Raw genomic sequence first — 144,179 nt, 5'->3', positions numbered from 1 at the left:
CTAAAGCCATCACCAGTTGTCTTGACCCTATCTTACTATGCTGGATCATGATGACTTTGGAAGAGAGAGTGAGGCAGGTGATTTCATGCAGCTCTACTTCACTTAAATCAATTTACACATGCAACAAAAGGCATTACTCATAACCATCACTCCTGTGGCAACAGGCAAATGATGAAGCAGCAGGTGTGGATACACTAGGAGCTGTAATCACAACCCTGCACATAGGTAGCCCAGGGTCATAGGGTCATTTGTCCACTGAAAGCAGATCTGCAACCCCCTGGGTGACTGAGCAGCCCTTTGAAGGATTCTACTGCTTACCTCCTAATGCAAGGAAAGGGTTAGAAAAGGTACCCTAAAAATTGTCTGCTTACCCAATCCTGACCTGATTAAAGCAGCAGGCAGGGAATCCCACAGTGAGGTTGAGACACAAAAGAATCTACAAAAACTTCTTCAAAGAAGATTCCACTCACCATCCGTGCATGGAACATGTGCACACTCATAGACAACACAAGATCCAATAGGCTGGAAAGATGAATAGCTATTGTTTCGAGAGAATTCAGCAAGTATCATATCCACAAAGTGACCCTGAGTGAAACCAGGTTGGCAAATCAAGGCAAGCTTACTGAAGTCAGAGTTGGATATGTTTTTCTGGAGTAGTCACAGTAAAAAGGAATGATAAGAAGCTGGGGTAGTTTTTGCAATCAGAACTAATCTAGTCAACATTCTTGAGTTCCTACTAAAAGGAATGAATGACAGGCTCATGACAATGTGATTGCCACTTCCAAGAAAATGCCATGCCACCATAATCAGTGCCTATACTGCCACCATGATGGACACTGATGAAATTAAAGAAAAATTTATGAAGTCCTGGAGACCCTTGTTATCATTGTACCAAAAGAGGACAAGCTTATAATTCTGGGTGACTTTAATGTAGAGTAGGCTCAGATTACCAGACATGGCAGGGAGTCATTGAGAGGAACAGAGTTGGAAACAGCAACAGCAATGGTCACCTTCTACTGAAGACTTGTGCATAAAAATTACCTCATCACAAATACTATCTTCCACTTACCTAAACACAATGAAACTTCCTGGATGCACCCTTGCAGCAAACATTGAGACCTATTAGACTATGTGATGGTAAGGAGAAGAGACAGGATGTGAGACGAAGGCAATGTGTGGTACAGCGTGCTAGACTGATCACAAACCCATCCTCTCTAAGTTAAATATTCACATTCAATCAAAGCATCAACCCTAAGGCAAAATGAATACCAGAAGAATTAATGTCAAGAGATTTGAGTGTCTCTCTGAGCCTAAATAATTTGTTGCTAACTTGTAGGGGAAAACCAAGCCAACACACAGAGCAGAAAAGGAGTGGGCAACTTTCAGAGATTTGGTAGATAGCACTGCATTTGCTCATCTGGGCCAGAACACTCACAAACACCTAGACTGGTTTGGTGAAAATGATGGGGAAATATAGAAGCTGCCAAATGAAAAAACGAGAACTCCACTGAGTTTTACCAGCAGGAGAGTCATCCATTTCTAAGAAGGCAGCATTCAATTCCATTAAAAGTAAAGTCCAAGTGAAACAGAGAGATTCAGGACTCTTGGCTCAGTAAGAAGGCAGATGATATCTTAATTAACTGTTGAATTAAGAAGACCTCATTTTGTTTCAAAATTAAATATAAACTCTTAAGACTAGTCTGAGTCAGGTCTATTCTAGAATAAAATTTTTTGCTCTTTGGTATGGGAATAGATTGACATTCTTGAAAAAGCAGGTGATAGTACAGAGGAAGGGCGCTAAGATTTTCTTCTCGCTTCTTGTGATGAGGTATTCCCCACTCTAGCTATTAGAGAATAAACATCCTATAAGCAACTCAGCAAAAAAGTATTTTTATTTATATTCTCTATGTCCATGAGAATAATACCTTGAAGATAATTGCTGTAGGCCCACCAGCTATGTAGTTTCTGGGCTTTTCTGATTGAAAGTTTAAGACTTTTCCAAATTCTACTAGGTCATTTCATCAGAATTAAGTTTACTTCCAAGACAGCCAGGATAAATTAAACTTTGGGGAATTGAAGACAATTTTCCTCAAATTAAAAAGGACAAATTTGGAAGAATGAGCTGTACTCTTCCTTTCTAAGACTAGAAGTCTTTGTATTGGTAATGGTCTTCACCAACTAATTGCCTTGGGGAAAGCCTACTAAAAGAAGGCCCTTGATGCAGCATCCTTTGCCTGCCCTCAGCAAATAAAATGGGCTACAATTGGCATATTTGGCCATATCCTGAATTACAGAAATGTATTTAGGCTTTTGAGAATCATTAAGCATTGTCTTTTCTGTATCTGAAAAGTGGGCAATGTCATGGGGAGTAAAAAAGCAAGCCCACCCTAGCCCATTATTTACTGTAATATAGATCTGATTGACTCCTCTACATTGCTGCCAATTCAAGACTCAGTGACCATTGTACAACTCATCTTCAGAGAAACTGTCTCTAAACTCCAAGGGGTAGAGTATAGTGGGAGCAATATTCTAATTCTTTTCCCCATACAAAGTAGACTAGTTTTTCCTTAAAAGGTATTGAAACTGGGGAAGCTAGGTGGTACAGTAGATAGAGCACCAGACCTGTAGTCATTTAACTCCATTGCCTTGCAAAACCAAAAAAAAAAAAAACCAAAAAAAGGTATTGAAACTATTCTCAAGACTTGATTGACTCAAGAAACAAAAGTTTTAGATATTAGCATAACAAAACAATCACAAGTAGTTCTGGGTAGGCTCTGATGCTTGACTGTGAACTATAATGGGCATACAATGGGTACATTATCAATCATGGGTACATGATTCATATCTGGCCACTGGATCCAGATGTCTCTGGAAGAGATTGTGAGGCTGTTGATTTAGCCCAGCATCCCCTCACTCAAATCCAGTTCATGTGTTTGTCATGGCATCACTTCCCTGATATTTTGATCTTCTTCAAGAATGAAAGACAAACATTATTATTGGGCAACTCAACTAAGGATATTTTTGTTCAACTGAATTAACTCAGTGCATCCTCAGTGTATATTCTTGTTAAGTATCCCTTCTGCTTAGGCTAAATAAATCTCCTTTTGTTAATTGTTGAACAACCTACAGGTATCTCATTTTATCCCAGTATTGAACATAAATTACAAAAAGAAATCAGCCTCAATTCCAGTCTACATTACCCCCAGATCTCTTAAGACTAATTGCTGATGACTATTTTAAAGAATTTCCATCTTTTTTTATTGTTTTCTTTTTTTAAAACTAACAAAAGCACTTTATTGATTTACAGATTAAAGAAAACTATTAAAAACTATTGAACCAAGATTACTAATTACTTGGCTCTCCAATTCAACAGCTAGATAGCTGTGTAACCTGATGGGACTAGAGTAGCCATGCCAACTCTCACTGCTGCACATTATTTACACTGGTTTGACTTTGACCACAGGATTAGGAAATCAAACATTATTTTAGTTTAGCTTCAAAAGTGCACGCTGATGTCCGAATCCAGTTTCTTTTATATTCCATATTTTGTTTTCAGTTCTTCCACTTTTGCAACTTAAGCTTTCATGGCATCTTCTTTGGATTTCCCTTTCAAAGAGCTCCAGGCATCCCACTTAGCTTTGCCTTTGAAGTCCACCATACCCGGATGCTCTGTATTTATATCTCCAACTGTGGCTTGTTTGTAGTGACTATAGATGAACAACATCTCCTGGTCATCTGGTTTGGATTTCAGGTTTTTGACTGACTTCTTCGGCGGCTTGTTCAAATTCTGCCAGGGTGCAAAGGATCACAGCAGAGCTCTTATTGTTTTCTTATAAAGCTTACAAGTTCTCATAAATCTATAGTCACAGATTGCCATTGATGCAGAATTGGTCAGAACCAATCTTCAGCTTTGACATTGATGCTACTGCAAAGTTGGCCCAGAATACATCCTTTTCATTATATCTTTGGTATTCCTTCTTATTATAAATTTGCATTTATTTGATGATCATCAAATCCTAATTATCCAGACTTCTAGAAGCCACCTATCAAAGTTTATTTTTTTAAATCTCTCCTTTCTATTTTACAGTCTGATGTATTCATCAGCATATGTTTCTTTTTAAAGTTCTATTCATTTTTTTTTAGTTTTTTTGCAAGGCAATGGGGTTAAGGACTTGCCCAAGGCCACACAGCTAGGTAATTATTAAGTGTCTGAGGTCAGATTTGAACTCAGGTACTCCTGACTCCAGGGCCAGTGCTCTGTCTATTGTGCCACCTAGCCGCCCCAGTTCTGTTCTTTTTGATGCAGAAAATAGCAAAGTTAATGGAAAATGGAAAGGATTTAGACAAATTATGGTGGAAGAGCCAATATTTTTAAATTTAGTCCTTTGGGCATATGCTTCAGTTTTTCAATGGATCCATGGTCTCATTTGCTTGATATATCCCTGTACAACATAGCTCACAACCAACCTATAACCTCTTATTCTGTGCAACTCTTTGGATGATTTTTTTTATATAAAAAAGCATCTACCTAAAATATTAACAGTTTTGCAACTGCTGCAACAGCGACAACAACAATATTTCAAAGATGTTAGATTCAATAATAATAATTTTTGTCCTTCATTTCTGAAAAAGACCACAACAGCAGGAAGATGATGCCATGACAAGCATTTGAATTCTATTTGAGTGAGGGGGGTGCCATGCACCAACCTCACTCTCCTCAAGCATCATCTCCAGTGGCCAGAATCAGGCTTACTGGAGTTGACTCTGGAAGTGAGGCAATCAGGGTTAAGTGACTTGCCCAAGGTCACCCAAATAGTAAGAGTGTGAGACTGGATACAAACTCCTGTCCTCCTGACTACAAGGTCAGTGCTCTATCCACTGTGCCATCTAGCTGTCCCTATAGAACTGTAGAAACAACCCTACACATAGGCATCTCAGGCCATAGGGTCATCTCTTCATCTGGAATGGTAGAGGAATTTGGCAACCCCCTGGATGTCTGAGCAGCTTTTTTAATAATTGCATTGCTCACCTTTTGATGAGAGGAAGGGACTAAAAAAAGTGCCCTAAAAATTGTCTACTTACCTAACCCTGGCCTGATTACCGAAGTAGGTAGGGATCAAAACAAAAAATTGTAGACAAACTTCTTCAGAGATGATTCCCATCCACCATTGGTATATGGAATGTGTGTAGAAGACACAAGATCCAATAAACCTGAAAGACAAATAACTCTTGTAAGAAAACTCAGCAGAGATCATATCTAAATAGCTGCTCTGAGAGAAACAAGATTGATAAATAAAGTCCAGCTTACTGAAGTCAGAGGTGGATACGTGTTCTTTTGGAGTGACTGCAGTGAAGGAGAGCACTATGAAGCTAGGGTTTTGATTAGTTTTTGCAATCAAAATTAACCTTTTAAGAGGAGTGAATGGGGGTGGCTAGGTGGACCAGTGGATAAGAGCACTGGCCCTGGAGTCAGGAGTACCTGAGTTCAAATCCGGCCTCAGACACTTAATAATTACCTAACTGTGTGGCCTTGGGCAAGCCACTTAACCCCATTTGCCTTGCAAAAATCCTTAAAAAAAAAGAGAGGAATGAATGACAGACTATGTAATTGCCACTTATAAGAAAACACAAAGCCACATCATCAGTGCCTATGCTCCCACCATGACAAATCCTGATGAAATCAAAAGAAAAATTTTATGAAGGTCTGGAGACCCTTATCATCAAGCTTATAATTCTGGGTGACTTTAATACTAGAGTAGGCAGACTACCAGACATGGCAATGAATCCTTGGGACTCACGACTTTCTCATCATGAACACTCTCTTCCATTTACCTAAATGCAAAAATCTTCCTGGATGTACCCTTGCAGCAAATATTGACATGTAATAGACTCTGTGATTGTAAGAAGAGACAAACAGGATGTGAGAGTAACAAAGACAATGTGTGTGCAGAGTGCTGGACTGATCACAGACTCATCCACTCCAAGCTAAATATTCACATTCAACCAAAACGGTAACCCTAAGGCAAAATGACTACTAGAAGAATTAACATCAAGAGATTAGAGTGCTTCTTTAAGCAAGAACAGTTTGTTGCTAATTTGGAGGGAAAGTTGAACCAACCCATAGTTGGCAACAAAGGAGCAGAAAAGGAGTAGGAGCTTGCTTTCAGAGATCTGGTGTACAGAGATCTGGTGCATTTGCTCATCTGGATCAGAACACTCGAAAATATCAAGACTGGTTTGATGAAAATGATAAGGAAATATATAAACTACTAAAGGAAAAATGAGAACTTCACAGGGTTTTCCAGCAGGATAGTTCATCAATTTCTAAGAAGGTAGCATTTAATTGCATCAAAAGAAGAGTACAGGTGAAGTTTAGAAAGATGCAGAATTCTTGGCTCAGTAAGAAGACAGAAGAAATTCAATTTTATACAGTTACTAAAACCCAAAATGCCTTTATGATGCCCTAAAGGCTATTTATGGACTAAATACAAATCATACATCTCAACTACTCAGTGCTTATGGAGCCATATTGACTAGTTATAGGAATATGATCCTAGAGAGATGACCTGAACACTTTCATAGTGTTCTTAACAGCCAATCGATGCAGAAGTCAATGATGATTTACCTCAAGTTGAAGTTAATCTGTCCCTAGTGAAGTTCTAACTGAAAAAGAGTCTTTGAATGCCATTAGACTTCTTCCACGTGGCAAAGCACCTAGTGCTGATTCTATTCCAGCTGAGATTCGCAAGGTGGGGGGATCAATTGCCCATTCAAAAGCTGTTTGAAATTTCCTAAGTTATTTCACATGAAGAGGTTATCCCCCAGGAATTCAAAGAGTCTTGTCCAACTCTATGAAGGTAAAGATTATCCTGTGACAATCACAGGGGTGTTTCTCTCTTTGGCATTGTTAGCAAGTTAGAGCCTTCCTTAGTAGACATATCCTTTACCTGGGAGATAGTCACCTTCCTGATAGCCAGTGAGGCCTTGAGGAACAGTTAATATGGTATTTACTGCCCAGTCATTACAGGAAAAGTGCTAGGAGGAGAAAAGAGGTTTGTATTCATCATTTGTAGATCTGACCAAGACCTTTGATGCAATTAGTCATTAAGGGCTTACAGAAAATTATGTCAAAATTTGATTGCCTGGAGAAATTCATCAGTGAATTTTACTTCAATTTCATGACAACATGCTTACTCTGGTTCTGGATAATGGATGATGCTTTTGTGATTTCTCAGTCACCAAAGCTCACCTTGTTCCTATATTTTTTAAACATGATGTTTTCAGCCATATCAAATGCCTTCACTGAGGATGAACATGGCATCAAGGTCAGTTACTGCACTGATGTAAAATTCTTTAACTTGAAAAGGTTACAAGCAAAGACCAAAGTGTTGGGAATGTTGATGTATGATTTTCTGTTTGCAGATGATTGTGTTTTCAGTGCAGCCTCTGAAACTGAGATAAACAAAGTAGGGATCAAATCTCTCCTGCTTGTGCTAATTTTGTCCGAACAAACAGCATCAAGAAAACGCAGGTGTTCTGTCAGCCAACACCAAACTATGCATATGTAGAATCAATAATTTCAGCAAATGGAAAAGTTTTAAATGCTGTGGATAAGTTCACTTACCTTGGTAGTGTAATTTCCAGGAAGGTACACATTGGTAATGAGGTTGACACTCACATTGCCAGAGCTGACTCAGTATTTTGGAAGCTTTGAAAGAAAATGTGAGTTACAAGAGGTATTAGACTGACTACCAAACTGAAGGTGTACAGAGCTGTTGCACTGACCTCATCCCTATAATCCTGTGAAACCTGGACAGTCTTCCAGCTCCATGTCAGGAAACTGAATTGTTTCCATTTAAATTGTCTTAGGAAGATTCTGAAGATCACCTGGCAGGAGAAGATACCAGACACTGAGAACCTTTCTTGAGCTAAACTGTCAAACATTCCAATGTTACTTCAGAGAGTACAATTATGATGGGCTGGCCACTATGTTCAAATGACAACTTTACTCTTGCCTGAAAGACTTTTTAGAGAACTCATACAGGGCAAGCACTCACAGTAGGGTTAGAAGAAGTGATTCTCTTAAGAACTTTAGAATTGATTGTACAGCATGAGAGACACTGGCACAGGACCACCCAGCATAGTATGCCCTCATCAGAGGGGGTGCCGAGCTCTATAAGCAAGGCAGACTTGAAACAACTTAATGGAAGCATTAGATATGTAATTTTAGAGTGACCACCTTAAATGTTCATATGGACAATTTCTGCCTGACCTGTGGTAGAGAATTCTGAGCTCATATTGATCTGATCAGCCACAGCCAGACACACTGAAACTTATCTCTAACAAAGTGATATCATTTTGGTCTTCTTTGATAACAGACAAGAATCAACTAACCTCATTCTTACTATATAACCATCCCACCTCCTTTTCTGGCACTATTACCTAAACATGATAGCTTTTTCTTAAATTCTAAGCCTAGTTAATTTCCCATATTTTAAGACCTGCATGGTATATGTACTGCTGGACTAGTGTTGGGAACCGTTGTGTATGGGAGCATTGTGAATGATCATCACCTGGTATCTTTGAGCATCAGAACCTTGTATTACTAAGTGCAATAGGAGTGAGAGTGGATTAGGGTCTGGGAAGGATATTTAAGCACTTGTATTCTGGTGAATAAACAGAGCACTAGGACCTGGGCTGCACTGTGGTTGGCTTTCCTGCTCTCCCACCCAGCTGGACTCTACTTCCCCTTTTCCCATGCAGAGACAGACCTTCACTGCAGGTCCTCCATGATATCTACAGTTGAAAGCTTGTTTCAATCTTTTTTTTTTTGGTAGAATCTGTTTGTAGAGGCTTCATTTAATGTTGTGTAGGGAAAATCTCTGGGACCATATCAGTTTCCAGCTGTCATCTTGACTCTACCCTGGAACCAGAATCAGTAAGAAACATTTATTAATCACCTGATAGGTGTCAAGCATTGTGCTAAGGGTTGGGGGATAGAAGGAAAGGCATGAGATGATCCCTGCCCTCAGGGAGCTCACTGTCTAAAGGGGGAAAATACATAAAGAAAGTGAAAGGGGCAGGGGAGAGAACTTATTCAGTACAGGGTCTTGATAAAGTCTTGTATATAGGAGAGGAAGAGATCTGAAGAGGTTTGAATTCACAAACTGATTTCATCTTCCAGCATGGTAAGTTTCTGGAGATGATGATGTCTAAGAGTAGCCTGGTAAAAAGTAAGGACAATTCCCCAAATATCATTCTTGAATTGTCAAATCCTTACAGAGTCAGAATTTGAACCCAAGTTCACTCACCTCAAAGTCATTGCTTTTTCTACCATTTCAAACTTGAGAATGATAAAGTAACATGCTCTATTATTAATGCAGAGTACCATGTTACATACAATCTTAAAATGCTGATTGGATACAGAAGAAAAGGTGATCAAAGTTTCCTTCCAGTAAAGTTTGAGACTTAACACAGGTAATAGACATGGATTAGCAGACAAGGTTGGAAAGACATTCTGAATGCTGAAAGAAGTTGATAGAGGGTAGCCTTTAATTCTTGTTGATCCTTATTGTTTCTTTAACTCTAAGTAGACACCTGTCTTCTTCCAACTTTGAGGATGAATCCAACTTCACTCTTTTTCGTAGGGTTCTGTTTAGCCTATACTTCATTTTTCTAAATTATTTTCTTTAGTCCTGATATGAGCAGGATCTTGACAAATAATATGACTCTTTTCTTCTTTTCCTTACTTTCTTGGAAAGTTTCATGTTTCTGTATAATTTATAAGTCTTTCCCAAATTATAAGCATTCCAACAAATATTAATCTTTTATTATTTTAATATATTTTAGTATAACTATATTTGACAAATGTATGCTATTGAACATGCAGAGTTTACATACAATAATTTTCTTATGTAAATAATTTCATACTAGTGATTTATTCCAAATTCAAATTTTCATATCTTTAAACTATGTCTCCTAGGATCAGGTAAGCTCCATCAGTGGGAAAAGTATTGAGTTTGGAACCAGAGGACCAGGATTCAAATCTTGATTTTATCCTTAATTACTATTGTGACTTTGGGCAAGTCACTTAACCTTTATGGACCTCAGTTTTCTTATTTGTAAAATAAAGAAATTGGACTAGATGGCCTCTAAGGAAATTTCTAATTGTAGATTTATGATGTTATTATTCCCTTCTTATCTTCCAAACATTGCTTTACTAACTTGCAATTTTACAGTTGTTTTATATTACAGCAAAATATCTATTTTAATATTCTGTTTCTTTTATTCCATTGCCAGAATATATGAAATATATATAAAACATATATGTATATGTGTATGTGGAGCTTAGTTTCCTCATCTATAAAGTGGAGTATTGGACAAAATGATCTCTAATATTCCTTTCAGCTCTATAATTCTATGAAATCCACAATAAAAAATCAAGTCATCTTAGCAACTTTTCCCTTAGCTCAGAGAAGAAAACATCTTCAAGCCCTTACTTTCCATTACACTCCATTTTCCTTTCCTGAAATCCCACTGATTAAACTACTTGACTCTCTTCAACTTTTCCCCCCTCCCTGTTAACATTTTCCAGCTTTTCTCTCTGATCTCCTTAAATTATTACAGTCATTTTCACATTATGTAGTCATCCTTATAGAATGCATATTAGGTCAGGTTTTATTATTTTCATATACAAGTAAACTAAGGAAGAAACAGTTTAAAGTCAGGCTCACTTTACATATACTATTATGATATCATTGATTCTTTACTGCTTTTCTTTTTGTTCTTTTGGAAATACCTAAGTTAATATACATTTTGAAGATCCTTCAGAGTCTTTGGCTAATGCCAAATAAGACAGCTTATTTACCTACCAGAGTCAAAAGCCCAAACCAGTCAATGTATAATACCCATTTATTGAAAAGGTTATTCTAACTAGCATTCTGAATTTTATCAGCATTTTAGGAAATTGAATAGATAGCAGTCACCGCAATTATCCTGAATGTTCAGGTAGGATCTGGTCAATTTTGCCAGTACAATTTTTTTTAAAAAAAGTTTTTGGTTTTTGTAAGGAGGTTATGGGGTTAAGTGACTTTCCCAAGGTCACATGACTAGGTGATTATTAAGTATCTGAGGTAGGATTTGAACTCAGGTCCTCCTGACACCAGGGCTGGTGCTCCATTCACTGTGCAATCTCATTGCCTAGTAACAGTTTTTAAGAACAAGCTGTCAAGGTATTCAGCTGCTCTGGTACATTCCAGAAGTGACCCTAAGAACTTAGAATTACAGATCCTTTCTTTACACCCCTAACAACTGACATAAGGAAAATAAATTAGAAAATGAAAAAGAGATAAAATACTTCTTTTATTTATATGCCAAATTCTGGCCACCAAGATGTTATTTCTGTCCTGTCTTGAGATTATAGGTCAAATCCTGAAAGAATTTTGCACTCAGACAAAAAAATAGAAGATTTTAGTCTTGCCTCCAGTTTAGAGTCTTGTGAAGACAGCCCTCTTAGAGTAACATGAAGAAGTGCTTTTGCAGGTCATAGCACCATAATTTGGCAATGTAGATATGCCTGATTAGCCAAGGAAGAACAACATTTTATATGTACATAAGACCTGTACTGCAACTAAGCTGGTTCCCCTTTGCTTTAAGAAACAAACTAAAATGTTGTTGATAATAATCTTTAAACCTCTCGATAATATAGGACCTATTTTTGTGGACTAGACCCTGTTTTTACCTTTAAAATTCCATAGCATCTCTAAGAATTGAGTTAGTTCAGCTATTGTCTTCCAAGACTCAGCTTTACAGAAATGTAAAGTTTAAAAGTGATCTCCCCCTTAGAGCACTTATTCTGGATCTCTCTTTTGATCCTTCAAATTATGTATTATGTTATACTACCTTTTTCTCCATTCCTGCACTTAAGCACTCTACTCTGTCTTAGGAAGTTGCTCAACCAATTTATGTTATCTCTAATAGACCCTTGCTGTTTCAAAGAGTCTTTTTTAAAAAATTTTTCCTGATTGTCTCTTAATCACAATATCACAGAATCTGTTCCAAACCATATTTTCTCCTCAAGTCATCTCGCATTCTCACTTCCCTTTCTCTCAGCACATGACCTTGCTTCTGCTCTGATTATCTTCTTTTCTCCTGCTCTGTACATCAAAAACCTTCTACTTGGTTAATCACTTCCTCCTTAGGTTGCTCAATCATTTCAGTCATGTCCAGTTCTTTGTGATCCCATTAGAGTTTTCTTGGCAAAGGTATTGGAATGATTTGCTGTGTCTTTCTCCAGCTCATTTTATCCATGAGGAACTGAGGCAAACAGGGCTAAATGATTTGTCGATTACCCAGCTCATAAAAGGATGAGACTGGCTTTGAACTCAGGAAGGTGAGCCTTCCCAAATCCAGGCCCAGCATACTATCCACTGTGACACCTAGCTGCAATTTCATCTAGAGGACTTAAGTTCAAATCCTGCTTCTGTCATTTACTACCTGTATGACTGGGCAAGTCACCTAAATTCTCTGGGCTTCAGTTTCTAATGTCCTGTAAAATGAGAGGTAATATTAGGAAATTCTAAGATCCTTTTCACATCTAAAATCTATGATCTCTTAAGTCTACTCTGGGATTTAGACCTCCCCCCCCCCCCCAATTCCTTTCTTTGAAAGATTGTGTGGTATAGCAGGTAGAGTGCTGGGCTTGGTTTTGAATTCTGCCTCACATATGTCAAGGCTTCAGTTTTCTTATACATAAAATGTTAGAGTTGGACTCAGTGATAAGGTTTCTTCTAGATCCTATTATAGCCTCAAATTCCTGAGTCTCAGAAAATTTCAGGATAGCATTCCTGAAGACTTTAGAAGACCTCTCCAAGATAATAGAGATTTTGGAGGAGATAAGAAATTCTGGGTGTTGATCAGGCATTCAGAAGAATTTTGTTTTAGTATTTAGTCACCTTGAAAAAAATCTGAGGAATCAGAAAGGATAGGTAGTGAAACATAAGTGAAAAATGAGCATATAAAAAGAAAACCTGGAAAGTAAGAGAACAGAAGACAGGTGTGTGGTAGCAGTTGAGAAGAACTGAGATTGGGCTGAACTCAAATAGTTGGTGAGTTCGAAATTCAGCAACCAGGTCCTTCTACATCCTGATTTTTTCCCAGGAGAATAAGGGATTAGATAATTTTCACCCAGAGTTCAATCCTTGTCTTCAGCACCTACCCATCAGACTATCTGGGGTTAGGGTGGAAGAGAGAAATAGGTAAGCCTAATTACAGGCCCCATCCTGAGTTCTATACCTTGTAATGAATATTTATGTTACTTATTTAAATTTGTTACTTTATAAAGATAATAAATTGTATAGTCATAAAGTAATTTTGTCTAAGCTTGTGAGACTGAAAAAGAGAAATTAGCCTATGAAAATAGGCTCCTTAGAAAATCTCTCACCTTGGGTTCAGATCTGACCACAGACACTTAATAATTACCTAGCCATGTGGCCTTGGGCAAGCCACTTAACCCCATTGCCTTGAAAAATCTAAAAACAATCTCTCACCTTATGAATTTGGAGGTAAGCCACTTAGAGAGTTTATATAGTTTTTGTTAATTCACTGATATATTAAAGCATATCTACTGGACTGTCTTTGAACCTGGAATGAAACATAGAATTGCTAGAATGTTCAAGGAGCATAAAGTGATTTGTCCCAAAGTGCATCCAAAATATACAACTCATACCCTATATCAAACATGCATATCCCACATTTATGCATTATGATCTTATAGCATCTAATCTTCATTTCATTACTAGGTATTGACTCCTTTCTCAATATCTACAACTCAATCTTTAAAAAATTTTTCACTTGTCCTAGACATTCCTTCAAGCAACCATTCTATTTGTCTCCTCCCACAGCCATACCAATAAAAAAAAAATCTATACTCACTGCCTCTATTTCCTTACAACCCACTTCTCAGTTTTTGTTATTCAACTTCCTGCCTCACTACTCTACTCAAATAAGATAAAATAGGTAAAGAGCTATACAAATAAAAACTGGGCTAATAAAGGAAGTACTTGATCTATTTGAAAAATCCCCTCAGTCAACCTGATGAAATTATGGAACACAGGCCTTTGGTGATATAAAATAGTGCCTCCTCCTAGAGAGTGATTAAGTACATAATCAGTCAAAAGACATTAAGTCCCTATTACCTATTATGGGTCAGACACTTCATTTAGCACTGGGAATAGAAAGAAAGGCAAAAGGCAGTCCATGTTCTCAAAGAGGGGCAGCTGGGTGATACAGAGAATAGAGTGGCCCATAGTCACAAAGATTTATTAACTCTGGCCTCAGACAATTACTAACAGTGTGACAAATCACTTAACGTTATTTGTCTTAGTTTCCTCATCTATAAAAGGAGAAGGAAATGATTACTGAAAAAACAAACTCACAATCTAATGAAGGAAACAACAAGTAAACAACAATGTATAAACAAACTACATACAGGATAAATAGGAAATAATCAACGGAGAGAAGGCACTAGAACTGAGAAATAGAAGGCAGGATTTTAGGGAAGCTTAAATGGAAGCCAGAAGGCAGAAATGAGAGAGAACATTCCAGGCATGGGGACACTTAGTGAAATTGCCAAATGTAGAATATCTTGTCTTAGGAACAGAAAATCAGTGACTCTGGATCTAAGTTTGCACAAAGAGTGAAAATTTGAAGACTGTATCTTCTAGAAAGAGAAGGAAATTTTCTGATATAGCATTGCTCCTTGAAAAAAATAGAGGATTGTCTATATGGTTCCTAAGGAACATTTTATTTTGGGAAGTAAAGCTAGTAAGTTATTTGTACAATTCGGGTCTGTAGAGAAATGTTTTTTTTTTTATTCAGTAAACCACAAACTATCCAAGGGAAGTCTAAACCACAGGGTGGAACTATGAGTCTGGGAAACTGAGGACTTAACTCACCAAAAAGTCAAAGAATTACCCTATGTAGCCCAAAATTCATTTTTTGCGGTAATATATGATTTGATTGCTTTATGTGTTTCTGTATTTGTTTATGAGTTCTTAATGAGTTTATTGCACCTTCGGCATTTTTAATGGACTGAAATAAAAGCTATATTTATTTGCATGTGCCACTTTGCATACTTTTATAGGGACTGGAATTACCTTTTTTTTTTATCAAATTTGGAGAGAACCAGAAGACTTCTGGGGGGTGGATCCAAGATGGAGGTATGAAGCTAACATGCTCCAAGAGCTTTCCCCTACCAAAGGTAAATGAAGCCTCTACTCTGACATTCACACTACAGATCCTACCAAGAAAAAGAGAAGAATCATAGAAGTTTTCAACTGTAGACATAATGGAGGATCTTCAGTGAAGTTCTGTCTCTTTTGGGGGAAAGGGAGAAATAAAATCCAGGAGGTAGGAGTATGGGGTTCAGCAAGAGGTTTTTAGCCTCAGTGAAATTCAGGTCCTGTCAGCTTAACAACAGCAGAGGTCCCAGCAGATACATAGCAAGCCCCCAGGGAAGACCCCAACCCCAAACAAAGTCTGAACCCTGAAAACACCAGATTAAAAGACAGGACTGGGTTGGGAACAAACCACTATTAATCAGAACCTGGACATAAAGGAAGAAAAAAAAAGCACTGCAAAGGTAAGACCTTTGCATAGGTATCATCTTGGTCAATGACAAGCCAGAGATTAGATCCCAGCCCCAACCAATAAAAGCTTGAATCTATACTTGCTATACCCCAGGAGCAGAACTAAAACAACAAAGATGAGCAAAAAAGCTAAAAGAGTGCTCACTATAGAAAACTACTTTACAGACAAAGATTATAACAATGTCATATCTGAAGAAGAAAGCAGTGAAAAATCACAGGGAAGTATAGAAACAGTCTATAAGCTAGACTCAAATACAAAAGCTCATCAAAGAGGTTAAAAAGAATTTAAAAAACAAAGAAGAGAGGATGAAGAAAATAGAAAAAAGAAATGAAAGTCATGCAGGAATTTTATGAAAAATTGATCAAAGAAATCAACTCAGTTAAAAGTAAAAGAGACAACTGGAAAAGGAAACACAGAAGCTAATTGAAGGAAAAAAAGGCTGAAAATTAGAAATGAACAAATAGAAACCAATGAATCTACAAGACTACAAGATTCCATCAAACAAAGTAAAAAGGCTGAAAAAATTGAAGAAATGTAGAGTACCTTTTGGGAAAAATGAATGACCTGTAAAATCCAGTAGAGACAATCTATGAATCATCAGACTACCAGAAAGCCTGGACCAAAAAAGAATCTGGAAAACATCATGCAGGAAATTATAAGGTAAAACTGTCCAAATCCACTAGGACAAGATACCAATAAAAACATTGAAAGAATCCACAGAACCCTTCCAGAAAGAGACTCCAGGATAAAAACTGCAAGGACTGTAATAGCCAAATTCCAGAACCCTCAAATGAAGGAGAGAATATTGCAAGCAGCAAAAAGAAAACAATCCAATACAAATGAAACACAGACACACAGGACTTATCAGCCTCAATACTTAAGGGCTCTAAGAACTGGAATAGCATATTTGGGGGAGCAAAGGACATGGGATTACTACCTAGAATGTCCTACCTTGCAAAATTCAGCATATACATTGGGGGGAAAAGATGAATGCTAAACAAAATAAAGGGCTTCCAGAATTTCCTGGCATAGACCAGAAATGAACAGAAAATTCAATCATCAAATACAACAGCAACATGGGAGTGATGAGCAACCTTAATGAACTTGCCAATTCCAACAGGGCAACAATCAGGCACAATTTTGGGATATCTGTGATGGAGGATGCCATCTGTATCCTGGGAAAGAATTGTGGAGTTTGAACAAAGACCAAAGACTATTACCTTTAATTAAAAAAAAGTTATCTTATTATGTAATTCTGCTATCTCATACTATATGTTTCATCCTTAAGGATATGATTTCTCTCTCATTATATTCAGCTTAGATCAATGTATACTATGGGAATGATATAAAGACTAACAAACTGTCTTTTGTGGGGGGGAGGGAAGCAAGATTAGGGGAAAATTGTAAAACTCAAAATAAATAAAACCTTTCGAAATAAATAAATATTTTAAAAAAGAATTGCATTACAAAAGGTAAATAAAAAATAACAAAACAAAACTAATGTTGGTCAAGACAATCAAATTGTATACAACTCTAAAAGGGAAGATATAACACTTCTAATTCTTTAGAACTTTACTTCTTTTAGGATAACTAAAAGGTAGAATATAATTGAAGAGAATGAACCTAAAGGATATGGGTATAATTGGGTCTAATCTCTCCATTAAAGAGGTGCAAGATGACATCACTATGTTTGAGACAAAAAAGCCCTGAAGAAAAGCAGGGGTGTTAACTTTAAATACAAGTGTCTCATTATCCTTTGACTCACTTTAATCCTTCTGTGTTAACAAAGCTTGGCACCCTGTCTAAAGAGGGCATCATAAACTTTTAGGACCTGAGTCAGTGTCTCTGGGTGGGTGGGGGGAGTAGGAAGAGTGAGAGAAAATAGGCCTGGGGGGAGAGGCACAAATAGTTCAAGAAATGATATGGCTTTGGGTGATAGTTTGGGTCATGGGGAGGATTGTGTGTACTTGAAAGATACTTGAAAAGGGGGTAAGGTAAAAATGAATATAATTATAATTTGATACAATTTGAGTCAATGCTGCTTATCAAGCAATCAAGAAAACAATCTATGATGATACCTTGATAACAATATGAGCTTATCAAGCTCATGCGATTGATGATACCTGATTAATAGTATTAGAGCAATAAATAACACCAAGGGAAGGTACAAAGAGTTATAATTTTGGAGGGGAAAGAAAGGAGAATATGAATGCTGAGTTAATTCTATTCAATAGATTTAGCCCAGAGAGGGAATAAAATACATTCCCACTTGGGTTTAAAAATCTAATCCAATCTACAGCTGAGGGGGGGCCTCAGAAAGGGAAAGATAAGGGAAGAAGGGACTGATAAAAGGGAAGGCAAAGGTATAAGTGAAAATAAACTGAAAGTTAAATTTTTAAAAGAAAAGTCAAAAGGGGATGGTAGTGAAATTTTTGTTGAGGAATAAGAGAAAAGGAAAGAGGAAATAAATGGAGAAAAATAGTATGGAGGGAAATACATAATTAGTAATCTTAACTGTAAATGTGAATGGGATGAGCTGTCCCATAAAACTGAATCAGATAGCAGAATGGATTAAAAACCAGAATCCTACAAAATATTGTTTACAAGAAACACATTTGAAGCAGAGAGATAATCTGGGGTAATGATCCTAATCTCAGATAAAGTAAAAGTGAAAATCAATCTCATTAAAGAAAATAAGGAAGGAAACTACATCTTCTTAAAAGGCACCATTGGTAATGAAGCTATAGCATTACTAAACATGTATGCACCTAAGTGATGTAGCATCCAAATTCCTAGAGAAAAAGGTGAGTGAATTATGAGAAGACATAGACAGCAAAACTTTAATAATGGGACACTTCAATCTCCTATCTCAGAACTAGATAAATCTAACAACAAAATAAACAAGGAAGTTAAGAAGGTGAATGAAATCTTAGAAAATTTAGATATGATAGACCTCTGGAGAAAATTTATTGGGGATAGAAAAGAATATGACTTTTTCTCAGCAGTACATGCACCTGCACCAAAATTGACCATGTACTAGGGCACAGAAACTTTTTATTCAAATACAAAAAAGCATAAATAATAAAGACATACTTCTTAGACCATGGTACAATAAAAATTTCATGTAATGAAGAGTCATGGAAAGATAAACCAAGAACTAATTGGAAATTAAATAACTTTATCTTAAATAATAGGTGAATCAAACAGCAAATGATAGAAATAATAATTATATCTAAGAAAATGATAATAATGAAACTACATACCAAAATTTATGGGATGCAGCCTAGACAGTTTTGAGGGGAACCTTTTTTCTCTAAATACCTATATGAATAAAATACAGGAGATCAATGAATTGGGTATGCAACTAAAAAAGCTAGAAAAAAGAACAAATTGAACATTCCCAAATAATACCAAATTAGAAATTGTGAATATCAAGGGAGAGATTAATAAAATGAAAAACAAGAAAGCCATTGATCTCATAAATAAAACTAAGAATTTGGTTTTATGAAAAAAAACAATAAAATAGATAAACCTTTGGTTAATCTGATTTAAAAAAGAAGATAACCAAATTACCAGTATCAAAAGTGAAAATGGTGAACTAACCACCAATGAAGAGGAAATTAAAGAGATAATGGGGAACCACTTTGCTGAACTGTATACCAATAAATAGGATAACCTGAGTGAAATGGATACAAACTTCCCAGATTAACAGGTGTTACAAACTTCCCAGATTAACAGGTGTGTACTTGAAAGATACTTGAAGGTGGAAAGGAAATAAATTACTTAAATAATCCCATTTCAGAAAAAGAAATTGAAGAAGCCATCAATAAATTCCCTAAGAAAAAGTCTACAGGTCAAGATGGATTTACAAGTGAATTCTCCCAAACATTTAAGGAAAAATTAATTCCTATTCTACATAAACTATTTTTAAAAAATAAGAGAAGAAGGAGTTCTGCCAAACTCCTTTCATGAGACCAACATGTTACTGATTCCTAAACTAGGAAGAACCAAAACAGACAAAGAAAATTATAGACCAATCTCCCTAATGAATATTGATGCAAAAATCTTAAGTAAAATTTTAGCAATGAGACTACAGCAAGTAGGATAATACAACATGATCAGGTAGGATTTATACCAGGTAGGCAGGGATGGTTCAACTTTAGGAAAACGCTCAACATAATTAAACGTATCAGTAGCAAAACCATCAGAAATCATATGATTATCTCAATAGAAGCTGAAAAAGCCTTTGCTAAAATACAACATCCATTCCTACTAAAAACATTAGAAAGTTTAGGAATAAATGGAGTTTTCCTTAAAATAATAGTATCTATCTAAAACCATCAACAAATATATGTAATGGGAATAAACTGGGAGCATTTCCAATAAAATCAGGGGTGAAACAAGGATACCTATTATCACCATTACTATTCAATATAGTATTAGAAATGCTAGCAGTAGCAATAAGAGAAGAAAAAGAAATTGAAGGAATCAGAATTGGCAATGAAGAAGCAAAACTTTCACTCTTTGCAGATGATATGAGGGTATACCTAGAGAAATGGAGAAAATCATCTAAAAAAACTCCTTGAAACAACAAATTCAGCAAAGTAGCAGGATATAAAATAAACCCACATAAATCATCAGCATTTCCATATATAAGCAACAAAGTCCAAGAGCAAGCAATAGAAAGAGAAATTCCATTTAAAATAACTATAGACAATATTAAATACTTGGGGAATCTACTTCCCAAGCCAAACCCAGAAACTGTATGAACACAATTATAAAGCACTTCTCATCAAAATAAAAGTAAGATCTAAATAATTGGAAAAATGTCAAATGCACATGGTTAGGTCAAGCTAATAAAAATGACAATTCTACCCAAATTAAAATACTTATTCAGTGCCATACCAATAAAAATACCAAATAACTATTTTACCGAGCTAGAAAAAATAGTTAACAAAATTCATCTGGAGCAACAAAAGAGAAAGAATAGCAAGGGATCTGATGGAAAAAAAAATGTAAAGGAAGGTGGCCTATCTAAAATGATACCATAAAGCAGCAGTCATTAAAACTGCCTGGTACTGGTTAAGAAATAGAGTAATGGATCAGTGGAGTAGGATAGGTTCTAAAGAAACTGCAGTAAATGACTACAGCAATCTACTATTTGACAAACAAACCCAAAGACATCAGCTTCTGGGATAAGAATTTACTATTTGAAAAAAATTGTTGGGGAAACTGGAAAATGATATGGTAAAAACTAGGCATAGATCTACATCTCACTCCCTATGCCAAAATATGATCAAGATGGGTACAGGATTTAGACATAAAGAGCATTACTATGGATAAATTAATAGACCAAAAATACTCTATCAGATCTATGGAAAGGGGATAAATTTATGACCAAACAAGAATTTGAGCACATTATAAATTGCAAAATGCATGATTTTGACTATATTAAAAAAGTGTTTAGAGGGGGTGGAGCCAAGATGGCAGCATGCAGGCAGCATTTCCCAGAAACTCCTTTCCCCGCCCCCAAAAACCTCCAAAAGCCAACAAATTATGACTCTAGCCAAAATTTAGAGGGGCAGAACCAAGAGAAAGCCTGAGTGATACATTTTCCCAGTTCAAGTTAACTCAGAGAAGGTATGTTTTCACCAGGACCAGGGATTGGAAAAAAGCCTCAGCCACAGCACAGCCCAGCACAGCCCAGGGATCACTGGCAACAGCTTGAAGGTGCTGCTATACCTGCAGCGAGAATCCGGGGAAACCAGCCTTCACCTCCAGAGCACAGACCACAAATGTAAGGGGGTCAAGGGAGACCACAGAAATCTCTCTGCTCTCCCTGGGGCAGGACTCTGCTGTTTGCCCACCCTCAGATCCAGGTTGCAGTTTGGTTTTCCATACTAATATGACAGGAACCCTTCTCATAGCTCCAGGGCAAAGGGGAGTGCCTGTGGTCATCTACATATCAAAGCACAGGCAAGAGAACATAAGATCTTGGAGGAATAAAGGTTCCAGTGGGGTGTCCCCCCAAAACCCCCAAATCTGGTGTCCCAATAATACTCAAAAACTCAGGAAGCACCTCAAAACCAGGCACAGGCTGGAGAAATAAGTGAACAGAGAAAAAAAGAGGAACACCACTGAGACATTCTTTGTCTATGATTGCAAGAAGGATCAAAATACTCAATATGAAGATGAGGAAGTACAAACTCCTGCATCTAAAGACTCCATGAAAAATGGAAGTTGGGCTCAGGCTATAACAGAGTTCAAAAAAGATTTTGAAAATCAAGTAAGGGAGATAGAAGAAAAATTGGGAAAAGAAATGAGAGAGATGCAGGAAAAAGATGGGAAAAAGTCAGCAACTTAGTCAAGGAGATTCAAAAAAATGCTAAAGAAAATAACATGTCAAAAACTGGCATAGGTCAAATGGATAAAACAGTTCAAAAAGTCATTGAGGAGAAGTATGCTTTAAAAAGCAGAATTGGCCAGATGGAAAAGGAGATAAGAAAGCTTTCTGAGGAAAACACATCCTTCAGATGTAGAATGGAGCTAAAGCAAGCTGATGACTTTATGAGAAATCAAGACAGTACTTCAACACCAAAAGAATGAAAAATTAGAAGAAACATCTCCTTGAAAAAAACAACTGATCTGGAAAACAGATTCAGGAAAGATAATTTAAAAATTATTGGGATACCTTAAAGTCATGATCAGGAAAAGAGCCTTGACCTCGTTTTTAAAGAAACCTTACAAGAAAATTTCCCTGACATCCTAGAAGCAGAGGACAAAATAGAAATTGAGAGAATCCACCAAACTCCCCCAGAAAGGGATCCAAAAAAACAACCCTCAGGAATATTATAGCCAAGTTCCAGAACTTCCAAGCCAAAGAGAAAATATTACAAGCAGCCAGAAGGACACAATTCAAATATCATGGAGCTGCAGTCAAGATCACACAGGACTTAGCAGCAACTACATTAAGGGATCGTTGGGATTGGAATATAACATTCCAGAAGGCAAAAGAGCTTGTAATAGAACCAAGAATCAACTAGCCAGCAAAACTGAAGATGGGGCAGGACTCTATTGTTTGCCCACCCTCAGATCCAAGTTGCAGTTTAGCTTTTCATACTAAGATGACAGGAACCCTCCTCATAGCTCCAGGGTAGAGGGGAGTGCCCTTGAAGATGAACTTTTAATGAACCAGGGGAAATTCAAATGTTTCTGTTAAAATGACCAGAGCTGAACAGAAAGTTTGATCTTCAAATACAGGACTCAAGTGAAACATAGAGAGTAGAGAAGAAGGGCAAAATATGAGGGACTTAATGATTATGAACTGCATGTATTCCTGCATAGAAAAATGATACTGATAACTTCTTATTTAATAGAGCAGGTAGAAGTAGATTTTATGGATGAAGCCCAGGAGAAAGCTGAATATGAAGATATAATATATTGTAAAAATGGAGTTAATGGCTAAAAGGGAAATGTACTGGGAGTAAGAGAAAGGAGAGGTGGAATAGGCTAAGATATTTCGTATAAAAGTTTTTTTTTCTTCTTTTTACAATGAACTTTTGCAATAATATGGGAGGGGTGAAGGCAAGGGGGGGGATGAGGAAACCTTCACTCTTATCAGAAATGGCTCAGAGAGGAAACAGCATACACACTCAATAGGGTATAGACATCTAGAGTAAAAAGAGAAGGTGGAAAGGGGGAAGGGGGGATATGAGTGATAGAGGCGAGGGTAGATCATAGGAGAGAACAGTCAGATATAACACACATTTTCTTTTTTACTTCTTGCAAGGAGCTGGGATTGGGTGGCCTGTCTGGGACCATGGGGCCAGGTGGTTGCTGGGTCTCAGGAGTGGTATGTGGGCTTGGGGTCTCTTGGTCCTAGGGCCAGTGATCAGTCTGCTGTGCTACTCAACCACCCTACAGCACGTTTTAGAAGAGGGACAGAGTGAAAAGAGAGACAAAATATAGGGAAATGGAGAGGAACGGATAGAGGGATTTATAATCAGCAACAGCAACAGTGCAAAAGTATGGAAGTAACTTTTATGATGGACTTATAAAGAATATGATCCACCCGAGACAGAGCTGGTGGTATCAGAACACAGACTGAAACACAGTTTTTTTCCTCTTTCCTTTATTTCTCATGAGGGTCTATATTTTTTTGGGGGGGTATTATGTTTACCCTTAAACAAGAATATTTTAGCAATGTATAAAAAAGTCACTTGTACAAAAATATTCATAGCAGCTCTGTTTGTGTTGGCAAAGAATTGGAAATTAATGTAAATGTCCTTCAAGTGGGGAATGACTTAACAAAATGTGGTTATATGTATTCAATGAAACACCATTGTTCTATTAGAAGCCAGGAGGGATGGGAATTCAGGGAAGCCCAGAAAGATTTGCATGGACTGATGCTGAGCAAGATGAGCAGAACCAGAAGAACATTGTGCACCATAGCAACAACATGGGAGTGATGACCAAACCTGATGGACTTTCTCATTTCATTAGTGCAACAATCATGCACAATACTTTATTTTTCTTTTTCCTTAGGGATATGATTTCTCCCTCATCACACTCAACTTAGATCAGTGTATACCATGGAAACAATGTAAAGACTAACAGATTGCCTTCTGTGTGTGTGGGGGGGGGGAAGCAAGATTAAGGGGAAAATTGTAAAAAAATTCAAAATAAAAAAATGTTTTAAAAAGTGTTTGCACCAATAAAATCAATACTACCAAAATTAGAAGGAAAGCAGCAAGCTGGGAAACAAACTTTACAGCCAGGAGCTCTGATAAAGGTCTCATTTCTAAAATATATAAAGAATTGCATGAAATTTAAAAGGTTACAAATCATTTCCCAATTGATAAATAGTCAAATGATATGAATAGACAGTTTTTAAATGAAGAAATTAAAGGTATATATAATCTTATGAAAAAATGTTCCAAATCATTATTGATTAGAGAAATGCAAATTTAAACAACAATGAGGTATCACCTCTCAACTATCAGACTGGCTAAAATATAAAACGGGAAAATGATCAATGTTGGAGATATTGTGGGAGGATTGGGACATTGATGCATTGCTGGTGGAGTTCTGACTAGATCCAACCTTTCTGGAGAGCAATATGGAACTGTGCCCAAAGAGCAATAAAATTGTTCATACCCTTTGATCCAGCAATTCCAATTCTAGGACTATATCTAGAAGAAATCAGAAAAAAGGGAAAGTTTTATCTGTTCCAAAATATTCATAGGAGCTCTTTTTGTAATGGCAAAGAATTGGAAATTGAGGGGATGCCCATCAATTGGGGAATGGTTAACAAGTTAATGGTACATGAATACTATGGAATCCTATTGTTCTATAAGAAACCATAAATGGTTATACTCTAGACAGGCATGGAAAGAGTTACAGGATCTGATGCTGAGTGAAGGGAGTAGAACCAAGAGAGCAATGTACACATCAACAACAACATTGTGAGATGAACAACCTTGATGGAAGCAGCTCCTTTCAGCAGTCCAGAGAACCAGGTCAACTGCATTAGACTGGCTAAAGGCCTATATTATCACCATCCAGAGGAAGAAAAATAAAGCAAAACAAAACCACACACACACACACACACACACACACACACACACACACAAACAAACAAATCCAATGCTTAAGAATATGATGAATACTTTATAAAAATTATCTCTTATGTTTCTCTTTCCTTTAATCCTAATTCCTCATACTGAAAATTACTAATCTGTAAACATGTTTATCAAAATATGTATGTACAATACTAACCTGACTGTTCATTACTGAGTGGGGAGGGCTGGGAAGGGAGGGTGGAAGGAAATTTTGTAACTTAAAAATATTAACATGTGCATATCAATGAAAATAAATAAATTTTAAATTCAGAGAGAACCTAGAGCCAGCTGTATTCTAGCTTCATTTTGGAAATTACCTGGAATAACTTTAAATGGTGACAATAAGTCAGAGAAAATTATACTTCTTCCCTTTTTCCTTTTGGGGATAGGAATTGACTCTTTTCTCTTCTTCCCCCTTCCCTTCCCCAATTCCTATCATTGTTAGAGGTAAGGCAGAATCCTCTGTCCAACAATCCTTCTTGGACCTACTTCCTAGTGTGGTAGAATACCACTTAATAAAATCTTCCTTCCCTTTCTTATTTATGTTGATGAACTTACCTAGTTCTGAGAGTCAATTTTCAGTTCTACACAGATCATTTCTAACTCAGTATATCCAGTTGTAATCTTTCAATAAAATTTCAGTTTTGGAATTTGTTGGACATTTTCCCCTGTGTATCTAATAGGCAAAATGTCTAATATAGAGCTTATCTTCTTTCTCACCAACCCCCATGCCCTCACCCCCTTAACTCCTCCTTCTCCTTCTTCTTCTTCTTTCACTCTTTTTTCTTCTTTCATCTTCTTTCTTCTTCTTTTCTTTCTTTTTCCTCTTCCTCCTCCTCCTATCATGCTAACCTAAGAATCCTCCTTGACTCCATTCATTCCTCACATCCAGTTTCCTCACATCCAATCTTCATTGGGTCTTAAAGACTTTCTCTTTTTTATCCACTTATATGGTAACTACTATAATTCAGGCCCTCATCATCTCCAGCCTGGATTATTATAATAACTTATTAATGATTCACTTCTTCCAGTCTCTCTCCTCATTGCAATCCTCCATAAAATTGCTAAAATAATCTAAGATGCAGGTCTGACCAGGTTCTTCCCTTGCTCAAAAGCCTCCAATGATTCCTTAATTCTTGTAAGGAAAAATATAAGCTTCTGTCCTTAAGGCCCTTCACAATCTAACATGTCATCACTGAATCAGAGTACTTGGAGGGGAGAAGGTATAAGAAGAATGGAAAGATAGGAAAGAGTTCTGATGATGAAAATCTTTGAAAGACAAAAAAAGATTTTATATATGATCCTGTAGACAAAAGAAGTCATTGGAGTTGGTTGAAGTGGGGTGTGTGATTTGGTCAGACCTACATTTTAGAAAGATCAATATGACAGTCAAGTAGAGGATAGATTTATTCCATATTCCTGTCTTCTATGAATTCTGTGCCTCAGTCAAACAGATTTACTCATTTTTCTTTGAACCTAACTGGTCTGTATATTTGTTCAAACTGACTCTCTTGATTGGAATCTCTCTCCTCACCTCCATCTTTTAGACGCTTTGAATACTTAACTCAGGTGCCTTACTCCTCCATGAAGCCTTCTCTGATTCTTTTCCTTACCCAATTTGTTAGTACTTCCTGAATTGGGCCCAGTACATAGCAAACAATTAAGGTTGAGATATGTATATATATATATATATATATATACATATATATGTAATGTACATTAAGCATACATGCAATATCCCTCAGTAAAATGTAAGCTCCTTGACTGTAAGAACTATTTCATTTTTGTCTTTGTGGTCCTTAAATATTTAAACTCCTTTTAATTTGTATATATATGTTAAATTCTCTTGTTAGACTATAAACTTCTGTCATTTTTCATCTTTGTATTCCCAAGACCTTGTCTGGTACCTAGGACACAGTAGACACCTAATAGATGCCTGTTCAATTGAATATTCTAACAGATTGGTCAGCCTGAACCGAAGCTTGAGTGACTTTCAAGATAACATTTCCATTTAAGAATTTTATTGTTTTATGTTTTAGGAAGAGAAGACAAGGGAGAGTTTTGTTGTTTTTCTTCCTTGCTACTGTTACATGCTTGAGTTTGGCTTTTTGTTTGTTTATTTGTTAAACTATTTGGAAGTTAAAATTTGTTTTGGGAAAGGAATCCAGAAATTCTGTTTTGTGCTATGTCCACTGTTAATAGTTTTCCAATAGTTTGTTCTTAGCTTTTATAAATTAGTGGTTAAATGAAATAAAAATAAAATAATGAAGAAATGCTATTGAGAATGTAAGCTAGGGGCGGCTAGGTGGTGCAGTGGATGGAGCACAGGCCCTGGAGTCAGGAGTACCTGAGTTCAAATCCAGTCTCAGACACTTAATGATTACCTAGCTGTGTGGCCTTGGGCAAGCCACTTAACCCCATTGCCTTGAAAAAAAAAAAACTAAAGAGAATGTAAGCTTAATGGGAAGCTTATGTAAGCTTATGAGCACTGGTTCTGGTTTACTCTGAGATTGTAGACTAGTTGCTTAATCTCCTGGGTCTTTAGGTTCCTCTTCTATGAAACAGGAGTCAGATTAGATGTCCTCTAAGATCCCTTTAGGCTATAAAACTAAAATCCCTTGATCCTATAAATCAAGGGCCATGCAAAGTTATCAGTTTAAAAATTAGCATTCTATATTTGGTCAAACATTTAATTAGGTCATCCCCTAATGTGATAGCTGTAACTGCTTCTCTTTGGTGAAGTGTGTGATGTAAGCTGGGATTAATGATGCACTGAAACTACTTTTCCAGGTTTTCATAATCAGCCTGGAGCCCACACAATGCTTTGTGATGGTGAGTTTTGAAAAGAACTGCTTGCAATAGTAAATTGTTCCAAACCCAGATGCATATTTCAATCCATGTCTCCACAAAGTGGGAAATTCATCATTGCTTATGGTACATTTATGGAATTCAAGCTGTGAGAGGTTGTTGTACCTAGCTTTCAGCTCATCACTGTTTTACAGTTGAATGATTTTGTATTGTAGGTTATCAGGCTCATCCATTGGTTCCACATTGAATGTTATAGCAAAGATGTTCAATTCCATGTTTATTTTTCACATCCTTGAATCTTTATTCAATGCCTCAATTAGTTTCGCACATTCACCAGCATATTCAAGTGTTGTAGAAGGCATTTGTCTTTCCAGAGTAGGGAAATACTCCCTATTAGTCTTTGGAAGCTGCACTTTCCACCACCTTAATTCAGCTTCAAATGATTTCACGTTTGAAAGCAAGGAGCTGAGAAGCTGGTTGGGACCCTGCAGCTCAGCAATGTCCACCATGAACCCTGGATCACACAGATACTTGCTATCTTTGAGTTCCCTGACATGTTTTCCCTTAATCTCATGAACTTCTTGACTTCACTCTGCAGTTCATAAAACCTCGAGCTAGGTCCCAAGCCTAAGCCACCACACAGTGATACAGGAGATCACCATGCCCAGTCAAGTTCAGTCAATGACTCCTCAAACTGGCAGCTGTTAAACATCTACTTTTGACAAAATTGATGCACCACTTGACTGTTGACTTCACAATTTTAAAGGCAGCAACTGTACACAGAATTGGTGTATGAAGCGGTAGCATTTAATTAAATCACTTGGGTCAAGACACGGAGATACAGTGCTTTCTTGTCAAATGCAATTAACCCTTTCTGTGAATCAACTATGGCTGGAGCTCCATCAGTAGTAAAGTCATTTAACTGTTTATTAGCTCAAGTGTTGTTCACTGATAAAAACAAGTCTCTCAAATAAGTCTTCTCCTATAGCAGCAGGATTTCCTCTTCTTTGTCAAACTCTGCAGTCATCTCACGAATGAAAACTGCCAGCCAGGTCCTTTGTCTCTTCACAAGCCAGAGAGAAAAATTGGAAATCTCCTACAGAATCCTTCTCTCCTACAGAATCCTTCAGTGTTTTTTCAATATCTTGTGCTGTCAGTAATCCGATTTGAGACAGTTTTCTGAGAAAAACTAACACTCTGAAGTAATTTTCCTCTGCAGCAGCCACCATGCTGTTTTACAAACTCTCCCTTTACGTGAGGCCTCAGCTTCTTTACCAAAGAACTCATCTGAATAACCTTATCCCCTGTCATAACAAGTCCCAGTGAAAGCAGCTTTTGTAATTCCACACTAGCTGAAGATCTTTGATATTTTTTCCAGACCCATTTGGACTCCCAATTCTGAATTGAGCATGTTTTGAGGGGTAATGATGCTCCAGGTTGATTTTTTTCCATTATTTTTTTCAGTACTGGGCACAAAAGTTTGCTTTAAACTTAATCTAAAAAAATAATCATTTGCTGGTTTCTCTTGGAAAGATCAACATTCTGTATCAACATATCTTTTCTTTGTAGTTGCCACTTGTCACACCCCATAATTTTAATAACCATGCAGAGTATGTATGTCATCAGTGACATGAATTTTTTGCTTTGATCTCTGTTCTCATCCTGCATTTTGGATTTTGAACATATCCAATATTGGTGTCATGGACACTTGAGGTCTTTTTATGTACTGTAATTCCCTTAATCTTCATCAGACGGGGCAGCTAGGTGGTAGGGGGCAGCTAGGTAGTGCAGTGGATGGAGCACCGGCCCTGGAGTCAGGAGTACCTGAGTTCAAGTCCGGCCTCAGACAATAAAAAATCTTCATCGGAGATTCAGTTTTTGCTAGAATTGTTGATCATGGACATATGGATAAAGGTTAGCTAGGCGCTATTGTCTGTGTTGACAAAGAAGTTGAGAACATTGTCCTTGATTACCAGAGTCAAGGTCATCCACATAGCAAGCAATCATCTCATGGCACTTGTCTCACCATCACTGGATTGCCCTGGTTTGACCACAGTGTGTTAACACTATCACCAGGTGGGCACTCCCATCCTGCCTGGCACTGACTGTCCTCTGGGTGACTGCAATACAGACAGGCAGTGGTAGTCCATGAAAAGTGTAGTATCTGTCCTGTCATGTACTCATATGTGACTTGTCTATCTGACATTCCCTGATTGTCCCTCAAAATTGATGTTATCATTAGGATTCACTTAATATAAATTTATGTTGTTATGAAAAACACTCCTAGATTTATTGAATTTGGAGTCCTACATGTGGTTGCCTTGGCCAGGCCAGACCAAATGAATTATGAGTCATGTTTTCCATATCTCTGCTATAAAATGATGCAGAGTAAAGTAAACTGAGTGGAATTAAATGGAAAAACTTTTATTTAGCACTTGCTGTATGCCTTGGATGGAGTTAGAAATGGAAAATATTCTCAGGGATTTCACATAATTAAGGAAGAAAGCAATTTATACAATGGCAACTATATAAGTGGGTAGAACAGTAATGACAAGAAATTGAATGTGGTATAATTCTAATATCTATGTACACAAAATTCAGAATACCTTCACATTGAAAGGGTGGGAAACCATGGATGTGGATATTTGCATGTATTATCAGAATCAACGGATGTGTTGTTAGTTTTTCTTCTTTTTTCTTTTTGTTTATAAGAAATTGTTTATTGGGTAGGGGAGAGGAAAAATACACTTCAATATGATGGTTATATAAAAACAAAATATATTAATAATTTTTAATTTTTAAAGAATGAAGAAAATGTGTGCTTATTACTCTTGGAGGAAAGTCAGATGATTTCAAGTTTCAAAAATGTCTCATCAAAGAAAATATGTTCACTATCATGTGACTATATATTACTTTCCTTAGGGGATAATGCCACACATGAATTATCTTTGAGCAAGTAGGAATGTTTTCACTTCTTCTACCAACATGTTCCTTCATTCCAACTAACACTCCTCACTCCTATTTCAGGGATTATGCCTTATTTATTCTTTAGGACATCCAGGTACACAGCAAATTCTGTACAAGGAGATGGCTCTTTTGGTGGGTTAGTGAGACAGATGAGACTTCAAGATTATATTGCATTCTATGCTTTGAGGCTCAACTCTAGCTTTTTCATTAGTCTTCTCAGAATGTGGCTCCTACATCCCCTCAGGGCTGTAGGTTTATCCCCAAAGAATTAGGGTGTTTTTTCTAATGTTCCTGAACCCCCACTGATAGTCTTTCCCACCTTGATTACCAGTTGACATGAATTGTTGCTGTTCGTTCAGTCATGTTTGATTCCTTGTTTCTCCCTTTGTGATTTTCTTGTCAAAGCTACTAGAGTGGTTTGCTATTTCCTTCTTTAGTCATTTTACAGAGGAGGAAACTGAGGCAAACAAGGTTAAATGACTTCCCCAGAGTTACTAGGTTAGTAAATCTCTGAGTCCAGATCTGAATTCAGTAAGATGAGTCTTTCTGACTCCCAGGTCCAGTATGCTATTCACTGGACCATATCTGGTAGCTTCCCCACAGATATGAACTAGCCAACCCTAATTAGCTTTAGAGAGGGGTATTACTGAGCAGATAAATTAAGAATAGTAGATAAGAAACATCTTCCTCACCCTCCACCCCCAAACATATTCTTTTACAAGTATATGTAAAATCCAGAGGAAAATAGACTCAAGCTTAGAAAAAGTATTCAGTGGGGTGATCTATAGCATTTGGTTCCTAGAAATCCATTTCAAATTCCCTTTATATATGTTGTAACTTTTCTGGCAAGTTCCTTGTAGAACTATGAAGATGCTTTTCCTAAGTATAGTTCTCCTTACAGATATTGTGTCAATCTGTTGGGATTTGGACACTAATGAAAAAATTAGAGTTCTCTTGTCAGTCAACTAGCATTTATAAAGCATTTATGATGTACCATGGGGAGTTGGTTCAATGGGTAGTTTCAGACATGGAGACAGGAAGACATGAGTTCAAATCTAGCCTCATATATGAACTAGTTTTGTGACCCTGGGCAAGTCACTTAACCCTTTTTGTCTCAGCTTCATCTGTAAAATGAACTGGAGAAGGAAATAATGAGAAACTACTCCAGTATCTTTGCTCAGAAGACCCCAAATGGGGTTACAAAAACTCCAACACTACAGAACAACATGTACTAGGCACTCTCCTAAACACTAGAATTGCAAATAGAAGTACAAAGAAGCATAGTTCTGCCTCCTCAAGTAACTTACATTCTAATGGGGGAAGCTAAAAGCAGTTGGGTACACAAAGATAACTAGGGCTAGGGCATGATAGCAGAAGTATTGAATGAATACTGGCGAGCAATGAGACACTTAATCCTTCAAGGGAGAGCTATAGTACTGGAGAATCCTTTATGTGTAAAGCTTGAGAATGAAGAGCTGGAGTCTAGCTTTGATTATTTTATGGATATCAGTGCAATTTTATGTTGCTCATTTTTGCTAGGTGACTGACTCATTGCCAAAGTCAAGAGTAATTTGCAAGAAACAGATTATCTGAGTTCTTCATTTTGCTCACCGAGTTCCAGTTATAGTGAATAAACTTTCTATATGGAATGTAGTTAAAATTCTAAATTGTCCTAAGGATACTGTACTTCATATGGAGAAAGAAAACAACTTTTTTGTGCCCCATCTTCATCCCTTCCCAATGCTACTTGACTATTAGGACGGATGTCTTGCTTCTATTGTTAACTGTCATTGGAATATCAGTAGTATACATTTAGAGAACTAGAGAGCTAATGCTCCAGTGGTGAACACCATTGTCTTAATAATGTTTTTACAGTATAAATATATGTGATTCAGTTTATTTTCCAGTTACCTTTCTTGTATAGCATTCTTTTTTTATATATTTTTATTTTTTAATTTTTGAATCTTCTATTTTTCCTCCAAATTCACTTCCCTACCTTACCCCCACAGAAGGTAGTCTGATAATCTTTACATTGTTTTCATGCTATACATTGATCAAAATTGATTGTATTGTGAAAAAAAAATCATATCCTTAAGAAAAAAAACAAAATATAAGAGATAGCAAACTTACAAAATACATAAGATAATTTTTTTTTTTAAATTAAAGGTGATAGTCTTTGGTCTTTGTTTAAACTCCACAAATATTTTTTGGATTTAGATGGTATTCTTCATTGCAGATATCCTAAAATTGTCCCTGATTATTGCAGTGATGAAATGAGCAAGTCCATTAAGGTTGATCATCACCCCCATGTTGCTGTTAGGGTGTACAATGCTCTTTTGGTTCTGCTCATCTCAGCATCAGTTCATGCAGGTCTTTCCAGTCTTCTCTGTATTCCCATCCCTCCTGATTTCTAATAGAACAATAGTGTTCCATAATGTACATATACTGCAGTTTGTTCAGCCATTCCCCAGTTGATGGACATTCATACAATTTCCAAATCTTTGACATTCTTTTGATGAATATAGTTGAGTTATCACTTTAGCATTCTATTTTTTTTATTTCCTGAGGTAAAATTTTTTAAATATGGGTATCAATCAGTGAGCATTTTATGAAGTGCCTCCAGGCATAGGAAAAAACTGTCAGTCATTTGGCTGGGTTCTGGGTTTATAAAGACAAAATTAAAATAATACCTGCTCCAAATGTATACATATATAAATATATATGTATGTATTCATATCTCTCCTGAGAGACATGAAAACATATAAATGTATATGTGTGTTTTTAATGGTAGTTATGTTATATGTACATGTGGTATATGTATATAGGTTGTTTTGTGTGTGTGTGTGTATATATATATATATACACACACACAAATATCTGTCTGTCTGTCTGTCTCTCTCTCTCCCTCCTTCCCCCCCTTCCCCCGCTTCCCTTTCAGAATGGAAGACTTCATGTAAATCATGAGTTTTGAAGGAAACAAGTTCCTAAACGGTGAATTTAAGAAGAGAATGCATTTCAGATATGAAGTCAATGAGAACAAAGTCATGGAGATGGTGGATAGAAAGTTGTGTGTGAGGAACAAAAAAAGTGATTATTCTCACTAGACTGCAGAGTGCAGGAAGGAGACTATTGTGTAACAAGATAGGAAAGTTAAAGACAGAAAAAGACTTTACAAGTCAAATAATAGAGAGCCATCACAGTTCATTAAGTATGACAGTAAAATTGTCAGATCTGTGCTTTACAAAACGTTTTTAGCAGCTGCCTGGAGGATAGATTGGAGTGTTAAGACTTAGAATAGGAAAACTAATTAGGAGGCCATTGCAATAGTCCAGATGAAAGGTGATGAGAACCCAACTAAGATGGTAATTGTGCAGAGAAGGATTAAGATATGAGAAGATGTTGTGTAGAAGTGACATGATTTGGTAACTGATTACCTGAGGTGAGGGAGAGTAAGGAATGACCCTGAGTGTGAGAATCTAAATGATGACTGGAAAGATGGTATTACCCTCAACAGAAATTGGAAAATTTGAATGAGTAGTCAGTTTGGAGGGAAAAAAACAATCAATGAATTGCTGTTTTGGGTGTGATATATTTGAGATATTTATTGGACATCTAAATTGAAATATCCATTAAGAATTGGAAATGTATAGATAGTGTTCAGGAGAGGGACTAGGGCTGGATGTATAATTTAGGAGTCATCTGCTTAAATAATGAAGAGTTGATTAGAGGGGGAACCACAGAGGAAAAAATATCCCAGGAATGAGCCTTAGGGAATACCTTAGGCTGCATGAGGATGATTAACTGGCAAAAGAGACTCAGAAGGAGCAGTCATATAGATAAGAGAACCAAGAAAGAGCAGTATCATGAACACCCAGAGAGGAGAGAAGAGATAAGGAATGAGAGGTTGGTCTATAGCATCATGTGTTGAAGAGTAGTAAAGAAGGACTGAGGCAAGGCATCATATTAGAGGTGAATGACATCTTTGGAGAGGGAAATTTCAGTTATGTGATGATGTTGGAAGCTATATTACAGTTGTTTAGAAAAGAGAATAAGGGTACTGAAGGCAAACAATTTTTTCCCTAGGATTTTGACAGAAAAAGAGAAGGGAGGTTTCGAATTGTACCTAGTAAGGATGATTAGGATCTAGTGAAAGCTTTTGTTTTTCTTTTTAAATAATGTGGGAGACAGACATATTTGTAGGCAGCCTGGAAGGAACAAATTGTGGGGAACAATTTAAACATTAGAGAGAAAGAAGGGATAAATATGGAGACAATTTGCTGGAGAAGAGAAGATGGTTGATAAAGGACAGGTGTAGAGGAGTTAGTCTTGTCAAGAAGTGTTATTTCTTCACCAAAGACTGGAGTAAAGAGAGAGAGTATGAAGAATTATGGGAAAATACATTCCTAAAAATAACTTTAATACTAATAAGGTTATAATATTTAAAGGCTTATCCTTGGAACTGATTTGGTTGCTTTCTATACCTACTGCTTCTGTCTAGGGTTGCTCCCAGCTTCTGTTGTTTAGCTACCTTATCATGGCCCACCCAAATCCCTGGGTTCAAATTTTTACTTTGCACTTATTGTTTTGGACAGGATAATCTTAATCTCAGAGAAAATCTGTTTCTTCATCTGTATACCAAAGAGGAAGTTTGGACTAGATGACTTTTTTCCCAGTGGGGTTAAGTGACTTGCCCAGGGTCACACAGCTAAGTAATTATTAAATATCTGAGGCTGGATTTGAACCCAGGTACTCCTGAATCCAGGGCCAGGGCTCTATCCACTGTGCCACCTAACTGCTTCAACTAGATGACTTATAAGGTCTTTTTCAGCTTTAGATTGATGATCTTATGTTATTCAGTTTACTGAAAGATGGAAACCCAGATATGAAAAAAAACTAAAGGCATATACCCTAACCCAACTTTTTGGTCCAAAGGTCTAGGGAACACCTGAGCCACTACAAAATATCTAGGCATTCTTTAGGGAAGGTCTAAAAGAGTATGAGGTATCTCAGGCCGAACATCCATTCATTGCTTCTGAGAGTGGACTTTACCTCCATTTTTAAGGTCATGTAGCATGGTATAGTAGATAGAGTATATATATATATATATATATATATATATATTTAGATTTAGAGTCAGGAAGACAAGCTCAGATCTCACCTTTGATGTTTCATGACCAGGGACACATTACTTAAATTTCCTGGGGCCTCATTTTCCTCAAATGTGGATAACACTACCAGTACTACTTACCTCACAGGGTTATTCCAGAATAACATCAAAGGATCATAGAGCTAGAGCTCTAAAGTTTACTTAGTCCAATCCTCTCATTTTACAGATGAGGATTTATGACTTACTCAAAAACCCCTAAGAAATGAGCATCAGAAATGGTCATTCAATAAAGCACTTTGTAAAATGTGAAGCATTATATAAATGTCAGTTATAATGATGATCATCCAGAGAAAGAACTGACTTATTCATATATATTCATGTCTAAAGGTAGCCAACTTGGGAGGAGGCATAGGATGGAAAAGAAAAAATAAAGCTTGTTGTATATTTAAAAAGGAAAATCAAGTTGTATATAATAAATCTGCAGTTTTAGGTGACAAAAAAAATTATGATCATGATAATGATGGGATGATGACCCAGTTTCTTCAATGAGCAACCTTGATTTTTTTCATACAATGACCTAAATTTTATGTAATCAAAATTATCTTTTTTTAAACCACCTCTATCCCCTGATTGGTTATCATTTCTCCTGTAATCAATGTTGAACAAATCTTAGCTTTCCACTCTTTTTAATTTTTTATGGAGTGACTTTATATTTGGGTTGTATATTCATTTGTAGATTACTGTGATCTATGGTATAAGATATTATGACCAATCATCTCCACAGAGAGAGTTATAATTCCCTAGGGGAATGTGGTGTGACCCTGGGAACTCTGACCTGCCTCAGGGGGAGGGGTATGTGATAAACCAACTGGAGGGTAAGTAGATATTTCACATCTTACCCTCTGAGTCTATTTTAAGGGAGGCATATCGCCAATATAGCCATAATCACCCTTATCCCTCATATTTCTCTACTCTACCTCCTTTCTCCTGCTATTCAAGCATCCAGCCTCTTCCCTTCAGAGCCAGGCATGACAGATACTAGACACAACTGTATTTCTCCTGAAGCCTTAGGAAAATTCCTATCCTTCCCCTCTACCTCCACCAAGCATATTCTTTCCTGCCCTGTTATTACTTAACAACTGATACAGGAACTGCCCTCCATTCTTCAAGTCCCAGAATAAAATTTTTTATGGCACTACCTTTCCTATGGCACTACCTTTCCTTAATGTTTCTAGTCCCAGTGTTATCCTCAATTCTTCTTTCTTAATTACACCAGGTATACAGTTGCCAAATCTTGTGAATTCTACCTTCACAAAATCTTGCATCTATCCCTTTCTTTTCATTTACACAACTACTATCCCAGTTGGAACTTCATTATCTCTCACATAGATTAACTGGTCATCTAGATTCTAGCCTCTCCTCACAATCTGTCCTCTACACAACTGGCAAAGAGACTTTCCTAAAGTACATATCTGACTCTGTCACCCTGCCCCCCAACTCTTCAATAAGCCCCAAAGGCTCCCTTAGTATCAAATATTATTTCATCTTTTTAAAATTTGTATTTTTGTGTAAGCTTTTATATAATTGTGATCCCAATAGTACATGGTATATAATTTATAAATAAGTAAGTATACATATATTGGGAGTAGGTGATCAAAATGTCTTTATTGTTAGAGATGCATGATCAAAAAATGTTTGGAGGCTAGTGTTCTCAACTAGAGGGAATCTAGGACAAGAAGCATCTGGAAGGGTTCTACTACATGTTAATGGATCACATGTCATCATTCAGGTATGAAATAAACTGAGCAGAAGTTGGACAGATGCAGTCAGACAGAGTAAAGGGTGAACTCAATGTCTAGAGCACTTAGCACAATGCTTAGCACATAGTATTTAATAAATTTGTTTGATTGTAGGAAGGGAAAGGACAAAAAAAAAGTAACCCTTCAATCTCAAAGATTTCTTTTTTACTCCAGATTCATTAGCATGTTTGTCTTTTGCTTTGCATTTCCAGTGACATGAGTTTAGATGCTATACACCCATCTTTTTTTTTTTTAAAACAGCTTTGGAATCAGTTTTTGCTGTTTCTTATGCAATTAATTGTTTAGATGTTTATTAAAGCTACTTTCAATCATGAAAGGCTTGACAAAGGTTTGGATGGGCACAGATTAGTAAAAACCTTAGCTTTTCATAAATATCACAGATTGTCCTATTCTTTGTTCCTGAGGTCAAAATTTTGAGGCTTTATTTTTGACGTTATCTTTATTTATATGACAATACAAATAGGTCTGATAATATCAGAATCTTAACAGGCTATGCAATGATTATAAAAAGAAAAGCAACCAGGAATTGCTTTACCTTACACACAATAGGTTTGTATCAGTTGCCATGGAAGATGTGACGTCATTAGCAAAATGTATGCCAGAGAATTGTCTGGTGTCATGTCCTTACAAAGGAAAAATAAAAATGAAAGGCAATCTTTAACTTACCAGTGTGCCATTTGCCCTAGGTAAAGCAGCTATTGAATTTTAATTCTGAACTAATTTGATTTTTAAAAAATGTTTTCTAGTTGCCATTAAAACAGTTTATCTAATTTTTAAGTATTAAGAATACATAAAGGTATTTTTAAACAAACTAGATTTACAGTAATGAATTAAGATTTTGTATCTTAGCCATAATTGCACATTTTAATTATATTAGTGTTCAAATATAAGTAGAAAAATAAAATTATTCAGGAAAATGGGCTAGAGGATATTTTATTATTTTGGCAATTTTTCTTTAGGTCTTTGTGTTTACAAGCTGGATAGTTAAACTCTGCCCTCCTATTCTTCTGTTGTTTTTGTCTTTTAAAGTGGAAAAAAATTGTGGCATTTTGATATTTATTACATTAGCTTCTTTTCTTTTTCTTATGCCAACAGATTCCTCAATCATTTGGATTCTCCAGAAAACTCAAGAAATTTAGCTAGGATATCCCTCTGTTTTTGAGCATTATTTTCTGAATTACTGAGGTCTGTATTTCTAATTTGAATAGAATATGCAGGTGCCTATTTGTGGAGAGAAGAGAGGATAAGGATTGCTGGTAACAACCAATGATAAGATAATGGAAGATAAGTAAAGTCTAGAGGCACAATTGTCCTGGAAAGGAGGACTTCAAAGCCAAATTACCATGAAAAAAAGGAACATGGGGACAGAGAAAGCTTAGGAAAACCTCAGCTCCCCAAATAGAAAGGGGAATTCTGATGATCACTGAGAAAAAGTTATAATTAGCAGAATTTATGATATTGGCATAAAATATCTTATGCTATGGTATAGAGACAAAGAAAAGTAGATTGAAAAAATACATAGTGTCCAAAGAGATTTGCAGCTCTCTCTCACTCTCTGTCTCTCTGACTCTGTCTCTATCTCTCTCTAGTATGTATATATGTATATACACATACCCATAAAATATATGGATAGATATGTGTGTATGTGTGTATATGTAGATACATATATATGTGTGAATATATACATATGTACATATGGTATGGGGTATCTACAAAGTCTTACTGAACTTTAAGCTATATTTATATATATAGATAGATATCTAGATATATCTTGGACAAAAATTGGAGATGCGCAATGACCTTTCCCTGAAATGGAAAAGGTGGAGATTGTACTGGATCACACTTGGGAAATTAAACAGCACTTCTAGTGATCCCAAGCTTCTTGTTACTACAAATCTTATCTCTTATAGGACTTTATGGGTTTGTGGTATAGGTACAGCCGTTTATAGTGGGCTGCAAGAGATAATGCTCACTGACTCATCAACCGGTATAGCTCAGCTCTAGAGCCAGTTCTACATCTGTGTTGCCTAAGCCTCTCCAAGTGATGGTTTCTGGTGGTCTAAATCCAGTGGTCTAGAAGATGAAGCCTCAAGGCAAATGACAAGAAGATGACTGGAATAGATGGTTGGAAGCATGCTGTGATAGTTGGGGTTGGCTATATGAATTTACCAGTGATTCACCTTCCTGACCTCCAGATCTGCAAAGACCAGACTTGGGAGATTTAATTCATTTCAACTTTGAAACTCCCATCCTGAAGTGAGCTCATATTTGGGTAACCCAATTATAACTAACCAATCCCAGACCATTATGCATCTGGACATCCATTGAAACAATCAACAAGCATTTTTTAAAAATGCTTGCCACCTTAAAGACTTCAAAAAATTTTTCCCTTGGATGATATCAGAGCCTTTTTAAAGTTGAGCTGAAATATCTCCCTCCCACAAAAGGAGCTCATATAATGCTATTTTTTTTTTTTTGGTATATTCTAATGTGAATAACTTCTCCAATTCCTGTTCACTATTTGCTTGGTTAAATGAGTTTACTCTCTAGTCATTATTTCTGATAGCATTTTATGTACCTATCATTTGGTGTAATGGAGTCCAGTCAGTGGGAATAAACCTGAGTTGTCTTCCCCCCTTGGCAGTTTTGTTGCTTTTAATCTTAAAAAAAATGTATATTATGTCATTAGATCAATAATACAATTCTAATTTAGTACTCTTTCTGAAAGGAAGAATTGTCTAGTCTCCTGACCCTGTCTCCTCCTCCTTTCTAGGCAGGAATCAGTTTCCCTTGGAGAGGGGTGGGCAATATTCAAGAAATATCTATTCATATCTCCCTCTAAACTGCATTTAGAAATCCCATGTACATATACATTAGTGATTTGAAACATTTTTTTCAGGTAGTTATTGAAAGCTTGGAGTTTTTTCCTTGCAAACTGAGTATTCACATCCTTTAAATGTTTATCAACTAAGGATTGGATCTTGCTTGAATTTATATATATGTCTTGTTATTAGAAGTTGCTAGAGGGCACAGTTCACAGAGAGATGGACTCAGGAAGATCTAAGTTCAGATACTTACCAGCTATATTTGATGAAGTTTGGGTTGAGCAAAAATAAAGAATTCACCAGACAGTGGTTGGGGGGATGAATAAGAGATGCTTATTTCCTTTAAAGGAATGGGCTGAATTCCCTTTTTTGGAACTCTTTCCCTGGAAAGGAAGTGGGAAGTAACTTCTATAGGCAGGAGACTTCATAGAAGTAGCTCATTATGGGCCAAGTGCCTTAATTGGGAAATAGAGCACAAACAAAGATAATTATCTCATCAGTTCTTTGAACATTTTGCCTTCATCAGTATGACCCTGGGCAACTCATTTAACCTTTTTGCCCCAGTTTCTTCATCTGAAAAATGGATATAATAATAGCATATATACCTCCTAGAGTTGTTGTAAGGATCAAATGAGATAATAATTGTAAAGCTCTTAGCATAGTGCCTTGGGATAGAGTGCTATATAAATGTTAATTATTATTACTATTACTAGATCTTTATCAAAGAAATTTGCAACAAGAATTTTCCCAGTTAACTAATTCTCTTCTAGTTTATCCTTTACTGACTCTTTCTTGTGCAGAAACTTTTTAATTTTATATAATCAAAAATGCTCATTTTATCTTCTGTGATCTTGTTTGGTCAAAAATTCTTCCCTTATCCATGATTGCAAAAGGTCTCTTTTCCCCTGCTGTTTAAGCAAATTAATGCTTGTGGAATGACCCTTTATACCCAAATCATATCTTTTTGGAGTTTGTTAAACCTCCCTCCCTTATTCTTAGAATTGTAATGAAATCAATAATACCATTGATTCTGGAAAGGTCATGTAAAATTAGCTCTTCAATGGCTCCATTTGGAGTCTCTTGGATTTCCTAGCCTAAAACACCCTTTCATGGGAACCTCTCCCCTTTATATATAGTCATTCTCTATTCAAATCAAAACACCTTGAAAGCAAAGGTTGTCTCAGTGAATTTGTATTTTCCATGTTTAGCATACTTCTTGACAGAAAATAACTGTTCATTGCTTTTCATTCACTCAGTTGTCACCTGGAACATTTAGTGGTCTCCTGGTGATGTTTCATGATTGTGAATCATGAAACACTGATCTCAGAAAAGCCACAATGGTAAATTACTCTAGTGACAATGTATAACTTTCAGGACAGAAGAATATGGTCCATAGTAGACAATATATTTTGGACTAAATTGAACTGGAATATTTTAAAAAAGGTATGTATGACTATAAAAGAAGGAAGAATAAAGTACAACAGATGGACATTCTTCAAATTATAGTCTTCCTGGAATGCCTGAGTCAAGAAAGTACATGGTAAACCTAGCTCATGACCATGCCAATATATTAGTGCAGATGGGTAGTAAGAAATGTATATGGCTGCTGCAAAAATCTGCCAAACTTTTGGGAAATATATTACACCATACAAATAGTTATGTCTTTGACATTCCCTAGGTCTTGTCCTCTGATCTTCCCACACTGAATCTTTTCTTCTAAAATTGGTTTCCCATTTCCATGTCAACTCAGATTCTGGCACCAAGGGAAACCCTGGCTCTACCTGTTTCACTTAGAAGGAAAATTGACTCTTCTTTCTCCTATATTTATCTTAATCACATTTAACACCTGGCTGCACTCCTCTGGCTTTCACAATCATGCCCCAAGAACTGCCATCTAGTAAAGATCACTTCAGTCCTGATTAGTATTCTTTGCCCCTGGAGTCCCTCCCTCTAATTTGAAGAGATTGGAGATGGAGAACTCCTCCAGTTGGTGCCCAGATCAACCATTTATTTCTTTCCCAACTGAACTCCTTTGGACTTAACCTTCAAGCTTTTCTACTAGGCAGTTTCCTCCTTACCTTTCCAATTTCCTTCTCTATATTCTTCTCCCCCATTAGAGTGTAAAATTCAGGGCAATTAGATTGTTAGGTTGAGGCAGGAAATGCTTTTTTTTTCTTTTTCTTTTTTGTATTCCTAGAGTTTTAGCAAAATGACTATCAGATAGTAGGAGCTTAATAAATATTTTATTGACTGACTGAGTCATAGATACTCTGTATATTGGATATATATATCCTATATTTATGGAGAGATGTGGACAAGAATCACAAAGAGTAGCAAAGAATCACAGATTCATAGAATTTGAGATAGTGCATTCCCACTATCATATCTGTAACAAGTGGTCATCTGACTTCTCCTTAAATAGGGAACCCTTTTATTATATATATATATATATATATATATATATTTGTTATTATTATATAATAATTGACAGTAATTAGCAAAGGTTTAGAATATTTTTCTCATGGCCAAATTTAGAAGCTAAAGATAGACCATGATCACATCTGTCAGATAGATGTCTATATTCATGAAGAAAGTTGCTGTGGATTGGATGATTGCAAAAGCTTAAAGAGATAAAGATAACATGAACTTAGTACAGGAGCCATAACCCTCCTTGGGGAGAAAATAAGCAGCAGAAGATGGAAGATTGGCATACACATTACTGTTCCAGAGCTATCTGTGTATAAACTGTAAATCTACTCAGAAGAAGAAGCCATTCTGTCAGATCTCAGATTTAGACTACATTAACTTGATAGTTGCCCTTTGCCTTTTTCTGGTTCCCTAATTTTGTTAGCTTTCCTAGAATTTGATTTCTGCCTTTATTGTGACTTTTGCTTGTGGGTTGCATTTTGTTGTTGTTGTTGAGTAATTTCAGACATGTATAACTCTTTGCAATCTCATCTTGAAGTTTTCTTGGGAAATATTCTGAAGTGGTTTGCCATTTCCTTCTCCATCTCATTTTATAGATAAGGAATTGAAGCAAATAATAACTTGGCCAGGGTCACATAGTTAATAAGTGTCTGAGGTGGAATTTGAGTTTATAAAGATGAGTCTTCCCAATTCCAAGCCCAGACTCTATAGACTATACCACCTAGTTGGTTGGTTGTGGGTTATATAGAGTTGTAGACTCTGCTGGTTGGAGGAGCTGACAAAAGTTATTTAATCTAATTCACAGGTAACACAGAAATTCCCTGTAATATTGACTACCTGTGTGATCTTAGCCAAATCACTAAACCTCCTTGCCCTCCATTTCCTCATTTGTAAAATTAAGGGAGTTAGATTAAAAACCTTGTAATTTTCCTTTTAGGTCTATACTAGTAAACTTGGTCATCAATCAGTCAGGACCACCCTTTGCTTGAAGATCTCCAGGAAAGGGAAACCTGTTTTGTAGGTAACCCATCCCACTTTTGAATGTCTGTAATTTTAAGCAAAGCCTTTCCCTTCTCTGAATTTAAATCTGGTGCTCAGAAAATTCCTATCCATTGCTTAAGGGTCTACAAACAGAATAATTCATATTCTCTCTGAAGAGACAGCCCTTCAAATACTTGGAAGCAGCTTTTACATTCCCTATAATAGGCCTCTTTTTTCCTGGATAAACATCCCTAGTTCCTATATTCTCTTGGTATGCTATTTTCTCCAATACCTAGTTATAATCTGAGTTTCTTTGAAAAAGTGCCAACATCTAAATTGGAACATTAAGAAACAACATAATATTTCAGAATGATCTGACTGGGAGCAGATAGGAGACACTATTTTCCCCCTGATTCTGGACACATCTCTCTCCCAAATGCAGTCTGATTCCTTGTGTTGTTTCCATATGAACTGCTGTCTGGTAACATTTGACCCTTTCCTGTACTTGTGAGATTGATTTCTTTAACCAAAGAGGAGATAAGACAGTCATCCCTTTTGAATTCTATTTTATGAGATTCATCACAGTATTTTAGTCAGTCAGCATCACTATAATCAAGTTCCAAGCCCCACAACTTCATGTGATCTGCATCTTGATAAGAATTCCAACTTTTTCTTTCTTTCTTCCCTTTCTTTCCATTCTTTATTCCTTCCTTTCTTTCCCTCCCTCCCCCTCCCCTCCTCCTTCTTCCTTTCTCTCTCTCTCTCTCTCTCTCTCTCTCTCTCTCTCTCTTTCTTTCTCTTTCTTTGTTTCTTTTTTTGACACAGCAATTGGGTTTTTTTTTTTAGGTTTTTGTAAGGTAAATGGGGTTAAGTGGCTTGCCCAAGGCCACACAACTAGGTAATTATTAAGTGTCTGAGGCTGGATTTGAACCCACATACTCCTGACTCCAGGACCGATGCTTTATCCACTGCACCACCTAGCTGCCCTGGCAATTGGGTCTTAAATGACTCTCCCAGGGTCACAGCTAGTAAGTGCCAAGTGTTGGAGTCTGGATTTTGAGCATAGGTCTTTCTGACTCTGGACCTAGCCCTCTATTCACTGTACCACCTTACTGCAGGACCTTAAGTTACTTTTCTAAACTTTAGTTTTATGATCCCTAAAATGGGAATAATAATAATACTTGCATTGCCTGTGCTAAGAATCTGAAAATACTAGCACTGGGGACAACATCTTGGGAAATAGCAAAGCCCACAACTGACAGCCCCTAAGCTTATTTAGATTACATTGGGACAAATTTTCAACATCAGTGTTAGATTGGTGAAACTACTCCTGGGGTGTGTAAAGGTAGTTTTGAAAGGAACATATTGAATTTGTGAAAGGAAAATGTGAATATAACATGTCTGCCTAAAGGAGGAAGAGGAATGAATTAAAAGAAGCAGAGGTGTGAGGAAGAGTCTAGGAACCTGTAGCTCTGGCATATGTCAATGAAATTCGGTATGGGGACATATATGTATTTGTGATAGGGCATGGGAAAAAGTCTGGCTGTGTTCTGAGTCTTAGCATTGACCCCTCCCAACCATGCAGCAAATTGCAATATTAGGAAGCAATAAAGAGAGGCTATTAATAATATCTGGGTTTGGGGCAAACTAGGTGGTGCAGTGGATAGAACACCTGCCCTAGAGTCAGGAGGACCTGAGTTCAAATCTGAACTTGGATACTTAATAATCACCTAGCTTTGTGACAGCAGGCAAGTCACTTAACCTCATTGCCTTGCAAAAAAAATAAGATCTGGGTTTGTACTATTTGCCTTAATGAGCAAACAATGGTCTGAGTTTCTGTCATCTCCATAAGGAATGGGTGTTTGTACAGGGGCAAAAAGGAACCTGGAGTGAGAGTAATAAGATGATTTTGAAAGAGAAAGTCTGAACAGTCTGATTCACTGGATTATTTTAAGAAAATTATTTTGTACATGATCATTATGGAGATTAGTTTAACATAGTTATACATGTATAACCTACATTAGATTGCTCTCTGACAGAGGAAAAGGAAGTGAAGGAGAAAAATATGAAACTCATAACTTTACAAAAAATGATGATTGAAAACTATTTTTGCATGTACCTGGGGAAATTAGTTAATTAATAAAATAAAGAAAAGAAAATTGCCTTGTAAACCTTAATACCCTGTATAAATATTGGTTATATATTGAATTGCTTAATATATGTGATCTTTATTATTGTTGTTATTATTGTTTAAAATATATAGCACAAAGTCTTCCAGAGATCTTGGATGTCAAGTTATAACCCTCACATTCCATGGGAAGATAAAATGAAACAGAGACTCTCCCAAGGTTCTTTATCACTTCATTACTTGAATTAGTAACCAAATGTATAAATTTTTATTTTTAAACCAGGGCTCTATCCACTGGGATATACTTTTGTTCCAAAGTAGAAAGTGTACTAATTCTTCCACTCTTTACTTTTAATAAAGTGTTAAAAATGTCAGAAGCATGATCAAAATATATACAATTATATTGTATCAATATTGAAAAGCCAGTTTAATTTGTATTGTCTTTCTAAACCCTTTTGGTGGCAATTAAAGAGTTCTAGTGTTCTTTTTCCCTAGATCAGAGGTTAAAATTTTTGGATAAGCAAAGACACAGAATTGGCAATATATTTTTATTTCTGTAATTTACATTCATTGTTAAATCATTGAGATTAGGAAACCTGATTTTATCTACTCTTAATATATACACCCTAAGTCCCAAAGTCAAGTAAAGGGGTTTGTACTTTTCTGATTACTCAGTAAACTGCTGGATGACTGATCATTGCCTAACTGTTGCATTTGATGTGAAATGGTCTTTGAATGAAAGAAAATCTACCTGTACCTAACTTTTGATTTTGAAGTTCTGGAGGTAGAAGCCCAAGTATATATTTGTCATTAGTTTTCTATCCTTTGATATGTATCCAATGGATGATATAGAGAAATAGTGACTATAAACTAGACTGAGGCACAATAGGATTATGATGTAGCTATTTTCAAATCTTTTCCTTTTGTGTCCTTGCATTTGGGTTATTATATGTGGGTATTGCAAATTTCTTAATGTATTAACTTATGAAAGACAGATAATGTCTATTAATGCATTCAAGATGTGATGAAGAATCTTCCAGAACTTGTCAGACTTGATTATTATTATCCATTTGGTTGATTTATGAAGGCAGAAGGAATTTGGAAAGAATTTCTTTTAAAGAATTATGAGCTTAAAAGTCAGGCAATTAAAAATCTTAGACCAGAGGTAATATTATTGTTTTTCTTTCTTTCTTTCTTTCTTTTTTTTTTTAAGAATTGTGACCATTGAAGGCAAGAGATTCAGAAGAAAAAGGCAGATTTGGGAAGCACATTGATGAGTAGGAAGATAATATCTGAGGTAAGAATTTGGATTTTGGAATTATGACTTAGAATAAGTAATTCTGGATTCTTGATCTATCATTTCCTTTTTTTTTGGTTTGTTTTTGTAAGGCAATGGGGTTAAGGTCACATGTCTGGGTAATTAATAAGTATCTGAAGTCATCTTTGAACTCAGGTCCTCCTGACTCCAGGGCTGCTCCTCTATACCAGCCGTGCCATCTACCTCATGTCCTTTTATAGGCAAATGATGGCATAGTAGATAAAGGCCTAGACTTGGAGTTCAGAAGAGCTGAATTAAAATTTAGTCTCAGCTATGTGACCCTGACCAAATCATTAACTTTTCTCTACTTCAGTCTCCTCATCTCTTAAATGTAATAACAGCATCTATCTGATCAGGTGATTGTGAGGATAAAATGAGATAATTTCATTTTGCAAATTTTAATGTGTTATATTAATTTTAGTCATTATTTTAGAATTTATTATGGTACTTTTAACAGGATGGTAGCAAACTTAATCCATAAATGTTGTAATAGACATGAGAATTTAATAGAATTTTTAAAAAGCTATTGAATTCTGACCATGTCAAGAGTTAAAAGCAGAGTTCCTAATAACAGGAGGATAATTTGTTCACATCATGTTGAAGCAATATTTTTTAATAAAGCATTTTTCAAACAAGGAAATAAAGTTTAGTAAAGTTATACCTTTTGAGGAAAACAGACAAGTCATGGTTTGTTAAGAGATTAAAAACAAGAGTAAGCTGCATAGTTAAGCTCTGGAGTGTAGCACCTCAAATTTACAACAGCCCTACGCATTTGAGATTATGAAATCCTCTTGTTTTATTGCTCAAATCACAACTGATTTCTAATTCTTGACTAGCATTTCATTTCAAACAGAAGATACTTGTGCTAAAATAAATTAAGATTCTAAATGCTGCCATCAGTCCTCTGGCTACAATAGAAAGACAAATAAAAGAATCTTGTAAAATGAGAAAATGAAAGGGGATTGAACTCTACATTATGCAAGGTAGTCTCCATACCAATTAAAGTCACAAACCCAATAGGAAGAATCAAGGTATCCAAATATTTCAAGGATTGAGGATTTCATCAGTTTTATACCTCCACTGATGTAAACTGTAACTCCTGTAGATCCTATTGTTGAGTAACTGCAAATTAGGGTTCATTTCTGCAACCAATTGGAATGCAGGTTCCATGAGTTGGAGGATTTAAAAATGAGAAGACTTGCTCAGTTTCTGCAACCTATTTCAATACCTTTGTCAGCACATGTCTGTCCAGATGAGTAATTAGGTGGTAACTCAAACTTATGCACTAGGGAGGAGAAAAGGAAATATATGATTAAGACTTATGTGTCCAACAGAGATATATTAAAGTATATTCTAGGGCAGGTAGGTGGCACAGTGGATAGAGCACTGGCCCTGGAGTCAGGAGTACCTGAGTTCAAATCCGGCCTCAGACACTTAATAATAAACTAGCTGTGTGGCCTTGGGCAAGTCACTTAACCCCATTTGCCTTGCAGAAACCTAAAAAAAGTATATCCTACCCAGCAGGGAATGGAGCACTGAGGGCCTCCAAATCTTCATTCATATTGGGTTGATAGTATATATATATAATTATTCCATTTGTCTATTACTTTTATTTATCAGTTTTTTCCTCTCAATGAAGATAGGATCTTTCTTTTATGTCTTTCATAGTTAATTTGGTACTTATAAAAGTCAAATAGCTTATTTGCTCAAAGTCATTCTTAAATCAATATTGTTGTTATTATACAATGTTCTCTTAGTCCTGCTCATTTTGCTCTTTAATTATTCCATGCAAGTCTTTCCAAGTTTTTCTGAAATCATTTCTTATAGCACAGTAAAATTCCATCACAAAATTTCTCTTAATATAGCTAGGTATACCTGAACAGACTTTTATGAACTGATGCAAAATAAAATGAGAACTAAAATATTGCATATATAATAACAACAATATTATACAATGATCAACTATGAATGACTTCTTAACAGTTGCAAAGCTCCAAAACAATTCTGTAGGACTTATAATGAAAAATGTATTTTTCATGTTATCATGAAATGTTATCATCTCCAGATGAAGAATTGATCAAGTCTGAATGCAAATCAAAGTATAATATTTTTTAGTTTATCTTTTTGGGGGGGGGGTTAAGTGGTTGGTTTTTTTAATCTGTGTTTTCTTTTACCTCATGAATAATGAAAATATATTTTGCATGACTATACATTTATAACATATATCAAATTACTTGCCACCTTGAGGGGGGCAAGGCACAGTGAGGAAGGAGAGAATTTAGAATTCAAAAAAAAAAGTTAAAAATTGTTTTCACATGCTATTAAAAAAAGAAATAAAATAGAAAAAATAAAAATATATGTAGTTATAAACATGTATGCGCATGTTTGTATTCTTAGCAGGAAATATGTATTCATTTATATTCCTCACAATAAATAATAATGCTTGCGGTTATAAAATTCTAAGATGCAAGAACATATTTTTATGCATATAATCAAAAGAGGATAGAGATCTTCAGAAATGATAAGTCATTAATGAAAACACTGCAGAAATGAAAGTTTTGTTGGTATTGCCACATTCCTGGCTCTAAAATTCTGGTGGTTTCAGTGTCTGATGATCTGATCCAGCTGGTCCTCAAATCACCAGGACCATAGTCAAAGCCTCTCAAATTTTGGAAGACTCCAGATTTTGTGTTGAGTCAACACATCCTTTAAAACTCCAGGGTCAACTGCATGCCCTAATGAAGTATTGCAATAGGGCCCTGATAAGGGTACAGCAATATTAGGGCAGTGAAATATAGGATGATAGTCAGAGATATAAGAAAAATTAATGAGACAAAAGCTTCCTTCCTTCTTTCCTTCTCTTCCTTCTTTTCTTTCTTCCTTCCTTTCATCTTTTCTTCCTCCTTCCCTCCTTCCTTCCTTTCTCCCTTCTCTCTTCCCTCTCTCCCTCCCTCCCTCTCTCCCTTCCTTCCTTTCTTCCTTCCTTTTTCTTTCTTTCTTTCTTGGCTGCTGTCAAATGTCAAAAGTCACATGGGTTGAGACTCAAAATGTTTTAATTTTGAGACTAAATCTATCAGATAAGGGTGGGTGATTCAATGCTTCCAACATATCCCAGATGCCATATAGCTACATAGCTCCATTGTTTTAACTAGTAAAGTGAGGAAATTGGTTAAACCCACTATTCCGAGTTCAAAAAGCTTAACAGATTCAGTCACTGTTTAAAGCAAATTACTTTTTTTTTTAGAATTCTCTAATTTTAACCCAATAGATTTAGCTCCCTGTTGTGCTTTTTAAACTGATTATGATGCTGTCCTTGGCTTTTTTTTTTTTTTGCTTTAATCCTGTGGACCTTATTTGTAATTTGATCATTTTGTTTATTTTTCCCCTACTATGTTTAAGGCATTTAGGATGTTATTTACCTGACTAGTGTTGCTTCTTCTTGCTGTGGCAAAAACCTACAGTAAAGGGTAAGTGAGGTATAAAGCTCTGAGCATAATCTAGTTGCAAGGCTGGCAGTTACCAGTAACAGAGGTTAATGGCCCTTCAGTGACCACATTCACACCTTACAATCAGAATAGTTTTTTATACATTAGACAGTTACTTAACATTCAACAATGCAAACTAAGCAAAGGCTGTGATTGGTCTAGACCCTAGAAGAAAGGCAAAGGGTAGGCTATCCATCACACTGACTGACAAGAGGGGTCTCCGGAGTCCATAACAACAGGGTTGAGTAACACAGTTGAATAACACAGAGTAACACTCTGGAAAGCCCTTTGATAACACAGTACTAGAGAGACCCAATGCTGGGCAAAACATCTTACTGGATTGACTCATCCACCATTCATCTTTGTTATCTATCTCTAAAGATAGTACTAGCTTGTATCCCTTAAAATTTGGTTACCTGAGTCCTTACAAACTGTATAACTAAGGCCTACACTATTAAATTTGAATTTGATTCATAGATATTAGTTATAATGATTAATTAAAACTCTTAACCATTAATACATCAATCAATAATCTAAATTCCACAATTCCTCCTTGCCTTTTTTGAATCATAAATAAGATCAATGCATTGACAAAGTTTGGAGCAATCTCCATCATGATATATTTTACAAATATTAATGTATTGGCACACAAGAATAGGGAATGGGCACATCTTCTTTATTTCTTTTTTTTTTTTGGCAAGGCAGTGAGATTAAGTGACTTGCCCAAGGTCACACAACTAAGTAAGCATTAAGTGTCTGAGGCCAAATTTAAACTAGGTCCTCCTGACTCCTTTGCTGGTGCTCTATCCACTGCTGCTCCAGACATTTATCTTTTAAACATATATTGTTACATATTGATTAACTTATCTAAACTAGACTTATAACAGAAATATGGATATGGTAAATAAAAAATTAATTTATGGACCATTTATAAAAATCATCAGTCTTTTAATTGATCCGTGGTTTGCTTAAGTATGGAACTATAGTATTAATTTGGATTTGAAGGGAGTCAAGACACTCACAAAAGCTTTAGTCAGATTTTTTAGTCTGAAGGCAAAGATGATTGACAGTTTTGATTATGTCACTAGATCCAAACATTGACACACTAGCAGGAAGGCTTTATAGGGGAGTAGGTGAACTTCTAATGTTTCTGAATTTCTTATAGGTCATCATTGAGAAGTAGCATTTTTCATAACTGACAAACTGAATACCTCCTCCTAGTCTGGTGATCTAATATTCTGATATTTGCAAGTAGGAAGGTTCTCACTATCTGAAGTTCTTTTAAAAGAAGATTTTACAATTCCCACAGCAAGGACCTCAAAATCATAGATTGTAGTCACATCCTAGCAGTGTTAGATAACAACAGTCCTCTAATGGAAAAGTTGGTGCTGGAGCAGAGAAATCTGGCCATGAGAGCAACTGAGCTTCATTTAGGTCTAAGGCAGTCACTGAAGATAAGACCCTGCTGAATCATGCCATTGTCATCTTTCAAGGGGGTGCCTGTAGCAGGCAGAAGATTGTAGATAGCACTATCGATTTGCAAAGTATAAGATTCATGGCATTAAGGTGATTCAAAAGGAGGTCATTATTACAATAATCAGATTATAACATTCAAATAGAAAGGTTGACCATGAATCCAATCTACAATCTCGATCCCAAATTGGAACATAAGACAGTATGGCAGTTAATTTAAAAAGGGGGCATCAATCAGGAGAAGCAAAATTAGAAGTCCCTGTTTTACTAAAATGAAGAGAATGCCCCACATTGGAGCTAAGAACAAAATCTAGGAAAACTAGGAAGAGGAGGTCACTTGTGTATCTAACATAATCTTTCAGAGTTCATGATATATGTTAAGTATATCCCCTGATTTGTTAATATAGGTATAATAGGTTGGATAATAGAACAAGCCTTTACAACAGCTGCTGGGAGAACATCTAGTACTAGACAGTTTTGCAAGACTACTGCAACCCAAGAATTAACTACTATCTGTAAGGAAGAAATAGTACTAGAGGTCTGAGAAACAGCCTGAATTGTGTCTTGAACTAATTTCTCAATTTCTACAGAGAGATTTCTAATTACTTACATATTGAATACAACCCCAATAGATGGAATTGGAGACCCAAAAAATACTCTTTACATGGAAGAATCCTTTAAAGGATTTGAGGTCTATAGTCCTCTGATCTTTCGTAGTGAGAATGTCACTAGGCCCCCAAATTTCAAATGGACTTTTATATTATAAATCCAAGTAAATAATTAGAAACAGGAAGAACTAAATAGACAATATTACAGACTTTATACCATCAGAAGGAAGAATAGAATAAGCAGATAGATTATATATAAAAATGATCTAGTGAAACTAGACCCCAAGGATCTGGGAAGTTTTGAAGGACTGACACTTAGAAAAGAAAAATTGCTGCTTATATGATTTACCTCACAGTTCCACTATCCAATGGGTTTTCAGGGTTACAAATCCAATTTTGGAAATTTGGAAATTAACCATTCACCTAATTCCCTATTTATATCAATAATAGGTGCTGATTAAGATGAACAGAATATCAATTATCAATGGTAGTGTCAGAATCCAAAAGTGAAAATGGTACTCCTACAAATTTCCTAGAAATGATCAAAATAGTAATTAGTACTGTACAAATTATGCCTATTGAAATTACAGTAGTCACTTTTACCAAGAAGTATTGATTCATAGGATTTAACCCTAAAGAAGGAGAAGCAATACTAACAAATGCTATTGAAAAGGAAGATAAAGCATGGAAGGAGGGACAGATTTAGTGAAATAGTGACAAGGGCAAAAAGCTTAAGGAAAGACAGCTGAGGAAGTCTATATAAAGCACTTCCAACAAACTAGCAAAACTCAAATTGCTTGGGAAGACCCATTTCAAGTATCAAAATTAGGGAAAAGGACTCTTGGATTCATTTTTCATGTGTAAAACCTGTGCCATATTCTGATGCATGATGTACTTTTTATTGTTTAATTATTCTAATTACTTTGTCACCGCACAATACACTGCTATAGACAGTGAGAAACAGAGAGGGCAGGTGGATTGTAGTTTGCCTTCATCCTACTGCTCATAGCTGGTCTAGAAATTCTTAGATTCATGATTTTCAGTTCAGTTCCACAACCCATTCTATTTCCTGCTCCCTTCTTTGCTTCAGTACTGATTGGTTTACCTTTTATCTACTCTGACTCCTTTTTTTTTTAGTTGTCTACCAGGACCTGAGGGTTCTTTTTTATGTAATCCTAGTAATTTTGGATGTTATCTAAACATTGGTTCTGGTATAGCTTATTCTGCTGTCTTTTGGAGACCTGAGCATAACTCTTTATGTTTGTTGTCTTTCCTTAAGCCTTTTGTCCTTGTCACTAGATCCCTAAATCCCTGATACCTCTTTTCCCTTTTCTGTAGAACTTGTTAGTACTGTTTCTCCTTCTGCTTGGAATGGGGATACAAAAGAAGGTAAGCCTATCACTTCAAAACTGGTAACCTTGCAGGGAACAGAAAAAAATAATAATGACAGGGTTTAGCCATCCTTACCTCTACCCTAAGAAAAATTCTGAGTTCATTTATGATCTTTTTTATGCTATCTTTGATATCTTATGAGACCTAATTATATATTTATCTTCTATCTATCTATCTATCTATCTGTCTATCTATCTATCTATCTATCTATCTATCTATCTATCTATCTATCTATGCCATTGGTGGACCTCAACTGTCCACTCTCAGAACTCAAAAAATCCAATAAAAAACCAAGAAAGAAAAATTAGACATGACCAATCTTTGGAGAAAACTGAATGGGAATAGAAAGGAATATATACCCTTTTATTAGCAGCACATGACACCTACATAAAAATTGACCATGTAATAGGGCATAAAACCCTCAAAATTGAATATGAAAAGACATAAATATTAAATATTTTCTTTTCAGATCAAAATGCAATAAAATAATTACATTTAACAAAGGTCAATGGAAAGATAGATAAAAAATTAATCAGAAATCAAAGAATAAATGGTTCAAAGAACAAATCATAAAATAATTTTGTTAAAGTGAATGACAATAATAAGATAATATAACAAAATTTATGATATGTAGCCAAAGAAATACTCAGGGGAAAATGTATTTATCTAAATTCTTACATCAACAAAATGAAAAAAGAACAAGTCAATGAACTGAACATTCAGCTAAAAATCTTGAAAAAGAACAAATTAAAAATTCCCAATTGTGCACCAAATTGGACATCCTGAAAATCAAAGTTGAGATTAGTAATATTGAAGAAAAAACCACCCAACTTTGAGCACATGATTCAAACTATTACTTTTAATTATTTTTTTAGAGATATAGTCCTTTGTACCTCCTTCTAAAGTTTATCCCTCAGAAAATCTCTTCCAAGGGGTCACATGGTTCAGCTATATCCTTCGATCTTTGCTTTCTACTGTGACTCAGTTTACTTGACAATGTAGGTGTGGTATCTTGGAAGCATATAGTCATAGACCTGGTCCTTGACTCATGGATAAAGCCCAGGAAATCTCTCCTAGAACTTCAACTAGTAGCTCTTGCCTTTGAGATTGCTGTCATGGTACCAGGCTCAAAACAACCTTGGTACAATTGCTATTAATTTTCATATCAGAGAGGGTGTTTGGTTCATGACTTAAAGGGTTACCTGAGTACTGATTCTCAATTCTGAATGACTATTTGAATTACTTAAAAACATTTTTGTCTTACCAGTTAAATACTATATTGCTTTGGCAAACTACCACTTGGAAAAAAAAATGATTGTTAGTGTTACAAATGTTTCTCAAAAACCCCTGTGAAGTATTTACTTTCTCTTTTAAATTTTGAGCTAAAATTTTCATGTGTACAATTGATTTTAAGAGTCCTTTGTAATAATTTTGAAATTCTCCTTTTATAATAACTTAGTATCTTAAAGTTTTTCCTACTATGGGAAATGCTACTCTATCTGCAAAAGAAATCCCTTAGTTTATTGGGAAAATAAATCTATCTCCTCTTGCAACAAAGAAAGTGCTCTACCTATAATAACTTTTCCCCTTCTTTATCAGATTTATAAAGAGTATAAAAACTTCTGACAGTTTACAGTATGTCCAATTTAGGAGCTTACCTTATCTCAGAGAAAATTTGGTTAAGGCCAAGAAGAGAAATTCTATCCTAGAGGCAATCCTCTTTGGGGAAGTCCCATGATGAAAAACTACTATCTGAACACTCTGGGAATTCCTTAATGGAGTAATCCTAGAGGCTAATATATTCTTGTCTGGCTTGTCAATTGTTGTGTCAAAAACCTGCAGTAAAGAAAAACTGAGGAAGTAAGGTTTGAGCATAATCTGTTTATTAGCAAGGCTAGTAGTTGCCAATAATAGAGATCAAGGGCCCTTCAATGACCTTGGACACCTTTACAATCAGAGGAGTTTTTTTATACAGTTGATAGTTCTAAAAATCCATTGTTGTAAACTAAACTACCACTGTGATTGGAGTAGAAAAAGACAAAGGGTGGGTTATGCATCATGCTGAATGGCAAGAAGGGTCTCCATAGTCTATAGGAACAGGGGAAAACAAACAGTTGACTAATATACCCTGGAAAGCCCTGTGACAGCTAACACAACACCAGATAGATGCTGGGTAAAACATCTAACTAGCTTGACCCATCCCCTATTCATCTTTGTTTTCTCCCTCAAGAGATAGGACCAGCTTGTAGTTCTTAAATTTTGGGTACCTAAGTTTTTACAAACTTTATTACTAAGGCTTACACTATTAAATTCAAATCTGATCCATAGATATTACAAGTGTTAATCATTTTCACTTCATGGAGCACCCTGGAGGATAACCAACTTCCTTGAGTCTCAGAGGTCATGCTTCTGTTTTCTCCTCTGAGCAGGGAGTCCTAGTGGTCCAGGACACAGTCAAAAATTCTTCTTCCTTCAAATTTGTTACAAACTAACTTTTTTGGCTCCCCAATCCCAACTCCCTTCATCCCTATTACCAATTCTTTACTGTTAGGAGTGAGCACAAATCAGTAGTTGGATTGACTTAAGTGACCTGATGAAGATGCATAGTGGCTAGATTCATTCCCTAGAATTCTCTAATGGTAAAACATGGCATTTACTCCAGCTTACTAAGTCATAAACCTTCTTCAGTTCATGAACCTTGTGAAGCAGTTTGATCCACCACATCTATTTTGGATTTGAATCTCAAAGTATAGTTTTTTCCTCCTAGTAGTGTTCCAAAATCAGGTAATACTGATAATCTAAACCTTTTGTCCACATATTTCTGCAAACTGTTAGCAAGTATGTTAATTAGAGAAAACAATTCTATACAATTTTAGTCTTGGTAGTGTTTATTTATTTATTCATTTATTCATTTGTTTGTTTATCTATCTATCTATCTATTTGTTTGTTTATTTATTTATTAAGTTTTTGCAAGGCAAATGGGGTTAAGTGGCTTGCCCAAGGCCACACAGCTAGGTAATTATTAAGTGTCTAAGATGGGATTCAAACCCAGGTACTCCTGACTCCAGGGCCTGTGCTTTATCCACTGCGCTACCTAGCCACACCTTGGTAGTGTTTTAATGACAAAAAATATACCAGATTGACTCTTCCTTTTAAAAATGAATTTTTTTGGTGACTTTTGTTTTTATGGTATTTAAATTTCCCTTTGTATGGCAACCTTCCACCAATATAACAAATAATATTTTTAAAAGAAAAAGATAATGAAGAGAGAAAATTATCAGCAAACTGCTTAACACTTTGAAAAAATAAGAAAATATATACAGTTCCATTTCTTAGGACCGCCCACTTCTATGAAGGCAAACAGACTCTTCTGTAAAATGGTTAGGGAGGGGGCAGAGTTTGACAAGATACTCTCTAAGATCTCTTTAAGTTGTAAAATGGCAAATAGCACATATCTGAATGACAGATGAGTGATAGAGACAATAAGGATTGTGGACTAAAGGGATCTATAAAGGATTCATGATGGATAGACATAAACTGCACATTAAAGAATAATTGAGATATGAATAGTTAGAGAAGGTAGGAGAATTAAATTGGACAAATGAGATGAACAGTAGTGAAGAAGTGGAAAATTCCTACTTGATTGATGTTGAGTAAACTAGCTTGATTGGAGTGAGATAAGTATGTAGATAGGATTAAAGAGAGAGAGAATTTTAAATGTAAGATTGGGATTAAACCTTGAAAATTCTTGAAATGCCTAGCATTTGAACTGTATTCCATGGGGGCGGGGCACTGAAAACTTTTAAATTGAAGAATAACATGATTAGTGGGGTATGTTTTAATATTATTATTATTATTATGGTTTGAAAATTTGAATGGATTAGGGTAGGCAGAAACAAGAGGCATAGAATCTAGACTGTAAGAGATTGTTGAGAGTGAGTGGTGAAGGAATAGAGGCAATAGATGTAGGTCATTTTTTCTAAAAATCTGGCAGTACCATATGACACAGAAATAAATAGAATGGTGGTTAGAAAAAAGTGACTGGAATAAAAAGAAGATTTTTTTTTTCAAGATAAAGAAATGGACTTTTATAAAGTCATTTCAAAAGCTTTAGTTATTTGTTGTCTGAACATTAAAATTCTAGGTAATCAGGAGAAATTCAAAGTTTAGATGAGAAACAATTCTACCTTTAAAGAATTTACATCTTGTAGGAGAATAAGAGGAAAACATATTACCACAATAAATGATATTATATGATGATTGTAGGAAAGAGGTGAGATCCAAGGGGAGGGAAGTTATTGATAGGAGAGAGAGAAGGGAAACTTTCATGGAGAAAGTATCACTTAAATTTATATTTAAAAAATAAGTAACAATTCAAAAAGAAAGGTACTCCTGACTCCAGGGCCAGTGCTCTATCCACTGCACCACCTAGCCACCCCTAGGCAAAGAAATTAAAAAAAAATTTTTTAATTTTTTTTCTCCAACTACATACAAAGGTAGTTTACAAGATTCATTCATTTGAAAGCTTATGAGTTTAACATTTTTATACCATTCTCCCCTCCATTCTACCCACTGCTCACTTCACTTAGCATCAGTTCATGCAAATTTTGCCATGCTTTTCAAAAGTCTGGCCACTCATAATTTCTTACAGAACAATAGTGTTCCATAACATTCATATATTATAACTAGTTTAACTATTTCCCAATTGATGGGCTCAATTTCCAATTCTTTATCACTACAAAGAGCTGCTATAAATAGTTTTATACATGTGGGTCTTTCCCCCTTTTTTATGATCTCTTCGAGATATAGACCTAATAATAGTTTTGCTGAATCAAAGGGTAGGATCAGTTTTGTTGCTTTTTGGACAGAGTTCCAAACTGCTCTCCAGAATGGTTGGATTAGTTCACAACTTCCCACATCCTCTCCAACATTGATCCTTTTCCTTTTTTGTCATCTCAGTCAATCTGATAGATATGAGGCAGGGCCTTAGAGTTGTTTTAATTTTCTTTTTCTCTTATCAATAATGATTTGGAGCATTTTTTCATATGACTATAGATATCTTTAATTTCTTCATCTGAAAACTTCCAGTTCATTTCCTTTGACCATTTATCAATTGGAGAATCACTTGTAGTCTTATAAATTCAGTTCTCCATACATTTTAAAAATTAGTCCTTTATCAGAAACACTAGCTGTGAAATTTTTTACCAGCTTTCTGTATTCCTTCTAATCATGACTGCATTGGTTTTGTTTGTGCAAAAACATTTTAATTTAATGTAGTCAAAACAATCCAATTTGCAATTTATAATGTTCTTTGTCTCTTGTTTGGTCATAAACTTCTTCCCTGTCCATAGATCTTATAGACAGCCTATGTTTTGCTCTCTTAATTAACTTATGTTATCACTCTTTATGTCTAAATCCTGTACCCTCTTTGATCTTATTTTGAAATAGGGTGAGATGCCTTACTATTTTCAAATAGTGAATTCCTGTCCCAGAAATTACAGTCTTTGAGTTTATCAAACAGTAAAGTCATTTACTATGGCTTCTTTTGTACCTAATCCATTACACTGATTTATTTTTTTAACCAATATCAGACAGTTTTGATGACTACCACTTTATAAAATAGTTTTAAATCTGGTACTTCTTAGCTGTCTTCCTTTGAATCTTTTTCATTAATTCCTTTGATATTCTTGACTTTATGTTGTTCCTGATGAATTTTGTTACTATTTTTTCTAGCTCTGTAAAATGTTTTTTTTGGTTTGATTGCTATGGCACTGAATAAGCAATTTAATTTAGATAGAATTGTTATTTTTAAAATATTAGCTCAGCCTACACATGTGCAATTGACATTTTTTCAGTTGTTTAGCTCTAACTTTATTTGTGTGAAAAGTGTTTTGTAATTGTGTTTATATAGTTTCTGGGTTTGCCTTGGGAAGTAGTTTCCCAAGTATTTTATGTTGTCTACAATTACTTTATTTTATTTTTAAATTTTTAAATTTAAAAAATTTTATTTTTTACTACAATTAGTTTAAGTGGAATTTCTCTTTCTATCTCTTGCTGTTGGATTTTGTCATTCTTATTTAGAAATGCTGATGATTTGTGAGGATTTATTTTATATCCTGCTATTTTGCTAAAATTGTTTAAATTGTTTTAGTTGATTTTTCTAAGGTTCTTTAAGTATACCATCATATTCTCTGAAAACAGTGAAAGTTTTATTTTCTTATTACCTATTTTAATTCTATTTCTTTTCTTTTCTTGTTGTCAAGCTAACATTTCTAATATAAATTGAATAATAGTAGTAATAATGAACGTTCTTGTTTTACCCTGATCTCATTGGAAATGCTACTAGTTAATCTCCATTACATATAATGCTTGCTGATGGTTTTAGATAGCTACTGTTTATCATTTTAAGGGAAACTACAATCATTCATATGTTCTCTAGTGTTTTTAATAGGAATGAGTGCTGTACTTTGTCATAGTTTTTTCAGCATTGAAATAATCATATAATTTCTGTTAGTTTTGTTATTGATATGGTCAAGTATGCCGATTGTTTTACTAAATATTGAACCATCCTTCTACACCTGTACATCCTAGTTGATCATGGTGTATTATCCTAGTAATAACTTTCTGTAGTCTCTTTGACAAAACTTTATCTAATTTTTTTGCATCATTATTCATTAGGGATATTATTATATACTTTTCTTTACCTGTTTTGGGTATCAGCATCATGTTTGTGTCACAAAAGGAGTTTGGCAAAACTCCTTCACCTATTTTTTCAAAGAGTTTGTATAGAATTGGAATTAATTATTCTTTAAATATTTGGTAGAAATCACTTGTAAATCCATCTGGCCATGGAATTTTTTCTTGGGGAGTTTATTGATGACTTTTTAAATTTCTTTTTCTGAAATGGGGTTAAGTATTTTATTTCCTCTTTTATTAATCTGGGAAGTTTATATTTTTGTAAATATTCATCCATATCACTTATGTTGTCAGATTTGTGGGCAAACATTTGGGCAAAATAGCTCTGAATTATTACTTGAATTGCCCTTCATTTATAGTGAGTTTATGCTTTTCATTTTTGATACTGGTAATTTGGTTTTCTTTATTCTTTTTTAAATCATATTAGTTTTTTATTAGTTCAATGGTTATCTTATTTTCAATTTTATTAATCTTTGATTTTCAGAATTTCTAATTTAGTATTTAATTGAGGATTTTTAGTTTGATTTTTCTAGCTCTTTTAATAAAATGTCCAATTCATTGATCTCCTCTTTCTCTATTTATTCATATGAGTATTTAGAAAAATAAAATTTCCCCTTAGAAATGCTTTGGCTGAATCCCATAAGTTTTGGTCTTCATCTCATCATTGTCATTGTCTTGGATGAAATTAAAGAATATTTCTTTGATTTTTTGTTTAATCCACTAAGTCTATCAATTTAGATTATTTAGTTTCCAATTAATTTTCAGTTTATCTTTCTATGGCCCTTTATTACATGTAATTTTTATTGCATAATGATCAGAAAAGGATGCATTTAATATTTCTGCCTTTCTGCATTTGATTATGAGCTTTTTATGCACAAGTGCATGGTCAATTTTTGTGTAGATGCCATGTACCACAGAGAAGAAGATATATTACTTTCCATTCCCATTTAATTTTCTCCAGAGATCTATCATATCTAATTTTCTAAAATTCTATTCATGATCTTAACTTCATTCTTATTTATTTTGTGGTTAGATTTATTTAATTCTGAGACAGGGATGTTGAGGTCTCCCACTAGCATAATTATACTATTTATATCTCCCTGTAATTCATTTAACTTCTTTTCTAAGAATTTGGATGCTATACCACTTGGTGCATATATTTTTAATATTGATATTACTACATTGCCTATGATGTTTTTTAAGAAGATGTTGTTTCCTTACTTATCCTTGTTAATTCCACCTATCTTTGCTTCTACTTTGTCTGATATAGAGTAATACCCCTGATTTTTTACTTCTTCTGAATCAAAATTTATTCTCCTCCAGCCTTTTATCTTTATCCTGTAGGTATATTTCTCTGCTTCAAATGAATTTCTTGTAAACTGCATATTGTAGGATTCTGTTTTTTAAATCTACTCTGCTACCCCCTTCCTTTTTATGGAAGAGTTCATTCTATTCACATTTACAATTATGATTACTAACTTATGATCACTAACTTTTTCCTCCCTATTTGTACTTTTTTCTTTTCTTTCTCCTTATCCATCCTCACCAATGTTTTGTTTCTGGCTGCTGACTCTTGATCAGCCCTCGTATCAGCCCTCTTCCCTTTCCTTCTCCCTTTCCCCTTTAATAATTTTTTTTTTAGGTTTTTGCAAGGCAAATGGAGTTAAGTGGTTTGCCCAAGGCCACACAGCTAGGTAATTATTAAGTGTCTGAGACCAGATTTGAACCAAAGTACTCCTGACTCTAAGGCTGGTGCTTTATCCACTATGCCACCTAGCTTCCCCCCCCTTAATAATTTTTTAAAAAAACTTTTACTTTACTTTTATTTTCCCTGCACTTTTAAGACAATGAGGTTAAGTGACTTGTCCAAGGTCACACAGCTAGGGAATTGTTAAATGTCTGAGGTCGGTTTGAACTCAGGTCCTTCTGACTCCAGGGCCAGTGCTCTATCCACTGTAACCCCCAGGATAGAGCTCTGGCCTTGGAGTCAAGAGGATAGGAGTTTGAATCCAGTCAGACACTTGACTATTACTAGACTGCCTCACATTCAGGGCCATCTTCAATAGAGCTGATACATATCTGGCCACTGGATCTGGATGGCTCTAGAGTAGAAAGTGAGAAAGTGAGACAGCATAGCATCCCCCTCACTCAAAATCTAATTCATATGCTACGCTTGTCATGCCATCACCTCCCAGATGTCATGGTCTTTTTCAAAAATGAAGGACAAGGGGAGGGGGGGGGCAGAGAAAGGGAAGGGGAGTAGGGGGGGAAGGGGGGAATAAAAGAAAGGGAAGGGAAAAGGGAAAAAGGGAAAGGGGAAAGAAAGGGGAGGGTGTGATATAGGAGGGCAAACACACTGAAGGGGGTGGTATTCAGAAACAAAATACTCGGGAATATGGATAAGGGGGGAATGGGGGAAAATACAAACAAAGAGAAGATAGCATGGAGGGCAATAAAGAATTAGTAATCATAACTTTGAATGTGAATGGGATGAATTCTCCCTTAAAACGTAAGCAAATAGCAGAGCTAATTAAAAACCAGAATCCTACAATATGCTGCTTACAAGAAACTCATTTGAAGCAGAGAGATACATATAGAGTAAAGGTAAAAGGTTGGAGCAAAATATATTTTGCTTCAGCTGAAGTAAAAAAAGCAGGGGTAGCAATCCTCATCTCAGACAAAGCAGCAGCAAAATTAGATAGCATTAAAAGAGATAAGGAAGGAAACTTTATCCTCCTAAAAGGTATCATGGACAATAAAGTCATTTCAATACTGAATATATATGCACCCAGTGGGACAGCACCAAAATTCTTAGAGGAGAAGCTGAAAGAGCTACAGGAAGACATAGACAGCAAAACTCTACTACTGGGAGACCTCAACCTCCCACTCTCAGATCTAGATAGATCAAATCATAAAATAAACAAGAAAGAAGTTAAGGAGGTCAATAGATTGTTAGAAAAATTAGATATGGTGGACTTATGGAGGAAACTGAATGGGGATAGAAAGGAATATACCTTTTTCTCTGAGGTACATGGAACTTATACAAAAATTGACCATATACTAGAACATAAAAACCTAATGATCAACTCCAGAAAGGCAGAAATAGTGAATACATTTTTCTCAGATCACAATGCAATAGAAGTCATATGCAATATTGGGCCAAGGAGGTATAGACCCAGAACAAATTGGAAATTGAATAACCTCATTTTAAAAAATGAGTGGACCAAAAAACAAATCATAGAAAGAATTAACCATTTTATCCTAGATAATGATAATAATGAAACAAGATACCAAAACTTATGGGATTCATTCAAAGCGACTCTCAGGGGATATATTATAGCTCTAAATGCTTACGTGAATAAATTGGAGAAAGAGGAAATCAATGAACTAATTAGAGAAAGAACAAATCAAAAATCCCCAATTAAATACCAAATTAGAAATTCTAAAAATTAAAGGAGAAATCAATAAAATCAAGAGCAAGAAAACTATTGAATTAATAAATAAAACCAAAAGTTGGTATTATGAAAAAACCAATAAAATTGATAAACCATCTGTTCAATTTGATTTAAAAAAGAAAGAAGAAAACCAAATTGCTAGTATCATTAATGAAAAGGTTGAACGCACCACCAATGAGGAGGAAATTAAAGTAATAATTTGAAATTATTTTGCCCAACTCTATGCCAATAAATTTAATAATCTAAGTGAAATGGATGAATATTTACAAAAATATGTTTCCCAGGTTAAATGAAGAAGAGATTAAATACCTAAACAACCCTATCTCAGAAAAAGAAATTCAACAAGCAATCATTGAACTCCCTAAAAAAAAATCTCTAGGGCCTGATGGATTCACAAGTGAATTCTACCAAGCATTTAAGGAACAATTGGTTCCAATTCTATATAAACTCTTTGGAATAATAGGGAAAAATGGAACTCTGCCTAACTCTTTCTATGAAACCAATATGATGCTGTTACCTAAACCAAGAAGAGTTAAAACAGAGAAAGAAAATTATAGACCTATTTCCCTGATGAATATAGATGCAAAAATCTTAAATAAAAATCTTAGCAAAATGATTACAAGTTATCACTAGGATAATACATTATGATCAAGTAGGATTTGTCCCAGGAATGCAGGGTTGGTTCAATATTAGGAAAACTGTTATCATATCAACAACAAACCTATCAGAAATCATATGATCATATCAATAGATGCTGAAAAAGCTTTTGACAAAATACAACATCCATTCCTATTAAAAACAATAGAGAGTGTAGGAATAAATGGACTGTTCCTTAAAATAATTAGTAGAATCTATCTGAAGCCATCAACAAACATTATATTCAATGGGGAGAGGCTAGAGGCATTCCCAATAAGATCAGGGGTCAAACAAGGGTGCCCATTATCACCACTACTATTCAATATTTTATTAGAAATGTTAGCTTCAGCAATTAGGGAAGAAAAAGAAATTGAAGGAATTAGAATTGGGAAGGAAGAGACAAAACTCTCACTCTCTGCAGATGACATGGTGGTCTACCTAGAGAATCCCAAGAAATCATCTAAAAAAACTACTGGAATCAATTAGCAATTTCAGCAAAGTTGTAGGTTATAAAATAAACCCTCATAAATCCTCAACTTTTCTATATATGTCTAACAAGATACAGCAGGAAGAGCTAGAAAGAGAAATCCCATTCAAAGTAACCTCAGACAATATAAAATACTTGGGAGTCTATTTGCCAAGACAGACTCAGAATCTTTTTGAAAACAATTATAAAACACTTCTCACACAAATTAAATCAGATTTAAATAACTGGTCAAATATCAACTGCTCATGGATAGGTAGAGCTAATATAATAAAAAATGACAATTCTACCAAAACTAAACTATTTGTTTAATGCCCTACCAATCAAAATTCCCAAAAATTACTTCAATGAGTTAGAGAAAATTGCAAGTAAATTCATATGGAGAAATAAAAATTCAAGAATTGCCAGGAGCTTAATGAAAAAAAGTACAAAAGAAGGTGGCTTAGCCCTACCTGATCTAAAATTATATTATAAAGCATCAGTCATCAAAACTGTTTGGTATTGGCTAAGAAATAGAGTGGTGAGGGGCAGCTAGGTGGCACAGTAAATAAAGCACTGGCCCTGGAGTCAGGAGTTCCTGGGTTCAAATCTGGTCTCAGACACTTAATAATTACCTAGCTCTGTGGCCTTGGGCAAGCCACTTAACTCTGTTTGCCTTACAAAAAAAAAACCCTAAAAAAAAAAGAAATAGAGTGGTGGACCAGTGGAATAGACTAGGTGTAAAAACAGGAGATGATTATAGTAATCTGCTGTTTGATAAACCCCCAAGATCCAGCCATTGGGATAAAAACTCCCTCTTTGATAAAAACTGCTGGGATAATTGGAAGTTAGTATGGAAGAAATTTATATTAGACCAATACCTAACACCCTTTACCAAGATAAGATCCAAATGGTTACAGGACTTAGACATAAAAGACAATACTATATGCAAATTAGAAGATCAAGGACTAGTTTACCTGTCTGATCTATGGAAAAGGGAGCAGTTTATGACTAAGGAAGAGTTGGAGAACATCACCAAAAACCAATTAGATGATTTCAATTACATTAAATTAAAAAGCTTTTGCACAGATAAAACCAATATAACCAAGATCAAAAGAAATGTAGTAAATTGGGAAACAATCTTTACAACTAATGATTCTGACAAAGAACTCATTTCTAAAATATACAGAGAACTGAGTCACATTTTTAAAACAAAAAGCCGTTCCCCAATTGACAAATGGTCAAAGGATATGCAAAGGCAATTTACAGATGAGGAGATCAAAGCAATTCATAGCCATATGAAAAAATGCTCTGAATCATTAATTATTAGAATGCAAATTAAAGCTTCTCTGAGGCACCACCTCACACCTCTCAGATTGGCCAATATGACCAGAAAGGATAATGATCATTGTTGGAAGGGTTGTGGGAAATCTGGGACACTATTGCACTGTTGGTGGAGCTGTGAACTCATCCAAAGCTTCTGGAGAGCTATTTGGAACTACACCCAAAGGGCAACAAAAATGTGCATACCCTTTGACCCAGCAATACCACTACTGAGTCTATATCCTGAAGAGATGATGAAAATGGGTAAAAACATAACTTGTACAAAAATATTTATAGCAGCCCTGTTTGTGGTGGCAAAGAATTGGAAATCCAAATAAATGTCCTTCAGTTGGGGAATGGCTTAGCAAACTGTGGTATATGTATGTCATGGAACATTATTGTTTTATTAGAAACCAGGAGGGATGGGATTTCAGGGAAGCCTGGAGGGATTTGCATGAACTGATGGTGAGTGAGATGAGCAGAACCAAAAAAACCACTGTATACTCTAACAGCAACATGGGAATGATGTTCAACCTTGAAGGACTTGCTCATTCCATCAGTGCAACAATCAGTAGCAATTTTGAGCTGTCTGCAAAGGAGAGTGCCATCTGTATCCAGATAAAGAGCTGTGTAGTTTGAACAAAGTTCAAGAACTATCCCATGCAATTTAGAAAAACACAGATATCTTATTGTCTGATCTCTAAGGATATGATTTCTCTCTCATCACACCCAATTTGGATCAAGGTACAACATGGAAACAAAGTAAAGACTGACAGATTGCTTTCCATGGGGGAGTGGGGAGAGGAAAGTAAGATTGGAGGGGAAATTGTAAAACTCAATATCTTTAATAAAAATTAATTTTAAAAAAATGAAGGACAAAAAATCATATCCTCACTTTATTAGCCCTTTCTCCTTCTTCTTTCTCTTCCCTCCCTCCACTTCCCTGTAGAAAAGGACAAATTGTTTGTTATAGAATGTTTGTTATTTCCTCTTTGAACCAAGATTATTGAGAGTAAGATTTATTCAATACTCACACCCTCCTTCTTTCCCTACACTATAATAGGTCCTTTGTACCTTTTCATGTGATGTTATTTATCTTTCTCCCAGTATAACCCTTCTTTTCATGTCTTAATTGTTTTATACCTATCTTGTACCTACAACCTCTGTCAAGGTATACTCCTTTTATCTATCCTGATAGAAGTATAATTCTCAAGCACTGATTGAATAACTAATTGATTTATAAGCATCATTACCTCATAATCACTTCATACCCACAGCCTCTGTCCAAGTCCCCTCAACTGTCACATTAGAAATACAATTCTCAAGAGCCATAAGCATCATCAAATTATAATCAATACATACCCATACCCTCTTTCCAAGTACACTCCCTCCAACTATCCCTACAGAAATTCAACCTTCATGGCCTAACACATCATGTAAAGCAAAATCACTTCATGATCCCTTTATATTCATATCCTCTAAGTACATTCCCTCTGTTTTAATAGAAATATTACTATCATTAACTAAAATATCAGCTAAAGCATCATAATTTTCTTGATCAATTTATACCCACACTCTCTGTCTAAATATGCTTTTATTCACTAGCCTATGAGAAATACAGATCTCCAGAGTTATAAGTACTATCTTCCCATGTAGGGATGAACACAGTTTAATATTATTTATTAACATTTCCCCCCCTTTCCTTTTACCTTTTTTATGCATCTCTTTAGTCTTGCATTTGAAGATCAAATTTTCTGTTCAGTTCTAGTCTTTTAATCAGGTAAATTTGAAAGTCCTCTATTTCATTGAAAATCCATCTTTTCCCCCTGAAGGAATATGCTGAATTTTGCAGGGTGGTTTATTCTTGATTATAATCCAAGTTCCTTTGTCCTTTGAAATACTATATTCCAGACCCTTTGATTCTTTAATGTTGAAGTTGTTAAATTCTGCATAATCCTGACTGTGGCTCCCTGGTATTTAAATTGATTCTTTTTTGATAACTTGCAATATTTTCTCCTTTAGCTGAGAATTCTGAAATTTGGCTATAATATTCTTGGAGTATTTTATTCCGGGATCTCTTTCTGGAGGTGATTGATGGGTTCTTTCAAGGAATATTTTATAATCTTGTTCTAGGATATAAGGGCAATTTTCCATGATAATTTTCTGAAAGCTATTGTCTAGATTCTTTTCCTGATTATGTCTTTCGTGTTGATCAATAATTTGTAAATTATCTCTTCTGAACCTATTTTCCAGGTCAGTTGTTTTTCCTAAGAGGTACTTCACATTTTATTCTATTTTACAGTCTTGGTTTTCTTTGATACAATCGTTAGTTTCCATTTGTCCAATTCCAATTTTTAGAATTTTATTTTCTTCAATTATTTTTTGTGTTTCCTGTTACAGTTGGTCATTTTTACTTTTAAAGGAAAAGTTTTCCTTTTCCACTGGGTCAGTTTTAATTCTAAAGGAGTTGATTTCTGTTCCCATTTGGCCAATTTTATTTTTGAAAGTATTGTTTTTTCATATTCTCCAGCATAGCTTTTAAAATTTTTTCTCCATTTTTTTTCTCTCTTGTTTTTAAAATTCTTTTTGAATTCTTTCAAGGGATTTTGAGACCAATTCATAAGTCCCTTTGAGGCTTCAAATGTAGGCATTTTGTCACGGCTTTCCTCTTTTGAGATGGCTTTTTTATTATCTCTATCAGAAAAGTAACTATATGTTTAGGACTCACTTTGGTGTTTGGTTCATTTTGATATTTGAGCTCTGTTCCTGGGACAAAGGACAGTCCCAAGCTTTTTATGCTGGGGTCAGAAGACTGGTTCCTGGCTTATTGCTTGCCTAAGGTGTTGATTATGGTGTTTCAGGTACAAGTAGTTTGTTCCCATCATAAGGTTGTCTGACCCTGTTCCACCTGTTTCATTAGAGTTCCTGGGCTTTAACTTTGCCTTCTGACCTGTAGTTGGGACCCTTACTTCTGGCCTGCTACACCCCTGACTTCCTAAATCAGGACCTGAGCTATACTGTGACTAAGAGACTCCTACTGGCTTCCCAGCTTTCCCCACCTATACTGGACTATACTTCCCCTTTTACCCATTTGAGACTGACCTTTTCTGAACTTCCTCCATGATATCTTTTTTGCCTTGAACTAGCAATTACCATTCTAATCTAAGTTGCATTGATTTCGATTTTGGAAAAGTTTTAAAATTTCATTTCATCAAAATTATTTTATCTTTTGTTTTCATTTTGCTGCTCCTTGGGAAATTAATAACATCTCACCATCAAAATGAAATTTCTAGGAATCTGGGATTTCATCATATACCTGCCATTTCTTCAGTTCCTTCAACTCTTTCTAAGATTGAATTAAATAAATTAAAGGGTACCATAAGTTTGAGCCTTTTCATGAACTTTTCCATTTTCTTGAACTGCAGAGAGCAGCATTTTGAAGCTTTAAAATAGGTTTCCCTCATTAACCTGTTTCTAACCCTCCTGATTAAAAGGAATTCTTTGAAAATCTCCTCCTCAGCAACAAAAGGACAGAGGAATTTTTGTAGGCTCTTATGGCATTTAGGGATTTACAAACCAACTTTTAAAATCCCTCAATTCTAATCTCAGCCACAAACCAGTCCTTTATTTGTGTAGGGATTGCCTTTTCACAAAAGCATCTTTTCTGAAAGTGACTACTACAAATCCTCCCTTTACTCTCAAGCAAGAGGGAACTGCCAGATTTTGTGTCAGGATCAGGGCTAGTTGCCAGGTGCTATGATTACTCCTCTAGTCCTTGGAAAGTCAGGTAGAATTTTACTTTTTTTTTTTTTGACAATTCATACACTTTCTGCTCCTTTGGGGGACAGGAGTACCAGGTTCTATGATTTTGTAGGAAAATGTATCTTCCAGTGTGAAAACTCCTACCAGTTCAAATCAGCATCTGCTCTGCAATTTATAACCTTGGGAAGTTACTTAGTGTTCTGAGAGGATTAAAGATTTACATAAGTCATATAGCCAGTATGTGTCAGAGATTGGGCTTGGATTTAGGTCTCACCATATTTTGCTCTAATCCTCCTTTAATTTTTCTCAATATTCTTAAGTAAATCATTCACAAATATATATTCAACCTCATTCCCACTTATGGGACTATCTTTCCTGATTTGAGATAGGGGAATGTGTTTAGACCAGAAAAGTCCTAGGTCTTGTCTTCATCTCCTAGGAAACACAAAGATAATAATAAATCCTCTCATTTTTTTGATAGTTTCTATGCCATTTGAATAGCAGGGACAAACAGATTAATTCCATTATTAAAGCTAGCTAGAGAAGCTAAACTAATTATCCAAAGGCATAAAATAGAAAGGCAGACTCTTTTTCCTTCTTAAATGTAGGAGAGAAAGGAAGTCAGACAAGTTATAACACTTCTAGAAATGTAAGATCTTTGAGTTTACACATGACTTCAGAATTTCATAACAAAATATGGCTTAATTAAAAACTATAAAATAAGCATTGTGTAGCTGCAAACTGCTTTGCAATCTACACAAAAACCAGGTCGGGCAATCAGTAGTTCTCATTTGAAATTTCTCATTCCTTCCCATTCTTCCTTCTCCCCAACTCACTAATACTGCAACAAGTCAATAATGAAATTGAGGTTCAGATTTCTGATAGCTAATGATGTGACTACTCTTTTCTCTAAAGTTATTTTGAAATTTGGAGAATTAAAATAGCTTTTTCTTTTCCCTCATCATATTGTAAACATTCAAACCCTTGTCCTAAAGTCAAACTTCTGGCCAGATATTTATTCCCTTCCATATGTACTTTCAAACTCTCAGTCATTAAAGGAATTATAGTAAAAAGATTATATGTATGATCCAGAGGAATTTTTTTAAAAGAAAGTGTAAGTTCTCCATTGATTCAAATCATTTAAATTGTCCTACTTAAATTTTTAAGAACCTCATAAGGTCTTCATAATGTGTTATAGAAGAATACTTGGTAGTCAATTCAACCACTGGTAGATTGTGTAATGCAATGTTTTTTGCTATAATCACAGTTAAGCTAAACTGTGTAACCATGGGCAATTGGTTTAATCTCCATGAGCCCCAGCTTTTTATCAGTGGGGATGATAAGCCTCACAGAGTTGTTATGAGAATATAATGATATGGGTAAAGTATTTTTCAAACCTTAAGGTGCTATGTGAATCTCATTTAATATTATTATTATTCTAATGTTTAATATTGTAACTTGCCAGTCAGACTAGAATGAGTTCTCTAATGCAGTCACTAATGCTTTACACCACTGATGAAAGGATTCTGCCCACTTAATGGGAGGGGGGGAGATCTAGGGAGTGTGCATATATTAATGATACTATATGCCCATATCATTTTTGTGATTGTAATTATCATATTGTATAGCCATCCTCAGGAGGAACAGCCAAAGTAGGGTCACTTGCTGATGATGCTGAGATGGGAAAGTGATTAGACTGGAAGTCCAGTTGAGTTCAAGAGAAAAGTGTTCAGTTTCTATGTTTCATCCCTTAAGTCTAACCAGGAGTTTAGTTTTGTGAGGAGTGGTGAGATAGGTTTGATATGAGAGAACAAAAGAATGTGGGGGTAAGCAACCATGAAATAAGAAAACCCAGACTTAGATAAGTTAGAATGAGCATGTACCATAAATACTAACTGTACTAATGTTTCTTTAAATCCCCACCATCCTTGACAACATCACAGCTGACAGCAACTTCTAGTGCTTTGGGGAGGAGGTATCATATAGTTCTGCCCAATACAGTAATGTTTCCCTGACTTAAGGGATAACTTTTTATCCTGAATAGTACAGGAACCTCCTAGATTCATGGTCTCCAATGAATCATGCAGACTGGCCCAAAAAAGTAGCTTTCTACTTAGAATGGAATCAGATCTTCTTTAATCATATATAACCCTTTTGTTGACAGGATCAGAGATATTTGTCTTGCCTTTGTGGGGAGGGGAGAATAGCTTTAGATATAACAGGAAGTAGGTGACCTAGCTTGACTGATGGGACTCAAGTCCAACTCTTTTCTCCCTCCTTTCTCCCTGATGCTTTGAAAGCACCAACCTCTTGACACTGCTCTAATCTTTCATCTCTCCTGCTTAGCCATGAGTTAGCAAGTCAGCATCAATTTGAACAGGCTCTCTTTTCTTGGTTTCTCCTTAATCTAAAGTATAGAGTAATAGGAGAGATGAGGAGACCTCTGGGTGGTGGTGGAGGGGCAACTTCCCTATGGACTAAATGAACTTCTTTCTACTTCTCTCTCTGTCTCTGTCTCTGTTTCTCCCCCCACCCTTTTATCCCAGAAATTAAAAAGTCCATATGGCCTCTTGTCTAATCAAGCTCCATTGGATTAAGAACAAGGTTTTTTTTGTTTTTGTTTGTTTTTAGATTTTTTGCAAGGCAATGGGGTTAAGTGGCTTTTGGAAGGCCACAGCTAAGTGATTATTAAGTGTCTGAAGTCAGATTTGAACTCAGATACTCCTGACTCCAGGGCCGGTGCTCTATCCATTGTGCCACCTAGCTGTCCCAAGAACAATTTTTAATCCATTAAATAATTCTGTATCTTCTATGCTGTGTTATTCTTAAAGACTATCTTCATCATATACAAGTGATTTTCTTGTGCATATTAATGGTTCTCATAATAGTTAATATGGTTGGAAAATAAAATTTTATTGGATTTTCTTATTTCTCTATAGTCTAGGAATTCATAGTTCCCATTAAATCTCACTTTCACAAGCAAAATTATGTATTTGTTTTTGAAATTCTATTTCTAGTCACTTAATCCTTGGATTGTCTGTCCATCTCACAGATCCCACAGGTCTTTGTGTCCTGGAGTGATCTAAGCTATTAAATATACTTTAAGGTGGTAAACCAATGATAAACCAAGCTGCTAGGTTTTATCTGTGACCCTTTTTGGAGGGAAAAGCTTTCTTGTCTTGGTGGGTGACTCTGTGGGGCACAAACTTTTACCTGTTGGTAGTTTGTGTTCTAGTGGGGAAATGGTTGACTAGAAATGGGATCTTAGATAGGGATTGTCCTCAAGGACCTCACCTAAGTCCAACAGTCTTTGGCCTTACTCCTTTGTAATCATCTGCCACTTGGGTGTAAATAAATGTAATAAATGTGTTTGTGTTACACAGTACACTGGGACAATTTCCTTTCTTTGTCAAGGAGACTTTAGAACCCTTGGGGGAAATGACCCAAACTAAAGATTCAAGGTGTCATGATCCCTCAATATTCTAGGAGCAGAATAGATTCAGTAATGGCTGGTGGAATTTGGAGTTTCCTCTCTTCCAACAGGCTTATTAATATCATTCATCAAAGGCTGATAGTCAAAACTTCTGGCTTATTTGGCTTTAGTATATTAAGAGAATATTATAGTATTTGGCCTTAGTATATTAAGGTATATTAAGACAAAGTAAATAAATAAAGTAATTAATTAATTATATTGCCCAGATTATAATATGAGGCTGTAAAGGAAGATGAGTAACTTAGTATATTAATAAATCTGTTTCCTACAACCACTGCAGATTGATAATAACTAACTCTAAGCTGAACCAGAAGAATAGATATGTTAATACTTTAGGGAAAACTGTATGGTGATTTCAATGATCATATATTATATATATTTGTAAAATGTCAACAATTTAACAACAATAGTGTGCCAGTGATTTAAAAAAAGCATTATTAAGAAAATAGATATAAAATTGAAAGGAACCCAGAAGTCATCTGATACAGCCCATTCATTTTACAGATGAGGAACTTAAGGCTCATGCAAACCTAGATCTTCTGACTGCAAATTCATGTGCTTCCAAAGAGTCTAGAGCATGCAGTCTTCTAGGAAGAGATCCATTAGGCTAAATCCCAGAAAATGGAAACTTTGGGGCCCTGATAGGGAAGAATTTTTTGTCACTTAGTAATGAAGAAGCAGGATGAGTTTTCCCAAATGTTTGTGATTGGGTTGAAGCCAAAGTACACCAGAATAACCAAACTGAAGGGGAAACCTCTGCACAGACCTCAATTCCCATTTGTCATATTGAAATCATTCCAGAATTCTACAAAAGGCAATTCAGGCTGTCACAAGACTGGAACTCAGTTAATGCAATGATCCAGACTGAAAAGAAGAACTAAGAAGATGGACACTTTTGTAAAATGTGAGCAATTAATATTTTCATGCTGTTACTTGAGCTATAAACTTATCTTTACATTGTTTATATAGGACTTCAGAATAAATCCTCTTTAAATTCCTAAACCAATGTCAAGCTGTTATTAAGAAGTAGGAGCAGTGGTGGAGTTGGATAAAACCCAAGCTCTTCTCTTCTTGTAGATGACTTACAGTGTTAAAGTAAGCTAGGAGTCCTAGAGTTTAGAAGGCAAAATGAATCAGTTAACCAAGAGCTTCTCATCTTTCTACCATTTTGATTGGGCTATGGCTTTGAAACTAACTATTATGACACAAACCCAAAGTAAGAATGCTCTATCTTTGAACCCAATTTTAGTTAATAATGAAACCAAATTCTTGCTTCTGGGACAAGTAGGAATAAGAACCAAGAACCAAATTTGTCACTATTTCACTACAGCCGAAGTAATTTTATTTAAGCACAAATGACCACGTGACATGCCTACTTAACCAAGACTAGTGGTTTCCTATTTCTTCTAAGATAAATTAGAAACTCTTCTGTTTAGCTTTGACATTCCTACACAACCTATGCCAAACCTATTTTTCCAGGTGCACTGAACATTACTTACACTCTGTGAGCCAGCCAAACTGGTCTTCTCTGCTTCTAAGAGAGCTCCCCCTTCTCCAGTCTCCCTGCTTTTGCCCTAGCTAGAATGCACTCTTTCCTTCTTGTTGTGTAGGGTCCATTTCTTTAAGATGCAGTTCAAGTACCATCTTCTTCAAGAAGTGTTCTCTGTTTCTCCCAACTGCTAGTGTCCTTCCTTTCCAATGACATTTAGATTTACCTGCTTTGTATATATCAGCATATATCTAATATATACATTTATGCTGTAAAAATTATAGACCTCTCTCCCTAATGAATATACTTTATTGTTTTTTAGGTTTTTTGCAAGGCAAATGGGGTTAAGTGGCTTGCCCAAGGCCACACAGCTAGGTAATTATTAAGTGTCTGAGACTGGATTTGAACCCAGGTACTCCTGACTCCAGGGCTGGTGCTTTATCCACTGCACCACCTAGCAGCCCCTCCCTGATGAATATAGATGCAAAAAATCTTATATAAAATCTTAGCACAACGAGTACAACAAGTTATCAGTAGGATAATACATTATAAACAAGTAGGATTAATCCCAGGAATGCAGGGTTGGTTCAATATTAGGAAAACTGTCAATATAATTAATTATATCAATAACAAACCTATCAGAAATCATATGATTATATCAATAGATGCTTAAAAACCTTTTAAAATACAGCACCCATTCCTACTAAAAACACTAGAGAGTGTAGGAATAAATGGACTGTTCCTTAGAATAATTAGCAGTATCTACCTGAAACCATCAATAAGCATTATATGCAATAGGGATAGATAGGCTTAAGGCATTGCCAGTAAGATCAGGGGTGAGATAAGGATGCCCATTATCACCACCATTATTCAATATTGTATTAGAAATGTTAGCTTCAGCAATAAGAGAAGAAAAAGAAATTGAAGGAATTAGAATTGGGAAGGAAGAGACAAAACTCTCACTCTTTGCAGACAACATGATGGTATACCTACAGAATCCCAAAAAATCATCTAAAAAACACTAGAAATAATTTGCAACTTTATCAGAGTTTCAGGTTATAAAATAAACTCTCATAAATTCTCAATATTTCTATATATGACTAGAAAGATGCAGTAGAAAGAGCTAGAAAGAGAAATCCCATTCAAAGTAACCTCAGATGATATAAAATACCTGGGAGTCTACCTGTCAAGGCAGACTCAAACTTTTTGAAAACAATTACAAAACACTTCTCACACAAATAAAAGCAGACTTAAATAACTTGGCAAATACCAACTGCTCATGGATAAGCTGAACAAATGTAATAAAAATGACAATTCTACCAAAATTAAGCTACTTGTTTAGTGCCCTACCAATCAAAATTCCAAAAAATTACTTCAATGAGTTAGAAAAAATTGTAAGTAAATTCATATGGAGAAATAAAAAGTCAAGAATCTCCAGGGATTCAATGAAAAAAAGTGTAAAAGAAGGTGTAACTTAGCCCTACCAGATCTAAAAATTATAAAGCATCAGTCATTAAAACTGTCTGGTATTGGCTAAGAAATAGAGTGGTGGATCAATGAAATAGACTAGGTGCAATAGCAGGGAATGATTATAGTAATCTGCTGTTTGATAAACACAAAGAGTACAGCTATTGGGATAAAAACTCTCCAATAAAAACTGTTGGGAAAATTGGAAGTTATTATGGAAGAAACTTGGATTAGACCAACACCTCATACTCTATACCAAGATAAGATCAAAATGGATACAGGATCTAGACATAAAAAACAATATTATAAGCAAACTAGAAGATCAAGGAGTAGTTTGCCTGTCAGATCTATGGAAAAGGAAGCAGTTTATGATCAGAGATGGAGAACATCATTAAAAACAAACTAGATAATTTTGATTACGTTAAATTAAAAAGGTTTTGCACAGACAAAACCACTGTAACCAGGATCAAAAGAAATGTAGTAATTTGGGAAACAATTTTTACAGCTAGTGTTTTTGACAACATCTCTAAAATATACAGAGAACCAAGTCAAATTTTTTTTAAAAAAGACAAGCCATTCCCCAATAGACAAATGATCAAAGGATATGCAAAGGCAATTTACAGATGAGGAAATCAAAGCAATCTATAATCATATGAAAAATTGCTCTAAATCACTAATTATTAGAGAAATGCAAATTAAAGCATCTCTGAGGTACCACCTCACACCTCTCAGATTGGCCAATGTGACTAGAAAGGACAATGATCAATGTTGGAAAGGATATGGGAAATCTGGGACACTAATACATTGTTGGTGGAGCTGTGAACTCATCCAACCTTTCTAGAGGGCAGTTGGGAATTATGTCCAAAGGGCAACAACAATGTGCATACCCTTTGATCCAGAAATATCACTACTGCGTCTATACCCTGAAAAGATTATGAAAAAGGGTAAAAACATCACCTGTACAAAAATGTTCACAGCAGCTCTGTTTGTGGTGACAAAGAAATGGCAACTGAGGGAGAGTCCATCAATTGGGGAATGGCTTAACAAATTGTGGTATATGTATGTGATGGAACACTATTGTTCTATTAGAACCAAGAGGGATAGGAATTCAGGGAAGCCTGGAGGGATTTGCATGAACTGATGCTGAGCAAGATGAGCAGAACCAGAAGAACATTATATGCCCTAACAGCAACATGGGAGTGATGATCAACCTTAATGGACTTGCTCATGCCAACAGGGCAGCAAGCAGGCACAATTTTGGGGTGTCTGTGATGGAGAATGCCATCTGTATCCTGAGAAAGAATTGTAGTTTGAACAAAGACCAAGGACTATTACCTTTAATTTAAAAAAAAAATGTTGTCTTATTATGTAATTCTGCTATGTCTTATAGTATATGTTTCTTCCTTAAGGATATGATTTCTCATCATTCAACTTAGATCAATTCATACTATGGGAATGATGATGTAAAGACTAGCAAACTGCCTTCTGTGGGGGTGGGGAAGGGAAGTGAGATTGGGAGGGAAAATTGTAAAACTCAAAATAAATAAAACCTTTCTAAAATTTAAAAAAAATTTAAAAAGTACATATACTTGCTCTTTGTAAGTTCACTAGGTTTATTTCATTCTTTGTTCAGTTCTCAGCACAGTTCCTGGTAGGTAGAAAGCACTTAATAAACATTTATGGATTGATTGATTAAGGAAAAGAGAGTACTTATGGAAGCATATATTCTTTTGTCAGGAATAGCAGAGTTCTTAGGATGTCAACCAATCAAGTGAAAGTAGAAGCCACATCATACCTAGAGATCTGCCATAAGGCGAAACAGGGGTGGGGGGAGGTAGTGCTGAATCATAAGAGATTAGGAAAGAGAATGAAATGGGAGGCAAGAATCCACACTTTAAGGAGTTAATTACTATAGAAATCTGGACTTGAACAAGGTTACTATAAGTGTTTCTGTGGATTCTAGGCAGTTGTGTTTAAATACTGCCTCTGATGGCCAGAATTTTCACTCTCTACAGGATTAGTCCTAGTGGAAGGGCCTAGACACTTAGATGTGGGTAAATGTGACATGACCCAGGACCTGGGTTAATTTTAAAAAGGACATTCTGTTCTCCATTACCTGCCAACTTCCTCCTGTACCCCCAAAAGGGAACTGTTTGTTTTCAGTAAAATATCTGAGTATCACTGGAGAGGCTGACTCCTAACTTCTTTGCCTAACCTTTCCCCCCTTGGGAAATTAGAATAGATTCCAAGAGATTTCCACCCAAACTAGGAGAATGGGCGATTTTAATGGTTCCATCTGTTCCAAGGGGGGAAAAAAAAACCTTTGTCTCTGAAGAGGAATTTGTCAGAAAATGCAAATCCTGTAACTCAATGTGTTTCTCTTTTTGCCTAAACTGACAGGAAATTTAGAGTCAAATTCTGTTTCGTTGTAGTAATCCACTTATCTATAATGACTGGCAATATTTATTTCCTTTATCTAGTCTCTGGGGTTTTCTTCCCCATTCTTAATTGTCTTGTTTTAGATTAAGATTAATCTACATAACCTGCCTCCCAACCTTTTGGAGTACAAACATTAAGTAAATAAACAATTCAAATAAATAAAAGAAAAAGGAAAAAGAAGAAAGGAAAGGAAGAGAGAAAGCTGAATGGAGAAAAAGAAAATGGAGTGAAAAAAGGAAGGAAGAAAGAAAAGAGAAAATGAGAGAGAGAGAGAGAGAAAGGAGAAAAAAAAGAAAGAGGAAGGACAATGAGCAAGGAAAAGAAAAAAAGGAAGAAAGAGAATGAAAGGTTAACAGAGTGAAAACAATGTTATTGATTTATCTGAGTCTCTTATGAATAAACAGATATTTTACCAAGAATGACCAAATTTATGGTTTAACATCCAATGCATAAAGACTAGAACATTTGATACAGAATTAGCAAGATTTAGAAGAGATTTAAATTCTTCAGATACTGTCTCACTTCTCCCAATACAGTTTTCACAATCTCAGTTGCCTAATTTGTAAAATGGGAATAATAGTACCATTTACATCACAGGATCTTTATGAGAATCAAGTAAAGCAATGTTAGCAATGTTAAAGAGATTTGCAAACCTTAAATTTACACATGACTCCTTTTTATTCATAACATTAGAAGCATTTTAGACAGTTTGTATAGGAGAGAGACTTAAAGGCAAGAATATCAGAGTTCAAACCCTACCCTCTGCCTTACTTTTTCCATCTGTAAAATGAGGATAACAACAGCACTACCTCCCAGAGTTAAATGAGATAGTCTTTACAGAACCCATTGCAAATGTAAAAGCATCATGTAAATACTGACTTAGACATGTGTCGACCATAGAGCAAGGAGTTCATGAAATTTCCTCTGAATGGTGGTTAACTCTTCCAGAAGAAGAACCTGTTCCAGGGTTCATGTGTGTAATGTCCAGTGTTTTGAATAATAATTCCCCAATGATAGTACTGGGATAGTCTGAATTTAAAACAATACAAGTTTTGAAAATTGACTTGAGATGTTAAATCTTTTAGACCAAGTAAATCTGACAAACATAATTATGTGAATTACTGTTACTGATGTTTCAGCATAACTGTTTTCCTAATGAAAGTGGAAGGTGTTTCCTAATTAAAGCCTTTTTTATTTATGCTGATATTTGTACAGCTGAAATGCTATAATTATGTTTAAATAAAATTGTGGTGCTGAGGGCAACATATGGTTTGCCTGAAAAGATAGTAACATTGCTAAGATTGTTTTTTAGCATTTCTTTCATGATGTAATGGTTTATGCAATGTTAGTGTGCAGATGCAGAGGGTTGTTAATGATATGATTGTTGAAAATAGTAAGCCAAGTTCTGGCAAAAATCCTCCATCTGCTACTAGATAATTTATGCCTTATTGCATATACTAATGCAATATTTTTTCAGGTACAAGATGATAAATAGTGAATAATAATAATAATAATAATAATAATAATAATAATAAATGGCTTTCAGTAAATGGATAACCATCTAAACAAAAGTATTCTGAAGAAAATTTTCTAGTAAGTTTCACTGACTACTTGGAATCTGTCTACTTGGAATCCTATACATAGACAATCACATATTTCTGGTATTTGGGTAAATGGAGTAACAGGAAAAGGGAATATGGATGAACAAAAGATTAAGATATTTCATCTCCCAGTGACCATGGTCTTTTTTCTCCTTAAACTGGCTGAAAGCCTTGATGTATCAAGTCAACCCACAAAAAAATTTTTTTTTTAAAAAAGACCTGATGCAATTACTAAACAAGCTAGTTTTGCTTGAATAACCAAGGTATAAGTCACTTGGAACTGGTAATTTACTTTTTCAAAAAATAAGAGGGTAAAGAGGTCACAATTTAGTTATGTTAGGGCATGTCTGCCTGGGAATGTACTGGGTTTTTTCACATAACATATTTCTTGTGCATTAAGGAGAGATTGGTTCACTGAGTGTTTTCTGAAAAGTTTGTTAATGAGGCTTCATCACAAGCAGCATCTTGAGAGTGATAACCATATTCTATTTGGTGCTGACATCTTCCAGTTGAAAAACTGACTATGAAATTGATCTTAAAAAAGTAAAGATTTAATAAAAGATAGACTAATAGACTAACTAGAATAAAGTAACTGGAAAGGTGCTCAATCCAAAAGAATATCTTCCTTTCTTGATGCAATGAGCAACTTTATGGAGTCCAGCTTGGACCCAAAGAGTAAGTAGAATACCCTGAGCTGGAGCAAGCTTGCCCTTGATATCAAGCCTCCCCATTGATATCAAACAAAGGCAAAGAGCCATTAACTTAGTTTTAGGATGCAAAGGTTATTGGGCACCATGTTGAATTCATATGACTCTTTGCACATAATTCTCACAAACTATTCTGGCAAACCTTCCAGAGAAAGCTCTCCTTTTCTTGTGGATAATCAGATTTTTCCACATTTCTGTCAAACTTGTTGTTATTCTTTGGACTCTTATTCAGTAATTTTACCAGGTTCCAGGTAGTCATAAAGGTTTTAGAATATTTACAAACTTTCAATTAATGTTGGTTCTCCTAATATGACTCTTTGTCTCATAATCACAAGTTATTTGACAGGAGATCCTGAACTCTATCTGTGTTGATTTCTTTTTCTTTAAACAATTTATGCTTCAAGCATTTTGTCTTGGGGCTGCATATGCACAAGTAGATTCTGGATTGCTGGAGGGAATGCTATATATATATATATATATGTATATATATATATATATATATATATATATTCATATATATATATATTCATAAGAAATGGATTTGGGGACACAACTTCTTAGAAAAAAGGACAAATATGCTCTCAGAATTTGGGGTGATGGAGACACGGGTGGTCTCTTTGAAAAGCAACTAAGAAGGGGCAGCTAGGTGGTGCAGTGGATAGAGCACCGGCCCTGGAGTCAGGAGTACCTGAGTTCAAATCTAGCCTCAGATACTTAATAATTACCTAGCTGTGTGACCTTGGGTAAGCCACTCAACCCCATTGCCTTGCAATAAAAAAGAAATAAAATCAACTAAGAAATCAGAAATGTGTTGAAGAATTATCTTCTCTACATGTTTTCAACATTCAAAGGCCTCCCCCTCTTATTTAGACATTCTGGTATTATTTGTTCTTTTCTCCCAAAAGCCTCTTTACTTACATATATGTCTCTCTCAAGAAGATCTGATCCCAAATTAATGTCTTAGACAGGTCTGCAGAATCATCTCTGCATTCCCTCCACCAGTGTGGAGTTATATTTCCTTGTAAATATAGACAAAAAGTCTCAAACTCTGTTGGAAGCCTGATGGAACTAAAAGATATAAAGAAGTTATAGCTACTTGTAATTATGGTTCTATAGACATCCAGAGAAAGAACTGAGAAATAGAAATATGTATAGAATAATTTTGCAAACATATGTGTGTATATACATATATATGTATACACCTAGTTGTAAGCTGTCTTATTGTACTATGTTACATAAATGCTCATTTTATTCCATAAAGTCATGAGATACCTTGTCTTGAAAACTTTCAATTCTGAAAAAGAGTATTAAAAAAAGATCTTCTATAAATATTGTGCCAGTTTATATGTCAAAAATAAGTTGCAGGAGCAGTTAGGTAGTGCAGTGGATAGAGCACCAGTCCTGGAGTCAGGAGGACCTGAGTTCAAATGTGACCTCAGACACTTGACCTTGGACAAATCTCTTGTCCCCATTGTCTTGCAAAAAACAAAAAAAAAAATAAAAAAAAAATCTTCTATGAAGAACCTAACAAAATTCTTTAAACTAAGCCAATGTTCATCTTGATAATTGGTCATTTCAATGAAGAGGATAGAATAATAGTAAAAAGACTGAAAAATACAATTCAGAGCTAAGGAATAAAAATGCTAACAAGCCTTGTAGATTACTAATAAATGTAAGGGGGTGAAGATGGGGTGTGGGGGTGTGAAGAACTGTTAAGTTCCTCCACAATGAATGGTCTTAATTCTAAGGAACTGGCAAATTTGAGACAGAGGTTCAGACATAGAAACTAGGGTGTTCAAAAGGTAAATGGAAGGTCAAAGATTTACACTCAAAGGACAAAAGACCAAGAAGATAATATGATTAGATGAAGAGGGGCAATGCCATATAATAGGCAGGATGAGATGGGCACAATGCATTACTATTTAGATGTTTAAAGGGGTGTTTGTGATAAAAAAGTTCAGAGTCAGTTATATAGAAACATTAAGTGATCTTAGATAGTTGTAAAATGACACAGATTTTTAGATCTGACCAATTTGGGAATTTATTTTGCCCAACAACCCATATTAATTACATGCCTTCTTTTCTTTTTTTTCCCTAATGGGATGAAAGTAAGGAGGAGAAAGAGCCTAGTCAACTCAAATCAAATTGATAAGCATTTATTAAGAATTTACTATAAACCATTCTGTGCTGTCTATATAAAGATATAAGTATAAGCAGAAAGAAAGATAGTCCCTGCCCTCAGAAGTTTACATTCTAGTGTGGTAAGATAGAAATTAAAGGGAAACTGAAAAGTGAAGGGGGCAGCTTGGGTTGGAGACTAAAGAGTCAGTAGTGTAGCCTGGAAAGGAATAAAAATGTTGCATCTGCCCTTATTGAGGTTCTGGGAGGAATCAGTCAATCAGAGAGAAAGGCTGCAGGGATGAAAGGTACTTCCAATGTAAGAAGCAGAAAGTGTGGAATGAGCTTCCAGGTTGAAGAGGTATCTATGGGATGGTAGAAAAAGTCCAGAGAAACAGGAGTACAGCCAAAAGAAGAATGAAGACCTAAGAATAAAGTTCCTGTGCTGCTCCCCTCTCCCCAAAGAGACAAGTACAGAAATAAGAACAGGAGGAGGTGGAGCATGTATATTCTGCAGGACTTTGTGTCAAGTGGTAGCAAGAGTGAGGAAAAGGGTCCCCTAAAATGTACCAGGGTGATCAGAAAGTCAGAAAGTGGTCAGAAAGTGGGGATTCTGGAAATCTTAGGAAATGGCAATAAATAGTGACACCGTATCAAGTGTCAGACCTTGGCAGCACTCTGAGGTCTTTTCTATTTTGTCCTTATATTCCAGAGAAAGACCTGAAGTTATGGCACATAGTAACCCAAAGAATCCTAACTCTAGGGGGTGGAGATCAGCACAGGAATGAAGGTGACCTAAGAAGGGTTCCACCTAAAAGTATAGCAGGATGAAGAGCCTGGTCCTGGCATAAAGCCTCAATTTAAGAATTAAAATGGAGCAGATGAGTAAATTTAAAAACAAAACCAAAAAATAAACTCTGACCAATATAAATTTTTTTTTTAGAAAAATCTCATGATCCCTCAAAAGAAACAAATAGTGTGATAATAATTGCAAGCAGAGACTCAAAGGAAAAGAAAATCCCACAAGGACTGCATGATTATCTAAGGGAAAGAAATCAAGGGATAGAAAATAAAAGTTCTGGAGGAAAGAATTAGAAAGAGAATAAGGAGCTTAGAAATGAAATTAATAAACCTTACCCAAGAAATCAATCCCATGAAATTTAGAATAGAGCAAACAGAAGTCAATGATGTATTAAGATAGCAAGAAATATTAGAACAAAATCAAAAGATGGATAAATAAGATGAAAATGTAAGATGGAGAAAATATAAGTATAAAAAATACCTGACTAGGCAAATAGGTTAAGAAAAGTCATTTAAAAATCACTGGACTTCCCGCAGAGCATTGTGGAAATCATATTTCAAGAAATTTTAGATGTAAACTGTCTAAGTCTATTAGAACCAGAGGGTAATGATAGAATCTACTATTCACCTCCTGAAAGGACCGTCAAAAAAAAAGTCTCAAGAAATACCTTAGTCAGAATTCAGGTCTCTCACATCCAAGAAAAAATATTACAAGCATCCAGAAAGAAATAATTCAAGTACCAAGGAGCTACACTAGGGATTATTGGATGCTTTTACTAAAAACCAGAGATGATCTTGGAGCACAATATTCTAAAAGACAGAAAACATGGACTTACAAACAGGAATAATTTACCCTGGAGATAATGATAAGATTTCAGAGTGTCAAGAATCAGAATGATGATCCTGCTTGCCAAAACTCCTCTAAACAGATTTAGAAAATATACCAGATTGAACTCAGATGAGGAAATCCATAAAAAAGAATTGAGTCATTCTACCCCAGGATGACATAGGGAGACAGAGAGATCTGTGAATGGTTACTGTTCTGGAGTGATTTTGTAGAGCACTACAATGCCTGGAGCACCCAGAACCCAAGAAAAGGCTGTGAACAAGGGCAAGAAGAGGTTTCAGGACTATAGTGAAGCACAATAAGTGGAACAGGTGCCATCTGGCATCTTGACAACCCAGTATCAACTCTGAGTCACAGGTCCATGGTGAACCTCCACCAGGGATAGCATTCCAAGGTAAGGAGTGACCTAGTTCTGGGTGACATAAGGAGAAAGAAGTAAGTTAGATCCCAAGAGCCAAGCAGGATTTCAGCTCTAGCTTTTAGTCAAGTCAAAAGCCTCCAGAGGAATAACCAAGTGTCTGAGACCAGATTTGAACCCAGGTACTCCTGACTCCAAGGCTGGTGCTTTATCCACTATGCCACCTAGCCACCCCATAGACTTTCAAATATTTCTAATGAAAAGATCAGAACTTCATGGAAACTTTGAAATTCAAAAACAAGAGTTAAGAGAAATAAAAAGATAAACATAACCATAAAAACTAAACAAGGACAAACTGCTTCCATTCTAATATGGGGAGATGAAACACAGGCCCCCCCTGAGTCCTAGAAATCAGGATTCATGGAGACAGTTTAGACATTGCCTAGGAGTGGCTCTGTTATAGCTGAATCATCTCAAAGAGAAGAATGGAGAGGGCAAGAGGAATATATTGGGCAGAAGGAAAGGAAGTTTGGGGAAGATTATCCCACATAATCAGATTGAAAAGTAAACTTCTTTACAGACTGGAAGAAAGTGGTTTGGAGCAGGAAAGAGGAAGGAGATGGAACTTGTTATTTCTTACAATGAGGGTGTATGAAAAGAATATATAAGTATGGAGAAAATGGTAGGGAGGGGGAGTAGACATCAGATGAATCTCATTCTTATCTATAGTGGACAAAGAAAGATGGGACATATACATGCACAACATACACAAACCATTTGCTGGAAAAGTGCTTCAAAAAGGAAACAAATGAGGAGGGGGGGACAGAGGATTAAGAGGGAAAATAATATTGGGGAAATAGTCACAGATCTTTTTATTTTTGAAGACTGAAGAAAAGCAAAGAACTAGAATCTAAGCAAGTGTCATAAATTAATTCAGACAATTGGAGCATGACTGAACAAATTGTGGTACATGAAATGTAATGGAATATAATTTCATTGTAAGAAATAATGAAAGTGGGGGCAGTTAGGTGGTGCAGTGAATAGAACACCTCCCCTGGAGGCAGGAGGATCTGAGTTCAAATCCAACCCCAGATGATAATTGCCTAGCTATGTGATCTTGGGCAAGTCACTTTACCCCATTACCTTAAACAAATTAAAGAAAAAAGAAATAATGAAAGAAAAATTTCGGAGAATCCTGGATACTATGAGTTGATACCAAGTGAAGTGGGGGGGGGGGGGGGGCAGTGAGATGGTGCAGTGGAGAGAGCACTGGGCCTGGAGTCAGGAGGACCTAAGTTCAAATCCTTCCTCAGACACTTAATAATCACCTAACTGTGTCACCTTGGGCAAGTCACTTAACCCTACTGCCTTACCAAAAAAAAAATTAAAAAAACCAGACCAAAGTGAAAGAAATCAAGGAAAAAGTATACTTGAGGATATTTGAGGATTGCAAAGAAAAGATTTAAAAAAAAAAAACTTAGGAATTCTGGTCAATAAATGATCAAGTATTGTCTCCAGGATGATGAAACAGTATCTGCCTCCTGGCAGAGAAATGATAGATGCAAAGTGCAGCCACATGAATTTCTGGACATGGTTACTGTGTAGATAATTTTGTTTGACTGTGCTTCTTTTTTTACAAAGGTTTTGTTCTCATTCTTTTTAGTTTAAGTAAGGTGGAAGAGTTTGATGGATTGATTCAAGTGATCCCTCCTCTAACCTAATATACAAAGAAAACCAAGCTCTATGTAATAGAAATTTTCAGTTTCATGTAAAATCCTTTCCAATTATTCTTCATTGTACATGGAAATTCTCATTTTATTTGATATTTAAATTAAGAATAAAAGTGACGGGGAAGCTGGGTGGCGCAGTGCATAAAGCACCGGCCTTGTAGTCAGGAGTATCTGGGTTCAAATCTGGTCTCAGACACTTAATGATTACCTAGCTGTGTGGCCTTGGGCAAGCCACTTAACCCCATTTGCCTTGCAAAAAAAAACTAAAAAAAAGAATAAAAGTGAAATAAATGAAAATTTAAACAAAGAAAATTACTGCAATAAGATTTAGGCTTGGATCATGTTTAGGTATCTTCCAAAGGGAATAGAAAAGGAGTCAATATACAAGGTTGATGGGGGATATGACAGCTCTTATTTTTCCTACCCCAAAAGAAATACTCAAAACATAGAAGATTCAAAAAGTACATATTGATAATTAAGCCATGATACAATTAAGTCTAAATTCTGTTATACCCTCCCAGGAAATTGATACTTAAAACATTAAAGTATGTAATATTTGTTCAAATTGATGGTTAAGTATTTCAAGTTCTTTCCACTATTCATTACCTGAACAGTTCTCTCAAGGTCCTTGTCTTCTAGGAAGTTACACCATTTTTTCCTGGGATCATCTTTATGCCAGCAGTCACCTACAAGAAACATTACACTATTTGCACTATACTTATCCTCACTGAGGAACCTAGAAATCAACAAACTCCAGAGGTAGCCATTCTGGAAAAGTCTACCTCTCATACTTGCTGTTTAATCATTTATATTCAGAGGAGAAAGCAAGATAAGAAAAAATAGTCAAAGTTCTAAGGTCCATATAGATTCATATAGATCATAAAAGCTCTAATTGTCATATGTGAACAGTGAGCATGCTGGGGGAAGAGGTAACTTTATTCCCATGAGAAGAGAGAGAGAGAGAGAGAGAAAGAGAGAGAGAGAGAGAGAGAGACTTAACCTAGACTATGACCAGTGGGAGGGGGCACTCCCTCTATACATTTTTGAGGGTAGAATAACAAAAATGACTTGTTCAGAAACATGCTATCTACCTCCAGAGAAAGAACTGATGAACTCTAAGTGAAAATTGAAGCATACTTTTTTAGTTTTATTTTTGTCTTTTTTTGCAACATGGCTATTATAAAAATATGTTTTGATTTCACATTTATAATTAATATCATTTTGCTTGCCTTCTCAATGGATAAAGGAGGGGACAGAGGGAAGGAAAGAATTTTGAACTCAAATTTTAAAATAAGAATTATTTTTTTCAAAATTGTTGGGTTTGGAATCTGAGGACCTAGGTTCGAGATTGGTCTTTGCTCTTTAATAGTCTTGTCACCTTGAGGTGGTCATTTTATCTACCAGAGCCTCAGTTTATAAAATGGGAATAATGATAAGCTATAAAATTTTAAAAGCCCTATGCCAATTGTTACCATTTTCATAATTCTTCCATGCCTTTACTCACTGTTCCAAGATTGGGTCTTGCAAAAGTGAAGAAAAAAATCATCCCAGTTTCTTTTGGTGATTCTCTCCATCCTCTCTAAGTAGATTTAGGCTTAGCCAGTCCTCTCCTGACTGATGAGCAGCTTGTCATTAGGTCTTTTTGGGAAGCCCCCGAACCTGGTGGTCCTGTGTTTGATCTCTTTTGTATAGTCTTTGAGACCCCAGGTAGCTTTCACAGTCTACAACATGATGAGGACTTTAACAGAGACACTATAAACATTGAAATGATGTGATAATTTTTACATGGGTGCCAGCAATGGATGAAATAGTTACTCAGGGATTCAGGGGTTGATTAGGTGTTAGAGGAATGAAAGTAGTTCTTGTTCATCTTTGCTTATTGTTCTTCCAGTGATGGTGGAGGTGGTAGGGGAATAGGGAGGAGGAGAATAGAAAACCTACTTTTTTCACCCTCCTTCTATTCTTCTAGCAGCAAGATAGAACTGGGTGATGACGCAAATGTAAATGTGGCTATAAAAAGTTACAATTATGAATAATTGGTACTGTCAGTTACTGATCCTGATAAATTGCTGATATGTAGAGTCATTAAGGTAATTGGCAGAGGAATACAGTCAATCAGATACTGCTCCACTGTGAGATTATTGGGGAGAATGTCATTAGAACAGAAAAAATGAGGCTAATTTTATTTGGACTTGAGTGACTTTTCCTGGGCATGCATTATGCATAGGACAATATGATGTGTGTCACTCTAGCAAGTTTAGCTTGAGGGAGAAAAAAAGAAGAAACACTGAGAAGCATGTGAACCTAATGCCACAAAGGTCATCACATTTTATATTGTTTTCCTTGTGATAAGCCACCAAGGCTTTAGGGGAAAATGCAGTTTCAGAAAAGAATAAGATCCAAACTGATCTGATTTCAGGCAATAGGCATCTGATAGGTTGGTCATTCCTACTTCTAATCATTTTGATGAAAGTGGTTTCAAAGTCTCACTCTGGCTGTACATGAGAGGAAAAGCAAAAAAAAGACAAAGGTAATTTTAAGCAGATCATAAGAGGCAAGACCAAATTGCTTCTTTCCCATTTGCATAAAACCTAGCCTTAACTAATGTTTACTAAGTGATGAATTGAGTTGAACTGAATAGAAATGATTGTGACAGAAGCTTATTTCATCAAACAGGAGATTTTAACCATCACATGATTTCTTCAGGTTGGCATCCAGAAGAGGACTGAATAATAGAGGTAGGGGACTGAATAATAGAGAGTACTGTGAAAACAGAGACAAAAGGATGTGGAAAGGTTATTGGCACCTTCCCCCTCCCTTTCCTTCCAACACTCCATTTTCCCTTCAGACTTCATAGCATTATTTCAAGGGTCCAGAGCATTTGGAATAGAGATCTTTGGGAGGGAGATGAAGATGGAATCACTGTGACAGTTGGCAATTGGTCTTATAATTCTTATAAGCACTATTTTCTTTGTTACTCCTAGGAAGTAGGAGAGTTCTGATTGGATATCCTATATGAATGCCAGGGCTTATCAGCTAAAGGTAAGACATTGACACCTGAGACAAGATCTATACTTCAACAACTGGGGATACATGTACTCCCAAGACTGGTTTCTCTTCTCATTTGTCGTAAACAATGTTAACCAAATTTACTTGAGAACATTGAGAATTTTAATATTCTAGTATTCTGTAATCATTATGAAAACCATATAGACCCTGAAAGAAAATTAAGCAAGTCAAAGGTAGAACTATTTCCTCCAGTCCTTTGCCTTTCAATCTGTCCTACCAACAGTCACCAAATTAATCTTCCTAAAGCACATGTAACTCATGAGCTCAAAAATCTTTCAGGAGCTACCCCATTGCCTACCAAATAAAGTCTAAACTTCTTAGCCATGCATTCAAGGCATTAGTGTTTCTTCTGTTTATATTAGGCCAATGCTTAGTATAATGCCTAGCACAGCATAAGCATTTAATGTTTATTGACTTGACATAACTTAACTATGACCTGGTTCCAGCTTATCTATTCATATCTTCCACTGGTAGGGGGCACCCCCCCATGTATAGTCTACACTTCAATCACTGTATATGCTGTTTCTTGAATATGCTTTCTTCTCTCTCTCCCTCCTTCCTTCCTTCCTTCTTTTCTTCCTCCCTCCCTCCCTCCCTCCTTCCCTCTCTTTAGGACAATATATGAAGAAGTCAATCATTAGCAAGAGGTGAAACCAGTCTTAACATGTATGTATGAATGTATTTCAAGCTGATTAAACAACTCAAGTATCCCTTAAGAAAAAGAAAACATTTTCAAGGGTCCAGAGCATTTGAAATAGAGACTTTTGGGAAAGAGGTGAAGATGGAATCAGCAAAGTTAATATAGGATGATCTCAAACAGGAGATAGGAAATTTTGGAATTCAGATAAAAAAATCACCCTCTTTATTTCCAGTACAGTGAGTATAGCTGGAATCTAAAAGGACAATCTAGGACTCCCATACCATACTGTTGAAGGTAACATTGGACCCCAGTTTGGAAAAGAACTGAGAATTCCTAAAAGCTTTAAAGTGATACCACCTTGGTTCTTCCTTAGGTTATAAACTTGAGTTTATTTTAGCATTCATCCCAGTCAGAATTAAGATGGGGCAAAGGAAATGAGGTCTGGATGTCCCCATAAACTATGCCAGGTGAAATGGATCTTTTGCAAGATAATAGTTAAAGTTAGGATCAGAATGTTCATTTCTAAACTTTTCACTGTTTAATTGTTTTCCCTTAGTAATCTAATAAAAATTTCTTTTGGATAATTCTACCTCAGGTGAATTAAGGGGAAAATAGATACTCCCTTCTCCCTGACCCCACCCCCCCATACCCTTGGTGGCCAGATGAGATGCTTCCTACAAGACTGGATGAACTCTAATGTCCATGAAAAACCAGTAGATTTGAAATAGAAAGACCAGTCAAAGGCTCAGTCTCCTTAGCTATAAAATGAGACTGCAGGATTATGTAGGCTCTGAAGTTCCTTCCAGTTCTTCCAGTCTGCCACTCTTCAAGTACAGAGAACCCAGAAGAAACAGCACCCCTCAGGGCAAGTTGGGGTTATTGTTCCTTTCCTACTTGGATCATTTCTTCACAGAAACCAAGGCAATCTTCTTTCTTCATTTAACTATTTGCAAAGTTGTTCCAGGGATATTTTAATAAAACATTACTTTTAATAGCATCATACAGTGGAAAGAACACTAAGTTTGAATTATGAAGATATGAAGTCAATTCTTGGCTCTAGACCTTCCTAGCTGTTTGACTTCACCTTTTGAGTCAACTTCCTCATCTTTAAAATGGAAACAACATTTACACTATTTCCCTCACAGTTGAGTTAAGTCAAGTTAATAAATATTTATTAAATGCATAGGATGTGCCAGACATTGCGTTAAGCACTGGCAATACAAACACAAGCGAAAAAGAAGGCAGTCCCTGCTTCCAAGAACTTTCCATTCTAATAAGGGAAGCCCACACTTAGAAATAAGCTGAAAAACAATATGGGGGTATGTGTGTATGGGTAGGAGTGGGGAAGTGGAGTTGAGGGAAAAGGTGGAATCAGGAATGGAACTTAGAGAAAAATGAAGCTATAAATCTGAGGGACTGGTCTGGGCACTTCTTTTAGTTTTTTAATTTAAGGCAATGAGGTTAAGTGACTTACCCAAGGACACACAGCTAGGCAATTTTCTTTTATTTGTCTGAGATCTGATTTGAACCCAGGTCCTCCTGACCTTAGGGCTGGTGCTCTATTCACTAGTCACCTAGCCCCAGGGCATTTCTTTAAAATGAAGGTTCCCCAAAGAACCCATGAATCAGAAGAAGGGACCCAGGAGAAGTGTGATCTTTTAGGCTGCTGAGGCTGCTATGTCATGGCGTGGAAAGAGGTCTGAAGAGTCAAATAGTTATTGTTATTGTTCTGTTTCAGTCCTGCCCAACTCTCCTTGGCCCAATTGGGGTTTTCTTGGCAAAAATACTAGAATGGTTTGCCATTTCCTTCTCCTTTTTACCTCATTTACAAATAAAGAGCTGAGATAAAAGGGTTAAGTGACTTGCCCAGGGTAACACACAGCTCAAGTACCACAGTCTGAGGCTCAGTTGAACTCATCCTTACTTCAAGGTCAGCTCTCAATCCACTTTGATCCTAGCAGTCAAAGAATCAGGAGCAGAGCTCAAAAAGAAATCAAAGTGAGGGCTGCTGTCAAGAAAGCAGAAATCTGTAAACATGAACTTCAAACATAGGAGCTATAAATACCTATATCTACATTATAGATACTATTATATTAATAAATATTACTATATATTATTTAGATAATGTAATTGTTATATTGTACATGTTATAGACACTATATAATTAATATAAAATAATATATTAGCTTTTATATCTATATCTGCTTATATCTATATTTTACATAGGTACTTATCTATGTACTATATAGATATATCACTTTAGCTGGTTAGTGCTTCACAGCTAATCTTATACATATTTATATGTAATGGATATAATTTATACATGTCTATATAATATTAATATATAACAATAAATATAGAAAATCTAATATACTTGACTGTTTAGATGAAAAACTTCTTCAAGCAAATGCACAGTGGCCCACACCAAGGATCTGTAAATTTCCTTAAAATAAATTAAACTCTGCAAAAATATTTATAGCAACTTTTTTGTAGTAGCAAATAATTGGAAATTCAGGGAATTCCCAGCAATTGGGGAATGTCTGAACAAGTTAGGATATATGAATATTTTGGAATACAATTGTTGTATAAGAAATCATGAGCATCTTGACTTTATAAAAGCCAGCAAAGACTTTCATGAACTGTTGCTGAGTGAAGTGAGCAGAACCAGTAGTATATTGTACACTTTAATAGCAATAGTGTGAGATGGCTCAACTATGATGGGCACAGTTCCTCTCAACAGTTCAATGAGCCTGAGAGATCTCTTATGGAAAATGACATCTACCTCCAGAAAAAGAACAACAAAAAATACTATAGAATCTGAACATAGAGCAAAGCATACGATGTTCACTTGAAAATTTTTTTATTGTTTTTCTTACTTTCTCATGATTTTTTTCTCTGTAATTCCTCTTCTATAACATGACTAAGATGGAAATATGATAAACAACAATTGTACATGTACAACTTTTACCAGATTTTTCACTGTCATTCGAAGGAGAGAGGGAAGGGAGATGGTTGAAAAATGTGGAACTCATAAACTTGCAAATGGAGGAATGTTGAAAACTACTTTTGCATGTAATTGGAGAAAAAATAAAGGGAAAATAAAAATGAAAACAAACCACACACACAATTAAGTCTGAGGAAACTGATAGCTGTCATGAAAACTGAAAAACAAACAATACTATTAGAAATACAGTGCCTTAGTCTACTGATGTTGGTGCTTAAAGATAACTTGATGCATAATGGAGCAAGCAATTTGCCCACTCTAGGTAACAGTTCTCACTCCTAAAGAATCTCTTCATCAACCTGTTGATGCTTAAATTTCACCATTAAAGCTTTATTTTTTTAATTAAAACATGCTTTCCTATTAAAATGCAAATATTCCTAGACAGAATTTCTTTAATTGTTTTCACTCATGTAAATCCTAAAGTGAATTAGCTTATTAGTTCCTTTATGGATAGCCAGATGACAGCAAGGTTTGTCCTTACAAGTTGGGGAATGGACAAGGGAAAGAAAACAAGAGGGACTGGTTGCCTAATAAGAGAGGAGAAAGGTGAAAAAAAGAATAATTGAGTGTATAGCAGATAGACCTACTTTTCAGTATTGCCCAAGGCTGGCCCGACTTGCAATCAGTAATGCCACTTATCTGATAATGGTAAATAAAAAAAGATTGGGAAGGACATACTGGCATGTTTTGTGTATTTTTTTCTCTTGTATCTTGTATCTTGGAAAAAAGAGCTCAACTTCTTTCTTTTTTTAAAAAATTCTCTTTTTTTTTTTTGAGGCAATCGGGGTTATGACTTGCCCAGGATCACACAGCTAGTGACATGTTTTTGAGTCAGCATTTGAATTCAGGACCTCCTGATTCCAGGGCTGGTGACCTAATTCACTGCACCACCTAGCTGCCCCCCCATCTTTTTCCATTGTACTTTACACCTGCTTTCCTCATCCTTGTCCTTGTTCTTATCCTCTTCCTCATCCTCTTCATACTCTCCTCCTCCTTGTCTTCTTTTTTCATCTGTTCGTCTTTTTTCCCCTCTGCTGAACATCACTGAAGTCAACAGGAAAAAGGAGATATCTGTCACTTAAACAAAGGGACGCAACAAGAGACCAAAAAGAGTAGCAAATAATTGGAAATTCAGGGAATTCCCAGCAATTGGGGAATGTCTGAACAAGTTAGGATATATGAATATTTTGGAATACAATTGTTGTATAAGAAATCATGAGCTTGGAGTTACAGTTTGGGAACTTGGTCCTCAGTGATTGACTTAAAGTCCTTCTATGAGATTTTCCACTCTAAAACAGCAGTTGATAGCCTATGATGTATGCTCCTTATATTAGAGGAAAAAAATGTACTGCTAACTTAATGCTTAAGACACAAATCAATATTTGTCCTACAAAAAGGATAGCATCAGGTTTCCTCAGAATGGATCAGAGGAGAAGGGAAATAGTAGAGAATATTCAGGGTCTAGAAAGAAGAATCTGATTGCATTTCCTTAATTGACATGGTAGCTTTACTAAGACAGGAACAAGTACAGTCACTTCAATGATTTTCAATATCTTGAGTTTTCATTTTCTTACTTAAAATTACCCTTCAAATTCAAGAAATATCCATGCTCTTAAGTCAATCAGCAAGCATTACCCAGTACCTATGATTTGTTAGACAAAAACAAAAGCCAAATAAAATCAGTATGCACTTATTAGGTACCTATTATGTGCTCCCTGTGCTGAGAGCTAAAAGTACAGAGGAAGGCAAAAACAAACCCTGCATTCAAGGAACTCATAGGGGAAGCACTGGGTAAGCAACTTGCAAACAACTATGTACAAACAAGATATATACAAGATAAACTGGAGATAACCTTAGAAGGAAGACACTAAGATTAAACAGGACCAGGAAAAGCTTCTTGTAAAAGCTGAGACTTGAACAAACCAGGGAACCCAGGAGGAAGAGATGGGAGGAGAGAGTTCCAAGCAGGGAGGACAGCCAAAGAAAATGCCTAGAGTTGAAATATGAAGTGTCTTATGTGAGAAAGAGCAAAGAGCTCAATGTCACTAAATTCTAGAGTACCTGGGGTTGAATAAGGGGTAAAAAACCCCAGGAAGGGCTTGATCACGAAAGGTTTTAAAAGCAAAACAGTGGATTTGATCTTAATCCTGGAGGGAATAGAAAGCCTCTAAAGTATGCTGAATAGGTTTATGTGTGATATGGCTGTGCCTGCACTTTAGGAACATCAATTTGATAACTGAGTTTAGAGGATGAATGAGAGTGAGGAGAGAAACTTGAGACAGGGAGACAATTAGCAGGCTATAATCTGGATGTGAGATGACAAGAATTTGCATCTGGATAGCTGTGATGAAAGGGGACATCTATAAGAGATGATATGCAAATAGAAATGGCAGAACTTGACAAGTTATTGAAAATATTGGGGGTGGAGGAAAGTGATGAGAGGGAATGAGGAGTTGGGGATGACACTTAAGATTTCAAGCTTGGGTAACTGGGAGACTGGTGGTGCCCTAGATACTAAGTTAGAAAGAGGGCAGGGTTTCTGGAAGAAAGAAAGTAGGTTCAGTTTCAGACATACTGAGTTTAATATGTATCTGAGATATCTAGTTTGAGAATTGATGGTACCCTAGACAACAAGAGAGAAATTTAGGAAGATAGCAAGGTTTGGGGGAGAAAGACATATTGAATTTAACTGTATCTGAGCTATCCATTTTGAGATGTCTAATAGCTGAAGATGTGAAAATTGGGGTCAGGGAAGTTATAACTGGAAAATAGATCTGATGATCAACTTCACAGAGATAATTAAATCCATGGGAACCTAACAAGATCATTAAGGGAAATTGTATAGAAGGAAAGAGAAGAGGACCTAGGACAGACCTTTGAAGGAAACCCAAGTTAGTGAGCGGATGTGAACTGGATGCAACCCAGCTAAGGAGATTGGGAAGTGGTCAGATAAAAAAACCAGGAGAAAGCAGGGTCACAAAAACTTAGGAAAGAGAGAATATTAAAGAGAAGAGGGTGATTGATAGCATCAAAGACAATAGAGAGGTCAAGAAGGAAAAAGATTGAAAAAAATGAAATAATTCCTGTCATGCCAGAGTTTACTTTTTCCTTTGGGGAGATAACATGTATGTAGTCATATACAAATTAGCTGTGTAATAAATGAGATATTAGGGAAGGAAGGAATTAGCAGCTGTGGGAATAGGAAAGATTTCATTTGGAAGGTGATATTTGAGTAGTCTTGAAGTAAAATTGTTGTTGAGTCATTTTTGACTTTTTGTAATCCCATTTGGGGTTTTCTTGGCAGAAATACTGGAGTGATTTGCTATTTCCTCCTCCAGTTTATTTTACAGATAAGGAAGCTGAAGCAAATAGGGCTAAATGACTTGCCCAGCTAGTCTGGTTTGAGACCAGATTTGAATCTTGAAAGGTGAGTCTTCCTGACTTCAGGACCAGCACTCCATCCACTGTAGGATTCATTTGCCTTGAAGGCAAACAAGCAATCTTAAAAGTCAGTCTATCAAGCAGTATTTAAGTACTTACTATGTGCCAGGCACTATGGATATCTAGAAAGACAAAAGAGTCAAAGGATGTGAATTCTAGACATAGAAGACAGGCACAGAGACAGGAATGACTGCCATGTGTAAGGAATAGCAAGAAGATCACTTTGGCTGGGCTACAGTTTCCATGAAGGGGAGAAATGTGTATTAAGGCTAAACAGGTAAATAGGGGCCAGGTTATGAAAAGTCAAACATTCAAAATTCTTTCCCAATTTAAGAAGCAGTAGTTGGGAAAACAGCCATACACTTTTCCCAAACTTAAGTTGACTAAGCTTTTAAAAAAGGGAAATAATCTTATGTTTTTAGTGAAGTCAAGATCTTGCTTGTACCAAATCCAAATATCATGCTAAGTTTCCAGGCTAAATCCTCCTTATGAAGAAAACCTATCAATTTAGTTACATTAATCTAAGTTTTGGTTATTTGGTCATCTCAAAAAGAAGCATTCTATTAGCTGGTCCTGATATTTTCAGATCCTCTTCCTCTCACTTCAAGCCTTTCTTTGTCCTATTCACAGAACAACCAAGTGAAGATCTCCTCCTGATGCTATTAGAAAGGTATAATAAATCTACAGTATAAATGATCTGAATTTTGGTTATAATACCTAATTCATTGCTATACCCATCTAATGCTAATATGAAACAAAAAGGGAACTCAATTTAGTATTCATCTTTCATTCACAAGCATATAATTAACAAAATCAACAAGATAGAAGATGAAGGGCCCAAAGAATATAAAAGTTATATATCTTCAGACCAAATCAATGTTCATAAATACAGTTAAAGTAAATTTTTATTTTCCATAATTCTTGCAAGAATTCAATAATTTTTTGCCACCAAAATTTCAGAATTTTTAATTGAACATCTTTCTTTATGTAAATGGACTGGTGCATGTTGGTCCTTCTAAAATGGGCACCAACTTGATTGGATGCCAATTACTGGTTATATCTCATGGTTGGAGTTTCTATCTCAATCCTAGTAGGTAGAACTGCTAACTCCAATCAAGATTCAGTTCAAATAAAACTTCCTACAAGAAGCTGTTTCTGATTCCCCTATTTGCTAGTGACCTCAACCCTATCCTTAACCACTAAATATTTACTATCTATCCATCTATCTAATATTTACTTATCTATGCTTGTGTAGTTTCTTCCCAAAAGAATATAGGATTCCTTAGGGCTAAATATGTTTCTTTTTATCTTTATATTTTTAGTAGCATAGAACCCAATTCAGAGTAGATACTTAATAAATGTTTGTTGAATAAATAATGATAATAGTTCACATTTGTGTAGCACTTTGAGGTTCGCAAAGCACTTAACAAATATCTAATTTTATTCCCACAGTTGTATTATAATTCTATTATTCTCCCCATGAAGAAACTGAGACAAATAAAAGCTAAGTGACTTGCCAGGTCACATAGTTATTAGATGCAAGGCAAATGGGGTTAAGTGGCTTACCCAAGGCCACACAGCTAGGTAATTGTTAAGTGTCTGAGGCCAGATTTTAACCCAGGTACTCCAGACTCCAGGGCCAGTGCTCTATCCACTTCGCCAGCTAGCCACCCCTAGTTATTAGATGATTGAGGCTGCCTTTGAACTCTGGTCTTTCTGAGTCCATTGTTCTAGGTCCTTTATCCTATCCATGGTATAATATAGATTTTAGACTATGGAGAATATTATTTCCAGAGGAAATTTGTTGTTATTATATTATGTTCTATGTTTTATTTTCTAGTACCTCCTTAATTCTGTTTTTACCTTCTTTAATTTGAATGTAAATACTATGTAGGATAGGGTTAGGGGCTATGATTCAATTGGTAAAGGGAAGTCTCTGAAAATCATCTGAGAAGAGATGCAAAGCACACTGAGGGCTACTATTGCTTAGTGTAGAGAATATAAATACTAGCAGAAAGAAAGCATTTCCAGTCATCCAAGCATTTATATTCTATTGAAAGAAGACATCACATTAAAAGAAGCCCAAAAGTATGAGGGAGTGGTGTGCCCATGTGTGAGCATGCTGGGTAGTTCAGAGAGTCACAAAGATAGTCTAGAGAGGAATGATATAACACATTCCTGCTCTGACCAACCTCCTTCAAATGGAAGTTCTAGAAGGAGCAGCTAATTGGAAGAAGAGGCTACAGGGCTAATGAGAAAAGTCTTTTGCCCAGTTTTTGTTAAAAACTCAGGTCTTCCTGGCTCTGAGATCAGCATCCTATCCACTAGGCCAAGATGATTTTTGAGTACTATTTAGGCTACATAGAGATGCTGATATATATGCATACTTATATGTAGATATGTATACACAGTATATGCAAGTATCAATGAAACATTTATATATCCTTGCTATATTATTTCTTTATATATGACACTTGGGAGCAGAGAGGTACAATGGATGTGGAAACATAACAGAAAAGGAAAATGACAAAGCTGGAGGGTATGTAGAAAAACAGAGGCATTAGCACAATGTTAGTAGAGTTGTGAACTGGTTTAAAAATTCTGGAAAATAATCCCAAAGAAGTATAAAACTGTGTATATCCTTTGACCTAGCAATACAACCACTATGTTTATAACCCACAAAAAGATCACAGAAAAGGGAAAAGGATTGATTTGTATAAAAATATTTAGAGTAGCTCTTTTTGTGATGGAAATTGAATCCATGGTGGAATATTATTATTCTATACAGAATGATGAAAGAGATAGTTTCAGAAAAGCCTGGACTTATGTGAACTGATGTAAAGTAAAATGGGCAGAATCACAAGAATACTGTAAACACTAACCCCAATAGTTCCTTCCTTCCTTCCTCCTTCCTGCCTTCCTTTCTTTCCTTCCTTCCTTCCTTCCTTCCTTCCTTCCTTCCTTCCTTCCTTCCTTCCTTCCTTTCTTTCTTTTTCTTTCTTTCATATGTATGGGTATCATATAGTTTACCTTCTCAATGGGTGAAGGGAGGAATCAAGGGAGAGAATTTAGAACTAAACGTTTTTAAAAAAAACGAATGCTAAAATTAATAATTTTTTTTATATAAAGGAAGAAAATCACCACAGGAAGGAGGCAGCTTAAAATGGTATGACTCCTATGGCAGAAAAAAAATGCTGCCTATGGATTTAGGAAAAGATTATATCATCACAGCCTAGTTGTCTGCACTACACAGAAAAAATCTGTACCTAATGAGAATTATATGAGGATTCTTTTATGAGAGAAAAGACTTCCAGTGGCAGGAACTGTGGTAAAACTTTGCCACATGTCTCCTCTACCTCTTTGCTTTACTTCCATTACACCTTCATTACCATTCACTATTCAAAGTCTGAACCCACTTGTCCCATATAAGTGATATCTGTGGTAGAATTCAGCCTGGGCTTTTGGGGGAATGTTTGGTACTGTGTTTTTAACTTTACTATTCCTTTCTAGGTTGCATTCCTGACTCCCAGGATTTTCTTTTCAATGCCACAGAAATGTTTTCATGTCACCCTTGGACTTTTCACACTGGAAGTACCCCATGCCCCTGAAATCTCTTCATGTGATTGACTGACTTCTCTGAGAACTTCCATTTTAAGGATGCCCAGTCCAGTTGTTTGTGGCACATTACTCTCTCCGCTCACTTCTGACTCTAGGAACTATTTACCCCTTACATGATGATAATACCTCCTCCCATTTCTCAGTTTCCTTTTATGTGGTCTCTCTGCCTTAGAATGTAAACTCTTTTAGTTACTGGGACTTGTATTTATATTCCCAGCACTTAGTACAGAGCTTAGTATTTATATTCCCAGCACTTAGTACAGAAAGCAAGTGCTTAATAAATGTTTGTTGATTTGACTTCACACATACGTATTATATACACATACATATATTTAAGATATATGAATTTTTTATTGATATATTTCTAAAAAAACCCATCCCTTACTTCCCAGTGGTGTCCTCTTCCTTATGCAACCCTTTCTTGTAATATTTAAAAAAACCAAAATAATGTAATAGCCTTGTCTGACAATGTAGGCTTTATTTCATAACATATATGATGCTATCTCTTAAATAAAAATATTATCTCAATTTTCCTTTAATGCCCAAATGTAAATTAAAATACAAAATTGATTTGGAATTGGATTTTCATGAATATATAATATTACCACTACTGAATTAAGGGTAAACCTGTAAACATGCTCATATACAATTTTTACCTTCTGTTCCATAGCAACAAGAAGAACAATTCTAATCCATCATCCAAATGACAATTCTTTAAATTATTGAACATTACTCCTTTGAGTAGTCTCTTCTCTAAGCTAGACACCATCAGGTCTTTCAAATGATTCTCATATAATAAGGACTCAAGGTCCTTCACAATTCCAAATGCCCTCCTCTTGACACTTTCCAACTTTCCAAAGTATTCCCTTAACTTTGGAGGTGGGAACTGAAGAAAATATTCCAAATGTGGTCTGACTATGGCAGAATACCATGTAATTTTTGCCTTTTCTCTTATACGTGGAAACTACACTTCTTAATTCCATTACATTTGAGGGAGAGGGAAGGGCACAATATGATTATATTAGCTTTTTGGTTGCTTTTAGTTTTTTAGCAGCCACATGACTCATAATGAATCTAAACTTCACTAAAACCCCGAAATCTTTTTTTCTGATTGTCTCATACAATACCAAGGCCCTTGGCATACTTTGGAAGATTTCTCATTTTATTACTTATAACCCCTAGCCTGAAGACCTGGAAAATTCACTTGTATAATATCATTTAATATGTTGCTGAATTGGCTATAGAGTCTTTCCAGAGAATATGATCCTTGGATCAAAACACCCCTGGAAATTTCTGAGGACTCCCAAGTATATGGTGACTCATTGTATATTTTGGGGATGACAGCTTCCAGACATGGGAATGGCCCAGATGTCATGGTCAACCCAAAGCCATCATCCCCTTGCCCCTCCCTCATGAAAGACTTGAGGGGCAGAAGGCTGCCAGGAATCTTCTTAAAAGAAGAAATAGCTTCCAACTATTCTCCTGAATGCTATATCACTAGGAAATGTCATGTGATTCTATTGAGGTGTTAGGAAGAGCAGTTTCAGTATCGTGGGCAGACCTTGCCCATGATGTATGTAGACCAGGCAGGCACAATCATGTGAGCTTGTGCCAGGGTCCCTGGTTACCTTTTCTCTCCTTGCCTTTTTTTTTTTCTTGATCTTAGGCAAATGAGTATACTGAGGTGTGTGTGTCTAGGACTGGCAGGAGTCTTATGATATTGAGAGTTACAAGGGTTCTGAGTTCAATATAGAACTAGCTAGAGGCAAAAACAAAAACAACAACTCCCCCAAAGCATCTGTATTGGAAAGCTTAGCCACTGATAAGAGGACTAGACCAAGTGTGGTCATTTACCAAAGGAGTTGTGCCAGGTAAAATGTAAGTAAAATATTTAAGTAAAAGTATTATCAACGACTTTTTTATCTGATAAAGTTTAAATGTCAGTAGTTACAAGTTATTAAATCCTATTAATTGTGCTAATGTGTGCTTATGGCTGTTTGGTGTTAGCCTTCATTTAGTGTAGTCATAAATTGTATATCACATTCTCAATTCATTTTGATTATTAAAAGACAATTCATTTCCTACAACCTCTTGCCTTTGGAGAGAACTAGATATAAACCATAATGTAAGTCTTAAGAAAATTTCCCCGATCAGATACTTGTTTGTTTTTTATGAGTCAATCCGTGTGAGAAAGAGAGTCTAATTCCTCTCATTAGAGGCAAGGCTCCCAGTGTCTGAACCTGATCTAAATCTCTTGCTTGCGTACAGAGGTACAGAAAAGGGATTGGTGTAGTATCCTGGTCCTTGTGGACCTGGCAGTAGTAACTGAAGCCTAGATGGTCAAAAACTATAGCACTTTGCAAACACACAGTTCACAAAATTTAAAGAAGAATTTAATGGTAGCTCAAAGAAAATAATAGCTTTCTCTATTTGCTCAAGGAAGATATAGTTTTCAATAAGCAAATTTCTTCTCAATAGTCTATTTAGCCTCACTTAAAAGTTATTCAGTAGATAGTTCCAGAGTAAGATACTCCTCTTTTAGTTCTGGATAGTGTGCACAAAAGTGAAATTAGAATTTTTACTTGCCTTGGAATCTATGGGAGCAAAATAAGGGAAGCATGTTCATCTCTGATCTCTCCCCCTTCCCCCATCCCTGCTTTTTTTTTCTTGATGACCTCTTTCTTCTTTGAGAAAGAATCCATCACCTCCTAAAATAATCCATTTTACTTTTGGATAACTAATTTTTTTTAGGAGTGGTAGTGATGTGGCTCTGTGGATGAATGCTGAGCTTTGAATCAGGAAGATCTGAGTTCAAATCTAACCTCAGATGCTTACTAGCTATGTAATCCTGGGCAAATCACTTAAACTTGCTTGCCTCAAATCCCACATTGTTAAATAAGCTGGAGAAGGAAATGGCAAACCATTTCATCATCTTTGCCAAGAACCCTAAATGGGGTTACAAAGAGTTGAAAATGATTAAAACCCAGAATTTTTAGGAAGGATTTTTCAAGCCTAAATCTATATTTCTTTACCTTCTATCTACCTGCTGCTGATGGAGTTTACTGAGATGATATCAATATTTACTAGTGTGACTATTTTAAATTTGGGGAATTTGGGGCACATTGAAGATTCATTTTCTCTAGTTATCATTTCATCAGTATTTTGATTGCAATCATCAACTAAGAGTATCAATCATTAAATAAATATTTGTAGACTTTCTAAGAACTGCAAGATTTTTACTATTCTTTTGCTTAGATCAGTGGTACATTCATTAAAATTAGAAAAATTCTGCACATTCTCTGCCTCCCTACCTTTTCTACTACTCTTGCTACTTTAACAATGAAAGTAGGAATGAGGTTACAAAGGATTGAAGGTTGTTTTGTATATTTTGTATATTTAAGTGTTTCATGGTTAACCATGGTGACATATTCTGCAGTAAGTAAAGTAAGAAGGCATCAAATTAGTTTCAGTTAAATGTAAGAACAAGTCATACATTCTACTTAGAGAGGCAAATAATAGAGTGGGGTTTGTTTCACTCTGCACCTGAAAACAAGAAGGTGGACTTAACAGAACACTTGGTCAAATTGTAGTGCCCATGGCCATCATAATAACAGCTTATGTTGTAGTGAATAAGGCACTGGATCTAGAATCAGGAAGATCCAGTTTCAAATACTATCTCATACCCTTACTAGATATGTGGCCTTGGACAAGGCACTTGACTTTTCTTTGCCTCAATTCTCTCATATGTAAAATAGGAAGTTTAGACTCTAAGGTCCCTTGCAAACTCTGAATCCATGATGCCAAGATTTGTTGGAAAGAATGAATCAGTGATAAAATTATATGAAAATCAATAAGATATTCTAAACCAAGTCAACATATAATTTGATACTTGGTAATTTCAGTGTGAACATAGGCTTAGGAGAACATGGCAAATACTATGTTGGAAAATACAGTTAAGGATCAAGAAACAAAAGAGAATAAAAACTTGTAGAAGACTAATTCTATATTTTAAACACTTTCCTCAAGAAGGGAGCCAAGAGGATCTGGATATGATACACATACACACAAAGACATCAATTATATTGCAACAAACAGGAAATAACTGATTATTAATGTCACGGTCACTTCAGAATAAACAATTTATGAGATGTTAGATTGTTAACTGGTTGGAGTGAATTTCACAGTCAGTATGTTTGGGTTGAGGTATGAGTTGGATTAGAGGGTCTTAGAGGTACTATCCAATGCAAAAAAAAAATGTACTAATACTAAATTAAAAAAAAGAACAAAAATAAGACATACCATAAAAAATTATAGCAGCTTGTACTAGAAATGCTAGCCATAACAATAAAAGAAGAAAAAGAAATTGATGAAGTTAGAATAGGCAATGAGGAAATAAAACTATTATTCTTTGCAGATGATAAGACAATACACTTAGTCAAAGGATATGAACAGTCAGTTTTCAGATAAAGAAAGTACAGTTTTCTATAAGCATAGGGAAGAATGCTCTAAATTACTATTGCTTAGACAAATGCTAATTAAATATCCTAAGGAATCAACTAAAAATGCTAGTTAAAAAAGACTAACTTTGGTAAAACTGCAGGATATAAAATAAACCTACAAAGCATCTATCTATATATAATATATGTATATTATACATATATATGTAGCAGCAAGAGGTAGAAAGAGAAATATTTTAATTTAATTTAAAATTCTATAGAAAATAGAAAATATTTGGAAATCTATCTGCTGAGACAAATGATCACAATTATAATATACTTTTCATACAAATTAAATCACATCTAAACAATTGGAAAAATGTTAATTGCTCCTAGGAAGGTTGACTCAATATAATAAAAATGACCATTTTATATAAATTAATCTTATTCAGTGTTAAAATAATTAAACTATCAAAAATTATGGAGCTAAAAAAATAATCACAAAAACTCATCTGGAAGAACAAAAGTTCAAGAATATCAAAGGAATCAATAAAAAAAAATGTGACAGAAGATGACCTACCTGTATCAAATCTCAAATTGTATAATAAAGTAGAAATCATCAAAACAATCTGATTCTGGCTAATTCATAGAATGATAGATCAATGGAAGAGATTGAGTAAATGACCATATTAAATGACCATAAAAATTTAGTGTTTGATAAACCAAATGATCCAAGCTTTTGGGACAAAAACTCACTATTATAGGAAAAACTGGAAAATAATATATTAGAAATTAGGTATAACCATGGTCTTATCCCATATCAAGAGAAGATAAAAATGGATACATGGTTTACACACAAAGGGTGATACCATAAGCAAATCAGGATAACATGGAATAATTTACCTATAAGATTTATGGATAAGGAATGAATTTAGGACTACACAAAATACAGAAACCATTATAAAATGAAAAATGGATAATTTTGATTATATTAAATTTAAAATGTTTTGCATAAACACAACTTTGCATAAAACACAAATTTTCATAAAAACCAACATGACTGAAATTGGAAGGAAAAATAAAAAAAATTGGGGGGAGAGGGAAGGGTTTACAGCAAGTATCTTTGATAAACACCTCATTCCTCAAATATATGGAGAACTGAACCAAATTTATAAGACTACAAGTCATTTCCCAATTAATAAATGGTCAAAGAATATGAACATCAGTTTTCAGATGAAGAAATCAAAGCTTTCTATAAGCATATGGAAAAATGATCTAAATTACCATTGCTTAGAAAAATGCTTATTAAATAACTCTGAAGTACTACCTCATACCTATCAGATTGTCTATTAGAATAGAAGAAAAATAATAAATTTTGGAGGGGATGTGGGAAAACTGGGACACAACTGCACTATTAGTGGAGCTGTGGAACTGATCTGATATTCTGGAGAATAATTTGGAACTGTTCCCAATGGATTTTAAAACTATGCAAACCCTTTGATCCATCAATATAAATACTAGGTCTGTTTTCTAGAGAACTTTTCTTTTTGGTGTATTTATTTTATATTATTACAATAATCTTGTTGTGAGAGTAAACATAACCCCCCCCAAGATAGAGAAACCTTGAGAATAGTGAGAGAGAGAGAGAGAGAGAGAGAGAGAGAGAGAGAGAGAGAAGTGTACTTCAGTCTGTGTTCAGATTCCAACAGCTCTGTCTCTGGGATGAGTTGCCTTCTTTATCAAAAGTCCACCACAGAAGTTGCTTCACTATTTATCCCACAGTTGCTATTATTAGCTGTATTTCCCTCCACTCTATTCCTCTCCACTCTCATTTATTCTATTCTTTTTCTCCTTTTACACTGTCCCTGTTCAGAAGTGTGTTGTATCTAAGTACCCTCTCCCACAGTCTTCCCTCTCTTCTATCACTTACCCCCCTTCCCTTCCCCCATTTCTCCTTATCCCATCTTTTTCCTCTCATTTTTTCTCTAGGGTAAGATAGATTTCTATATCCTATTAAATGCGTATGTTATTTCCTCTCTGAATCATTTCTGATGAGAATGAAGGCTCACTCACTCCCCCTCGCCTTCCCCCATTCCACTCCATTACAAAAGTTTTGTCTTGACTCTTATGTGGAATATTAGCCCCTTCTTCCTCTCCTTCTTCCCAGTACTTTCCTTTTTCAACCATTGACTCCATCTTTTTACTATATTATGCCATTATATTCCACTCCTATATGTATGCCATATATATATCCACTCCTTCCTGTATATATATATATACTCCTTCTAACTGCTCTTATGAATGAAAAAGTTCATATGAGTCATCAGTGTCTTCTTCCCATGCAGGAATGCAAACAGTTTAACATCATTAAGTTCCTCATAATTAGTCCTTCTCATTTACCCCCTCTATGGTTCTCCTGAGTCCTGTACTTGGAGATCAAATTTTCTGTTCATCTCTGGTTGTTTCAATAAGAAAGTTTAAAAGTTCCCTGTTTCACTGGAAGTCCATCTTTCCCCACTGAAAGAGGATGTTCAGTTTTGCTGAGTAGTCGATTCTCAGTTGTAAACCAAGATCTTTTGCCTTCTGCAATATCATATTCCAAGCCCTACAAACCCTTAATGTAGATGTTGACAAATCCTGTGTAATCCTAACTATAGAGCCATGGTAGTTGAGTTGTTTGTTTTGGGCAGCTTTTAGTATTTTCCCTTTGACTTGGGAGTTTGGGAATTTGGCTATAATATTCTTGGAAGATTGAGGGGGATCTCTTTCAGGAGGTGACCAGTGAATTCCCTCAGTTTCTCTATTACCCTCTGCTTCTAGGATCTCAGGGCAATTTTGCTGTATTGTTTCTTGAAAAAATGAAGTCTAAAAAAAGTTTTTAAAAAAATGAAGTCTAGGCTCTTTTTTCTGGTTGTGACTTTCAGGTAGTCCAATGATTTTTAAATTACCTCTTCTGGATCTGTTTTCAAGGTTAGTTGTTTTTCCAATGAGATATTTCACATTTTCTTCTAATTTTTGGTTCTTTTGGTATAGTTTTATTTCTTCCTGATTTCTCTCAAAGTCATCAACTTCCTTTAGTTCCATTCTACATTTGAAGGAGTTATTTTCTTCAGAGAGTTTTTTTTATCCCCTTTTCCAGCTAGTCAATTCTGCTTTTTAAGGCATTGTTCTCCTCATTTGCCTTTTTGTGTTGCTTTTTTCCATTTGGCCTAAACTGGTTTTTAATATTTTAATTTCTTTTTTTTTTTACTCAGTCTTTCTGTGGTTTCTGCCCCCTCTAAATTTTGCCTAAAGTCATAATATTTTTACAGCTTTTGGAGTTTTCAGAGGAATGTGTTTCTGGGAATTCCTATTTTCACACTACTATCTTGGCTCTGTCCCCTCCCCCCCCTGAGAAATGTTAAAAAGAAGGAGGAAAAAAACCTGTTGGAATAAGGGTATTTATAGCACCTCTTTTTATAGTGGCTAAGAACTGGAAACTGAGGGAATGTCTATCAACTGGGGAATGACTAAATAAGTTCTGGTATATGATTGTAATGGAATATTATTATGCTGTAAGAAATGACAAGCAGAATGCTTTCAGAAAAATCTGGAAAGATTTATATAGACTGATGCAGAATGAAGTGAGCCAGTATTACACAGTATTAGTAGCATTGTCTGATGAACTGTTCTCAGCAATGCAATGATTCCAGACAATCCCAAATGATGAAAAATATTGTCTGCCTCCAAAGAAAGAACTAATGGAGTCTGAATACACACTATAGAGAAAGGCTGAGCTTTTTACAAAATTATTAGTATGGAAACAATTTTTCATGATTATACATATATAACCTATATATACACATATATAGCTATATGCACACCTATAACCTATTACTGTCTCAGGGAGGCGGCAGGGAAGGGAAGAAGGGGAAAATTTAGAAATCAAAATTTTCAAAAAGAATGTTAAAATTGTTTTTACATATAATTGGGGGAAGTATTAATTTAAAAGTTATAGCAGCTAAATCTAATTTACATACAAGCTCTCTAGTTTGAAAAATGAAAAATAGACCAGAAAATAGATTTTGACTCTTATCATTGTCTTAGAGAAATTCAATTCATACAAGTAATTACACCCACTATTAGTGGAGCTATGAACCAATCCAACTATTATTCTCTACTACAGGAGGATAAAAGCTCAGAAATTGCCTCAGTAAGAAAATATTTGGTATATTTACTAAGAAGAAACATGGTGACCAAGGTTAGAACCTACAGTCATTTTCAAAGCATTATATAAAAAATAAACAGAACTGGGAAGCTAGGTGGTACAGTGGATAGAGCACCTGGAGTCAGTTCAAATTTGGCCTCAGACACTTAATAATTACCCAGTTGTCTGACGGGCAAATCCCTTAACCCCATTGCCTTGCACTCCCCCCCCCAATAAAATAAAAAATAAACAGAAGATAGTGGGCAGCACTCTTTAACAAAATAGCAAAATAACAAAAGCAGTTGAAGGGAAAGGGACTCTACCTAGGAATTGTTGGGAGACCAAGTAAAACCAGATATCCTGCAAGCAATAGTATATGACATTGGAAGGAGGAAAGAATGTAAGTGATGTGGAACACTATTTTCTATAAGTGGCTTAGTCTCATTAAAAATGATAGTGGAGGATAAAGCACCTGCCCTTCAGTCAGGAGTACCTGGGTTCAAATCCATCTCAGACACTTAATAATTACCTAGCTGTGTGGCCTTGGACAAGCCACTTAACCCCATTTGCCTTGCAAAACAAAAACCTAAAAAAAAATGATAGTGGAGCCACCAAATAGGTTTGTTGAGTTTTTTTAAGAAAGGAAATGCTTCTTAAGAAGACTGAATATGGGGCGGCTAGGTGGCATAGTGGATAAAGCACGAGCCCTGGAGTCAGGAGTACCTGGGTTCAAATCTGGTCTCAGACACTTAATAATTACCTAGCTATGTGGCCTTGGGCAAGCCAGTTAACCCCATTTGCCTTGCAAAAACCTAAAAAAAAAAGATTGAATAGGAGCAGTTGAAATCTCACCAGATAGAGAGGTAACACAATTGAAAAAGCATTTATTTACAAAAGAGAAAAAAGATTCAAAAGAATAAAAGATAAAATAGACTATACTTTTATATATTCCACAAATAAGTAAACAAATAAAAAATAAAGGTGACACTAGCAGCTACTGACCCACAAACTTACTATTAAAAATTCTTTTTTGAGAATGGTCTAAACATTCATCAAAATTATTCTTAATGAAAACATAAAAAGGGAAGAGGTAGATTTTCACTTAAGATTTTCTAGAGGGGACCACATCTTTAATCACAAATGAATGAGAAATGTAGAGAATACAAGATACCACTATCTTGTGTCTGTTTTCAAAAATCATTTCACTCATTTGAATCAAACCAAACCAAAACAAACAAAAAAAAACCTAAAAGACTTTCCTTGAATAACATATATCTCATGTTGATGTAATACTCAATATAGAGGGCTTGGTTCCAACTCCTCCTTTCCCCCTCCCCAAGTTCTTTTTCTTACTAGGCTGAATGTGACACACTCTCACTCATTCCTAACATACACCTGTGCTGTCAGAAGGAGGCTGATTCCCCAGAAGGCAATGAAATTGCCTAACTCACTCTCTAAGTCATAAAGATAACCACTCTCTCATAATCATAATTGTACAGGGAGGATATACAGACTCCTGAGTCCCCACCAGAGGATATACAGACTCCTGAGTCCCCACCAGTGAACTTTCCAATTAAAACAAATCAACCACAATGTTGATTGATTCAAATAGAAAAAATTTTCTAAATGAAAAGGTAAAAGCAATATAAACATAATGTAACATTTTACTTAGTAGAAAGCAAGCAGAAATAATTAAAAAAATAAAAGTCCATCCCTAAATCTGGGTAATTCTCTCCCAATAGTATCCAGTGATAGAGGGGGGTGAATAGTGGGCATATGGTTGTAGAAATCTAACAGTAAAATACAGGAGTAACTTATATAGAGAGATCTACAATTTTATGCAAAAATCTTTACTATAATTTCTGTTTTAGAAATTATTGTTTTAGATTATGCCCAAAGGGCAACAAAAATGTGCATACCCTTTGATCCAGCAGTACCACTACTGGGTCTATACCCTGATGAGATGATAAAAAAAAAGGGTAAAAACATCACTTGTACAAAAATATTTATAGCAGCCCTGTTTGTGGTGGCAAAAAAATGGAAATTAAGTGAATGTCCTTCAATTGGGGAATAGTTAAACAAACTGTGGTATGTGTATGTCATGGAACACTATTGTTCTAATAGAAACCAGGAGGAATGGAAATTCAGGGAAGCCTGGAAAGATTTGCATGAACTGATGCTGAGTGAGATGAACAGAACCAGAAAAACATTGTACATCTTAACAGCAACATGGGGATGATGATCAACCTTGATGGACTTGCTCATCCCTTCAGTGCAACAACCAGGGACAATTTTGAGCTATCTGCAATGGAGAATACCATCTGTATCCAGAGAAAGAATTATGGACTTTGAACAAAGACCAAAGACTATTACTGTCAAATTGGGGGAAAAAGGCATTATATTATTATGTAATTTTACTATCTCATACTTTATTTTTCTTCCTTAAGGATATGATTTCTCTGTCATCACATTCAACTGAGGTCAATGTATAACAATGGAACCAATGTAAACACTAACAGAATGCCTTCTGTGGGGGTGGGGGGAAGGAAGCAAGAATGGAGGAAAAATTGTAAAACTCAAAATAAACAAAATCTTTCATTAAGAAAAAAAAAAGAAAACAAAAGAACTTGGCCCTTTTAGGAGTGGCTTTCCTGTAAGATTTCTCTCTCAACACATTCAATTTGGATCAATGTATAGCATGGAAACAATGTAAAGACTATCAGACTGCCTTCTGTGGGAGGTGGGGGGGAGGGAGTTGAGATTGGGGAAAAATTGGAAAAATCAAAAATAAATAAATTTTTAAAAAATTATTGTGTTTTATATAAAATGGTAGCATAAACTCATTCAAAAAACCACAATAGCCACAATAAATAAAATTTTAAGTAGTTGAGACAATGTTAAATTCTTCCCATTTTCATGACTTTCTTGGGACTCTGATTTTCAGACTTGTGGGTCAGTGATCAATTTGAGTGAATGGTCTGCACCATATTCTTCTTCTAAACCTCCTCTCTCTCCTTCTGGACAAAGTCGGTTTTTTATTACTTTTATGCCTTTGAAGCAATGCTGACCTCATAGTTAAATATAAGGAATATTCAATAAAATATCAGCCTAGTAGATGATCTGAAGCTTTCTAGGTCAGCTCCCTTGGCTGGATGATAAAGCCATATTAAAATATTTCAATATTTAAGCAATACGGGGCTTAATTTAAGCCAGACAGAGGGCAATAGAGGGCAAAATAATGGATTTTCCTTCTTTTAAACAGTAGGTACAGCCATACCCAGCCCTGTCTCCTCATAGTAGAAAGATCATACTTTCTCCAATTAGCCTTCAAACAGCTCCAGGGCTCTCCTTCAGTGAGTGACTATGAAAATTCTAACTTCACTTCTTTCTTTCAACTCAGTCCAAAGGAGCAGCTCTTACTTTTTTGGTTCTCTTCTATTCTGTTTCTTTCAGACTGCAGGGTGCAGTTAGTTCCCGCCCCCCCCCCCCCCACTACCTTTACCACTACCACTCAGTTTTCATCTCCATCATCAGGTTCTCTTTTCAGGTGGCTTCTGGGTCTTCCCATTCTTCTGATCTTCTGATCTGATTTTGAATAAGTCACTTCAAGATCTCCTCATGAGTAGTGATCCATCTCTAAATCTTGTTTGAGAAACCACAAATCCACAGTACTACCCTGTCTACAATCCGCACAAAAGATATACAAATTCCCTATAATTTTCAGACAGTTCTTTGGTTTCTATTAGTCATTCATATATATATATATATATATATATATATATATATAGTTGCATGAAATATGTCCTTTGAAAATATTATCCTATGTAAGAGACAACAATGTACTACAGTCATCTTAATCATTATTCTTGACTCTGAGCTGCCTTTAAATAGATCCTCATTTATTTCAGGAGCTTTTCCCTCTCAAGTTTTCAGAACTGTCTAAAGCTGCTTATTTCACATTAATGTCTTTTTTAAATTCTTCTTTCAGAAAATGAAATGTGTAGATATGAAAAGGGTGGTACCCTAACAAATATTAAACTCAATTAAGACTTTATGACAAATCTAAGGAGATAACTATTCAGGAAGGTATAAAACAAGGGAATAAATATTCACCTAAACTAATGCCTCTCATTTAGTGGCTCATCAACTCTCTAGGGGTTTTGATGACAGCCCAAGGAACTGGTGCTAAAATTCTTTAATGGTAATTTAAACAGTAAATAATTGCTTTGGTTATGTTATATTTTTCCTCTGTGACAAGCATATATATATATATATATATATATATATATATATATATATATATATATATGTTTGAAATATTGCAGGTTTGTTCCTTCAGTGGTACAACTGTCATGATCATGGTTGTATCAGACTCTGACTAGTTCTGACTAAGTATGTGTTCTTGCATTTTCTCAATCTATCATAAATTTCTTTCCAAACTACTAAAAGGATTTGACATTTGAGTGCACAATGATTTTCAGCAAGTGATCCAACACATATATACACCTTCATTTGCATTCTATATGCTGCACCAAAACAGCTGCAGGTTCTTCTCTACTTTCATGTAATCACACCTCATTACCTGTCTAATCATATGATCAAGGCATTACTTTCTTTCAGAGCAGCTATCAGGTTATTTGAAAATCATGATCATTGGGAATGCATAACACAAGCTATTACCAACATTTTATGGAAATAAATATTTTCTTCCATTTGTTGTAGTATTAAGGCTGTTTTCCAATTTAAACTTATTTCCAACTTAGGTTGCTATTCTAGTATATGTAAGATTTTATTCATATATATATATATATATATATATATAGTATTTTTACAAACAATTATTTATTTATTAAGTTATTTTTAGCTTCTATTCTTTTGAAATTTTAAGTTTCAAATTCTCACTCTCCCTCCCATAATCTCCCCACCCACTGAAAAGGCAAATAAAATTATATCAATTAATTAATTAATATGAAATTATTCTTCCTTTAAATTTTTTTGCAGTTCTTTCCTGATTATTTCTTTTAATTAGATCTATTTTTGCTTTTGCTTTGTGTGAGATCATGATTATTATTCCGCATTTTTTACTTCAGCAGAAACATAAGAGATTTTGCTCCAGTCCTTTATTCTAACTCTGTGTGTGTTTCTGCTTCAAATATGTCTCTTATAAAAAACATATTTTTGCATTCTGACTTCTACTCTATTCTGTTATCAGGTTCTGTTTTATGGATGAGCTTATCCCCTTTCACAGTTATAATTACTATCATGCATTTCCCTTCATCACATTTCCTTCTGTTTATCCTTCTCTCTCTCTCTCTCTCTCTCTCTCTCTCTCTCTCTCTCTCTCTCTCTCTCTCTCTAACTTGTCCCTTCTTAAGTCTTTTTTGCTTCTAACCACTGCCTCCCCTAATTTGTCCTCCTTTTATCATCTCCCAATCTATATCTCTAATTTCCTTTCCCTTTTAGTTCCCCTTTGGGTAAAATAGATTTCTATAACCAACTGAGTATGTGTATACATATTTCTTCCCCTTTGAAATAATTCTGATGATAGTAAAGTTCAGGCATTATCCACCCACCATTTCCCCCTCCCCTATAAAAGCTCTTCCTTGTATGCTTCTTTTATGTGAAAAAAATTTCTCTCTTCTACCATTTTCCTTCCCTATTTCCCCAGTGCATCTCTCTTTCTTGCCTCTCCATTTTTAAGAGATCATCCCAATATAGTCTACACACACTCTCATGCCTTCTCTTTAAATAGACTCCTTTTAATTATCCTAATAATGATAAAGTTCTTTTGAGTTATATCATTTTTCCAAATAGGAATGTAAGTTTAACTTTATTTAGTCTCTTATCATTACTTTTCATGTTTAGATTTTAGATTTCTCTTGTTGTGTTTGAATGACAAATTTTCATTTTTTGTTAGGAATGCTCAAAAGACCTCTATTTCATTAAATACCCATTCCCCCTATCCCTCAAGGATTGTATTCAGTTTTGCTGGGCAGGTTATTCTTGGTTGTAATCTTACATCCTCAGCTTCTGCAATATCATATTCTAAGTACTCCTTTCTTTTAACATGGAAGTAATAAATCATACATGATGCTTACTAAGGCTCTATGATGTTTGACTCTTTTTTCTTTCTGCATACTTACAATAATTTCTCCTTGACCTGGGAGTCTGACTATAATTTGGCTATAACATAATAGCTAATATATTGTCAAATTTGGTTATTATAAAAATCTGTGGGAGTTTTAAAAAATTTCATTTTTTTATGGAGATCAGTAGGTTCTTTCCATTTCTATTTTACTCTTGGGATCTAAGATACCAGAACAGTTATCCTTTATAATTTCTTGAAATATATTGTTCTTTCTTTAATCATAGTTTTCAGATAGTTTAAATAACTTGTAGATTATTTCTCCTTGATCTATTTTTCCAGGTCAGCTTTGTAATGAGATATTTCACATTTCCCTCTAATTTTTTATTCCTTTGACTTTATTTTATTTTTTTCTTGATGTCTCATGGAGGTCATTAGCTTCCACTTGTCCAATTCTAAATTTTTAGGAATTATTTTCTTCAATAAGCTTTTGTACTTCTTTTTCCACTTGGCCAATTCTGTTTTTCTTCCATGAATTTTTTTAAGGTTTGTTTGGTTTTTTTTTTTTGGCAAGGCAATGGGGTTAAGTGATTTGCCCAAGACCATACAGCTAGGTAATTATTAAGTGTCTGATGTCGGATTTGAACTCAGGTCTTCCTGACTCCAGGGCCAGTGCTCTATCCATTGTGCCACCTAGCTGCCTCTCTTCAGTAAATTTTTGTAACTCCTTTTCCAAAGTCGATTCTGTCTTTTGAGGTGTTAATATCTTCAATAATTTTTTGGTATCTCTTTTGCCAAGCTGAGAACTTTCTATTCATAATTTTCTTGTATCACTTTCATTTCTTTTTCCAATTTTTCTTTTGCCATTCTCATCTTTTTCTTTAACTCTTCCAGGAATTTTTGTTGGACTTTGGTCCCAATTAGCAGTTTTGTTTGTAGCTGTTGTGTCCCTCCGAGCTTCGATCCTTAGCTTCCCTGCCACTATAGTAGCTTTTTAATGGCTAAGTTCTTTAATTGTTGTTTGCTTATTTTTCAAGTCTATTTCTTGAACTTGGATTTTATGTTAAAGTTGTACTTGCTTATCTAATATTAGGAAGACACTGTCCCAAGCTTCAAACTGTTCTTAGGGCTAGTTCATGGGTTGGCAAATTGTCAGTGCTTCCAAGGTGGCGTGATCTGGCGAGAAGTGTGGTCACTAACTTTACTGGTTGGTACTTTGGTCTTTATCTAGGAAGAGCCCTGTTTCCCTGCAACATGAAGTGCTAGAGATTCTCTTGGTCTTAGAACTCTGACCAGGGCCTCTGATCCCTTGTTCCCAAAACAGGTGCTCCCCTCTACCCTGGAACTGACCCAGAACTGTTATGAAGAGTAGAGTTGCCAATCAGAGCTGTCTGCATCCAGGATAAGCAAAGGGCACCTTCTATTCTCTTTCTGACTAATTGTATGAACCCCTTACCATTTGCCGGGTGAGAATGCCTGAAGTTGCTGCTACTGCTTTTGTTGTTGCTTCCACCATTGCTGATCCGAGACCCAGTCCAAGGTCCTTCTGTACTCCCAGGTCAGCTCCCACCATGGTGACACAGGTCACTCTGGCCAGCCTCCTAAATTGCCTTAGGTTGCTCCAAAATTTGATTTGAAGGATTCTTTTAAAATATTTTGCAGGGGAATGTTGGGAGAATCCAGTTGGGTTGCTGCAACTTGGTTCTATTGGGCAGATTTTCAAAGGTACTGATTAGTCACACTCACTGGTTAAATGTGACCTCAGCAAAATTTCTTTTGAGTTAGTGTGTCATTGGTAGAAAATAAGAGTGGGACTCTAGGTGGTGCAGTGGATAGAGCACTGGTCCTGGAGTCACTTCAAATCTGGTCTCAGGTAAAACTTCCTTCGGTTGCATTATTTGTGGAGGCTCAAACTTGTGAAGGTACAACACTATAATTTTTTTCCATTTGTTCTGCATTTTGATTCTGAAAAGAAAGCTGGCTTTGCCCATTTCTTATTAAACAAAACTTGTTGTAAAAAAAAATCTGGTCTCAGACATTTGATATTTACTAGCTGTGTGACCTTGAACAAGTCACTTAACCCATTGTCATGCCAAAAAAAGAAAAGAAGAAAGTTATTTCTGAAAAATATATCAACAATGTTAAAAATGAAGAAACGAATACAGTTGCATTTCAGATACATTAATAATTTAATATAGTTTATCATTAGCCAGAAGGAAAGTAAATATTTAATATCATAATTAGCTATTCACTTTGCTTGTTTAAGTGCATAAAAATAAAATAATAATCTTCATCTTTCAGCAAGTTAGTTTGTAAAATCCTGCTATAATTTTTCACTACAAATGTTTGTGAGTGGGAATTTTTACTTTATTCTTGCTTTAAATCAAAATGGAGAAATAAATTTAACACAGTTGAAAGTTAACATTGTATTTGTCTGGTGTTGAACCAAATATTGCAAACCTTTGTTCAAGAAGAAAAAGTACAACAATGAAATAAAATTGATATTTGATTATTGCATTATATTAAAGATTTCCAATTTGCAATTTATTTCATTAAAATGCTACATATAGTCAACAAAATTTGTAAAATAAATTTAATATGAAGTCTTGCAGATAATAGTAAGTGTATGGGATCTTTTTTGTATTTCTTTTAGAAATGATTTAGATTATTTCTTTTAAACTTTTCTTTATTTTGGTTTTTGCAAGGCAAATGGGGTTAAGTGGCTTGCTCAAGGCCACACAGCTTAGGTAATTACTAAGTGTTTGAGGCTGGATTTGAACTCAGGTACTCCTGACTCCAGGGCAGGTGCTCTATCCACTGTGCCACCTAGCCACCTAGCCACCCTCTTTTAGATTTCTTAAAGGATGTATATTCTTTATAATAAAACATAAAATATCTGCAATACTTTGATCATAGTTTTATAGAGTTTTCCTAGTTATATACAGAATAAAATTTTATATTTTATAATTATAATTAAATAAATATAAATTTTAATTTGGCACTATGAGGACAAAAGTTATCATTGTAGTTATTATTCTTGGCAAATAATTCTACAAAGAATATTATGAGTAGTATTTTAAATTACCCTAGGGGTTCATAACACATTTTTTTTTGCAAGGCAATGGGGCTAAGTGGCTAGCCCAAGGCCACACAGTTAGGTAATTATTAAGTGTCTGAGGCCAGATTTGAACCTAGGTACTCCTGACTCCAGGGCCAGTGCTCTATCCACTATGCCACCTAGCCACCCTTATAACACATTTCTTTTTGTTGTTTTTCAAAGATATTCACAGAATAAAAAATGCTGGGAACAATTGATCTATAGTGTTCATTTGTCCCAGGGAATATTCCTTGTAGAGAGTTCAAATAAAAGGGATTCCTCATGAATCCTGTGATTCTTCAAATATTGTAGTCCACAAATGACACTTAGTAAATTCATTGAACAAAGACTCCTCAATGAAATAATTATTAAGATAGGTGACTTGTGCATCAGATACTTTGATTACATTCCAGCAGTACTTGTCTGGTCCTATCTAGCCTCTTTCCATTTCCATTTTGAGATCACAGGTATAGTCCCTGACCTCCAAATAAATGGACATTTATAAAGAAAGCATCTTCTAATTTTTATATTACTTTGTTTACATTATCTTATTTGATCTTAACAGGAACTAAGTGAAATAATTATTCATATATCATATCCATTTTACAAATGAAGAAAGACTCAAAGAAGTTAAAGTGATTTGTTCAAAGTCCCATAGCTAATAAATGTCAGAAGTGGAGTTGAAACTGAGACCTCTCTGGAGCCTAGGTTAATTTGTTTTATTATAGTCTTGCAGTAATTTAAAAGAAGATCCAAATCATCCATACTGGAAAAATGAAGAGCATTATAATTGTATATTGCTCAAGTAACCACATAAAATTGTAAATTGGTGCATATAGATGTCAAAATATATATTAAAGAAAAAATCTAGTATGGACATCTTGGTGAAGTAGAAAGAAAATCATAATGATTCATTTCATTGGTCAGTGAAACAATGGTATCTTGCTTCTTAATCAAGTTGTTTTCTCCTAGAGGGAATTAGTGATTATACTCTAACTAACCAATACTTCTGACTATTGTTTGTTCTCAAAGAGGATCATGACCTCAGGGAGGTGCAGGTGATTGGATTTAAGTGAGGGAGTTCTATGCAAAGGCAACAAACTTAGTTTCTCCTCCAGAGTCTTCTGGGTTCAGTGGTCAGATATGGATCAGGAAGACCAGATGGCCCTGGATGCAGGGAAAGACCTTTACTTTTTAAAGCTAGATCTTTGTCAGGTCACAGTTTGACTGAGTCAATGCCCATTCAATCATTAAAGTTGGGGTGAGAGAGAGATGAAGTAAAGAAGTCACTTTCAAAAAAGAAGAAAAATAATTGTTGGGAGGGGAAGACCCTCGGGGTATCTCAGTGATTAAGGCAGGTAAGAAAGAGAAGAAGCAAGGAGTCTCTTTTGCATAGTAAAAAAAATGAATCTGGGAGAAGGCCCTTAGGATTTCTGACCAAAACAGAAACAATTGCTGTCTGTACTCACCATGAACCAATCAAGGTCCAAACAATGACCAAGTAGGTTTATGTATATGTGTATATGTATGTATACATGTGTTTCTGTGTGTGTGTGTGTGAGAGAGAGAGAGAGAGAGAGAGAGAGAGAATCATCATGAGTTTTTGTGGCTGTGGTTGTTATTCAGTCATGTGCCTTACTCTTTGTGACCCTATTTGGCATTTTCTTGGCAAAGATACTGGAGTGGAGTTCATTTTACAGATGAGGAACTGAGGTAAATGATTTGCCCAGAGTCACACAGCTAGAATGTGTCTGAGACCAAATTTGAGTACCGAAAGATGAGTCTTCCCGACTTCAGGCATAGGACTTTATCCACTGTGCCACCTAGTGTCTATAAACTCGGGTCTTTTAAATCTATCAGAACATGAACTTAAGGTTGTGATTCTTGGGGCTGCACTACAATTATGTTAAATTTAATATACACTCAGGGATGTGTAGAGTCAATTGAGCAGACTTTTTGTGAAGGCTAATTATTGAATTTTTGTTGTGAACATTTATACCTCAGAAATGGAGAGGTACTATTGATGCAGAGCAAATGTTAGGCGGAGAAAATGTTATTGCTGGCAGCTGATCTTGTACTAATAAATAAAGACCATTTTATATATTCTGTACTTTGTGCTTACAGAACTATGTAAAACTATCTTGCTCCGAGAGGAGCCACCTGGCATTGGTGTCTAAAGTAACCTTACAAAGATGGGAGATTGAGGCTCATGAAGGATACTGAGATAACAAGATGTTGCACAGCTGCCCAATAATGAGCAAACTGTCCTTGACTATTTCTGATGAGATTTCCTAAACCATACTTGTGTGGAAAGATCAAACTAGTCCCTCCCTAGAGTCTCCCCAAAACCCTCCAAGCTCTGCTTCCTTTATAAGTCTCTACCCGATTCAAGTTGCTAACTCCCTTAAGGAGTAGCCCATTTTAAAAAATGACATAAATAAAATGATTATGTGCCTCATATTTCTGAGTCTGAGTCTGGTGAATTCCTTTACCCTCATCTCAAACTTAGTACCTCATCCTAAAAAGCAAAATTTGTATCATCTAGATTTAAGAAAATAATTTTAAAAAGTCAATAATGCAGATTAAACTTAACAGTGTTTTGGGAGTGGTGGGGGACTGGAGCTGTCTGTTAAATATTTTTTAGTAGGCTACTGTAGCACACTTTAAAAAACAGTCTGCAATAGAAGTTTACAATTTCATAAACATTCCTCTTTGTAATATTTGTATATTGAAATGTCCATATTTATTGATATTTAAGTTCATAATAAAGAAGAAAATGTACATTAAGAACAAAAGAAAAACAAAAAGAAAAAAGGAAGGAGGTACATTTTCTAATCTCATCTCATTTTAGCCAGAACCTATTATGTGTTCTTTCATGCTATTAGAATGGGAGTTCCTTGAGAGCAGAGACAGTCTTGTTTTTGTTTGTATCTCTAGCACCTAGCCCTGTAAATAGTCAGTGTTTAATAAATGCTTCTTCTTTCATCCATTCATCTCTTATTTGGAGCCTAGTTTGATCATTTTAAATATACATCAGCCCAAGTACTCTTGATTCCCTGATCCAGTGGTGCAGGTTGCCACCTATTCATGGCATCTCTCACTACTGTTTCTCTTGTCTATGTCTTTCAATAAATCCTCAGAAGATCTGTCAAAATTTCTGGAAGTTTTTCTCTGGTTCTTACATTATTTTGTGGTTACTAGTATAGCCCATAAGTTCCATCTATTATCCATCACTTTAATGCATTAGTACCACCCTTATCTGTTGTGATACAACCCCTTCTTTGGTTAAATCCTGTCATTGTCTTTGGTCCACCTTGATTCTTTATGATGATTTGGGTTACCTGGAGGAAAATATTCCATGTTACAAAAATTCTAAATTTCATGGACTTTATTTCCTCATCTGAAGAATTTCAACCTTATCTAAGGTGAAAATGCCTGGTAGGGAACCTTCACCTGATCAAAGAAGAAAGATTTACCTCACTACCTTGCATTTTCCATTAGTGATAGTCATGTCTGTTATGTTTCTCATTTCTCCCTTGGCTGCAATCATTTTGGAATTCTTAGACTTCTCCATTGTACCAGGTACCTCCCTCTTCCTTCCTACCTTTTCAGCTTTCTTTGGTGTATTATCCTCCCTCATTAGATTGTAAGCTCCTTGAGGGCAGAGGATGTTTTCCCCATTTATAGCTCTATTGCTTAATTCACTTAGAAGATGCTTAACAAATATTTATTAACTATCCCTATTTTATTTAATTTGAGGGTATCTCCTTTACATGAAGATGCTAAGGGTTTCCATTTTGAAATTCAGTGAAATTCTTTAGATTTTTAGGAGTTTAGAAAATTTAACAGGAACATAACTTTGGAGTTTCATATCTTATATACCTGAGTTTTATTCAGTTACTTGCAGCTTTTTTCCTTATTTCATTCTTGTTCCTTCTTCACAGTTCCAAAGTGCCCAAAGAATTGACTGAAAGCCCACAAGTATCCTCTTTTTCATAATTTCTGTCATTAGATTATACTACATAACAGCTCCCTTTGACAGCTGGCTTTATTTCAACTGTAAAATTTTTCCTGAGGCTGCTCAAAGGAATGTGTTCCAATACAAATGAAGCCTTTCAATCAGACAAGCTTTTTACCTCTCCTGGCTTGTCTAGATCTATTGTAGGTTATTTGCTGTTAATCTCCCCAACAGTGAATTCTGAAAAGAGTTTGCTACTTAATTTGCTCCCTCCTCATTCGTAGTACACAAAGTTCCTTCTCCTCCACTTTCTTTATAAATTTCCCATGCCTCTTTCCTCATACTTATTTATTGTTGATGTCACTTTTGTTGTGATTCTTCATCACTGGCTCACCTTTTTGCAACAAAGCTCAGCTCACATCTTGAATGCCTTTCCTATGGTGTTGGAATTGAAAAATAACAACTTCTTTCCTAGGCTTTCAAAAAAGGGTTGTGTTTCCATTATTTAATTATTTGAATGGAAAAGGTTACAGTACTTTTCTGAACCCCGTGTGATTCTTACATGACAAAAGTTATTGAAATATAACAATGACAAAGGCATCAAAGCAATGAAGGAGCTTTGTAGCAACAGCTGGTGTAGTGCACTTACCAAGGGCAACCAAGGTCTTTATGTTGTTGCAAAGTCAGATGTGGTCAAAGATATCTTGAGGCTGAAGGAACAGCTTCAACTTCCTTTCCAGAGCAAAAGCAGAAGGGGCCTTTAGTAGCCTGGGGGAAGGTAAAGGATTGAAATCAGAAGATTATCTCTGAGTAACTTCTTAAGGAATAATCTGCTTTGCTGGTAATACTAAAATCCAACTGGTTGCTCCTTTAGGAATTATTGTAGTTGTGGTCACATCTGTAGACTAGAAACTCGAAGAAAGTGTGGTTGAACTAGAAGGCTCACTGGCCTTACCAAGAAATCTGCCTGGAAGAACCAAAAACTAAATTAAGTGTGATATTACTTTAATGACTGAATGGCTTGTCAAAAATGACCAAATGGCACACCCAACCCTGGTAGTGTCCTTTTCTCAGTTAGAAATATTTCTTGGTGTGTCAGTCTATTTTCTGTTCATAGATGTTTTCTAGATTGCTTCTCCATTCTCTAATCAGATGTAGGATCTTCTGTGACTTCCCTTTTATAGGTAAAGATCCCAAAAACAACTCCTTGGGAAAGGTGGTGAATGGTGAGATGCTTCTCTTGATAGACTATTACTGTATTTTGATATAGAGTGTGTTGAATTTCTTTTCTTCTATTGTGATAAACCACAATAAGTGAGAAGTGTGTTTTATATTGAAAGGCAGCTATGTTGCACAGTGGTTAGAACACTGGGAGTTTTATATTGAGAGGCTGGAGTCAAGAGATGACTTCAAATCTGGCCCTAGACACTTACCAGATTGATGACTTTGAGCAAGTTATTTGACCTGTTTGCCTCAGTTTCTGTATCTGTAAAATGGGGGCAACAATAGCTCTTACATCCCTAATATTTCTTTATAACAATGAATACATTAATAATAATAGCTGACATTTGTATGCCATTAACTATGTTCCAAACTCCCTTTATAAATATTATCTCAATTGATCCTCACTATCAACCTAGGAGATATTATTTACAATTGTGGAAACAGACGTTAAATGTCTTACCCCAAGTTATAGCCACTTAAATGTCAGAGGTATGATTTGGGATTGTCTTTCTGACTCCAGGCCCAGAGCTTTCTGCAGTGCGCCACCTAGCTGTCAAAATAATACCAAAATTATACTTTAATTTTCTGTTCTATGGCATAGATATTGAATACAAGGAAACTTTAAGATTTACAGGGGCTTTTATATACGTGATCACTTTTGATCCTTCCAAGAATCCCACAAGGTCACTACTGGAGATATTAGAGATATTACATTTCCCATTTTGCAGACAGGAAAATGGAGGCTCAGAGAGAGAGATTGAGGAACACAGAGAAAGTAAAACCAAAAATTCCCTTTCCTACTACTGTACCATTCTATCTCTTGGTGAAAAGTGATGGAAATAAATTGAGACAATATTAAAGAAAAGATACTAAAGCAAAAAGAAAAGTGTAATCACAAACCAGTTCCAACATATTTTTAGTGACTCCAGCACCTTTCATGTTTTGGGCAGCATCAAACAAACTGTGATTTTTTTTATTAATTTTTATTAAAGATATTATTTGAGTTTTACAATTTTCCTTCCAATCTTACTTCTCTCCCCCCCCCCACAGAAAGCAATCTGTCAGTCTTTACTTTCAAACTATGATTATTTAAGTCAAAGAATAAAATGAGATTTGGGAGATTTGGGGTAAGAGAAAGAAAGGAGTATATTTATATTTAGAAAGGAATGCTTTTTTCAGAGTATTACTATAGGCTATATAACAAATCATGTGCTCTCAACAGTTCTGAAAAGTACTACTTTCAGTTATGTTGGATTGTGTTTGAGATTATTTATACATAGGAAATGGTTATATCTTCACCTGGCTCTTTCACATCTGGAAAGGTCATGTAATTGGGAGTAATGGTATCAGTTTCTGACAACTTTAGGCCTACAGTGAACATTTGCTCTGTAAGTATAGTCTTAGTACAGAGACAACAGAATCTTCCATTACATACTCAACATAAGCAGCTTAATATGCTACTAAAACAGAAGGCAAACAAATTGCAATTATTAAAGATACAATGATTATAGAAAAGCACATGTCTATTTGTTTAAATGCCTAAAATGGGGACAAATATTAGAATTTTTAGGAGGAAAAACTACTTTGAGTTCAAATAGAACAATGATCTTGCTATTATTGTTAAGATTTATAGAATTGGGGGCTTAAAGGGAATTCAGAGAGATAGTTTTTATGTTAGTATTGGACATCAGTTTTTCTTTGATAGCTATAATTCAAGCCACTGGGGAGTACTAGGGAATCACTGGAGTTTAAAGAGTAAAAGAATGACATAGTCATATCTATATTTTAGGAAAAGAACTTTGGTAATTGTGTGGAGGATAGATTAGAATGGGAAGAGACTTGAGGCAGGGAGATACATTAAGAAGCTGTTGGAATAGTCAGCACACCAAAATGATCTTGTTATCATCTGAACAAGGAGTGTGATTGACTGGAGAAGAGGAAAGAGATGCAAAGATGTTTGGGAGGAAGAAACAAGATATGGCTAGTCCTTCCTGAACACTCCATTCACACTAAATATTTCAATAAACAAAGAACAAGAAAGAAGATTGCATATGAAGTGGTGAGTCTCTAACATGTATGGTTTTTTAAAACAAATCTTTCTATTAAATTTAAAATGATAGCCCAACAGTTCTACTTCTCTGACTTTTTCCCCCCAAATTAGCCTCCTTTTTTAATGTTTTTTTTAAAATAGATGTTAGATCAACTCTTTTTCCTTTCTTTTCCTCTTTTTTTTCTGAGAAGATAGGCTAGTGCCTACTCACTACCTCAACTCCCCCATCTAAATAGACATCCTTCCTTTTAATAAAAAAATAGTCAAATAAAATATGCATACACATTGTTCACATATGAAAATGTATATTTCATTCTATACTTCCAGTCTATCACTTCTCTACCAAGAGGTGGGAAGCATATTTTATCATTAAGTTTTTGAAGTCATGATTTATTATTGTATTATTTAGAGTTCTTTAGTCTTTCATTGTCATTTTTGTTTATATTATTACATAAATTGGTTCTTTTCATTTCACTCTGCATCAATTCATATAAAACTTGCCAAGTTTCTCTAAATCTATCATATTCTCTCTTCAATTCCTATGATACAATTGCATATTCTAATGTGTCCATCAATTTCCTGACTGATGGACAAACACTTTTTTTCCTGCTACCAAAATACTACCATAAATATTTTGTATTTATTTGTCCTTTCCCTTTGCTTTTGACTTCCTCAAGGTATATACCTAGTAGTGGGTATTATTGAGATAAAAGGTATAAACAGTTTAGTGACTTTTTATTATTCCATATTGCTTTCCTTTATGACTGGACCAATTTTCAATTCCACTAACAAATCTTATGGGTTGTTCAAATATGGATTATTCTTATTTTAGTGGTATAGAGGGGTTTTTTTCCATATGGATACTGATAGTTTATATTTTCTCTTTTGAGACTTGCCTTTGACCATTAATCTATTGAGAAATGACTGTCACCCTTCAACTCTTCCCTCTTCCTCCCCTCCATAATACTAAATCTTGTCACATCTAACTTTAAATCATTTCTTTCACATATCCCCTTCTCTCAGTTTAAACAGTTAACACTAGTTTTGGCCCTTATCACCTTGCATCTAAACTATAACAATTACATCCTAATGATCTCCTGGCTTTCAGTGTCTCCTCTTTTCAAACTGTTTTTCACAGAGTTGCTGTGAAAGCAAAGTCTGACTTTTTCATGCTCAAGAATCTTTGTTGGATGCCTGTTACTGATAGGATACGTCATGAATTCATTGTTTTGGCATTAAAAGCCCTTAGCCATCCTGCTCCAACCTCCTTTTCTAGACATTTTTCATTATTCCTCTTAATTCCCTATAAATTGCAGCAACTTAATCTACTTGATGTTCCCCCAAATTAACATTTCATCTCCTCCTCAACACCTTTATCCCATATTTCTGGAATGCCCTACCTTCTGACTTCTACCTCTTAGATTATTTAGTTGCCTGTCCAACTCAACTAAAATAGTTTACTTTTCCAGGAAACCTTTCTATATCCCCTTAGTTTTTAATACATTGTACTTGTACTTATTTATTTGTATAAATATTGTAGATCCATTATGGAAAATACCCTTGAGGGTATAGATCATATTTTATCTCCTATTTACATTTCCAGTGCTTTGCACATAGTAATTAAAAATACTTATTTGCCTTCCCTTTGCGAGTGTATAATATGGAGGAGGGATAAGATTCATTCTATTGGCACTATAAGAAATGGTTTGATGTTGAAAAAGGAGATTCCATTAGACTTGACAAGTAGGAAAAATTCTTAATATTAAGAGTACTCCAAAAATGGAATTTAAACTTGATATCAGAAAAAAATTCTTACAATTAGAACTATTCCAAAGTAGAATAGGCTCCCTCTAGAAGTAGTTGGCTCCTCTGCTTTGTAGGTATTTCAACAGAAGCTAAGTGCTCACTTGTGGGGCAGCTAGGTGGCACAGTGGATGGAGCACCTGCCTTGAAGTCAGTAAGATCTGAATTCAAATCTAACCTCAGATAATTGACTTTACTTACTGTGTGACCTTGGGCAAGTCACTTAACATCCAGGGCCAACTCCAGTCATCCTGATTCATATCTGGCCAATGGACCTGGAAGACTCTGGAAGAGTAAGTGAGACTAGTGACTTAGCACAGCAACCTCTTACTCAAACCCAGTCCATGTGCTTGTCATGGCATCATTGGTCTTCTTCAAAATGAAGGATCAACATCATCATCAAGTGCTCACTTGTTAGATATGGGATGGAGGAGATTCTACTAGAAAATAGAGGATTTCTATGGTAGTTAAGGTTTAATGTGAGAAGAATTCTTCAGTATATGGCTTCCTAGACAACATACACTCTAATGAATGATAAAATTTTGAAAACAAATTACTCAGAGTGGCTAGGTGACTCAGTGGATTGAACACTGGCCCTGGAGTCAGGAGTACCTGGGTTCAAATCTGGTCTCAGACACTTAATAATTACCTAGCTGTGTGGCCTTGGGCAAGCCACTTACAAATGGGGTTCCATTTACCTTGCAAAAACCTTAAAAAAGAAAAGAAAAATACTCAAAGTGGTGCTAGAATTGGCAACAATCAATGAACTCATAGTGTTTACTAGAGGAGATGAAGGGAAAGTTAAGGAAAGATTATAAGGTACTTCTGGAATGAAGGCTTTTTCAAGGATAGAGAAAAAGGAGAGGAGAGAGCCTTCTGACCCTGCCTTCACTTTCCTGTGATAAACAATAAAGATAAAGCTGAGTATCTGAGCTAGAGACAGTTAAGAATGGTGGTGATGATGATGGAAGGGGTGACAAAGCAGGAAGGATTAGCAGTGTGGTCAGAGTGAAATGGCCATGGAAGCAAATCTGGTACTGGAAAAAATCAAGTCTGAAATTCAAGTTTTGGTGTTTACCTTGGAGGAGGAACAGAGACCCATTAAGTTATCCTGGTTCCCTAACCTCTAAATTGACTTCATTGTGACACTCCATGAGGCTGAGCAAGAAATCTGATGTGAGAATTGGTCATGAGTGGGAAATTTGCTAAATTCAACTTTGGGGAGTCTTGCAGCTCCTTGTGGGCCAAGTGACTGATCTGTATTGTGTTTGGAACTTCTGTGTTAGGGAATTACCTATAGATTGGTTGTGGATTGTTTAACTCTAGGACAGAATGTGAGTGTGAAGCCGGTGTGCTAGCTCTTTTGAATACATTTTGATTGTCCTTTTTTGTATCATCAGTAAATAGTTTACACTTGAGTCATGCCACATTTTTTGTGATTAATGCTTACTGAAGTATAGCAGAACAGGGAGAAGGGTAGAGTTTCCTAGCTGATTGATATTTGAGGTGAAACTCTAATTAGATAAATCTATACCCCCCCACCCCACCCTACCCCCCATACACACACCACTAGTATAGTCTGCCATTCACAAAAGGGGCAGAACTTGGGGGGGGGAGAAAGGTAACAATTTTCTGAGAAATACAGAGAACTTGGCATTTGCCCCAGGACAACTTGTATTTGATGGTGTGAATAATTCCTGGAATTGCCAGTACCTGGCACCTCATCATTGAAAGTTAATCAATCAGTAAATTAATAGGTGCTTATTATTAAGTGCTTACTACTTGCCAGACATAGGAAATTTAAAAAAAGGAAAGAAAGAAAAGAAAAAGAAAAATCTCTATTCTTAAGGAGCTAAAGGATCAGGTAACTGTTCCTTATCAGCTAGGTCATGGAATGACTAGAATCCCCAGGTCAGAGTTAGGGAAACCCGAGTTCAAATGTAACCTCAGACACCCAACTAGCTGTGTGATTCTGGGCACTAATCTTTGTCTGCCTCAGTTTCCTCATTCATAAAATGGAGATCAGAAGAGCAGTTATCTCTCAGGATTGTTGTGAGGATTAAAAGAGGAAATATTTGTAAAGTGGCTGGCACAACTCAATGTCATAAATTTTAACTCTTATTTATAGTGACTAAACATCTTTCAGCTGAGAGAGAACTCAGATTGAGAAGAACCCAAAGATGAACAGTATGGTGCTTAAGTCCTTTGTTAGAAACTCCAATTAGAGAATAAAGTCTTGCTTATAATATCTTGATGCCAGGGGTAAAAATGGAGTGATCCAGGCGAGAATTTCTTTCTACCAAATAGTCAAAATTTTGATCAATTAATCCCACTCTATAAATAGCTTTGAAGACTGACTGGGAGCCTACAAAGATGGCACATCACAATGAACCTGCTCTTCTCTGGGAATTTTCATTAGACTCCTTGGTGATGAGGAGTAGAGAAGTTATGGAAAATTGTAAGTATATTCTCCTCAGTTTCTTTGAACTAGATTTAAAGTAGTAAGCCTTCTAGTAGAATGCAATCTCCCTGAGCCCTTACATACTTTTACCTTTCACATAGTAATCAATAAATATTTGTTACATGGAGTTATACTGATTCAAGAGACAGAGAAATAGGATTTATATGGGTACTATCTACCAGTTATAAACGAACCAGATGGTAGCCCATATGGAGAGGTTACAGATCATTAGATTGGAAGGAATAAGCCTGTTGGTACCTTCTTGAAGGTCAGGAAAGTATACCAAAACTGTGCCAGATTGAACAGCCTGGAGAAGAATGACTGAATACAAAGGTTTCCCCTTTGTCTGCTTAATGATCTAGGGTGGAGGACGCAAGGGAGGGACTGGCAGTCTCTAGAGTTTGCCTCATGAGAGGTTAAGTATAGCAATAGTTTTTTCAGATGACCCATAAATTCTAGCTGGGTCTGATGTTTGAGGGTACAAAACTGATGTCAATATACAAGTCTTGTGACTGTAATATCCATTGATCATAAGCAAAAATGGAAAAGTTACAAATATAGACAGATGACCCCCATTAATAGAATATATATAAGGTGCTCTTTGTGGAAAAACATTTTGGTGAAACACTATGATATAATTAATATGGAAATATGTTTTACATGATAGCATGAATTAATCTATATAAAATTATTTATCATTGGGGAGAAAAATTTAGAATTACATTTTTTAAATGTGTTAAAATTGTTTACATGCAATTGGAAAAAATTAAATGCTGTTTAAAAAGAAACTAATATATGGTAATATTTTATGCTAGATATTTGCATAATACCTATATGTCTGGGCAACTGTAGGCAACTTTGCTGTGTATTGTTATATTTTGACACATGATCTATGTATTTGGCCAATGACATGTACCCTAAGGACACCTAGGTGGCATAGTGGATAAAGTACTGACAGGAAGACTCCAGTTCAAATCTGGCTTCAGACACTTAATAGCAGTATGATCTTGAGCAAGTCACTTAACTTTATTTGCCTCAGTTTACTCAGTTTACATATTCCTTTTCCAATCTTAAACAAATCAGTTGTTCTGTTAGATTCTGTTTTCTTTGTAATCTTCATACAGATTCCTTAGGAGACAGGTAAGATGATCTGGTATTCCTGTCTCTGAAGACTTGCCATGTTTTGTTGTAATCCGTAGTCAAAAGCTTTAGTGTAGTCAATGAAGCAGAAGTAAATGCTTTTTCTGGAAGTCCCTCCATTTCTTGACAAATGAGCTGGAGAAGGAAATGTAAACAACTCCAATATCTTTACCAGACCCTCAAAAGGGGTCAAGAAGAGTAAAAAATATATACAATATTCTAAACCTCTGCCCATAGTTCTTCAGGCACTCTTATCTACCTTATCTAATCCCTTAAATCTATTATCACTTATCTAATCCCTTAAATCTGTTCATCACTTCCACTTCATCTTCATGAGGGATGAAAAGATTGAACAACAAAAATTCAACCCTAAAAGTGAATGTTGTTGACTATTCACTTGAATTTTTTTTTATGGAGCATTTATCCTTTTATTAGGATAATTGTAATTCTATGCAAGTTTGTGGATGCCTTATGGTTTTTGACTGGTCTGTGAATAGAGAATGCACTGGAAGGGAATTAGGCCATGATTTATTACCCAAAACACCTTACATAATGAACCCAACAAAATGAAAGGTTTCAGAGTTTCTCAGGGAGAGATTTATTACTCAGGAAAGCCAGGGTTCAGATCCTAGTGCTGTCACTCCTTAGGTATATATCACCTAAGTTTCATTGCCTCTATGCACCTTCCCCCTTTAGATTGTCTCTTCTTGAGGGCAGGGACTATCCTTTTTCTTACTTGCATCCCTAGTCCTTAACACATACACAGAGTGGGTGCTTAATAAATGTATATTGAATTGAACTGAATGCCCTTGTTTTATGACAATCTACCTAGAAAACAGGGCAGCTAGGTGGTGTAATGGATTTGCCTGGAGTCTGGAAGTTATTATTCAGTCTTTCACTTGTGTCTGTCTCTTTAAAATCTGACACTGCTTCCATTTCTTCTCCCTCTATTTGCCAAGAAATGATGGGACCAGTTGCCAAGATCTTTGTTTTTCTGATGTTAAACTTCAAGCCAGCTTTTACTTTCTCCCCTTTCACCTTCATCTTTATAATTCTTCACTTTTTGACATGAGAGTGGCATAATTTGCATATCTGAAGTTGTTAATATTTCTCCTGGCAACCTTAATTCCAGTTTTTAATTCATCTATTCTGGCAATTTTCATGATGTTCTCTACATATGAATTAAATAAAAATGGTGACTATAGAGCCTGTCATACTTCTTTTCCGATCTTAAACCAATCGGTTGTTCTGTTAGATTCTGTTTTCTTCTTAATCTTCATACAGATTCCTTAGGAGACAGGTAAGATGATCTGGTATTCCTGTCTCTGAAGACTTGCCGTATTTTGTTGTAATCCACAGTCAAAAGCTTAATGTAGTCAGTGAAGCAGAAGTAAATGCTTTTCCTGGAACTCCCTCAATTTCTCGACAATCCAGTGAATGTTGATAACTTGGTCTCCAGCTCCTCTGCCTCTTCAAAAAACCAGTCTGCTCTTCGGGTACTTCGCAGCTCTCTTGTTACTGAAGGTTATGGATAACTTTACTGGTTTGTGAAATGAATGCAAAATGTTTAGTAATTTGAACATTCCTTGGCACTGGTTTTCTTTAGGTTGGGATGTAAACTAATCTTTTCAATTCAATGACCACTGTTGAGTATTCGAAATTTGTTGGCATACTGAATGTAGTACTTTAAAGAATCATCTTTAGAACAGTAAATAGCTTAGCCTTATTGTTAGCAGTTTGTTTCCTAAAACCCATTTGATTTCATTCTTCAGGATATGTAGCTCTAGATCAGTAGCCACACTGTGTACTATGAACATTTGTGATACCCATAGCTAGGTCTTTCTTGGAGCTGACAATTAACAATAAGTGTTGTAGTGCTTCCAAGTATCTTCCCTTTTCTATTTTCCTTTTCACTTCCATATTTTCCTCAACTATTTCTAAAGCCTCATCAGAGAATCATTTTGCTTTCATGTTCATTTTGTTGCTATCTTCTATATGATATTGCAAACCTCTGTCCATAGTTCTTCAGGATTCTATCTATAAGATCTAATCCCTTAAATCTATTCCTCACTTCTACTTCATATGCATAAAGGATGTTATTTAGGTCAAAGCTATACAGTTTGTTGGTTTTCCCTATTTTATTCAATTTTTCTGAGTTTTACAATAAGAAGTTCATGATCTGAGCCAGAGTTAACTCCAGGTCATATTTTTATCTCTCTTTACAGAGATTCTCCACTTAGGCTGAAAATTATATAATCTATCTGATTTCTATATTGACCATCTGGAGCTGTCCATGTAGAGAGTCACTTTTTGGATTATTTTTTTTTTATGGGTTTTTTTTTGCAAGGCAATGGAGTTAAGTGGCTTGCCCAAGGCCACACAGTATCTGAGGCCAGATTTGAACTCAGGTACTCCTGATTCCAGGGCCAGTGCTCTGTCCACTGAACCACCTAGCCACCCCCCCCAACTTTTTAGATTATTGAAAAAAAAAGATTTTCTATAACCAGCAAGCTATCTTGACAAAACTAAATTTGCCTCCAAGGCTAAATTTGTCTCTTATTCCAATTATTTTTTAATTTTATTCATTGATTTGATTAGCATTCCAATCCCCTAGGAAGAATATGACCTCTTTTTCAGGTGTTATTCCAAGAAAGTATAAAAGGTGTCCATAGAACTGACCAATTTTACCCTCTTCAGAATTAGTGATTGTAGCATAAACTTATATTACTGTGATGCTGAATGGTTTGCCTTGGATCCAAACAGATATCATTCTACTATTTTTGAGATTATACTCTAGTATTGTTTTCCTCGTCCTTTTACTTATTATGAGGACTACTATTTCTTCTAAGGGATTCTTTCTCACAGTGGTATATGTAAAGATCATCTGAATTATATTCACCTATTACCATACATTCAAGTTAACTGATACTCAAAATAATATTTTACCTTTCCATCTCTTATTTGACCACATCCAGCTTACCTTGGTTTATAGATCTTCCATTCCAAGTTCCTTTATGATATTGATCTTTACAGCATCAAATTTTCCTTTCATTACTAAATACATCTGTAACTGAGCTTCCTTTCTTCTTTGGCCCAGCTGCTTCATTAGTTCTGGTGCTATTTGTAGTTGTCCTCTACTCTTCCTTAAAGGTATTGGACACCTTCTGACTTGAGGGGCTCATCTTCCAATGTTAGCATTTTTATACTGTCCTTAGAATTTCCTTAGCAAATTCTAGACTGGTTTGTTATCTCCTTTTCCAATGGATTAGCTTTTGTCAGAACACTCCACATCTTGGGCAACCTTGCACAATATCACTCATAGTTTCATTTAGTTATACAAGTTCCCCTGCCATGATAAGGCATTGATCCAGGAAAGGGACTCAGGAAGACCCTAGACAAATTATTGTTTGCCTCAGTTTCCTCATCTGGAAAATGAGTTGGAGAAGGAAATGGCAAAACACTTCGCTATCTGCCAAGAAAAGCGTAAATGGACTTGGGTATGACTGAAACTACTAAATAACAGCAACAAAACCTAGAAAACAATACTCCTAATTCAGTTTAAGGTATTTGAGGGAGGGGGAAAATGATATTTGGGCTCTATTTCAATAAAAATCTCTTGTATACCATACAATAGATATACAGAGACCACAAAGAAAACAGCCCCTCTATCTCCAAGCAATTTGCATTCTATTATAAATCCCATTTCATTATCTCCCTAATATCAGCTCTAGGTTTCATTGGAAATTACCAAGCTTTAATATGTGTCATCACAGAGGATTGCATAGCAAACACCACAGATTATGACTTCTTGTAGATAGCAAACTGGGTTGATTGAACACCTTCCTTAATATTTGAATTATTTATATGTATAAATGACAAGACTGTGTGTGCAGACAGTCATGCTTTAGTGGTTCTTGATGCGATATTAAGAGAGAAAGAACGGGTATTTCTTCTATTCTTAAATTTGGTATATCTCTAATATTCTGTCCTGAAATTTGTTCCGTGAATATTTTGTGATACCCATAGTCATTTCCTTCTCCAGTGGATTAAGGCGAGCAGAGGTTAAATCACTTACCCAGAGTTACATAGATAATAATGAGGATGAATTTGAACTCAGGTTTTCCTAATTTCAAGCCCAGTACTCTATACACTGAAGGATCCTAATAGTCTCACATGGCACATTAGAATACACTTACTAAATGCTTTTTCATGCATTCGTCTTATAGACAAGAAGAATAATAAATGAAAACATTGGCATGTCTTTGGGAAGAGGGGTAGATAGAGAATAACACAAAAAAAAAATCATTTTATTCCAGGTGAAGAGTAAGGACTATAGACATAGCCAAATTCAGTTTTCTTTATGAACCTGAGACTTGGATTTTTCCACTAATATCATAGCTAGTTCTTTCAACAGTCTATCAATGTCATCCCTGAATCATACTGTGCATTAACTGGCAAAGAGGTCTTGGTACACAGCCAGTATACCATCCCTGAATGGATGCTCTTCTGAACTGGCCATGCTATACAGTCAATAATAGTTCCTTAGACACTCATGAGTATAAAATTGAAGGGACCAACTGTAAAAGAAATAAGAAAAGAAAGGCTTTTAGATTTAGATTTTAATATTCACAACCATGCAGCAATAAATCAAAGTGCTGAATATTAGGAAAGAGAAACAGGAGACAGGCCATTTAGGGGAGGAGTAAAAGAAGACCAGACAGCTCCATAAGGCATCCATAAGATTAAAAAGCAAAACCACAAAAGAAAGGTTCTAGGAAGAACCACAAACCAAAGAACTGTTTTCACATGTACATGTCATGTGTCTGTACTGGGACAGAAGAGGAATCTGGGACTTGGAGGATCTAGAATATGCCAAGGTTGGATCAAAGTAGGTAATAGGTCAAATAAGTAAACAGGAATATGAGAGCACATACTGAAGGTCTGTGAAAAAATAGTGAGTCAGAAACAAAGTAGACAGACACAAAGAAAGCAAAAGATCTATAGCTAGTTGCAGGTTAAGACAAAACTTATTGGAAACCAGATAGGTAAATATAAGGAAGAAACAGTTGTCAAAAGGCAAGGTAAATCTGATAGTCAAAAGTTCAGATGAGTAGTTAAGAAGGGTCTAAAGGCAACCATCTCTAGAGTGGGGTAGGAGAGGGGAGGGAAGAAAAAAATTTACATAATAAATTAGTTTCCTAATTAAAAGGAATAGAAAGCTGCTCATAATAGATTAGCAATTTCATGTTCAATCTTTTTTTATTATACTATGTTATGGTAATACTTGTTTTATTATATAAATTAAAAATTAATTTTTTTTAAAAGGAAGGGGTAAAAGAATCAAGTAGAGATATAACTAAGGTAGAATGACTGGGCTTTGATCAAGGTTATCCAAAATCCTGAGATTACTGGACCCACTAACAGTCTTTTAGTTGCATAGAAATAACTGAATTCATAAAAATTAGCAAAACCAGGAAGCTACCAGTTAATATACACATTTCCTTCTCCCAAGTTGTGATTCTATTTTTCTTCAGGTGGCAAATTCCCTAACAGTGACTTTTAGTTATCCCATGATCTCTACCTGTGGCAGTCAATCTCTCTTCTCTTTACTCAACATTTAAGTGTGAATTTTGTGCCACTGATCCCATTCATATTTTGTGCAAAAATATATGGTTATGACTCTGGGATTATGAAAAGCATACAGAAGGAGAAAAAAAAATGCAGGAAGAGATCCAAAGAATAGATCTCAAGGAATTCTTATATCAAAACTAAGAATTTAATTAAATAAAACAAACATTAAGTACCTACTAGTTTCAAACCACTGGTGATAGATACAAATAAAACAATTACTGTCTTTGAGGATTTTATGTTTGTCTTTAGGTAGGTGATGGTGCCAGAGTTGTTTAGCTACATTTGATGATTCAGGACCTCATTTAAGGTTTTCTTGGCATAGATACTGGAGTGGTTTGCCATTTCCTTCTCCAGTTCATTTTACAAATGAGGAAACTGAGGCAAAGTTAAGTGACTTGCCAAAGGTCACTCAACTAGAAAGTATCTGAGGCTGGATTTGAACTCAGGTCTTTCTGATTCTATCTAACTATATTTATTTCTTACAAGGGTTTTGCATTTCTTTCCCTCCCTCCTCCTGTGGGATGGAGGTGGGAGAGAGAGAGAGAGAGAGAAAGAGAAAGAGAGAGAGAGAGAGAGAGAGAGAGAGAGAAAGGAAATTAGGAAAGGAGGAAGGAAGGAAAGAAGGAAGGAAGGAAGGAAGGAAGGAAGGAAGGAAGGAAGGAAGGAAGGAAGGAAGGAAGGAAGGAATAAGAAAGAAATGTCCACCAACAATTTGTAAAAGTGACTGCTGAAACCCTGGCATTACCATAGAGTTTTTAAATTGCAGTCATTCTTGGGGCCTTTACTCTCCTTTTCAGTTTGGCAGAGAGCCTGTAGGGCCCCTTTATCCTGAATCATACCAGACAATTACACTCACACACTTGAAATTCACTCATGCATGCTTGGATTGTTTATTTTTTTTCTTATGGTGAAAAACTCACAAGTTGGTACTGAGCTTGGTATTCAAGGGCATATAAGGTCACTGACTCAAATTCCAATCACATTCCAAATCCATGAACAAAACTTTTTAGGGGTGCTCATTTACTGTATGATGAAGTAAGGTTAAATGTCTGTTTGAAAAGTGTGCTTAACTTTGTTTAAAATAGTTCATCCTTTGTAAGGTATAAAAGAAGATTATTTCTAAGGCAAACTTCCAGGCTATCTGAAGATATTATCTCAAGTCTCCGTAGAAGCAACTGGTTTTACAAAAACAAACAAATGCAGTATGCAAATTTGCTGCTTAACTACCTGTGTGACCTTCAGCCAGTCTCTTAACTTCTCCGAGCCCTCAGTCTTCTTATCTCGAAAATGTAGAGTCCACAAGTTAGATCTTCAAGATCCTTTCCAACTCTGCAATCTGTGATTCTAAATTATATCTAGTACCAACTATAGAAGTTAGTAGCAGACAAGCAAAGTAGAAAATACCTCCTTCTGATTAGAAAAAGGACCACAAAGCTTGTTTTCACACCCTGGTGGGTCTCTTTTTTTAGTTTAACTCAGATCCTCATTATCTCCTGTCTGGAGTGTTGCAAGAGCATTCCAACTGATTTCCCCAGTCTTACCTCCCCTCCCCTCTCTATTCACATTTTATATTACTGCATAGTTAATCTCCTTTGTTCACAAATCCCATTCCTCTGCTCAAAATCCTTTATTGACTTGTTATTATCTCATTCCCAAAATGTCCAAAGTCCTTAGGGTTGACATTCAAGGACTCACTAGTTTTGGACCATTTTCCCAAACTTCTCCCACTCTACTGCCCTACAGGCAACCTGCATTCCAAACAACCTGGACTAGCTTCTATCTCCCTTCAAATCTCTGTGCCCTTTCTTATTTGTTTCCTATGCCTTGAAACTATTGTTCCTCTATCTTAATTCATCCATCAACATTCAATGCAAATGCTAATTTCTCCCTAAAATTTTCACTGATAGTCCCAAACAGAAATGATAAGACAATAGTTGACATATATTAACAAAATCACATATCTCAACCTTAGCCAAACTATACATTTCAGCTCAAGAAGAGTCATCAAATAAAAATGATCTTTCTTCCTCGCTATTTTTCAAGCCAAAATACCTCAAAGGCCACTAATCTCTTTATCTGTTATCTCCTCCAATAGAATGAAAAATCCTTGAGGTTAGTGACTGCCTCACTTCTATATTTGCTTGGGTAAATTCTTAAAAATATGTTTTTGCTTTCATTCATTCAAAGTACTCTGTACAGTAGGTAGGGATGCTCTGGGTGGCTAGGCCTGGGAGACAGAAAGACTCCTCTTCCTGAGTTTAAATCTGGCCTCAGACAACTATTAGCTGGGTGACCTTGGGCAAGTCATTTAATCCTATTGCCTCAGTTTCCTCATCTGTAAAATGAGCTGGAGGAGGAAATGTCAACTACTCCAGGATTTTTGCCAAAACCTCAAATGGTGTCACAAAGAGTTGACTGTGATTGAACAACAAGCTGTAAGTAGGAAAAGTCCTATTATCACTATTTTATAATTGAGAAAACTGAAGTTCTGCACTTCTATTGTACTTCTTATACACTGCAAGATTATCTTTCTCCTGAGGGCTAATGTTACCTTCATACCTACTATGCTATATCTTTAGGGATATAATCAGGAGTAGGTTGGAGCCAGTTCTAACCATTTTGGAGAGCAAATGATTAAACTGCCAATGTGAGCATTTACACCTTGCCAAAATGCTATGAATCAGGGCTTGATTTGGTTTTATTGATTTTCTAGACTTAAAGTGAGGGAAAATGTTAGTGCAGATTACACTTAAAAGTATGTCATGCCTTTTGGAGAGCTGGTTGTCATTTATCAGCGCACCTACACTGTATTCCTAACGATAAAGCTTATGGGCCCACATTAATATGTTTATCATTGTCAATCAGTAGATCAATTAATTCTTAGCATTTACTGAGCAGCCCTGAATGGACTTGGAAACTCTCACATAGGGGGTCAGTCCTATCTTGATACCTCAATCACTCCACCTTTGGTGTTTGCCTGTTACCCAACTCTCACCTGTAGCTTCAAGAAGCTGTAGCATGTGCAGCAGCCATATTGAGGATAGCTGAGGCCTCAAACCCCTTGGTCTACATTAAGCATGTAAAAACTTGCCCCAGTGGAATAGGCTGATGAGAACAATGATTATGGAGGTAGCTGAAGTACACTTAGAGCTTGGTCAGATACTGAAGACACCCACTATATTCTGGGTCATCGCCAGATGTCCTGACTCTTGTCTTACTATTGAACTTGAGTGACTCTGGAAGACAAAGTGAGGCTGATGACCCCGAGCAATTCTGCCTCACTTGAACCCAGTTCATGCACAAGTCATAACCCCATGGTGTCATTGGTTCTCTCACTAATAACCACAGCATCAATGGGAGTAATGGGGATATAACAGAGGATAATGGAAGTAAGACCTATGTGTAGAGGATACTTGTGACTAAGGTACTCTCTAGTACTATAAATTGTGGAAATCTTTTCTCTTCTTGTGAAATCACATGAAACTCCTTTTAAAGATCTGCTGGAAATGGTGCTCAATTGGGTTCCCAGGGACTAAACTTCTTTACTGTTTGATTCTTTATTACCAGGCTAACTCTTTTTTGAGTAAATAATCAGCTTGCTTCTTCATTGTCTTGGTAGACAGATATTGAACCTTAGATATTTTGCATAATTTTCTAGAAATTTTGAATGGAATTTCTTTTTCAAGCTCTTCTGACTTTTGTTAGAAGTATAAAGAAAGACTAATTTTATTATGTAACTTTATTTTTCATTCTGCTTTATTACTTGTTACTAATTGTTTTGATGACTTTTTTCATTGAATCTCTAAGATCCTCTTATGAATAAAGATATTTCTCCTCCTCTTTATCCATGATTATTCACCTAATTACTTTTTTATCAAGGTCTATTAAAAGCAGCTAGGTGGCACAATGACTAGAGTACCAGGTCAGGAGCCAGGAAAATCTTTCTGAGTTAAAATCTAACTTCAGACATTTATTAGCTGTGTGACCCTGGTCAAGTCACTTAACTCTTCCTCAGTTTTGTCATCTGAAAAATGACCTGGAGAAGGAAATGAGAAACAACTCCAGTATCTTTGCCAAGAAAACCCCAAATGAGGTCACAAAGAGATGGACATGAGTGAAAACAATTGACCAACAACAAAATCTTGGTTCTCAAAGTTATGACCTTAAGTATCTTTTTCTCTATAGTCATGTCTTTCTAGAGTGTGTATCTCTGTTCCCCTCACTCATGTCTCTACAACTTTCTTGAACTAATTTTTGGACTGATGTCTTCTAAGTGCAGTACAGTTTTCTAATGCTTGGTATAAGGAAGGTGCAAGAAAAAAATTACTTTTTCTGCCCTAAGAGGCAAATATATTTTTTCCTGTGGGCCAAATTTTGAACAAAAGTTTTCTTACCCTTTTGTTTAGAAGCAGGAAAGATCACTAGTTCATATTCTATTTCATCATTTCATCATCCTCTTTTTTCTTTTTTGGCTTAAGCTAGACCTAGGACACAAAGATTATTGGTAACAGCAATATATTTTACTATTCTAATATATATCAAAAACATTATTCGCTACATATAAGTTGGATCTATACAAAGAATGATTCAAGGTTTAAAAATATAGATACAGCTCTTGATAACAGAAGTAATAGTAATATATCAATAGATATAGAAAACTAAAATGCAGCACATATTTACATTAAAATACTAAAAATGATCTCTCCTTTATATGATAAAAAGTAGCATCAAATGCTAGTGATATTTGTTATAGATATGCACCTTGAATAAGGTCAATGGTAAAGCAAAGATGATCACTTTTTTTAACAATAAATTTCTTTTATTCCTTTATTTCTTTATTGTTTTTGCAAGGAAGTGACTTGCCCAAGGTCACACAACTAGGTAATTATTAAGTGTCTGAGACTGAATTTGAACTTAGGTCTTCTTGCCTCCTGGGCTAGTGCTCTATCTACTGCTCCACTTAGCTGCCCCTCACTATTTTTTGATGTAATTTTTAAAATGCTAACTTTAGCAATAAGATAAGAATAAAGAATTAGTTCAATAACATGGATAAAGAGGAGGGAAATATCTCTATTCATAATATGATGGTTTACTTAGAGAACTTAGAGATTCAATGAAAAAAAATCACAGCAATTAGTAACAAGTAAAGCAGCTGAATGCAAAATAAACCCACATAATAAAACTAGTCTTTCTTTATACTTCTAATAAAACCCAGAAGAAAGAACTAGAAAAAGAAATTCCATTCAAAATTTCTAGAAAAACATGCAAAACATCTGAGCTTCAATATTTGTTCTCATGACATAGCCAAGACTCATTTTACTACAACAAAAAAGCTTTTAACAAAGTAAAAGATGACAAATAATAGGAGAGATATTTATTATTCATGTCTAGGTCATGCTAATATTCATAAATCAATTTACATTTTTAATGCTGTTTCAACCAAACTACTGAGGGATTGCTTTATATAACTAGACAAAATAATAACAAAATTCATTGGAGAAATAAAAACCAAGACTTTCTAGGGAAATGATAGAAAAGTAGGAACAAAGGAGGACCAGATCTTAAATTACCACATTTCTCCATGTATAAGAGATGCCCTAATTTGGGGGCCTGAAATTTGAAAAAAATGTATTGCATAAAGTTAGTTAACTCAAGTTTTATTCATCATAAGATTCATACAGCTCCTCATCACTGTGAAAACTCCCACCCATTAGCTCATCCTCATCGGTGTTTGATGATGAATCACTGTCTTGGGAGAGGCTCTGACTGCTCTCCTGTCTGTGCTTTGGTTGGCGGTTGACCACAGGCAAGTGGTCCTGGGCAAGTCTGATAGTATGCATTCTTAGTCCATTCCATTTCATGAACCTGAAGCACCAATTGTGACCTCCCTTGAAATTAGTCACTTTATTGAGTGAATTACAAGGCCATAGACAGCAAAACTTTAGTAATGGGAGACCTCAATCTCCCTCTCTCAGAACTAGATAAATCTAACAACAAAATAAACAAGAAGTAAATTAAGAAGGTGAATGAAATCTTAGAAAACAGATATGAAAAACCTCTGGAGAAAACTTAATGGACATAGAAAAGAATATACCTTTTTCTCAGTAGTACATAGCACCGCCACCAAAACTGGCCATGTACTAGGGCATTAAAAACCTTATAATCAAATGCAGAAAGGCAGAAATAATACATGCCCACTTCTCAGACCATGATGCAATAAAAATTACATGTAATAAAGGATCAGGGAAAGATAAACTAAGAACTAATTGAAAATTAAATAACTATCTTAAATAATGGGTGAATTAAACATCAAATAATAGAAATAATAATTATATTCAAGAAAA

The 144,179-nt window shown here is 35.6% G+C and overlaps 1 pseudogene; it reads right to left on the bottom strand.

Moving 5' to 3' along the window:
* Window positions 1-3,532: 3,532 nt before the first annotated feature.
* LOC141501463 (acyl-CoA-binding protein pseudogene) lies at window positions 3,533-3,724 on the bottom strand (annotated as a pseudogene).
* Window positions 3,725-144,179: the final 140,455 nt, after the last annotated feature.

The sequence above is a fragment of the Macrotis lagotis genome, chromosome X (assembly GCF_037893015.1).
Source record: "Macrotis lagotis isolate mMagLag1 chromosome X, bilby.v1.9.chrom.fasta, whole genome shotgun sequence".
NCBI lineage: Eukaryota > Metazoa > Chordata > Mammalia > Peramelemorphia > Peramelidae > Macrotis > Macrotis lagotis.
This window is presented reverse-complemented; position numbering and strand designations above follow the sequence as displayed.